Source organism: Vidua chalybeata, chromosome Z (genome assembly GCF_026979565.1).
Source record: "Vidua chalybeata isolate OUT-0048 chromosome Z, bVidCha1 merged haplotype, whole genome shotgun sequence".
NCBI classification, from domain to species: Eukaryota; Metazoa; Chordata; class Aves; order Passeriformes; family Viduidae; genus Vidua; species Vidua chalybeata.
The window spans coordinates 56,081,886-56,226,064 of NC_071570.1; the positions used below are offsets into that span (position 1 = coordinate 56,081,886).

General features: G+C 37.2%; 2 protein-coding genes across 6 annotated transcripts; one reads left to right on the forward strand and one right to left on the reverse strand.

Moving 5' to 3' along the window:
- Positions 1-22,018: 22,018 nt before the first annotated feature.
- LOX (lysyl oxidase) lies at positions 22,019-34,409 on the forward strand. Of its 2 annotated transcripts, XM_053932151.1 has the most exons (7): positions 22,251-23,073; positions 23,506-23,614; positions 24,933-25,070; positions 26,420-26,576; positions 28,996-29,091; positions 29,252-29,367; positions 30,724-34,409. In XM_053932151.1, the coding sequence occupies exons 1-7, from the start codon at positions 22,341-22,343 to the stop codon at positions 30,728-30,730; spliced, it is 1,356 nt and encodes a 451-aa protein (XP_053788126.1). In that variant the 5' UTR covers positions 22,251-22,340; the 3' UTR covers positions 30,731-34,409. The 2 variants fall into 2 exon arrangements, with proteins under 2 accessions (XP_053788127.1, XP_053788126.1); XM_053932152.1 differs by lacking the exon at positions 30,724-34,409 and having other exon boundaries at positions 22,019-23,073; positions 29,252-29,371.
- A 3,356-nt stretch (positions 34,410-37,765) lies between these two features.
- Positions 37,766-105,648, reverse strand: SRFBP1 (serum response factor binding protein 1). Of its 4 annotated transcripts, none has more exons than XM_053932234.1 (8): positions 105,569-105,648; positions 82,050-82,138; positions 81,040-81,112; positions 60,599-60,670; positions 41,313-41,394; positions 39,709-40,423; positions 39,262-39,299; positions 37,766-38,549 (listed from the first exon to the last, which is right to left on the reverse strand). In XM_053932234.1, exons 1-8 carry the CDS (start codon positions 105,596-105,598, stop codon positions 38,359-38,361), a joined length of 1,290 nt encoding a protein of 429 aa, XP_053788209.1. In that variant the 5' UTR covers positions 105,599-105,648; the 3' UTR covers positions 37,766-38,358. The 4 variants fall into 4 exon arrangements, with proteins under 4 accessions (XP_053788209.1, XP_053788211.1, XP_053788212.1 ...); XM_053932236.1 differs by lacking the exon at positions 105,569-105,648 and adding an exon at positions 105,080-105,100; XM_053932237.1 differs by lacking the exon at positions 105,569-105,648 and adding an exon at positions 105,073-105,091.
- Positions 105,649-144,179: the final 38,531 nt, after the last annotated feature.

Sequence of the window (144,179 nt, forward strand, 5' to 3'; positions counted from 1 at the left end):
ACAGAAGAATTACTAAATCAAACTGTTGATTATTAAGAGAAAGACTTCTTTTATGACTAAACATTCTCCTTAATAAAATTACATATTAATCTACATGAAATACAAACTTTATCAGACTTCTTTGTCTACAAACAGCCTCTGCATATCCCTAAAAGATTCAATAAATTCTTTTCTGAATTTATTAAAAGGCCATGTCCATTAAGCAGTCAGTTTTTGTTGTTCCCCTGAGAGACTGCTTGCAGCAAATTTTACTGTATTTCCTTCCCTCCTGGTATTGACTTAAAATAAAAGAAAAACATTTTTCCCTGTTTAATGCATTCTCCAAAATTACATCAGTATCCATCCACTTCAAACAATTTCTAACAAAGGCCTGGTCCAGCTGGATAAACAAAATGATTTTACATATATTTCATTGTGCATTTTTTATCTTTTTTACTATGAAATATTAGAGTGAAACTTCTTGCCACTACTCAGACAAATAATGATTTGCATGTTTAAGCTGAGGTGTAGGTATTTTTACTATCACAGTGAAAGTTAAGAAAAACATCCCAGTGTAATGAACTTGCAACCTCACATGAAAATGGGGCATTAGTACACAGCAAGGATATCTCTGGAACAATAAATACTGACTGAAAAAAGAAAATAAACTTCTCATGCACCTGTCGTAAAGATGAGAAGCATATGATATCTGAGCTTGTTTTCTTTTTCGGCAGATTAAACACAGATCATTACCAAAGTTGATGGACAGATTTCCTGAGTGCAAAACTATTCCCAAACAAGTAGCAACACAAGCTGCCTACCCAGTGCCCCCTAAGATAAAACTGTTTTCATCCCCAGTTGTTGAGGGCACGCACCTGAATATGCTTAGAATGAAGCTTTAAGCATAAACTTTTGAGTTTTGTTTTCTTTTAATTAAAAATATTAAATCCAAGGAAACAAACCCAGTAGGAGCCATTTTTTCTTTCTTTGGTGCTTTGAGAAGTTTCTGTTAAAGCTGGATTGAGTTTCATTTGATATTAAGGAAATGAAAGCCTGTTCCTGAGGACAAGCTGAGTGTCAGAATGGGCATGGGAAGAATGCCACTGTTTATGGATAAGTTTCAGAATCTCTGTTTTTCTTTTTTTTTTTTCTTTTTTTTCTAAGGACATAAAGATAGCTGAAAATTAGTTGACAATACAGAGGAGTTTTGAGTTACTGCATAATCCTGAAATAGTCTTCAAATCCAGCCTTCACTTCCATTATCATGATGTCAGTGGAGTCAAATTTTCTTGCAGTGTTCTGCTGTTGACTAGAGAAAATTTAAGAAAAGGGATTTTTTTCCTGTATTGAGGAATGCTCATAGCTGCCAGAGTTATCCTGACTACAGTGTCTCACCACAGAATGTCCGTGGAGTCCAGTTTTTTGAAAGCAGCAATGTACATCAGTAATTACTGGTTATATGAGCTACCAGTTAAGCATGGGTGTTTTCTTTATGTCAAGGTTTCATTTTCCCCCAGTGACATGTATTTTAGAGCATCAGAGAAACTGGTGTAGCTGATGCATAAGCTTGTGGCACAGGAATTCCGGGTTTTGCTCCAGGGTGGTCTTCCTGCATAATCTTTACAGTCAAGGGTCATTCCTTGTCTAATGACAACTGTGACCTGTGCATGCCACCACAACACAGTAATGCATTGTGGTGGGTTAGCTCTGGCTAGCAGCCAAACTCCCACCCGGATGCTCACCACCCCTCTGCAGAAGAATGGGAGAAAAAGTAAGTTGAGAAAGTTTATTGGTTGAGATAAAAGATAGAAGATTGCTTACCAGTTGCTGTCATGGGGAAAACATGCTTGAGGAAAATAAATTTATTTTATTTTCAATTAAAATAGATTCAGATGGTAAGATACAAAGACAGTCAGTGGAACAGCTCTCCTACCCTCCATTCCAAGGCCCACACTGACTCCTTCACTTATGATTTCTCTATTCCACCCGAGTTGCACAGCAGGGGCTGCTGTGTAAATACGCAGCAGTCAAACTTCCACCCAGCTGCTCCTTCCTCCTCACAGTGTTCCCATGCTCCTGTGTGGGTATTCTTCATGGACTCCAATTCTTCAGGATGAACCTGTTCCAACATGAGTTTTCCATGGTCTTCAGGGAATTTCTGGAGGCTCTCCTTCTCCTTGTCTGATCTTGGTTTTTCCCTGTGCTGCTTCTCACTCTTTTTGTTCTCTCCTTCTCATTTTGCCCTTTTTAAAATAAGTGTTCCCTGGCACACCAGCAGCATGGCTGAAGGGCTCAGCCATGTCCTGTGGTGGATCCATTGTATCTGGCTTGAGCAAATGTGACCAGCATGAATCAGCCCCTGATCTCCTCTTGCAGAGACAGCTCCCAAACCTTGCTTGGACACAGTGCTATATTGTATTTCCTAACTGTACAAAGAAGTGCCTGCCATAATACTTGTTTTGTCATATCACTCTGTGCTGTGACATTATGCAAGGCAAAGTGACAAAAAATTGTGACTGGAATGTGGTACTAGTTTTGAAGATTTGCAAACTTTTTTGCAAAAAAAAAAAAAGCTTTTTTCCCCAGCAAATTTCATTTCTCTGCATCCCTCTCTCAGCTTCCAGAAACCATTATGAAAACTCATAGATTGAACCAGATTGGAAGATGAAACAGAAAGGAAATACTGTACATATAGCAAACATACTGTACATACATATATGTGAACAAATATTGTCAGCCAGTTATCTGTCTGTGTGCTTATGTAAAAGAAGAGAGGGATGATAAAATTAGACTTCAATGATCCTGATGGGGCCCTTCCAACTCAGCATGTTATATGATTCTGTGGTTCCTGAGGAGTGGCTCTTTCTTCCAAAGTATCCACATCCCCACTCAGTTTAGAGTCATCAGCAAACTTTTTCACATCGTACATGGTGCCATTTTATCAGTGCTATTAAATAGAGCATTGGGCCCAGTATTGATCCTTGGGGAATCCCACTTATGCCAGGCTTTTGTTTTTAAAAGGAACTATTTGCCAACACCCCGTTGGTGCATTCAGGCAGTCCCTCAGCTTCCACATGGACCTCTTGTCTAGGCCATAACCTATCAGTCCTCCTCTAGGAGCAGTGCAGCAGCTACCTGCCACGACCTCAAGCAGTCGAGAAGCGCCGGCTAGCACTGTCCGTGTGAGGCCGGGTGGCCACCACGTGTGTGGGCACTCCAGGGAAATGGCGTCTGCCACCCTGGTAGTGCTGAGTGCTGCGGTGTGGGTTACGTAGCTTTGGTAGCTTCACACACTGAGAGGAGATGAAGAGATGAGAGAAGGACACTTGTTTGCGAGCCCAACGAGTCTTTATTTCCCCAGGCGGGGCAGGAACAAAGATGCTCTCAGGGTGGGTGCAGAGACAAATGCTGGAGAACAAAGGATGGCAGCAGGTTAAATAGGGAGTGGGCAGACAGGGGTGGAAACCTGACTCGCCCAATGGGGACAAACAAGAGAGGGATGACATCAATTATAACAACCAATGGTAACATAACAGAGGTGGGCACAAAGTCCGTGGACAAATAGAAAGGCTAAGGTGGGGTGATTGATACAGAACTTTCTTGAAGAAGCTGGGGGTGGTTACAGGATTGACACTCAACAGGGAGTGAACAAACCCTGACTGATGGGACCAAATAAGGAGAAAACAGGGAAAGGTGAGAAGATTGACAGGTAACTGTGGATCCAAGTGGCAGGAACTCTCGGGGTAAACAACTTGGAACAAACCACTGTGAGGGGAAAATTGGGGGAGTACAAAGAACAAACCTAACTAACATTAATAAAACAACTGACTAAATAAAACCAAACCACAACAGAGTAGGCTGGGGAGACTATGATTTATTCACTTTCTTTAGATGTAAAGTGACACCTACTTCAATAAAAACTGAGCATTTCATTTTTTCTAGTTTTCCTGTTTTTGTCTGGTTTACCTGTTTTTCCCTTATATGCATACAGCATCATGTCCTGTCCTAAAATGAGGTTTAGAATGACAGCTCTGTGCAAGACTGTGTGCTCCAATGTTTCTTGCTTCATATTGCTTTCTGGAGAATTTCCCCGTCTCATCCTTGTAGATCTAGCAACTTATCCCTTACATCTAGCTGAAACAGTGTGTTTTGGTTCACAAATAATAGTTCAGCTTTGCTTTGACTCTAAATTTCAATGACATTTGGGAATAATATTCTCTTCCTGTTAACTTAGGCAGTCAACTGAAGTAAATACTACTTTTGTTTATATTTTGGAAGTGGTTTATACTGACTAAAAGTCTAGAATAGCAGAGCCACCAGCTGTGGCACCCTTCATTGTCAAATTGTGGGAATCACAGTAGTACAAAAAATGGCAGAATCATGTCCATTTAGCTGGGATAAAGTTGATAGAGGCTGATAGAATGGCTTAACAGAGATGCACATTTGGAGTGTGTTATTGCAAAGATTAGCCACAGGAAAAATGAGTGATGGAAAAACATAAAATGTGCAATACATTATGCCCCCAAAAAGATGAACAGTTCAGAGCAAATTTGCATTTTGAGCCAGGAGTGTAGAATCATTGAGCCACGGGCATAGAATCATCTTGATGAGAAATCACAGACCATCAGATTGACTGCAGCTCCAGAAAAATCTTAGTACCTTATTTACAGGTATAATTAAAGCTTTATATAGAGTTTTGTCTGGTTTCAACTCTATAAAAATTCTTGAATTTAATTTGGACTGGGGACATTTCAAGATGTAATTGAGAAGTGTTCTTCTAACTTACTCATTTGAATTAAATAATTTAGGTGATTATTTAGGTATATTTGTTCAAGTTGAATAATTTAGGTGAAGACTAATTGAAATATAAATACTACCATCTCATCAGCCTTGCAAAATTCTCTTTGTCTGCTTATACCTGATAAGTAATTTATTATTATATACATGTTATTCTGATAGGAAAATAACTTATAAATAGTTTTTTTGCATCAATGAGAATGATGCAAATATAAAGGGGAATTTATGTGGGTGTAGTTACTCATTCACATTATCACTTAGCTTTTATGCCAAGGCTAATATCCTTTCTTTCTTGAACACTTCTCGACATACAATGGTTGCAAGTTTTTTAAACCCTAATTCTCCCCTCAACTCATGTAACATGCTGTACCTTGAACAACACAGCACTTCCTACCTTTGTGCTGGACAGCAAGGTTAGTTAGCAGTGACCCAAAAGAAGGCTGTTTGTGGTAAGCACAACATCTACAACAGCTGTTATCACCATATAGTGTGGTACTTTCCAGCAGTATACTTCCATAGAGTCAGAGAGACCTGACCATATATTGTCTGCCTTCTTCTGGACTATGGATAAGATATTGCTTCTCAACTATTCTCTTTTATTGTTTTAGCTAATCATCAGCTCTCTTTAAAATTGCTGTGCATTTATGGTTTCTTAAATACATTTAAAACACTTTTTTATCATAAAAGTATTTGCACTCTTCAATGTATAGTGGGCTTCCTGATCTTAATTAAATAAATCATAACACTTAGAAATGAGCCTAGAGCGCAAAATTCTGTTAAAAAAATATTTTTAAAGTATGTTGAAAATCTGTGCCTGATTATTAATTTGGTGCTACTATTTGAGAAATCAAATTAGTTGGTCTTACACACATGTGTGACCCTGAAGCTATCAGGAGAGTAGCAAGAATCAGTCCTGAAGGATGAAGGAGTCCAGAAAGGCTGGGTGTACTTTCAAAGAAGCTGTTAAATACTCAGGAGCAGTCCAAATGTGTGGAAAGACAAGTTGTCGGGGGAAAAAGACTGGCCTGGTTAAACAGAGAAGTTAGGCTAGTGTTTAGGGGGAAGAGAGACTCTTATGTCTGTAAGGGGATCAGGTAGCTTGGGAGAACTATAATGATGTCCTGAGGTCACACAAGGAGAAGATTAGAAGGGCCAAAACTCAACTAGAATTTGATTTGGCAGCTAGAGTTAAAGATAACAAAAAAAGTTTCTATAAATACATTAGCAGCAGAAGGAGGCTCAAGGAGAGTCTCCATCATCCGTTGATAGCAGAGAGTACTGTAGTGACACGGGATGAGGAAAAGGCAAAGGTGCTTAATGCTTTCTTTGCCTCAGTATTTAATATCAAAACCAGTTGTCCTCAAGATACTTATCTCCCTGAGATGGAAATTGGTGAAGATCAGTGAAGCCTGCACAGTCTGGGAGGAGATGGTAAGTGACCTGCTGTGCCTCCTGGAAGGAGGTTGTGGTGACGTGGGGATCAGTCTTCTGCACAGTGCCTGCAGTGGGAGGATAAATAGAAATACCTTAAACTAGGTCACAGAAGATTCAGATTAGATATGAGAAAAACATCTTTCCCTCTTAGGTGGTCATTGGAATAGGTTGCCCAGGGAGGTGGTGCATTTGCCATCCCCAGAGGTGTTTAAGAAGGCTCTGGATCTGGTGCTGGTTGTACTCCTGAAGACTTACTAAAGGAAAGACAAAGTAAGAAGACAATTTTCATGCATTAGATCTCCTTAAGAATCATGTAGTTTGTCATAGATTTGGATTGGTCAGAAGTATGTAGTGACATAACAAATACTCTACATATAACCACTGCTGGAATAGCTCCTTATTTTCAATTTAAACCACAAGGCTCTCTCACCTTGAACCCCAAGACACAGATGTGCCTTAGATAACACTCCCTGTGTGTGGCACATGATATAACCTCTTGTATACTCTGGCTATGGATCTACCTAGAACAACATAGAATATAATGTCTTGTGGATAGCATGCTAATAGTCACTGTATATTTTAGCTGTAGAACAACCAAAAGTTTTAACCCCTGTTAGTGTTACCATGTTATATAAAAGCCAGATTCCAGGATGTAGACATTTCCACTAAAACCTACCAGAACGTCTGTTAAAACTGGCAGACAGATTATTTTGGGAGCACTATGAAGTTTAGATAAATTCTTTAGTCGAAACAGTCAGTTAAAAGGCTCATCCATTCAGAAGTTAAAGATTTTTCTTACTCCTGGGAGGTCTTGAAACCACCAACATACCTCCTGGACAATTTGGGATCTGAATAGAATTATCTTCATATGTAGATTAATACATAACATAGCTAAAGGAAAAGTGAAATTTCATGAATGTCCCAATATTTTGGCTTTCACAATAACACTGCATCTGCAGGTTTGTGAGAATGCACAAATTTGTGATATCCAAAATTTTGCTTAAATAATTGTAGATGTTCATGCAAGTTTTCTGACAGAGCTGACTGGGGATTTGATGAATTAAAAATGCTGATTTTGCATTATAAAACACAGGGCCTTGCCTTTCAAAGGAGGAAAACTGGGGATGATTCACTACGATTTCTCTGTTACACCCTTAGGCTTACTGCTGATGTGACCCTAATGAAGCTGCCCTTGAAGACACCTGGTTTGCTCACTGTCGCACTTCCATGCCTAGGTGTGGGCCTTCAAAGGTTCCCTCAGGTGTGGGCCTTCAAAGTCTCTTTTACTACTTCAGCATTCTCATTTCACAGGAGCAGGACAGCAGGTCAGAGAGAAAATTTCTAAGTTAAATGTACTGATTGTGTTTACATTTTATATATGCACACTTGTATGTGTAACATACACACACACTCACAAAAGAAATGTGTGTAGAAATAAGATAACATTGTGCCCTCTACATTTCTCGGAAGTTCACAGGTAAGTATATGCTAGTGTAAAAAAAATTATGTTTTAGTATAAAATTGGCAATGGTCATATTTTTTAGTACTAAAAAAATATCTCCCTATTGCCCTTCTCTGCACCAGTCATGACTTTTAATTTGTATTGTTCCTCTGAAAACATCAGTTTTCTCCTCTATGAAATGAAAGGTCCTATTCTAAGGAACAATCTCATCAAATTAAAACATAGGAAACTTAATATTAAGAAAAATTATTTACTGCAGGCCCAGAAAGCAGGTGGGGTCTTCATCTCAGAACCAGTCTGGGCACTGACCTGAGCAAGCTGCTGAGGCTGTGCTTCATATGCTTCATGAAGAAACAGACACCTCTGCCCTCTGAGGAATCCCTACCTATAATGAGCTGTTATCTCACAACAGCTTCTTATTGTTGCAAATATTTAAGGCAGGATGTTTCCAAAAGTTTTTATAAAAAAAAAAATCAAGTATTGTCTGCATGCCCCAAAGTAAGTGTTGCAGACAGGTGTTGCAGCAGCTTGGGGAGCAGAGAGCTCTCAGTTGTGACTCCAGTGAAGCCTTTTAGCCTGGTATCTGCACCCTGATGAAAGGAGTTGTTTGTGCTACCTGAAAAAAGGTGTTCATGAGTGATACTTTTGACTGGCAAAGGCAAAAAATCTGTCCAAGAAGTGCTTAATGTTCTTAGGAAACCCATTTTGGATATATTAAACCAGAAAACTTACCAGAGGAAACCAGGAGAGGGCAATGAGCACACAGCCGATAGCTAAAAAGGCCCAAGTTACTGAATGGTATGCCATTTTTTTCTATCAAGGGATAAATATATATTTGCACCATTTGGCCCTGAAGAAGCTGCAGTTCTGGGGTTAAACATTACCACATTGCACACAATAGGTCTAAGGGTCTCTCAAAGCAAACCAAAGGTTTCCTCATTCATCTTGCTAAAATAAAAAACAGTTCAGAATTGCTGCTGAGAATTTCCTCTTGTGCTAAATGGAAGAATTTGTTTAACTGGAAAAATTCCCAGAATTAATGCCACAGAAATTTGTATTAGAAAACAACAACAAAAAAACCCCACCCCAACAATCTGCATTTAGAGTTGGAAAACACATTGAAAAAGATCTGTTCTAAGAAATTGCTTTCACAAGAGTCTTCATATGAATGCACTCTTAAGTTGCTTCCTTCCTAGCACATATTCTTTTTAAGAGACCTATTTTGCTCATTTTAGTCACTTTCAGGAAGTTTAACTTTTGGTGAACTCTGAAAAATCTATGTGTTCATTAACAAAAGGAGGACAGCATTTGTTCGGTTTCCCCAGAAAAAAAAAAAATGCTTGCTGCTCTATGTGTTGCTGTTAAGTCCACTACAGACATAAACAACAATAAATTGTACTGCTGGACTGAGGCATATAATTTTCTTAGTTTAAGAAGACAGGGTAACTGTTAACTTCAAAGATGCTGTAATAAAAAAATGAAAAAAAAAAAAAAAAAAAAAAAGAAGTTGCTTCAGCAGAAACAAAAATAACCCTCTCCAAAAGCAAATGAATAAGGTACATCATTATTCTCAGGCATAAACAAGTGCGGGGGTTTAAACTTGAGCCTTTTTATAGCTGAAGAGGAAATATGTTCCACCAAAAAATATTCTTCTGAAGCTCAAGTCCTGACTTTTTATTTTTCAGCCTTAGTAATTTAGGTGGCATGTGTTGGATTCTGTTTTTGTCCTAAAGGTATTGGTTTAATATTTTATAACATAATATTTAAAGTCCTGAGGAATTCAGAATACTTTTAGTGTCCACAGGAGCAAACAAACACATATTGCCTGCATAGTCTAGTGGTTTACTGCAGTGAGAAACTGCCCACCACTTTTTATGGTTTAATCTCAGTGCTTACTTTTTTACTGGTTCAGATGAGTTGAGTTCATGTTTCTCCAGGATATTGTTTTCTCACACTTAACCTGCATAGTTTGCTCACTGCTTGGAACATCCTTCTGACATGATGCATTTTAAATACCTGTTTATAAAAACATGATTTCATGGGCTATGAAGAACAACATGACCATTTTTTGGTCACAGAAAATGACTTAATTAAATCTTATATTCTTCAAGAGGACAAACTTTATTGTTTATGAGAGCATTACTTTTACAATTGGGGTGCTGCCACAGGGAGCAAAATAAAAATGAAGGCAAATTTTTCTCAACAGCATTTTAAAACCTAGAGATAAGAGATGCTCTCCAGATGCTATACAGTCACCAACAATTCAGAACAGGAAGGAATGTACCAGTAATCTCTATTTTGATTTGCAGGCTTTTTTTGGAGAAGTACTTTCCAGTAATGGTTTTATCACAGAGGTGGAGGTGCAACAGACAGGTGCACAGGACTCAGACAGGAATGCACAGGCAAGACTGGACTGCCTGGGTCACACTAACTGCAGTGGAAATCTGTACCTTGTTTCTGGCCTCTGTTTGATATCTTTTGACCCCAGAGAAAGGAACCTGGTCAATTTCTTCAGGTATGTTCAGATACAGTTTACCTGACACCTTTTAGCCCGGGCAAAAGCTGCAAATCATGATGTAAGACTAAACATGAGGAGCTCTGTGGTCCCCCAGTACAGGGTGGGGGGTTTTTGAGATGTCCCTCCACTGAGTATGCCTTTTGACTACGATGTGGATCCTAAATGTAGTTTTGTAAACTACATTTATAAATGTATTCTGAATATAAATTTTGAATGGTGAAGGAATTTGAATTTTTTCAAGGGATGCAGTACTCATTCTGATTGCAGTGTTCAACAAGCAAAAGCCATGTAATAAAAAGAGAAGACTTAGCAATTTCTCCTAATTAATGTCTTTGATGACTCCTTGAGAAAAAGACATCAGAATGTCTTCAGGTTCATGTATATGAGAAATTCCCAAAATGCTTCTGGAGGATAAGTGGATCTCTTCCTCCCAGCTGACAGTTACTAGTGGTTTTCTCAGCCCAGTAGTACTCCATCATTTGGTAGGAAGAATGTAAAATTAGATAAATACATTTTCAGCACACCAGAGTCTGCATCGAAAACCTCCTTTACAGCAACATGCCCCTTTCTCAGTTAGAAACCCAGGGAAGGACAGTCAATCTGAAGACCAGATAATGGTAGGAGTATTTCCAAACTGCTGCAGCTCATTGTCAAAATTCTGATCCTCCCTCATGAAACAAGCAGCCAGGAGAGAAAAGTGAGGGACCTTATAAAAATGAGGGAACAAGAACAGTAAACAAAACTTTGCTTTCTTTTTCTTAATTTTCTAGTCAACACTTATCATGCTTAAAACATTTCTATTCATGCTTGTGTTAACAGATGTTTTCTTAGTACAGGTGCTGTCCTGAATGACAGCTTCAGTGAAGGTGTTCAATTCAAATTATAAACAAGGAACAGTTTGTTATGTTTTGTAGGGAAGGGAAGAAAGTATTGCATCAGCTGACTTTGGGATGTGGTGTGCTCTCTATCATTTGACCTCTTTAATCCAAGACTGTCTTTCTAAAAAAGATATTTTAGCTTAGATAATTATGATCTTTATGCAGAAATTGCTGGGTGAAATTCCATGGCCTGTGTTATGCAGAAGATCAGACTGTCCTGACAGGTCCTTCTTGGCTTTAAAATTTTGTAAATCCAAATTCTAACACATATAATCTTACTTACAGATTTCTCCAGGGATTACTATAAAAGGATATTCATTTTCTTTCTGTCCAACACTGCTCATTTACATTACTTCAACAGAGTTAACATGCTCTTCCTTGGTGTTGTGCAAAGATCAGCCATGGAATAGATTTCTGTAAAATGCTTTTGAATCTTTCATGACATGATGCAAACCAAAGTTTCGTCTTGCTGGTTTTCAGTCTTTGACAAATACTAACCTGCAAGGAGAGTGCAGTTTGAGAAATACAGTATCTTGCCGTTGTAACTCAGGACTTTTAGATTGTGCTCTGGTTTGACTTCCTATACATTTAAACTTAAATTAACCAAAGTTTTACACCACAATTGTGCTATTAACCATTATAGTTTTAATGAGAAGCCAAATCCAAAGCTAGACCTACAAAAAATAGTTTTGGGCACTACAATATAGGAAGACATTGAGCCATTAGACAGTGCCCAAAGATGCTGAAGGGCCTTGAGGCCCTTGAGGGGAAGCCGTGTGAGGAGTGTCTGAGGTCACTTGGTCTGTTCAGCCTGGAGAAGAGGAGAGTGAGGGGAGACCTCACTGCAGTTACAACTTCCTCCTGAGGGGAAGAGGAGGGGCAGGCACTGATCTCTTCTCAGTGGTGACAGTGACAGGAGCCAAGGGAATGGCCTGAAGTTGTGTCAGGGAGGGTTTAGGCTGGTTGTTGGGAAAAGTTCTTCAACCAGAAGGTGCTGGGCACTGGAACAGGCTCTCCAGGGAATTGGTCACAGCACCCAGCCTGACAGAGCTCAGTAAGTGTTTGGGCAATGCTGTCAGGCACATGGTGTGACTCTTGGGGTGTCCTGTGCAGGGCCAGGAGCTGGACTTGATGATCTTTCTGGTCCCTTCCAGCTCAGCTTATTCTGTGATTTTATAATTCTGTGAAATAAGTGGAAAATACAATACCTGGAGCAATTTACATTATTTTAAAAGTACATCACAGGACACATAAAATCATGTTAAGTGCTCTACTCTCAGCTGCAAAATCTCATGCTGGTGTAACTCAGTTAATTTCCATGGGAGTTTTTCACTAGAACTCAGTATTATCCACAAAACTTTTAAAGGGAATCCAGACATACTGTATTCCTTTCGTGTCTGTGGGGGAAACACCTGCTTCTGGAACCAGACATTCATTCTCCTCAAGCAGCATCTTTGCTTCTTAAACCTGCCAATGCTTAATCAGGTTCTGTCTTTCTACGTGGTCTCTTCTGCTGATATGATTCGTACAGCAGCCCTATAGCAGTTTCTTAGTTTCTGCTCTTCATTCCTCAAGAGGTCCATGAGAGTGAGTTAAACAATGCCACCAAGTCAAGGTTTTTGTGTTCATTGTTGATTTCTTGTTACTCTTTGGAAAAATTCTTTCTGGCTTGCCCCACAAAAACTTCACTGGAGCAGGCACAGAGATTTCCACTTGAAAAAACAGAAAACCTTGGAGCAGACACACCTTCCTAAAGCACTTTTACACTGTTGTGCTGGAAGGTGTAGTCCATCATACTATGACTCCTAAGACACCCCATGCTGCAGAACAGCTGCCACCCTCCTGAGTTCCCTCTAACAAAGGATGGAGGTGATCAGAAGTATAAAATCTCCTGAAGATGAGGATTTTATGTGGGTTTTTTGGATGGTCTATGTAGATCCAAGAATTTGATTTTGTTTGAGCTATGCCATGAAATTGTACTTGTACCTAGATACAATGTTATATATACAAATGCATAGAGAAAGTTGTGTTAAACAAAAGCAAGTAAGGAAGAAATTACCGCGGTAAAACTAGACTAAAAGAAACAGCACAGTGGGTTTAACTGTAGATTTATTGGGGAGGATAAGTAAGGGGTGTAATTGTTCCTGTTTTTTCCCATCTTATGTCCTCACATCGTGCTTCCATGTCACCACACAGATAACTCATACAAACCCAGCCACTGTGTAAAACCACAGCTTTTCCCCAGAGCTTTCAATGCCACAGAGAAGTCAGTGTTGCACCAGTGTTGTCTGTGCACGCCCACAGCCCATTGCCTGTCCTGTCATGGGTCCCATCAGCAGCACCAGCCCAGCCCAGTGCCTGACCTGCTGCTGCTATCACGCCACCCAGACCCAGCACAGGGAGACGACACGAGTCAGCTGGAGAGATGAAGGGGCTTTGCTTTCCCAGTTAAAGGCTGCAGCCACCTCTGTCACTACAGTACATAGCTGGATGTACGCACTTTTAAATAAACTACCTCTTTCCACAGGAACTTCTGTTTGACTATGTGACATTGAATGTTGAGATGATCTTGAATGCTCTAAAATGACACACATAAGAGCAGTTTAAACCAACTACTGTGTGAAACTTCAACTCAGAATAAACACAGTGGAATCAGCTCAGCCTACCATACATGTTCTGAGCTTGCCCTCAAAGAATGGTCTTCAATTAGGATCTGCTTGAGTCTGTTCACTGTGAGGGAAAAAAATTGTTAAACATCAACTTTATTTTAGCTCATTAAAGTCAAACAAGTTCTTTCTAATTATACACTTTTCTTCTACTCTTAGTTGGTAAAGCAAATATTACAGTCATTGCCCTCATATACCTTCAGCATATTTTTATAAACATTCCTTTCAATCTAACTGCATGAGTTAATGTTTTACTTCAAAAAATTTCCCCAATCACTGAGAATATCTAAAGCTAAATCAGATAATTATGTGTGGATGAAAATAGGGATTAGATTAGGAATGTATTTCAAAAAAGATCTACTATAAAGCAGAATAGTAAAAGAGTTCATAATATTGGTATGTAAGACAAAATATTATGATGAAATTTAGACCAAAGGGAAAACCACCATGGGTGTTTTATTTGAGTCAGAATTGCTGAGTGTCCACTCTGTTCAATAACACACACAGCTGCATGAGAGTTTTCACATGTTCTAAATGTCACATTTGTTCAATGCAGCATTCTGTATTTGGGACTGCTCTTCATATTTTTAGCAGAGGCCAAAAGTAATAGTCAGACTCTCTGCCCTACTGTGAGCATCACTGAGCTGACACATAGGAAGCTGTGGTCCCTGCCCTGGGGAAAAGGGGACATAACAATTGGAAAAAAACAGGAGTAGCAAAGAGAAAAGATAACAGAACCAGGATCATGTACTTGATAGGATGAGAATCTGAGCAACAAACAATTTCTCAATAGTCTTAGTGTTCTCTTCATCTTATAAGGAAGGTAAATAAATAAAGTCAGTTTTTCCCAAGACTTAGTCAATTAGATACTACTTATTTCAATTTTCCTGAAATAGTTTAATTAGTTATGCCTAGACAAAGAAATGCTCAGAAGCCAAGAAATACTCACCAGTCCAGACCATCACTTTAGGCAAACTGGCATATCTCTACTGTTGAATGCATGCTGATTTGTTTCAGTATTGGAAGTATGTCTATTTTCACAGACTCATATAATGGTTTGGATTGGAGGGGACCTTCAAAGATCATCAAATTCCAACTGCTCTGATATGGGCAGGGACACCTTCACTAGACCAGGTTGCTCCAAGCCCACCCAATCTGGCTTTGAATACTTCCAGTGATGGAGCATCCACAGCTTCTCTGGGCAGCTTCTTTCCATGTCTTGCCACCAGCAATGTAAAAATTTTTCTTCCTTGTATCTAACCTGTATCTACCTTCTTTCAGTTTAAAAATATTCCTCCTTGTTCTGTCATTGCAGGCCTCAGTAAGAAGTGTCCCTCCATCTTCAGTACAAGCCACCTCGATAGACTAAGAGACTACTAGATCGTTTCCCTGGAGCCTTCTGTTCTCTAGGCTGAACAACCCCAACTCTCTCAGCCTGTATTCAAAAGCAAATCTTCCAGCCCTCTGATCATTTTTTTGTCCCTCCTCTGGACCTGTTCCAACAGGTCCATGTCTTTCTTGTGCTGAGGACCCCAGAACTGAACGCAGTACTCCAGGTGGGATCTGAGGACAACAGAGCAGAGGAGCAGAATTGCCCAGGATCCCATTGGCTTTCTGGGCTGGAAGTGCATGTTGTAACCCTTCTCTCCACCAAGGAAAAGTACACCAGTCAGAAAACTTTTTCAGGATGCCTTCAACCCCACTGCTTGTGTCATTAATAAAAATATTGAGCACTACTGGTCTAAATATGGACCCTTGGGGGACACCCTTTGTTACCGATCACCATTTGGACACTTTGCTGTTGATGGCAGCTCTTTGGATTTTGCCCTTGGTGAAGCCATGCTGGCTGCCTCTAATTAACTCCCTGTTATCCACATGCCTTGACCTATCACCCAGGAGGATATGTTTATGTAATCCACACAGAAAACCTTTTTCAGGGTTTACACATAAAACTTTCTGAACACAGCTGTCTGATAAGCAAAATAGAAACAATGGGTGTTAATAATATCAAGCATTTTCTTACCAATACTATGCTAGTAACCAAGACTGAGTTGCAAATGTGAGACATTTATTTTAGAAACATCCTTCCCCCTGGTCAGGTATTTCCATTTTGACATCAGGTACATCAAAGCACTGCTGTAGATGTTCAGGAAGGATAGATGCCTAAACAATAATATTTGTTCTGTAGAAGCTTGGCTAATAAAACTCACAAGTCGGAGCCCGCCTCCCTTACCAGATGACCTTTGTCAGGTTCCTGTGTCCTGCTAGAAGCAGATCTCACTCTGGAGAAGTTGGACCATTCAGCTATTTCTATTCTACCCTCATTTCTTTTTGAATACAAACTGCAAACTCTATTTCGAATGTCCTTGATGCCTCTAAACATTCTCTCTAATGCAAAGACACAGGGGGGTTGCTTGTTTCTACTGTGTACATATTCTCCAGTGAAAACAAAGTAGACAATTCAAATCCTAGACATAGGAGTTCCTCTGCCAGATCTTTATTTACCACCATCAGTGTCCCACTTTTTATGCATTCACATTCACATTATGAAGGGTAATACTGATCAGTGTTTTAATTGAGCCTTGTCAGTATAACACCAATTTTTTCTAATGTCAGTTATGGAAATTCACCTTGGGGTTTGAAACAGACATTTTCTGTGGCATTTTTCCATTAGGCATTGAAGTTTTACAAATAAAGTCACCTGTCTCTGTGATGGCCATGCAAATTTGGGGATGGTTATGAAGACAGAGTCACTATTAAAAAAAAAATCACATCCAGATATTTAGGAGAGTTTTTGATGAGATGCATAGTAAAATCATATTCCAAAATTTCGGCTGACATGTTCTGTTCTTACATTATGTTGGGCAGTGTTCCCCTTTGTTAATGATTTACAGGCACTCATCCTCTGCTGAAGATGGAAGGAAAATGACAGATTTGGAAAGCTATCCATTTCTCTCCCTTCATACATAATCTCAACCTGGTGAAATTCAAAACTAATTATTCTCTCAAGCCTTCCTCGGTTTAGGCTTACTAGATGGGTTTTCTTGCTTTTGTGCAAAATATGCATAAGTAAGGACTAGTTTTGGAGCACTACCACAACAAAGATGTGCCTGCGTATAGAACTGTTCAGCCAGTTTGTGTTTTTCACAGTAACTTCTCCTCAGTATCCAAGAGTTTCAATAAAATAAAATTAAATTAAACACCTAATAAAAGTAGGTGTTTGTGCCTGAATGGTGGCAGTCCTTTAGCACCTGCTGAGCTTGTGGAGATAATACAGGACTGAACTCCCTAAGCAATAAGGCACTGTTTACCCATGCACTGTTTAATCTAATCTGAATTTTACTGACCTTGCTAAATGAAGCTAACTCTAGTTCCTATAACAGGTGTTAATACATAGATCTTTACTTTGAGTGTCTTGGACTTCTGTTCCTTTTTATGTGTCATCAGACAACTTACATAACACTGCAATGAATACTACATAGAAAATAGGTAGGGAAGGTTCATTACAGATGCTGATGTATAAGAAAAGAAAAAGCTTTGGTGGATTTTCAACTCTCTGAATAAATTTGCAGTAACTCCGTATTTATCTGTTTATTTCACATATTACGAAATCTTGCTTTTATAGAAATCTTGAAGACAGAAAACAAATAGGAAAGTTAGAAAAAATATACAGAGATGGAACACATAAATTCAAGAAGTGAAAGGCCTTTTGTTTAATATTCACTATTCTCTTTTAAAATCTACATTCAAGAAAGAAACCATGTGACTGCATCCTGTGAAACCACTAATGTTCAGCTTTAGCAACACTTCAATATGCTAGGCTTAATAATACTGCTATTAAAACCTCATCGTAAACCAGGGATTTGAGAAATTCACTGATAGCAGAAGGCTTTGTCTTCAGCCCTCACCATGCAAGAAGAGAGCAGCATCTGTCTCAGGTCCTGATCAAGTTGTCAGCTCCTGAAGAGATAGACAAGTGCAATTAATTTACTTCATCTGGTGCAGGTATTTGTTATTCAGCAGTTCTACCCATGGTGCATAAAACAAAGAAACCACAAACTGCTATTGTAATGCAGATAGATAAACCCAAAATATTAGATAAGAGTCAGGTGGCTGGTAACATTTTGGCTGTTAATTTTGAATTAAAGACATTACCTGATAATAAAATTATAATAATTTTCCTTTTTCAACAAATAGACAAGTTCATTGAATCAACAAAAATCTATTTGTTCCTTTATAAGTTCAGAGCAGAAAAAAAGTCTGAAAGTTTACTTTTGCATTTTACTTATGGTAGTGGAAAGTTGTCTGATTAGAGATTTCAAAATCAGACATACAAAGGGTAGCTAAATTTAACTGGAAGACTAACTTTTGTAAAAATAATAACTGTCTACTCCAAAGACTACTGATGTCAGAAAAAGTCTATAACCCTTGTCTCTAATTAAGTTGGTTTGTTAAAAAAATCTCATTACAGACCTGAATCTGAAAGTGCTCAGTGTTCTTAGTTTCTAGTAAAGTTCATGTACTGCAAAGAATACCTTTACATCTTAATCCCAGTTGTTAAGGGGAATTCATTAAAATTAGGAACCTTATAATGCAATGGACTTACAAGTGGCTTCCTAAATAAAGATATCTGGACCTTCTGTAAAATATGCTTCAGAAAAATCCACAGTGTTCTGGTGAGCAACAGAATTACACAATTTTTAATATTTGAATGCAAAAAAAAAAGCAAGTTATAAAAAGTATTACAAGTAAGATCTACAAAATAAGATAAATTTGAATCATTTAGTTGCAACTCAGTGTTTATGGAAACTGAAGGATCAGAGCAAGTTCTTTGTCTATTCAAGCATAAATCAGTTTAGTACACTGAATATTTCCCAGGTAGAAAAAGCTGAAACCAACCCCTACTTTTCAAGATTTTTCTTGTAGTGGCTCCTCAACAAATAACCCTTCAATCCCAAGTGAAAATATATCCGTTTATAAATATACTTAACACATATTAAGTTTGTCTAGTTTCTTGTTAGTTAGGATTTTATAAAATTATTTCTATTTCTTGGTTTATGTCCGTGGCTCTCGTCAGGTTTTGACTAAACAAGAACACAAATTATCCAACCCATAACTACAGAGCTGATATTTTTAAAATAATATTAAATGTAACAAATAATGCAATTAATGTAAATTGCTTTCGCTTTTTTACACTACCATACTTTTTTCATACATACATATCAAATAGCAAGCTTAAAGAACCTTAAAATGTGTGTCTGAGGACATGTATTAAGACATGACATTCGAATAGCTTTGGTTCTGTTTGGGGTATTTTTGTTGATTTTTTGTGGTGAACAGGTTAATATTTTTCCATTTTCAAGATTCACAACTGAATTAGCAGTTTAGCAGTAGTATACACATTAAAGTAACTCCAAATGGTGCTAATGCCATTGGAGACATTCTTCTATTTGTAACATCTGAATGAGGACTGCTACAACCTTACAATTAAATGTAAATTTAAATGTAAGTTACCACCTGATACCAGATTCTGAGACACTACTGCATTTACTTACTGACATCTGCTTTAACTAGTGTCATTTTTTAGTGAAGGAAGTTTTTATTTCTCAGTTGATATACACTGTATTTATTTCTGTAGGTGGCAGAAATCAAACTCCCCAGTGCAACAAATACCCAGGCATACCAGTCATTCCATACAAAAAAGAAAGGGGTAAGCAAATGCTTATGTAACTAAATTAACTGTGATCAGTATCAGACTGGACTTTACAAAGCAGCTGTATCAACCTCATGAGAAAGTTTAATACCAGAGTGCTTGATAGTTTTTGGGGCAGTCGCAGCACCTGACTTGTTTATGAGTCTTTTTAAAATATTGCAGAAATTTTCACCTCCACACCTCTGGTCACAGAGTTTTTTGATGGTCTTTTCAGACCCATGATGTAAAAACCTGGTGTAATTAGGCAGCCTGTGGGGAGAGAAAAGTAGTTAAATGGACATGGGCACCTAATGCTAAGGGAAGGACATGACTCTCTAGTGATACGAATAATGCTTTTCAGGCATTATGAATCCTAAGTTAATTAACAAATGAAACTTGTGGTATGGAAAAAATGGCAAACAGTGTGAATGGCTGATAGATGGGTGAGAATACCAGCCTCAAATATGCTTTCTTCAGTTTCATGAAAAATAGTAACTTAATCAGGCATAAGAAAAAATGGCTGGAATCCCACTGTGTGGAAACATTGTCTAATATCACACATTGGGCAACAACCTGCTGTTTGTAACATTAGTAAGATTTAGAGGAAGATTAAAAAGACAGAAATCTCATTCCTTCAGAGTTGCATTTTCCCTATCTTCAACCTTTCCATTTTACTCAGCTTGAGTCACTGATTGTTCCAGGCAAACCCTTAAATGGAGAATAATATTTTCAAAGCCACAATGAGAAAGATCATAGGGGATAAGCGCCTGCAAATGCAATGAATAAGAGAACCCAAACCAGACCACCTCTGCAGCAGATTGCCCAAACTAGCACAACCTGCTTGTTGAAAGACACCAGTTACTCTTCTGGTAGGGGACCCAGTCCAGCAGTTGCTCCCCACCATCCTGATGCTGGCTAGCAATGGTAACAAGTACCCACCCAGCTATTGGATATGTTTTCAGGTAAGAAGACTTTGCTGTCTTTGGAGCACAAGTGCCTTGTGTTCTACAAACTGACCATTTTTATGGTTAGAGCACAGCCAGCAAGCCTCACGTGGCAAGCAGCCGGTGCCAGTACCAGTCAGAGCCAATGACCCCCAGTCCACAGGGGGACCTTTGACACGCAGGGTGGCACCACTGATTTCAGGGTGGTGAAAGTATTTCAAAGATGAGCACTGCAACTATTAATTCTTTAGCAGTGTAAATCAGCATCCATCACAGCCACAATGCTGGACCACATTTTGCTGGTTTTCGGTTATTAAATGTGCACCATTTAAAGTAAAATGCAATTAAAATAAACTACAACACAACAAATGACTGGAGAACTGTACAAAACCATCAAAATCCAGTTGCAATATCCACCTGGCCAGTAAAATGTGGCCTGTTAACCTGACCTGGGGAAGCTGGCAGTGGTCCTAGGGTGCCTTGAATCTACCTCAGTAAGGTGAAAACCTCGAGCAAGCCCAGACTGATCATCATTGACAGGATTCACTTAAATATTCTTACCACCAAACTTTTGGTGAAGGAGAACTTTTGTGTATTCTCCTCAATTCCTTTGCAAGGATTCATAAGCAAACAGCCTTTGGAAAAATACACCCAAAAGAAGTTTTGGCTGAAATCCATGGGCCTTAATTCATTTGCCTTACTGGGTGATTGTACTTATCAAAACACAGCCATAATGAACTCTTGTAAAAGCAGGAAGGAAGGGAGAGACTTTCGGGCTGCAGCCTGCTTCTCTTCCCCAGCACGATTTTGGGGAGACACTACCCAGACTGGGTTTATTTGTTCTCGTGATGGGGCTAAGCCTCTCCCATGTGAAATTTCACTTTTCAATGAAAACTTACTCCGAGAGGAGCATCGCCAATATATTTCTCGTGTGACTCATATGCACAAAACCCAAAAGTCAATAGTCAAGAGTTTATTTGATGAAGGTTTTCTCCTAATTAAGAGGTCATCAAGGGCATCCGACTGTTACTCAGCGCTGAGACGAAGGTCACCAGCAGCTGCTCCAGCCCGGGAGATGTGCCGGCCAGTACATTTTCCAGAAACATGTTTCCTCTCTCTCCAGCGGCCCCTTCCCCCACCCCGCCACCCCGTTTCTAGTCTCTCCAGCGCTGATGAGCTAATAGCATTTTTCCTTTGCATACTTTGGCGCTGCCCCACGGCATACTCTGGCAGCCTACGTGTGTCTGAGCGCGCCCGCCCGCCGCAGGCTCGGAACGGCTCGGCGCGGCTCGGGGCGCGGGGGGAGGCAGGGCAGGGCAGGGAAGGAGGGAGTCAGGCAGGGAGGCAGGGAGGGAGGATGGGGAGCCCCCGCCGCCGCGCCGGCCTGAGCCGCCCCGTTTCCCCCGAGCCGCCCCCGCGCGGGGCAGGCGGCGGCGGGCGGGGGGCGGCCGTGGGGGGAACTGTCAGGTCCGCACGTTTCCAGCCGCATTACGTGAACAAATGGCGGGGGTGCAGCCAGCCCAGCCAGCGGGGCTTGTGTAACTTTGCGAGCGTGCCAGCAAGTTTAAAGTCCCTGGTCTCTCCTCCTCCTCCTTCCCTCGCTCCAGACACCAGCGCGGGCCGGAGGACGATGAGAGGCTGATTGTTTGCTCCGGCTCCCATTCGCATCCCCTCGCCTATAAATACTGGGGAGAAGAAAAGCCGCTCTCGCCGCCTCCCCCGGGCCGGGTTTCCTTTCCGACGGCCCGACCTGCCCGATGGCACCTCCCGGGTGCAGCAGCGCCTGAGACCCCGCTGCCCGCCCGACCCTTCCAGAGGTGCAGTCCTCACCCCTCGGCCTCCCCGCACCGCCCCCCGGCTCCATCCCGAGCAGGAAAGGCGCCCCTCGCTCTTCTTTCGCCCCCACCCCCCTCCTCCCCTCCCGGTTTCGCCCGTATCTCTACCCGCCGGCGCCCACGAAAGAGGGGAAGATGCGTTTCTCGCCGCCGGGGCTCCTGCTCGCCCAGCTTCACGTGTGCATCTACTGGAGCTGCCTCTGGCCCGCCGGCTGCCAGCAGCAGCCGCCGCGCCGGGATCCCCCGCCGCCCCCCGCCGCCTGGAGGCAGCGGATCCAGTGGGAGAACAACGGGCAGGTATACAGCCTGCTCAGCCTGGGCTCCCAGTACCAGCCCCCGCGGCGCAGGCAGGCGGCGGAGGCGGCGGGCAGCCCCATCCTGCTGCTGCGGAACAACGGCACGGTGCTGCCGCGGAGAGCCGCCGCCCGCGCCGCCGCCGCGCAGCCGCCTCTGCCGCCGCAGCCCCAGCCCGCCGCCGGCAGCCGGGGGGGCTCCGGAGCTCGGCACTGGTTCCAGGCCGGCTACCAGGCTTCCTCCGGCGGTCGCGCCGATGCCGCGCAGCGGAGCCCAGCGGCCGCCACCTCCGCGGCCCGGAGCGCCTCCTCGGGGGCGCCGCGACCCAGCGTTGCCGCCAGCCCCGCCGGCGGCACTGGGACCGACGGCAACGGGAGCAGCACCGGGGCCGGCAGCCTGCCGCCCCTGGGCAGCTTCAGGCCCGGCCGGGAAGATGTCATGGTAGGAGACGACCCCTACAACCCCTACAAGTACACGGACGATAACCCCTACTACAACTACTACGACACCTACGAGAGGCCCCGCCAGGGCAGCAGGTACAGACCTGGCTATGGCACCGGCTATTTCCAGTACGGTAAGTGCCCTCCTTTCCGCCCGTCCCGTCCCTCCCCTGCCGGCGGCCCCGGCCCCGGCCCCGCCGCACTATCCGCTCGCTCCGGGCACGCCGGTCCCGGAGGGATGAGCTGCGGGGGTCGCTGGCCCTGCCCGGCCCTCGCTCCAGGCAAAACCTGACCGGGCAGGCGTTCGCCTGGCTCTCGGGCTGCAGGCAGCCCAGCCCCAGAGTCTGGGAGAGGGGCGAGCTGCCGATAAGCCCACCGGGGGCTCCGAGCGTCGTATTTGCGGTGGGGTGTTTGGGACAAGCCTGAGCAAAGCGGAATGCGAGGTTAACGGAGAGCAGGGGTCCTTAGCAAATCGACGGCTCCTAACGACTGGGATGGTTGCCAGATATTTTCAAACGTGTCCTGGGTTGATCTTACTGTTATGTGGTTGGTTTGATGAACTGCAGGTCTCCCTGACTTAGTCCCGGATCCCTATTACATCCAGGCGTCCACATATGTCCAGAGGATGTCCATGTATAACTTGAGATGTGCTGCCGAGGAGAACTGCTTGGCAAGGTAGGCATCGTCCCGAGATTTTGCCTGTTTGCTATGGGTTGTTGTGCTCCTGTTTCCACCTGTGAACACGGTGAAGAGTAGAGAAGGGTGAGGCTGGAGTGCTCACGGAAACACAGCCTTTTGTAACCTTCTTCCAAGTTTGTGGCAGATGGTAGAGTATGCACATCAGAAAGCAATCCTGCCATATTAGAGAGAAAAGCTGCAGATCTGAAGAACCTATGGAAACTTGTATTACATGTTTTTATTGACAGGCTCACTTGAACATTTCTGAATTTTGTGAAACGGAGGCACATAGAAAACCACTTAATTCTGTCGATTTTTATCTCCCTCCTCTACTCCCACATGACCATATGTTACTTCATTAAAAAAAAAAAAAAAAACAACAAACTGAACAACAAAAACCCTATTCTTAACCAACACAATTTACTATTAAGATTATAGTAAGCTAATTGTTTCTGGTCCTATGCCTTTTAATGTCTCCTAAAACTAAAATCCCTCTGAAAAGTGCTTCAGAGTCTCTTAAGGGGTTGAAATAACAGCTTTGTTATGAAGTTAGGTCTTGTCCAGTTGGCAAAGAGTGATTTTTCCTGTTTTGTTTGGAAAGAAATCAACACGGCCGTTTTTAACCATTTTATCTTGTTTGATTGATAACTTATCATGCAAAAGAGATTTATTTATTTATCAGCATCATTAATTTATGTTTCAGGGTCATGCTTGCTCTTCACTTGCAGAAAAAAGAAATATGACATAGCAGGGTTGTTTTTTTTTTTTCTTTTTTTTTTTGCTAGCTTCACAGTGAAGACTCATTGAAGTGTTCTTTCTGGCTATTAGTTGATCAAAATATTCCAGTTTTTAAAAGAGTGTAGATAATAGCTACATAGAATAAGAAAACACAGCCTGATTCATATACATGTTAGTTTTTGGGTTTTTTTAAACAATGGAATCAACATCTGTTGTGTGATCTTGCATACACAGGGAGTTATTTTGTTTAACAGCAACTAATAAAATTATGTTTTTTGTTACCAGAGTAATTTTACAGCTCAGCAGTGATCTTCTTCATAGAGGGACTCAGTCAGTGCTCAAACTTCTACTTATAAAGTTAAAACCAGGTCTGAATCTTACTCAGGTCTTGGTCTGATACCAGGCATTTCCATACCATATGGAATTCCTGTGTGAATCTCCACTGCATCAGGCTTATGGGGCCTGAAAAGATCTCTGCTATCAGTTACTTCTAAGACAATATAAAACATTTTTAAAAGTATTTCTTACATATACGTATGGCTTTTTCCTTTGTTTTCTTTGATTTGCATCATTGCAGTTCAGCTTATCGAGCAGACGTTAGAGACTATGACAATCGGGTGCTCCTGAGATTCCCCCAAAGAGTGAAAAATCAAGGCACATCGGATTTTCTGCCCAGCAGACCCCGTTACTCATGGGAGTGGCACAGCTGTCACCAGTGAGTGAAGTGCTCAGTATGGCATCTTCTAATTATGCTTTTCACTAACAAATTGTCACTTACAAGGCGACATTTTCTAAAACTAAAGTGATGTAGAGAGAAACCCTGGGGAAACTTTAGCCTTTTACTATCTGATTAATTTATGTTGTGGTAATTACTCTTTGTATGTAGTGATAATTAATCTTTGCACTGACACATGAAACAAAGATGGATACAAAGCTTATCCATATGTAAGAAACTCTTACAATGTGTAGATTAAATACAAATACAAGTCTGAAATGAGATTTGACAGTAGCACTTTCTCTTTTTATTTTACATATAATCCACTTGCATTGAAGTGTAATCAGTAAAAAAAGTCCCAGCCATTTTAAAATAAGTAGAAACCCTAAAATGTACATTTACTAGCATATTCCCTATAATAACACCTCATTTTAAACAGTGACCCATACTTCTTGAGCTGAATTTAATGAGACATTTCTTCACAAGGAATGGTCTGATTAATTTGAAAAAGGAAAGCTACTGAGTTTACTGATCTCATTATCCATAATATTCTATATATATATGATGATATTTTGACATAGCACCATTGCTCTAGTATTTTTGCTGGAAACACAGCAAGGGAAATGTAGTAGAACATTTTCAACATTTCGGGAGCAGGTAACACTGCAAACTTATACCCATTCAGAAAACTCATATGCAGGAGTTTGCAAGTTTGTCCCAGTTTTTGCTCCTTCTCAGCAGGGCAGTTTAAAATACTAGGACTAATTACTCAGAATACTTACTTCCACCTTACTTAAAATACAACTCTGCTGCTCCAGGTACATAAATGATAACTTAATCTTCTTAAAAAATGGTAGCTGATTTCTTTATGCAGATTTTCTCTTCACCAATGTTATGAATGTGATACATTGTCTGAGGGCCATGGAAATGTGAAACCATATTGTTTTGCTAGCAAGTAGCAAACTTCTATGGAATTTATAGTATGTAAGGTGAGCATTTTTAGCAAACCTGTGCTTAAAGGCACTTATAAGATCTTCAATTCAAATATGAACTACTTAATACTTGATATGTTATCAGAAAAGAGGTGAAACAAAATTTTGGAAAAACACTGCTGCTATGGAACCTTACCATAACAAATTAAAAATATTATTTATTTATAGGATGACATGTGGTACTTGAAAATTAGAGTAAATTGAGTGGTCAGTAGTAGGAAAGTATACTAACACACGCATTTTGGGTAATAAATAAAATTTCTCCAGATTTAACGGGACGTAGATCAAATCTGAACATGTGAAAATGTTATTGATAAGATTTGATCCATCTCTAATAATGTATCAATGGTTTAACAGACATTATCACAGCATGGATGAATTCAGCCACTATGACTTGCTGGATGCGAGCTCACATAGAAAAGTTGCTGAGGGACACAAAGCAAGTTTCTGCCTTGAAGATACTTCCTGTGATTATGGATATTACAGGCGGTATGCATGTACAGCACACACACAGGTAGGGGCTTTGGAGACAACCATGTGTTTGTGTTTGGATAACTTTTCTGCCAATCACCCAATGCCCTAAATTAGCTGATGCCCTAACTAGCTTCTGGAATTCCCCATTATAGAGACAGGATACTGCCCTGGAGACTGATAATTCACCCATGTGCTGTTAACTGTGGGTTTCTTATTAAAGGGCAGTTACACTCACTAGTGTAGCACCACTGGTAACTGAACTATATTAAAACACACCACAACTTCTCATGGCAGTAGGACTGGTCAGGCTTGCTAAGGGGCACTCAAGACACCCCATAAAGAAGCTGTTCCCAATGTTCATCCCCCCAAACTGACATCCTTGGCTGGTGCCAGAGTTCATAGCTGGTATTTTCTCCCTTGCAGAGTCTGAAGCTGTAAAGTGCTGGATTCCATTAACACCTGCAGCTGCTGGCTGGCAGCCTGGCACAGAAATCTCAGTGTTCTGTGCCTGTACAGCAGGAGGTTGTTAAAGAGAATGGCAGTTGTGTGGATGTTATGATGGGCCAAATGATATATGATATATTATGATACAAATGTAAAGCCAGGTGCCAGGGCTTATTTCCAGGGGAAAATAGAAAATGGAACATACCTTTATGATAGACAAATCCTTGCAAGACTCCTACCTTGAATATTGCATCACCACCTCTCAGACCTGCTAAAGAAAAGCTTAAAAATTCCTAACCAGCCAACCCCAGCAGAACAAGGTTGATTAGCAGGGTAGTATGGCTAAGAGATTTCATAGACTATTCAATTTGGAAAACCAGAAGTAAGACCAAAACTTGACTGGTTCTGGATTGAAAGAGGAAATTTTTGATATTTACTGACAATTGTTGATGTTTCTGTCAATGTATGAATCTGACAGGTCTTCAGGTTTCTGAAGACCTGTCAGGCAACAGTTTTAAAACAGAGAGGTGTGCTCTTTGGACACATGAATGAAGTATTAAATTCCTTGCCATTGGATGTGGCAGAGATCAGAAATCTCCATGGTCTCAAGAAGAATTTAGATAAAGTAACAGATGTTATTAAACACAGAAATCTGATGGTACCCCGTGCCTTAAATACAGTTAAATCCCTGGTGGAAGGAATTTGCCTGACATTACACATCCCATTCCTTATGCTATTTCCTTGTTAAGCATCTGCTGCTGACTACTGTCAGAGACATGACACTGAGCTTTGATGGATCTGTGGTTTAACTCAGTGTGGCCATACGTACACATAAACCTGTATCCTTTATTCTGCAGCTTTTAATCTAGAAGGTAGTTATTCTGTCACAGAGAAATGACTGCTATGTTTCACTGGCTGACGTGTCCACATTTGAGTTTTAACTATAATGAATGATCTGCAATACATAGAGGCTTTGAAGAGGTTTTATAAATACCTTTTCTACTTCTGTAGACTATGACATGTAACTAAGCAACATACATATTTTACAACTGGAGTATTTGTGTCACTAGAATCACGGCTGTGTCAGCATTTCCACTGGAAGCCTATATTTCAGGGGTTTGTAATTTGACTGTACAACTTTCCTCCAGCCTCAGACTTGGCACAAACATGCAAAAGTCTGACCTGACCACCAGCTAGGTCAAGAGGGAATTCCTGCAGGACTTGGGTTTTCTGCACTCTGTGTGTTGCCAGAACAGATCAGCTCTGCCTAGAGCAATCTGTATTGGCCACAGCTAAAGACACTAGCTTTGAACCACCGATACATTCATATATGGAGATTCTTACTCATGTTCCTAATAACAAAGAATTTTTCAAAAATATGCATCTGGAATAAAGGCTGCATTTTCAGTTCCCTCAGATTCTTGTGTCACTATTTTCCTGAAGAGACACCATTTCCATGGAAAGCTCAATGTGAAAATGGCCCTTAACCCTACTATTCAAAGACAGCACATCCGTAGCAAAAAGTTGCATTATTCCTAAGGGTAGAGAGACATGGTGATCAAGTCCGTCTGTACTCATGACCTCAGAAGATATTCACTTGATATTTACAGATACTTACCTCCAGTCTTTGGTCAATTTTTATTGTATTCTGATCTTATGTGAAGAATGGGAAATAATATCATTAAGAGTTTTTACATAAAAGGAATACTGTAACAAGTGATTATAAGAAAATACAGATACCTCACAGATGAACAAATGTCAATATTATAGGTGTTTTTTATCCACTAGTAATAAAGGACTATAAAAGTCTATAGAAGTGGTGCATTAGACTTAGGTGTTCTATTTTAGACACACAAATAATATACCAACTAAAAAGAAGATTCATTTTCTAAGTTAATTTTCTAAGTGAACTGTGATAGTTAAGTGAACTTCAATCTGAGTGTCCCTAATGTCTAGAATATCACTGTTTCTAAAGATTAATGTTTTTTCACATCCATCTTAACTTCATTCTTAAGGGTCTGAGCCCTGGCTGCTACGACACTTACAATGCTGACATAGATTGCCAGTGGATTGATATTACTGATGTAAAACCTGGAAATTACATTCTGAAGGTAAGAGTATTGGGAATGGGGAGGTTTGGGGTTTTTTGGGAGAGTTTGGGATTTTTTTTTTTCCATATTGAAAGAAGCAAATCATTTGCATACATCCTTCATCATGTAAGTTACCAGCTGAAGTGTGGCAGCAGACAGCAGTGTGCTCTCTCCCCTCCAGGTGAGTGTAAACCCCAGCTACCTGGTGCCTGAATCCGATTACTCCAACAACATTGTCCGCTGTGACATCCGCTACACGGGCCACCACGCCTACGCCTCTGGCTGCACAATTTCACCGTAAGTGCCTCCCCACTTGTGGTTTCTCTGCCACTGTGCCCCACTGTCAGGATTTTGTTTTGTGGGTTTTGGAAATTTTAAAATTTGTGGGAATTTTGCTCTTGCGCTTGTGCTGTTGGAATATGTAACACTTTCCAAAATTGCTGCTCCTGTCTGGTCTGCCAGATAACAACCTCTGGCTCACACACCTTCTTTGTACTTGCATTAGGACCTTTCTAGGATCATTCAGTGCCCTTTCACAGCACCCACACACAACTGAGCAACTGCAGTGCTCTTTAAGACATTCTGCAAAATCCCACACATGTGTGTTACTTTGCTGCTGCTGCTTGCACAGCAGCCACTCTCCCTGAAACAGTTCTTTCACATATCCTCCGTTTAGTTTTGCTCTTTAAAAATTTGAACAATGCCAAAATTGTGCCTTTTTTACATTTTTTCCTCCAAAAAGGCAAATTCATTTAATAAATGTCCTCATGGTAGATCTACTGTACCTTAGTATCTGTGAAACACACACAGAGAAAACAGTCTTCTGTAACACAGAGGTAAGCAGTTCTCAGAACACTGTTGAGCTAGCTAGCTGCTCATATGAAATATTTATCAAGAGACTTAATTTGGATTGTATAAGGAGTATTAACATTGTATAGAGGTTCATATGAAACAATTTCCAGAGCAGTCAATGAAAAGTAAAACAGACGACCAGTGTAGTCTTCTATAACAGTATCAGTGAAACAGATAGACTGAATTAATGTGACTTGCTTAATTAGCCTCTAAAATATTCATTCCTCACTTTGCATTAGGAAACCAGTAATTAAATGAGCCAAACTTATGTTTCACGCTTTTAACATAAAAACCATTTTTCACCATGCTCACCATATTCTCAAGTGCCATATTCATACAGCTTCTGAACGCTTCCAGGGATAGTGACCTCACCAGTTCCCTGGGTATTCTGCTCTAATGCTTTACAACCCTTAATGTGAAGAAGTTTTTCGTGATATCCCATCTAAACCATCCCCTGAGGCCATTTCCTCTCATCCTGTCTCACTGGTTATGTGAGAGAAGAGATCAACCCACACCTCATCACGGCCTCCTCTTGGGGATTTGTAGAGAGTGATGAGATCTCCTCTCAGCCTCCTCTTCTCTAGGCTAACACCCTATATATATATATATGAATGTATGTATGTATATATGTACACCATACTTTATATCTCGCTCAGGTACATATTCATGCAGGGCTAAGAAACAAAATGTCTGTTACTGTTGGCTGACCTGTGCTTTCAAGCTGACAAGTGGACATTCAGCAGTTCCTCTTTCTGTGCATGCCTGCTCACCTGCATAAAATTATTTCTCCTCTTTCAACAGATACTGAGAGAGATGCAAGAAGTGGATGAGATGATGCCAGATGTTTTGAACTGAAGTATCATTATACAAACTTCACTAGGATGCAAACACTATAGAAACAGAACTACAGAACATACACAGATACACCCACACACCTTATGTGACTTTGAAGCAATTCTGCTGCTTCTTAGTCAAAACTTAACTGGATTTTAAGAATCTAAATTGGCATTACTTGTATTGGTATTGAAATGTGTGAAACTGGTGCTTCATTTAGAGATATTTTAAATTTTGATAATCTAACTCATTCATAAAAACATGGGACCATTTCTTAGCTCCTTCAAATTTGGAGTTTACGTGATAGTGGATTTCTGTGGGAATATTACTGGTGAATGAGTTGAACATATTTTAAAACACAGAAAAAATATATGCAAAATGAATTAAATAAAGCTCAAGAGAAAGTACTAGTATCAGCGATCTCAGAAAAGACCATAATGAAAAACCGATTAAGAGTGATAATACAGTACTATTAAAAATTCTTGCTAGGACACATTGATATGAAAGAGAGAAGTATGTTCAGCTTTCAAGGAATATTAACATATAACAGAGAAATACACATATATTATATATATCAGTTATACCCCTGCAAGAAAAGTTATGTTTACATTTTTAATAATTAGAAGTTTTTCCATTTCCTTAAGTGAAAAACAGATGGGGTTTTGAAATACAGCTTTCATCTGTGAAAATTAATTGAAAAGCCTTACCCATCTTTATATGTTCAAGAAATTTTTCAAGGTGAGACTTTTTAAAAAAGTTCCGAAAACTTAATGTGGATAAAAAATACCTGTCAAGAAATGGGCTCTTGGAGATGATGAAGAGTCCCTGATGTGGTCATCTGTGAAAAACATCCAACTTGAATAGGTTAACCATCAAAATAATACAGGCAATTAACTCAGGTGGTGCCACAAAGAGAAGTAGGTCAGAATCTCTTACAAAGTATTTTTAGTGTGAAGAAAACCTACTACCTGCTTCCCCCTTAAGTACTGTAGTTGACTTTAAAATGTGTATGTCAGTATTCAAAATAACAAAGTTGAAAATATACTATATAGAGAGGAAGAGCAAAAGTCAGTGTATTTGACATCCTACTTTAGGCTGTTCAGGAACCAAATGCAACATTGTTAAGGGGAAAAACTTCCAGCCCAAATTAATGTTTTTGCTGAACTGCTTAACTGGTGCTGGGTATACTACTCCTCCTCCCATCCCCAAATTATTTTGCTTTTGCAGTGCACCCTGCTGTAAGCTACAGTAGCTGTGATTTTTGTTTTAAACTGTGAAATGACAAGGGGATCTGGCTTTTTTTTTTTTTTTCAGAAGATTTCTGATCATGTAAAATGAGAATCTTCTTTTGGAGCAGTGGGACCTAGAAATATTTATTGGTGTTCGTTCATGAATTTGATCAGCAGTTCAAAACACCTAATGAAATTTTGGAAGCTCAATAAATTAAAAAAAGAAGGAAAAAATGTGCTATTCAATAGTTAATAATTAAAAATCGGAGGAGTATGGATAGGTTTTATTATCACTATTGAGAATACTTCAGGTAGTATTTGGAAATATTTTATGCTTTAGAACCCTATGGATTTAATTTGGAAGTTTGATGAATTACCATAAGATCCTTCACGGATCAGTTGTTCTTTAGTACATTTATTTAAGTTTATTTCCACCTTAATCATAACTTGGGTACAAATTTGCACAATCAGAACTTAAAAAGAACCTGGGAACCAGCAGCCTGGTGATTACTACCCACCAGTGGGAGAGGGTGCGGAATAATATAATTTATACTTGCAGGTCCCTTTCTGTTTGCTGCAATATCCACTTTAGCAATCTGTAACCAGTACAGGCAATGAACAGAAGCAAAATTTGGAAACTTGATCTATGAGAAGACCATTTGTAACATGTCTGCAAAACTGAGGGCCTGTTTAAAGTCTAAGCTTCTGAAATCTCAGCCCAAAGAGTTCTTAGGTTTAAGACGTGTTAAGGGATGCAAGCACATTCACCTTTCTATAGACTTAGGTCAAAATTGGGATCAAAGTCCTGAGAGCAGCTTGGGCAATGGACACAAAAGCTACTGAATGGAAGCCAGGCTGTGGGCATGGGCTGCTTCCTGGGAAGAGGTGGTGTGCTTGTACCTCATGGTGCCTGATGCTGAATGTGGGATGTGAGAGCACTAACTGGAGACGGAGCAGCCGCAGGAAGAGGGGTACCCCTCATGCATGACACACTCACCTGCTCACATGTCTGTGCCCAGACTACTTGCAGAACTCCACTGAAGTCAGCAAGGAGCCAGAGGGCCTTGAGCATCTGTGTAGGTGGAACAAGAGGGAATGGCCTCATTTGGAAAGGTGTTGAATGCTGTAACTTTGAATATTGGGGATACTGGAGCTACGAAAATGTAGCTTTTCTTTCCGTAGCAAAATATTTTATTTGTTTTGAAATTGTGTTAAGCGACATGACATTGATGTACAATAGCACAAAAATTGCCTATGAAATTTTTGAATGAACAGAAAAACAAGGAATTTTAGGATTAAAAAAAATGAAGGAATGTGACTTCAACCCTGTCTAACCCTGTAAATCACAACACAGTAGAAGTAGAAGAGTTTATTATATAGCATGTGTAGAAGTAGTTCTAACTAGGGGAGCGCCAACCAATATTTTCAGTATCTTGGCTCTGTAGATTTGACACCTTACTTTTTGCATACTGGAATATGTTTTTGAGATTATGTGCATTTTTAAAAACTGTTTTGGAAAAAGTTTTTATTTTTACAGGAAATTATACTTGGGTTCCATTATACCCGACATCAGGCTTATTCCCTTATCTTTGAAAAGTGTATTGACACTGGGCTCAGTGGAAGCAAAACCAGATTTAAATTTTGTGGGATTTCTACTATGAATTTGCTGTTTTGCAGTCTCAAATTTCTTCTGAAAAGCCAGAATGTGTGTGGAGCAATAACACTTCAAATCGTTACTTAAGAATTGCACATAAGGAACATAATGTATGTCAGACTCATTAGAGGAAGGGTTTGTTATATATATTTTTTTAATCCTGAAATACTTTTGGTATTTGTGTATTTCTAGACAAAGTGTAACAAAAATGACAGACTGGTCACAAATAGAACCAAAATATTGTGTAGGAGAAGTCTACTCAGATTTTTTTCTGCTCCAGAATGAATGCACATATCAAATGTACCTTCCTATTGTCATTCATGCATTGTTTTTAGTGTGCTCATTCAAACCAGCAGGGTGGTTTTCATAAATGAGACACTGAAAGGTAGTTTATCCTGTGTCTCACATTTATGCCAAAAAGGCATTTTCATTTTCTCCAAATCCTAAAAGGTGCTGAAAGATTTTTAACTTGAATTAAAACCAAAGAGTATGTAATTGGGAGGTTTTTATTACGCAACTAAATGCTACAGATACAGTGAAATGCCACTTATTTTTGCAACTTTCTTGAAGACTTTTTCATTATTTCCTTCACTTTTCTTCAAAGAGTCTTAATTTCAGTAACTTTGCATCTTTATCTGAAGAGCTCTAATTTATAATATTCAGGCACTAGCTTTGTATTCTTCACTGCACTTTCATATTCTTGTGTTACCTGCCCATATTATGGTTGCAAGTTTATGTGAAAATGACTTGAATAAAATGTTTCAAGCGTTCTACTTGTCAAAGTATTACACTTATTGCACAGGCCAGATCCATCCCTCAGTGAGAAGGCTTCAGTTAAGGTTGTTATATCTGCATGAAAATGAAGAAGATTCTGTCTTGCTGACACATCTCAGAAAAAATGCGACAAGAAGGTAGAAACAAGACATAAAAAATTCAAGGCAAGATAAATTACCCCTCAAATTACACAAAGGATTAATGTGTCAAGGCTTAAGAGGAGGAGGCATATGGTTCATCTGGACACTATTTCCTTACTGTATCTGTCTTGGTAAAAACAAGAACTTAAAAAGCACTTTCAGAATTTCTCCTCCAAAAACTATACCTTCACAGAAAGAACATTTGAGGGGTACATGGTAGAAGTCTATGTACTCTAGAAAACTGACTAGAAGATTAAACATGCAGTTACTCCAAACACTTTTTATCCTGTTATTTACAACCTCTGTGTACAAGCCAGTGTCCTGCTGTCTCTAATCTGTATGCTAAACTGATGAAACCTTCTGAGTTGTGAAGCATTTCATGTCCCTTCACTACTACAGAAGAGAATAATTAAAAAGAGACTTCAATTCTAAATAGTTTAATAGTTAAAAAGAGTCTTGTTGGAGTCTTGTTCCAATATGAAGTCATCAAACACATCAATATCAACTAATTGGGACTCTTGGCTTCACGTAAATGGAGACAAAACCAATGTAATATATTTTAAAAATTCATAAAATAAATGTATAATTATTTCAGATATAACCCACTTAGTGTAATGTTTCTCTATTTAAAAAGTATTTCCTGTCCTACTACTTATTAGAGCTAAGAGCTTCAAACTGAGAATTTCTCCAAGTGCTATTCCTAGAGCACAGAACCTGGAGTGGATCAGCTTCTGTGCAAATAAAAAATGCAATAAAAATGGCATATAATAATTGAAGAAAGCATATTCAAATCTGTTGAAAATAAAGCATCTCCTAGTTCCTATGTACCTTCTACCTCCATTCTGCTATCTCATTTTTACATTAGACCACCTGCCTAGTATCACAAAATTATCTACCACCAGTAGATCTACCACCATTCATAAAGCACCTCAACACTTTCACTCCAGAAAGTATTGCTGTAACTGAATTTTCATTCAAGCCCCATTTTTCCTGATCTATATTCCATACAACCTGATTAAAGAAATATTTATGCCTGTTTGGAAGTCTACAAAGTGGTCCCATCAATAATACACCCATTTGCTATGAAATAAAACCCAATCACATTTAAACTAGTGATGACTGTCTTAGAAGATACTGAAAAATCTGAGATTGATTTGTTGGTAAGCCTGAAGTGAAAAAATGGTGCACCTGAAGTAGCCTAGTAGTATCTGACAGCATGTACCTGGTTTAAGACATTTCTTCTATGGTATGGTACTGAACAGAAAAGAATGGCTCTCAAGATTTTAAAATCTAATCATCACAGAAAGAAATAATTTCCCATGTCATTATACAAATAAATTGCTAGTACTTTGTGAAAGGTCTCTGTCTAAACAATGCTACAGATATGATATAAGTTAAAATCACATATATGCTGAAAATGTTATGTTGTTACTATGAAGAGAAAACATTCGAAACTTTATCAACAACCTCCAGGCAAGTTCACTGGGTTTATCAGTTCATAAACAAATTGCCCAGTTACACATAAAAGATATTATCAAGTCCCCACCATCACTCCTCGTTTGTATAATGTATTGAGGCTGTGATCCAGGTGAGTCACTAAGCACCAGCAGAAAGTAGCAGTAACTTATTAAAATATGAAGTAATGCCAGTATCCTAATCTCTCTTCTCCCATTCATGTTCAGTGTATGTTATCTTTTTTTCTTTTCGTTAAAGTAAGAGCTCAGAATATTTTTGAAAAAAAAAAAAAAAAAAAAAAAAAGGGATGTTTTGTTAAGTCAGGCTTCCTTCAGGGAGAATTCTGTGGCCACAAATCACAGCTCCTAGATCTTTTAAGCACATGCAAAAAAGCACTTTAGAACATTGTCTCCTTAAAGTCTTGAGTTTTTTTCCAAACTATTTGCAATCTTTAAGTTTTTGATCCTCATTTGCTAAAAGAAAGGTAAGCAGTCCATGAAAAACTGTTACAACACCTACCAAAAGACATTTCTCTTCTCTTACACTGTAAGAAGTAGAGAAGTCACATACCAAACCTTTGTTTGGTGTGGCATTCATCTAGGATTTATTTACTTATTTTACTTAAAGATTTAAGGATTAGCATTTGCATCTGAAAATCTTGAAGTTTGTAGAAAGCAGGTCAATGCATGGCTTCTTCTGCGAAATATAACCCTACAAAACCACAGTAAACACGTTTCTGTGCTTTATTTTGAAGCTTTTGGCCTTCATTACTGTTCCATATGGAACAGTGAAAATAACAGCAACAGAACCACTTTGAAATGAAAGGTCGTTTGCATTTCTCATTCCTCTGGGAGGCAATGCCATTAAAGACAGTATTACATAAACTGACATTTGTTCATTATATAGAAAAGAAAGCCTAACCAAGTGGGGCAGACCATGCCTAAATATTAATACAGAACAGACCAACTTGAAGGTTTAGTCTTCAAGAACTTAACACTAGATGGGACGTGTATAATGTACCATTACCTGTGCTTAGTCCAGGATAAGTATCCTCATTCCTCATACTGCTGGCAACATTTTCTAATGCAGCCCAGAAGCCTGATGGCTTTGGCTGAGACACAGAAAAAGGCTTTTTCAGATTGCAGTACGTTGGAAGGCCATCTACACCTTAAGGGATGACATATTCTGTAAGTTTGCAGAGATTTAAGAGCAGACAAATATGAAGAAAGGAAACTGATCAAGGATTATTAGATACCATAAGCTACCATATCACAAGATGTTGCTGATCTGTAAAACTGGAAGCTTGAAGAGATGGATGTTGCATGATGTATCACTGTGTGCTCCCTCTGTCCTTAAAGCTCCCTTTTTGACTGCTTTCAAAGATACTAGGTTAGATGGGCTTTTGGGGTGATGCAGGGTTTTCCTTAAGCATCTCAAAATGCTACATGAATAGTACAGTCCAGTCATTCATTACGTTTATGAATTAATTTGATTATGAAAGGTTAACTATATTTAAATAAACAACACTATTAAAGATTAATTACATGTTCAGAATTTCTTTCAATGAGGTAGTAGGAAAAGCAACTGAAGCATATTCACTGAACTTTTTTTGTTATATTCTAATCAGATGAACTCCCAGTTCAGACTGGCACTTAAAAGTCAAATGTTTCTTAGTGTACAAAGCTTTTTCATGTTTTCACATTCTTTCAGAAAGCGCAAGACACACATGTTGAAGAATCCAGACATAACTACCAGAACAAAGTATTAAAGACACCTCTTCATTTCTTCAAATTGGCAGTATAATCAGAGGACAGAGATCACAATTTAAAAGCACAGTATTTTATTCTCCCCAGAATTTTTCATATTATGCTTAAAACTGATTGACTTTTCCAGCTACCCAATACACTGATAAATTTTTGAAGTCTCTTCAAGTTCAAGAATCTTTAACTTTGTCTCAGTTGAGATGTGACAATATAGAACCTTTCTTTTGACAACCAAATTCTCATATAAAGTACATTTTTTTACATACAAAAAAATGCCTTCCAAACCCCCATCCAAAGAATCTGTACTATTCCTACAGGGCACAAATTATGTTCCTAAAAAACCCTTTATCATGTTAGGGTATATTTCATGAATAGTGGCACTACATAATGGGATTTATGAACCAGCACCAAATGGTTGGTTACACATTATATTAATCAACAGACAGCACAAAGAATGAACGAAACAATCTTGACATTCTACGATGGTAAATAATAGTTGCAAATTTGTAGGTTGCAAAGGATATGGACAGTATAACAAAGATGTTCAAACAGCACAATTGTTTTCTGAACCTCCATTTACACATAGTTTAGTCATCAAATTTAATCTTTTTCCCTTGGAATGCTGTAATTTGAGACATTTGCTCTCTGCGTCTCCTGCTTGCTTCCCATGAAGGATGAAGAGGCTGCTCCAAAGATGCTTTATTATTGTTGCATTTAATACCCCCTGAAGCTTTTACAAATGGTTTCTTCTTGAGCTTTGTTTCATTTTTAAGAAAACCTGTGCAAGTACAAAACAAAACATTAACTACTTCAGGAACCTTTATAAAAGTATGCAAACTACCTTGGGATTGCAGATATTTTCAAAAATTTCATGGGGAACAGTCATCTGAATATTCACAGCAAGATTTCTTCATCTTGCAGCCTGATAAATTGCCACTCAGTAGACTGCAGATAGTTAAGATTTATTAATACTGACTACACTCTAAATTTGTGTAGACAAACATTCAACAGAATGTAAACCTTTTCTTCACAATAAACCAATGACTTACACAATGTAACTCAGTATGACTGGAATTACATCCTCAGTCTAATGAACTCCAAAATGGTACCACAGAATATAAACTGAATAAAATATTCCATATTCAGGAGCTATTGCAGAAATTACTTATGAGATAAGGTACTAGTTACATACAACAATCTGGTACTTTTACCTGTGCACAAGTAATACTAACTGCTTGACAGACAGAAAAGCACTTTCCAGTGTAAACATTATGTTAAGTATTTCTAATATGAGAAAATAGAAAATAGCAGACAATATCCACAGATTAAAATGAAAGCTGAACAGTTTTACCATTTTAACAACAAATGTTAAAATATGTGCCACAAACTTGAAAAGAAACAAATATATCCCATCATGAATAGACTGCAGAGGCAACAAAATTTCAAAATGTTTTTTCTCTCCTAATTTTACCAGGTTAAGTAATACATACCTGTTCTTTCCTTTTTGAGAGGCTGGTCTTTAGTATTTCTAAAAAAAAAAAGATTTTTCAATAAAATTGTAAGATTACAAACACCTGTGAATAAAGAATCATCATCACCAAAACACTCATGGAATAACTTCAAACATAACATGCAAGCTTCTTCAATACTGCTCCACCCATGTTAATAAAGAAGTAGAAAGAGAAGTATCCAGAAGTGATTGAATTTGCGTGTAGATCTAGTTAGGAATCCTATGCATAAATCAATGCTACTGTATAAGAATATAAGACATTGTTAAGAAAGATTAAGAAGACTAGTGAGTAGTTTCTGTGAAAATGTTCTAAGGTTTAATGGGCTGAAATTCTCTTTGTTTAGTAAGGATTATTAGAAATCACAACCCTTTCCACTGCCATGAAGGAGGGAATGAATGGAGAACATAACATGGGGAAAAGGTTTACCTTCTGTTCTGAGATTTCTGATTGGTGGTAGACAAAGAACTGCAGAACACTGACTCTAGCTTGCTTGCTTTTGCAAGTGGTTTTCTCTCTTCCATGATCAAATCTTGTGCTGTCCCAGACACTGTGCTCTTTTCTGCTTTCATTACATTTTTCTGAACACTACTCTTTTCTTTTATTGAAGAAAAATTATTAACTGCTGCTACTTTTTTCTTCTTTTTTACTTTTCCAATGAAGAAGTCATCATTGCTGTCACTGTCAGAGTCTGATGACTCATTATAAAACCTCTCTTCAGTACTATCATCAAAGTATTCCTTTTCATTGGGATGCTCTTGGTCACTATCATCAATTATTTCATTTATTTCATTTAATTTGTTCATACTCATATTTTCTTTCCTTTTTTGATAGTCAGGTTTCTTTTCTGTTTTGTTTTGAGTAACTGTTTGCATTTCTGGAACACACACTCTCTCCACTTCCAGAGTTTTCTGTTCAGATTCACTCTCACAGAGCTCTTCGACCACCTTGTCAGTTTCTACTTTCATGCCTGATTTTGTTTTGCTTTCACATCCTTGCTGTTTTTGAGGCCGCTTATACGTTTGGTCATCCAAGCTGTTATTGTAATGTTGTGCTGATTTAGGCTGTTCTTCTGACTGATCCTTTTTCATAGGAGTGTCTTTGTCTGGGGTCTTTCTTGCATCCTTAAACTCTTTAACAGCAGCTGTACAAGGGGCAGAAAAATATTTTGTTGCAGCTACATATGAATTTATGTAAGTTATTTTTATATAATAAAACATTTTTGTAATTTCTATGTATTGTATTGAGCATATTTTGAATGTCCTTATGAAGTATTTACCAAACACATGGGACAAGAGATACCTTAGAATACAGTATCAACAAAAGTGAAGGAAAAACCCTGAAAATATTATCAATAAATATACTATGAAATTTGGATTAAACCAGAACTTCTCATTCAAAAATAATCTGCAGCTGATAATCATGTTCACTTAGGGCACTACTTTGTGTGTAAAATTCCAAACTAATATTAATTAGTTCATATATAATTAAATGCGTATTTGATATGCTCTGTTATTAATGAAGTAACTTTGTGACATTACTACTAATACTTTATCCTTTTAAACATTAATTTTAGGTGGAAAATTCCAATTTCAAGAGAACAAGAGAAATCCTACAGAACCAGGAAAGATACCCTAAGGATTCTGAGGACAGTTTTCAGGGAAAATTAAGAAAGTGATTTGTAAAACCTTTTAGATGCCTTTGAAAAGCCAGTCGAAATGATCCATTTATGTTCCTTTTTAATTTAGAAACATTCCATTACATCTATTTGATTTTTAGAATTCCTGTTATAAGCTCTGTTTGTTCAACACCCTATATTAAATAAATGTCATGTTGTATACTGTCACATATAAACCCATATAAATGGTTTGAAGATTATGGCTTGGTTCACTACAGCTAGTTAGGCTAATTAGAGAAGCTTTTAGTTTTTGTGGGCTTTTTACTGTTGTTCATGTCAGAAATATACATTAACAAGGTAATAGACCAGTAAGCTATAGATAAAAAAAAAAAAAAATCAATAAAATGTTTCATACCTTTAAGTTCAACAAATCTGGGCTTCAAGGTGGGATGTGTTGCAAGTCTTGCCATGGCTCGCTCAGCTGCAGTACAGTTTGGCTGCACAAGAAATATTCAAAGGCATGAAGTCAACAGAACAGTCAATCTACACAGGTCTGTGTCAGTTATGCTACAACGCATACTAATGTGATTCTCACTAGGAACAAGAGGAAAGCTTATGACACTAACAAGTATTTCATTTTCCATGTATTACCATCATTCTAAATGCATTAAAATCTGGCTGCCTAAACACTGACAGAAACATGGCAGATGAACAACATGTGATATTTCTCAGGTACTGAATAGGGATAACATGATTTCTGTTTTCTTTAAAGCATAACAGACACATCATTCACTGATTTTATATTTACTATTTCATATAAGAGCAAAGAAAATTAATGAACTCACTGAATAAAGAACATCATACTGGTAGAAGGCATTCTGCTTGAAGGAATGCAACAGCTTGCAAGAATTATAGTATTGATCCCATAAAAGATGGCAAAATGACATAACATGACATTGAAGGAATACCACTGAAAACCAGTGGTAGGAAAACCACTGAAAGGCAAGGTCTAATTTGACCATAAAGACAAATAACCTTAAATTTGACGTGGTAGAATACTGGAACTCTGCAAACTGACTCAAACAAGAAATATGATCTTCTTGCTTAAATAAAAAAAAAAAAAAAAAAAGAGAGAAAAGAAGGAATTGATTCTTTTCTGACTTCTTTTTGCTACTGGAAATCACAGGTATGACACATTGTAAAAGGTCTCATTTTCAGGTTCTTGTCATCACTCTGCTTGAAAAACAAAATGAATGGTATCTAAGACTTTTCCAAAGACAGCTGTCTTCTGTTCTGATTTTTTTAATGTGTGATTGTTTGTTTGTTTGTTTCCTTTTTTCTTATCTTCTTTTTTGAAAGGAGGAAAAGTAGCTCCAACGGATTTGTAAAACACACCTTTATCAGGAAGATTTCTTAAAGCCTGCAGTGGAATTCTCTGGAAGAGAGTGGAAAAGACATACAAAAGACATACCTTTTTCTCTTACTCCTGGTGGTATTGCAATGGATTTATATTCAAATTGTGTCTGTGATTTCAGTTTTGTGCTATGGAAATATCACAGCAGAAGCCACCAGAATCAACAGAGGGTGATATTCATAAAGAACCAGACAAGTGCCCTGTGACCCAAACTAAGCTGATTTTGGTGCCATCAACTCAACAGAGCACGCTGCCTCTCCTGTCCTAAGCAATCACCACAGCAGATGGAGCCCAAGCCACAGGTGTTACTTGGTATATAACAATGAGTAGAAGTGGTACTGGCTCTCTCCTGGGATGGAGTTAACATGCTTCATAGTAGACAAAATGGTGCTGTGCTTTGGATTTGTGACTAAAACATTTTAGAGCTGGTAACGCATCAGTGTTTTAGTTACTGCTGGGCAGTGTTTGCAAAGCATCAAGGCCTTCTCTGTTTCTTGCTCTGCCCCTACCACAGGTAAGGAACACCCCTGGTACAGCTGATCCACATGGACCAAGAGGATATCAAGTCCTTTTCAAGTCATGCTTAGCAATAAAAGCTTGAGGTAACAAAAAGGTATGGGGAGACGTTTGTGGTTATGACATTTATCTTCCCAAGTAGCCATTATATGAAGTGAAGCACTGCTCTCTGGGATGTGGCTAAAGATCTGTCTGCCGATGGGAAGTGCTGAATAAATTCCTTCTTCTCCTTTTCTTGCACATACAGCTTTGCTTTCTTCCTTGAATGTCTTTATCTTAAGATAGAAGTTTTTCTGACTTCTGCACTTGGGATGCTCTCCCCATCCCACAAGGGTAGGGTGAGTGATCAGCTGCTGGGTGCTTAGTTGCTGGCTAGGGTCAAACCACCACGACACACACGATACCCAATACATCAGCAATTCACACTTAAAGCAGCTGACGTGATCCAGGTAAGACTGCTCAGTAGTGAATGTTACTTGTTTGCATGTCCATTTTCTTCCAGCAGAACGATCTGACTATAAACAGTTACATAGCCATTGCATAAAGAGAGATGAGACACTTCCCATGAGTCACAGTGCTGTGCTCTGAAGGAAACAGAGCAAAAGGCGGCACTAAAAATACACCAGAGTCAGTATTTCTAAATGCAGAAACATTTAATTGGTTTGTCAGCCATAGATCTTCTTCCTCAACCAGTGGAAAGCAAATGCCATTTTGTAATTCTTTTGCCATAGTTTTAGAGCTTATAAAATATGACTCTGTGGTCAGCCATATTTCAAGTTTGAAGTGTAGAGCATCTGGGAATTCTAGTACTTTCCCCTCAAGTCTCTGCTACATTATTTCTTCAGGTCAAGAGAAACTGGAAAAATGTTCTCTCTGAAGACCGTCTACAAAACTATGAACACTGGCCAGAGGGGACAGGTCAAAAGATGGGTTCATTTCCAAGGGCCACAAACTGGCTTATTTCCAGGCTAGTTTAGCTCTAAGAACTTGAAATCTGAATTTTGATTCCCATGTGACAGTGCTGCATGCTGCCACCAGATTCTTAGGACAGAGAGCTCACATTTTTGAAGATTATATGGTATTTTCTTTGGAGATTTTCCTATAGCTGGAAAATCTATTTCTGAACTTAATTAATACACTTTTCCCCTCAGCTACTTCCTGTGGGTTTTGAAAGAATATACCATGACGTTCAGAAAGCAGCAGCAGCAGCTTCTGTGCAACATCTGGTGTCTTTTAATTCAAGTATTTATAGAAAGGCTTTAAGCATATATAGGCCAATCCATATGGAATAACTACATTTTTTTCCTTGGAGCAAAATACTTCACAAACACTACTCACACTGATAGCCACCAGTTAACAAACACACAATACGATATTCACATTCTCTCAAATTTCTCATTTTTCTGTGTATGGGTTTTTTGGTTTTGCTTTGGTTTGGGTTTTTTTTTTTTTTTTTGGCACAGCCCATGCTCAATTTATTTTCCCTCAAGTATTTTCCAGTATATAAAACATTTTAGAAATACAGACAATACAGAAAAAAAACTTAACAAGGAAATGCCAACTGTCAAAGAAATGCCAACTGTCTTTACAATCAAGAACACTTTCCCCCCTTCTTGTATTATTTTGCACTACTTATTTTTTATGCAAGAATGTGCTAGTACTTTCTACAGGAACATTCTTCCTCCTTCAGTGTGCAACCGAGGCGCTGGGAAGTGAACAAAGCAACAGAGCAGTGTACAGTCACACTTTGCAGTGAGAAATTTTAGAGTTACTGTGCTGGTTGAGGCTGGGGTAGAGCTAATTTCCTTCACAGAGGCCAGTATGGGGCTGTGTGTTAGATTTGTGCTGAACACAGGGTTGATAATACAATGTTTTTGCTATTGCTCAGCAGGGCTTACACATAACCAAGACCTTTCCTGCTGTTTGTACTGCCACACTGGTGAGGAAGGCACGGGAGGTTGGAGGGAGACACAGCTGGGACAAGTGGCTCCAACTGACCAAAGGGATATTTCAGAGCATCTGACATCATAGTCAGTACATGACATGGGGGGTAAAAAGAGGAATGAAGGGGACATTTGGAGTGATGGTGTTTGTTTCCAAGTCACTGCCACATCTGATAGGGTCCTGCTCTCCTGGAGATGACTGAACCCCTGATTGGCATAGGAAGCCTGCATTCATTCCTTGTTTTGCCTTGCTATTGTGCACAGCTTTTGCTTTCTCTATTAAACTGTCTTTATCTCAGCTTGTGAATTTTATAGCTTTTATCCTTCCAATTCTCTCCCTGATCCTGCTGGTGCAGAAGTGAGTGAGCAGCTGCCTGGCACTTGCTGTTGGCTACAGTTAAACCACCTGAAGACAGTCTACTCTATCTTGGTAAATAATGCATTTTTTCTGTAAATAATATAAAAAACATCTATTATCAAACACACATGTAAGCCCCACATAAGAGACAAACTTGGCAAATAGTGGCAATGACTGTGAAGAGAATGGGCATTACAAACTTGTGAAGATAAAAGCAGATTCACAATCCAAGTTTTGAGATTCACAATGCAAGTTTAGAAGCATATTCTGCTGTAAGGACAACTAGAGTTTAACCAGGTCGAGGATGCTACCAAACTGGTAATGCTTTGTGGCTCTGCATCAGTCATTAGTCACTTATTTAAAACAATGACATTCAAATGGAGACATAAGACACCCCACTGGGAAGTAAGCAGTACATGGAAAAAACATGCTTTAGAAACCAACCTTGGAGAATGTTATACAAGTTTCTAAACTATCTAGAAGTGGAGTTTAATTTCATATGTTAACAACACCTTGAATTTAAGAAGGAGGAAAAAAAAAAAAGTCAATACTAACTAGAGAAAGGATAGAAAAGGTAACACCCAATTCTGGGCCAAAGAAGATGTCATTGCAATACCCTTTCTTAGCAGCTTGGGAGAAGACTGCTCTATTAAAAAACAGCAAAAACCAACCAAACAAACAGAAAACCTGTTAATACACACATTCTTTACAAAACTCTAACTAGTTACAGCTGTCCTTCATAACAGCAAACGTGATTAATGTGAAATCACAGGGTGATTGAAGATGCCAAATCATGGCTGCCACCCAAGTCTATACCATGACCTCATACTACTTTGGAACAAGACTTTGAACAAGAAAGAAGTTACTTTCTGACTGTGAAACTTAGCTAGTTCTCTCTCTTGCTTTATGTCTAAGGCATACAGCATGTGATTTGTGGCCTCAGACATGGTGAAGATTTTGGTATGGGAAGCAAGTGTTTAATGGTATCACTCATGGCAGCATTGCTATCTCAGGTCCTGACAGCAAGGGGTTGGTAGTTGATTGTGTCTCACATTAATGATGACAAATGATCACAAATCTGCCAAAACCTCTCACTTTTATAATAATCTACTACTTTGTTTTCACTCAAGCTTTAACTATTTTCAACATAACACCAAAATGATCGTACAGGTGTTATAAAGTAGCAGTTATAAAAGCTTAATAGCATGACAGATGAGAAGTTCTTAAGGAAATCAATTCTTTATGGATCTCAGGAAATTGTCCAAGTTTCAGTAGATTTTTTTTTTAATTGGACAATATACAGTTTTTAAAGTAGGCTGATGAAAAATTTTCATTAGAAGATAAAAAACATGTCTTAACAGATCTAAAACCTTTGCAAAAACTCATCAAGACAATATTCTGTGATAGAACTACAGAATTAAAACTGAACAATTTCTTACAAAACAAATACACAAGAAAACTTGCTTATTATTCTTTTCAATGCTTGCCACAGCTTATATTAATTTACATTGTTTTCTTTTATCATGGTAATTCAAGCATGGAAGTATTTGGATATTTACTTTATCTTGAAAACCATGGTGGGTCAACATCGGCTGGGTGCTAGGTGACCAGTGAGCTGTTTTCATTGCTCCCCTCCTCAGCAGAACAAGGGAGAGAAATACAATGAAAGATTCATGGAAAGATTCATGAGTTGAGATATGGACAGGCAGAGATCACTAACCAAGTACCACAACGGGCAAAACAGACTCAGCTTGGGGAAGTAATAATTTATTGCCCATGATATAAGAATAGGGTAACGAGATCTAAAAATTAAATCTTAAACACCTTCTCTCCACTCCTCCCTTCTTTCCAGGCTCAATTTCACTTGCCATTTTCTCTACCTCCTCCACCCCAGTGGCACAGGGAGATAGGGAATGGGGGGCTTTTCACACATTGTCACTGCTGCACCCTCCTCAGCTCCAGTGCCTGAAGCACCTCCTCCCCTTCTTCTTCATGGCTATTTCTCCCATATATTCTCCTCTCTTCCCTGTTTGCAATTGCTCCTGTGCATTCCCCCCCCCCATTCCTTTTTAACTCTGTTATCCCAGAGGTGCTGCCACCATCACTGAAGGGCTCAGCCTTGGCCAGTGGTGGGTCCGTCCTGGAGCTGGATGGCATTGGCTCCATCAGACACAGGGCAAGCTTCTGGCCCCTTCTCACAGAAGCCAGCCCTATAGCCCACCCATTTACCAGAATCTTGCCATGCAAACCCAGCATAAAACATTATGAAGAGCATTATGAAACTGAAGACATGGTAATATGCACAATTGTTTTGCTCATATGTAAAACTGCACAGAGTAGAAGGCAGAAGTCTTAAAAATCTATCTGAGCTTGGGCTGCCAGCAGCAGCACTGACTCAACTCATCACTGCCTACCACAGACTCTTGAATCCAGCACCAGAGAACAGCATGAGAGTCTTCTAAATACTATCAAGGTACTTACACTTGCTGTAATTTTATTTGAATGTCTGGACCAAATAGATTTGGGACAGACATTCATTTGGTCCAACAGAATGTCTTTTCCCAATAGATTTGTTCACTTCAATTAATTTTTTTCCACATTAAGTTTGTCTTGTCTTGTTTTTTGGTTTGTCTTTTATCAAAAAGAAATCTGATGTATAAACATGTTTCTATCATTCCTCCTCTTCTTTTAAAATAAGATTCCAAATAGTTAATTGATTCAAACAAAAATAGATTATTTGCTGTTATTTACTATGATAAAAAGTACCTACTATCTAAGCATTTTAAGATGTTCACATGTTAATATGAGTATTAATGGGTCAACAGAGTTCCTTTGGACTAACCTGTCACAATTAATTGAGGCAGGCAAAGAAGTGTGAAGTAAATGCTTATTTTTCAGATTCAGAAATGGTCAAAGAAAAGTGTAGTCTTTCATCCCAAACTACCAGAGTGATCTACAGCAGAGCTTGGCATAAACCCCAGACCTGCCCAAGTACAAATTATGTACTTAATCTTCTACACTTCTTTCCTTTTTCTCTTTATGCAAAAAACCAATTCCTATGATTTTTTCAAGAAATAAAAGTCAGAAGAAAAAAGTCAAGATTAAAGTAGGCATGGATTCTTGATTATTTCCTTATGGAGAACAGGGTCAACTCTAGGTGTAAGTAGAAACAGCAAGATTGTGAGAAAATTAAAATGCTTCTAACTCATATTCATTTTTTCCAAGGCTAGTAAGGCTATGTGTCTATAATCATCTCAATTTGGCATCCCACACAAATAATGCTCACATTAAAAAAACAAACAAACAACTTCTTAAGGTTATGAAAGAGTAGATAAAGTGAGCTCTGTGACAACTCCTTCCTGAGTTGTGATGGTCTAATTCTTACTAACACTGAAACCACTGCTAGCGTTTAATAAAACCTAGGAGAATGCTGATTATTTTATGCTGTAGAAAACTGTGGACAAATTCCAAGTGGAAAACAGTTGTGAAGGGAGCACTCCCTAAGTTAGAGTCTAAAAAAATTACATAATTTAAATTGTACATCCAGGACAATCAACTAGGATAAAATTCATGCAGTTCTGACTTATACAAATGTAAAATCAAATACGCAAAGTATAGCAGTATAAAATCTACAAGTTTTTGCTTTTTTAAAATACATAGCTTTCTATAAATACATGCCTTTCATATATTTTGACATTTGAACAATTGAGGCACAGTACTGCTATACAATATGGCACCTTGCCAAAATGCATGAACAATTTTGGGAGAGAGCATAGATGGAACAAAAAAACCCCCACCCAAACCCCACATAAGAAAAACATGCAAACATTCCAACCCAAAAAGGCAAGAGACAATCATACTGAGAGATTAAACTGTAAAGCAAAGTAAAATGAAATAGAGGCCCTGAAAGAAAATATGTACTTCAGGGGGAACAGAAATAAAATACATCTTGGAAACAGGCAGTAGCTGTGAGAAAGAGAAAGTTCTTTGCCACAAAATTCACATAGTCTTAAGAGAAGAAAATGAAATTTGGAGAAAATATCATCAACAAATTACTTGGACACCAACTATGTATCAGATCTGAAACCACAACTGACTTCCACAAAAAAGTGAAGTTGAGATAATTTCTTGTAATTTGCCATCTTGAATGAGGGTCTGAAAAAGTTTATAAAACAGGCAGTTGTTTATTAACTCTGAATAGAGAGTTAAGCTAGATAACATAAAAAAATAAATCTGAAAGAACAATTTTTTTAGAAAAATATTTAAAATTTATTATTTATTTGTTATAGAAAAGAGAGCAGAAACACAAAGGACAGCAACAACACTCAGGCAGTGCTGTAAACACATCAGCAAACAGTTCTCTGACTTCACTTTAACCTGAATGCATCTGAACTCCCATGAGTCAGCTGTGTACCACGTGCTTGTCCAAAGATTGAGTGGAGCTCATGGTAGCAACTAAAATGGTGATACAGGGATGAGCTCTGTATTATTAAAACTGTTATACTGAACCACAAAGTTCAAAATATTCTATCTTGGACGAACCAAAGAAGTTTCAGAACTGAGATATTCATAACTCTCCCTATGACATCAATATGCTGACAAAACTCTGTATCCAACTATAAGGGATGTAATCTTGAGATATCCTTAAAATATTTCACTTTAAAACAGATGCTCAAACCTCAAACCATTCAGATGCAGCCTGATACTGCACTGTAAGTAAAAGCACATATGAACTTAAGTTTATAGCAGAGAAAGTAGACATACTTGAGCTCTTCAAATTTAAAACAAATGTAATGCTTTAAAACTAGCTAACATTTCAAAAACAAGTGCCACTTTAATCAGGTGTGTTTCAGATAATTTATAACATAAAGGAAAAGTTATCCCTGTGGACAAACCTTGTCTTGCTCAGACCTTTCCATTTCCAAGTACTACCACCAGGGAACACACCTATATATGACTAAAGTATTGTCAAGTTAATGTCTTCAGATAAAACTCTCAGGAGAGACGTACTTCTGTTCAAAGCACTGTTGAAGGAACTAAGAGAGAGGGAATTGGAGGTACAGATGACTTAAAAGACTTCACAAGCACTGCACACAAGAACCAGGGTTAGGCCATGTAATAATATGCTACTCAAGACAGCATTTCTTGGCATACCACATGGCAATTTGCGTGCATGATTGAAAACAGATTTTTTTTTTTAATATATATGTCTTTCAAACTTTTTCAGAAAAAGACAATGGAAATACAAGTTCAGTTTACTGAAAAACTATTAAAACATCAGAGATAAACATGCCAGTTCTCTGGCACCAGAATGTAGATTTTCCATCATGAAGTCTATTGACTTAATGCTTTTGAGACCTACTCTAAGATAAATACATGTCAGATACACATGTAATTCCTGGTATTACTTGAGCATATCAGCAGAGAATGGATGTAAAATGGATGGCAATCCTGGGTGTTCACATTTTGTAGCTGGTATTTCACTATATGGTACACAGAACCTTTATGCTTAGAGGCTCTCTGGTATCTTCTAGGCTATTACATTATTATTACTTAACTCTGGCATGCTGTTTCCCTAGTGCAACCACTGAACCACTCCAATCATTTGGCAGTTATTTGAATTTCAAACCCAAGAAAAAACAGATCATCACCACTAGAAATTTAATGTCATTATATTTCCATTAAGTCACTAGTTACCTCCAGTTTCCAATACTTTGTCTTACTTACCAATATTGCCAGAGAGGTGCAATGTGCTGTAAACTTATGCTGTCATTTTACCAAGCTAAAACCTTTTCACATGGATGGTCTTAGCAGCTATGTTCATTGGCATCCCAATACATGAGATTTTTTTTTAAACAGAATTCCAATAATTCAGGAACATCTTCTACAGTTTCAGGCAACTGTGGCTCTAACACTTTTCTTCTAACACTGTTCTCCAGTGTTAACGACAGATTGATGGGCTTCCTAATGAGCTGAAAGAGCCTGCTTAATTTCATAACTTTTGTTTTATATTTTTGATTTTTGTAAGTATCAATTTCTTAGTACTTAGTTGGGCACTTTAAAAACTTACCTGGACAGGAGAAATGGAAAGAAATCAGAATAATGTACTTTATTTTTACATTACGTATATAATGAAAAACTGACAGAGTTTCATTTGTAAAAATAAAAGGAGCATAAGACACCAGCAGCTGGTTTTCATTTTCAGAAATATCACTTTTTTTTTTTGATTTTGCAATGCAATTCTGAGTCACACTACAAAGCAAATATACAGAAAGAGTTTTTCCAGTTAATAATGCACACGGAACTGTTAGTCTTTAACATAAGTAATCACACTTGTTTATATAACATTAAAGACATCTTAACACTTAAAATTCTCTAAGCAAGCAACCAAAATAATGTTTAAACTCATGTAAATTCTACCTTATGTTGTCTTCTTGCACTTTTCTTCTAGATAGGAGTGCATTCACTTGGCACACTATCATAGAGTCCCAACTCTATTGTGCTTCTCAAAGCAAGATCAAGACATAATAAACTATGGCCATTTTCCCCTCCAGGATTCACTGATTTCTCACATTCACAACCACAGAAAAAAAGCCTTCCTGCTGGAAGTTAAATCTCTCAAAACCAGCTACATGAAGCTTGGTTGAAATTGGTCAATGAGTATGAATTCTCAGAGGATTCAGAGATAGATGACAAGACAGAGGAAACATTTTGCTTTGTTATTTGGTTGCACAAATCCATCTCCCTGCCCCTTCATGTGGATCAACTTTACAAACTGATTTCCCTATGTATACATAAAAGATACAATTTAAAGATTCTGTCTTCAGTCTTCAAAATAATTAAGAATAACTGAAAACATTGACTCTTATTAGCTGTCCTAAATCTGTAGCTTTTCTAGCCTCATTGGACATTTTCTGCTCACCATTACCATTCTCACTGGGGCCTGCAGTACTTAACTGGTATCAGACTTTTGTAACTGTTGGAACTTCCATTCAAAACACTTGAGTGCTTTTTTTTTTTTACTGGTAATACCTTTGAGCTGTTAAAAAACAGTGTTTCACAGAAAAGTACCACTCTCATGTGTGTACCTCACACCCCATTATCCCTGTAAAGATGGTAAATGGCATTAAGTATCTTGAAGACATGGTGGCAGGAGGGCATCTTTATTATATGATGATGATACATGTCAGGAATTCTAGTTCCCTGCCATTATTGTTTTCAGTGCAAGGGTTAATAGTGAAGTATTCATAATTTACACTCTTTCCCACTACCTTAGTATTGGAGGTGTCAATCAACTGTCACTGTAGCCAGTCTGATTTACCTTCATTACTTGTTGGATCAAGCTGTTCTGTCCTTGTAAGAGCCATCCTGAAAAGTAGCCACATGGTCCCTGTGTGTCTCATCACTGTTAGTTTGAGGCTCCTCCATGCATATAACCTTCCCTGTGCTTTTAAATATTCCTTTATGTCCTTTAAAATTTTCAGTGCTGAGAGCCCAGTGCAATACTGATTATGCTGCAGGTCATCCTTCATGTCCAGCTTTTCCTGTCTCCAAACATACTACAAATTTCTAAGTGTCTCATTTTCATACCATACACTTATCTAGGCACTGATATACTGCCTCACAGGCATTGTATGTGAGCCTGGGCAATATTCTGAAGAAGGAGATTGTGGCCATCAGTAACTTGACCTTCCTTTATTAAAAAAAAAAAGAACAAACCACCAAAAACAAAAATCCACCAAAACAACAAAAACCAAACCAAACTACACCAAAAGGTTGCCAAATCAACCACAATATCTTGAGAACCTCTTTTAATGCCACTTTTCCTGTATTTTCTTCAAGGAAAGCATAAAAACAAGACTACTTCTAATATTCTCCTCCATTATTCCTGTGGCAACTCATATCCAGATACATACTGATCACTCATCACTCAAATACTCATTTAAAATAGGAATGAAAGTTGTGAGTTGCTTGTCTTTTGTGAGTGCTGTAACATAGAGCTTTCTGTGAGTGAAGAAGTACAGCCATGTGTATGTGCAGCATAATACATCACAACACCACTACCACAGGCATATATGACTCTAACAGCACTGTTCTTCCCATCCCGCTTTTCATCCATCATACCCTCACAAGCATATTCATTTTGTTTGAATTACCTGGAGATCCAAGCCAAGTCTCACTCACAAAAATGTGAACCAACTTCCTCTGAGCTTTACTAAATATGATATGCTTGCCCATATTCTGGTCTGGCATATCAAGTAAGCGAAATGAGCACATTCAAATCAAAGGCAATCACACCACTTCTGAGTCTGGGCCTTGTCTAGGGACAAGACTGTACTTTAACAAACTTGAACTGTTCAGCCAGGCAACAAAATTAAGAAATACAGCCTCACAGGAATGCAAATGAGTGGTAGAAAGATTCTTGGACTAGCAATTCAAAATCTGAAAGGAGACAGCCCTTTTGTGTCAGCGATAAACAATATCTCTGTGAAACACTGCCAAAGTTACTAGCAGTTTATTTCAATACGGAACTTAAAAGAAGACTCCTTCCAGAATGAACAAAATCAAAACTCTGGTTAAACTGAGCTCACTGCACTTGCTACTCTGATGTTGAAGATGATGCTAGCTTTGGTCTAGCCTACCTCCTTGCTCTCAAACAGTGGCACTACAGTGTTTGGTAGCCTAGTTTGAATGTGAAGGGGCAGCTGGAGAAGATGCATAAGGTGGGAGTGACATGGACAGAACCCAGTACAACTCTCTACTCTCCCACTGGAAGCCTGGGGAGGGATTGATACTGGCTAGGCTAGCAAACATATGGAAAATTGCTAAGCAAATTAGCTGGGAAAAAGACTGGATAGAGGTTTGGCAAAAACTGGCCAACTTCACTAACACTGACATAAAATTTCAGTTGCAGCCACAGTAATGGATTCAAGGCTCTAAAATACAGCCTGGTATATATAAAGGCCATACTAAACGGCTTGGAGTTCAACTGATCAAATTTGGAAGATGAGGAACTTTCAGGAAAAGAAAACAAAGAACAATCAGTCAGACAGAGAAAGTATTTACACCTGAATGTGATATTCATCAATGAATGCAAAATTCTTCACTTCATCAGTACTCTTGGAAGACCACAGACATTCCTGTTTAACAGTAACATCTGGTGTTTGACATGGAAAATTCTCAGGAAACTGTGGCTTCATACATTTAGTGTAACTTCCATTCAAACTAAGGAAAAATAATCAGGACAAAAAGAATTAAACTCTGTAACACTGATGACCAGCATAAAGAAAATTATCTTAGTCTGTGACGCAGGAAATTGTAATATTAAATGAAAGCAACATATTTCCAAAAAATATAACATATTGACAGATGCTTTTATTACAGAGAGAAAAGTCTATCTGGCATCTAATATACAAATTAATATCTATTGTTTCATACTGAAATAAGATGGGAAGGTAACATTTTAACATGTAGGAAAATAAATTGACTATTATTATTTTATTATTTTCAGCATAAACACATTGTTGGAGAATAGAAATATCCATGTACCTAGTAAGGCAATACATTCCTTCTGGAGCAAAAGGAAATAAGATAACAATGTTTCCAATACTTAATACCTATAGAGAAGGGGGCAGGGAGTGAGATGGAGATTATCTATTAAATCCGAGTAAGTTATTAAATCATCAGTGTGTAACAATCAAAATTTAAATAAAAAGGAGAATCAAGTTTTTCATGGGTTCCCCTTAAAGCACTAGCCATTTGTCCCCACATAGCCAAAATCAAACCCCAAAATTGCAACGTATTAATGATAAGCATATTATACAACACTTATGGACTATCACATCAGTATTACAAAGAAAATTGATTCATAAAATAATGAATGGTCTCCATGGTTTATGTACTGCAAACAAAATATGTACTGCAAACAAAAGAAACAATGTTAAAAATCCATGTACATAAGAATCTACTATTAACGGCACTAACAACAGAAACAATAGTTTTACATCACTAATAACATCTAGACTAATCAGTATGTTTGTGTTGTGAGTAGAATTCTTCAGGAGGGCTGGGGGGGAAGAGTAAGAAGGAAGTTGTGGAAAAATCCTTGAAACACTAAATGAAAGACAGCAACTATTCTGTGTCTGATCCAAAGCCTTTGAAGCTAACAGCAAGTCTCCAATTAAAATGGAGGAAGACCTTTTTAGGGGCTCGTTTTATGATTTAGTACATTTCCTTAGATTAAATCTACAGTAAATGCAGAGGGGTTTGTTTAGATATTTTCAACTAGGAAGTACATTTTTAAAATAAATGAAGGTAAAGATCACAAACATACATTTAGGATTATCAGATGAAAGAGAAACCTTTATATTTTTCAAAATTAGGAAGGACAGATATGACTATTCCTCTATAGATGTTGATGTGTTTAATTAAAAATTCTACTTGATTCAGAAACTACATCTTTCTTATCCTGCCACAAAGTTCAAAAGTATAAGGAGTATTAAATTTGAAATTTCCTTAATAACTAAGTGTATTTAGTATAACAATGTCTCGTGTATTCCTTCAGCAAGAATGATGTCTTGTATCCATCTAGTGAGTTATTCTGGGATACCTGGTGCTCCAATTAATTACTCATTATTAATTAAAGCCTCAAAACTAGCAGCCTGTCATAAACTGCCTTTCACATATTCTTGACGTGGAAAATATTTTCAATATAAATCTAAAAAGAACAAAACTAGTATTAGGACTACTCCACCCTTGCTCTTTTCTTCTTTACTTATGACAGAGTGGACTTATGACAGAGAGGCTGTGAATTGATAGACTAATCTCAAGCCATCACCTGAATAATTTAATATGGAGATGAATCTGACAAATGCTATTTTGATAATAGCATTTAAAACACTTTTAAAAGAAATAAATACATATTTAGCCCAATAACTTTGTCATTCTTCTTCCTGTCTGTCCTGAGCAGAAACACCTTTCTAACCTCTTTCTCATGTCCTTTTTGCCCAAGGACTGAACTTCCTTAGCCCCACACCAGAGATTGACTGAATTCAAGGAGAAGTCTGGGAGATGAAACAGAAATGTTCTTCTAAAATGTGAATAAGTTGAAGTCCTGTTTGATAAATCACAGAAAATCCTTTCACATTACTGTTAGTATTTTGGTTGGTTCCCCCATCCCAAGTTTATTTAAGCTGTATAGGTAAAGTGCCAGAGATACTAAATTCACTCACCCCACAACTTCTAACTGTAATGTATTTTTGGGCATCTGTTAAAATTACTGGCACCAGAAACCACACAGCACTAATGTCAACCCTCCAAAATCATGTTAAGCTGAGCTGTCCTCATCAGGCAGCTTAGATTTTAAATGACCAAACTCATACTGTGTACTCAGTTGCTCAGTTAAATCCTGGCATGTCTCCCTATGGCTTTTCATGAGCTGCCTGAGATCCTATTTCTAAAGCCTTTGAATTCCTTTTAAATTCCAAACAAGAAAAAGTTGGTTCCTGTACATGAAGCAATCCAAAACAAGCTTGCCAGACCTTAAATTAGGGGAAAAAACAAAAGTGCTTCAAAAAGCTACTTATGGCTTACATTTCTGGCCTGCAAATTTTTTTTTTTTTTTTAACATATTTAGGAACTGTGGTGGGCTTTTCAAAAATCTTGAGATTCAGAGGAATGTGGCCCAAAAAAGCTCTGAGGATCATAATATACTCAGGATTTGCTGTGCAGAATCCTCTTTGCAGACAAGCATCTGCATGATTCAAACACAACAGGATTTGAACAATGGGTGGAAATACAAGACTTAATAGGAAAAGGTGGCATTCTTCTCAAAGATCACAGATTGAAGATCAGTGTAAAAGAAGGGAATATTATGCTCCTAAGGTTATGTTAAGATTGCATCTGGAAGCAAAATATATAGGTGGTATTTATCATCTGTGAATGCTTGTTCTGGAAGTCAGAAGCACATGCTCAATCCAATCTCTGATCATAATGCATATTGGTACTCTATTCTTCACTCAAAGGAAAATAAAACAGTTAATTTCTGTTTCAACCCTGCTCCTCAAATCAGACAGTTGCTGAATTTTGAAACACATAGAATTTATTCTTTAGAAAAAATAAGAAGTATTTTGACTTAAGGCAAGATGACATACCACTGCTTGTAAGCACAGTTCCATTATGCTGCAATTTTGTCATTCTCAAGTGTTTAAAACACAGGGATTTCTTCCTTATGTGCTATACACCAAAGACTTACTGGAAGAAAAGCTAAATGAGATGCTACAGTAAGTTAGTCAACATCTTCTAGCAAAGGCAACAAAACCAACTGTGGTTATGACAAATGTGTTTGCAGGTGGACCAAATGTCCTCTTTTCCTGAGGAAACAGCCCAGATATAATTTTGTAATACTGGAAAAACATGAATTCATATTAACTTATTTATCCTGCCTATCTCCACCTATCTGAATTACCCTAAATCTCTGTTAGCAACAAGTTGAAGATAACAGTTAAAACTTTGCCAGTGTTCAGTTCAGTTTTCTGCTTTTAATGAACAGCATTATTAGGATTAGCTTCCAATTTATTTCCTGGAGCACAACACTGATGAATCAAGCTTCCTATATACTGCAGGAATATATGCTGTGTGCAACAGTTCAAAATGCCATCACAGCTGCAAATGTGAGTTTAAAATATGAGCTCTATGACATGTTTTTCTAATTTCACTAATGTCTGTCAAATATATTTGTGGCAGAAAATGCACAATTTGGAACAAAAACTGCACAAGGACTTGGAGAAAACCTACAAAATACAGGTTCTGTTCTTCAACAGCTGTAAATAGAACCAACAATATAAAGCCTAGTCAAAGTAGCATGGTAACATTTATTGCAATTTTTACAATAGGATTTATCACCTGTTGGTAACAATGGTACTAGCTGCAGCAGTATTCAAATGGATTGAAAATACTTCAGCAGACATACACAAAGAATTGTTCACCAGCTGCTTCTTGTAATGCTTTTATAAAAAGTCTTGCGTTATGGGGCTGGTGACTCTTGCCAACACCCCCTGCAACTAGACCAATCTGATCTGCTTATTATCAATACAGCCATATGGAAATCTAAATCACAGTAACTCCCAGTAAACTGCCACCTGCTAAACACTTAGCACAATTTTATTGTACTTGACGGAAATATATGCTAACTCCTTCTGAACAGAAAAGTATGCTTAACTTATTCTGAAAAAGGCTGGGAAACAGTAATGGAACATAAAAGCTCAGTGAGCAGAAGCAATTAAAAAAGTATCTTGACTACATGACCCCTATGCAAAACTAATATTCAGCATTCCACAGTGAATTAAAAGCAGATTGCCTTTTGTCAATGAAAACAAACCTATTCTGAAAATGAAAACAGCCACAGGATGTTTTCCTTCAAATATTTTGAAACTTAAGCTAATGAAAAGGTAAACAGTGTGGTCTGTATTTCATGAAACTACAGAATATTGGTAGATAGAAAATCAAGATTTTTTTAAATTGTATGTTTAATGACTAACTGTGGGAAAATAAGAAACAAAATATTGAAGAATTAACTTCTGTTTAAGCACAGAAGGCATGCCTTCTTTAGATGGGGACATGCTATGGCCTACCAAAGCAAGCAGTGAAGTTATGATACATATTGTACATATTCTTCTACTGCAGTGTGGTTAAAACCCTCTATGGATTTAAAAAAGCATCAGCATCCATCCATCAGCTTGATCTGAAATATATGTTCCATCCACTAAAAACTGTGCGATTAACAGACTTCTATTTCCTGGAAAAACAGGACCACCAGCAGAAAGGAACAGAAACAACAGATCAAACTCCATGCATTATATGTTTTCAAGAATTAAAGCTAAAATAAAGTCTATTTTAAGACTTTAAGTAAATATGAGAAGCACATCATCGGTCATGACTATGAATATATAAAAAATAAAGGGGTGAAAGTAAGATTAATTAAATTCCTTCAGCATTCTTTTCAATAAAATTGCCACCTTAGAAAATAAAATTCCAACTGTAAACCTACAGACTCCTTTAAAAATAGCATCCATAATTTCATTTTGGTGCTCCTTCACTTTATGAAATCAGCATAAGCCTGATGAATTTGAAATCTTGGCAGAAGAATCTCCTATGGTTAAGTGACAAAATGTCACTGAATTTAGCATCCCTCTTCAAGAATGAAATCCCTCTCCATGTGTCCTCACGCACTCAAAATCTTCATGTCTGCCCCATTTCTGTATCACAGTAACCAGTTTCTGACTGCTTCATCTTCACACTGGAAAATCCTGGTCAAATAAATTTAGAAGAAGAATGCTTTTTAGCTTCATGTCAGTCTATCTGTGACCTTTTCCTTACTCTCTTCTATCATTAAGAGAAGGAAAAGCAATTAGGATGCTTCTACCCAAACACTTCTCCAGAAATACCAAATTCCTATGGTATTTTCCTATTAACTTGAGTCTGCAGACATAAAACATTGAAAAACTTGCTGCACACTATGCTAATAACTGAACTACATCACACATGACTGTAATATGTAACAGCAAAGTTATATCACAAACTAATGATGCCATTACAGGAGTAAATGACCCAATATCTACATTAAAACTTACCCTGTATACAACAAACATTTCAAGTTTCAGCCTTCCTCAGTGGATCACCCATAGGAATTAAGGATAAAGTGAAAAAAACCCAAGAAACTTTGTGCATTGACATTTTTAAAATCAGAATTGCTTTCTGGCATCAAAAATGTAACATGCTTTTTGAAATAGGAGTACTCTCAGCCTCAGCTGCTTATTTCAGTGAGTGTCTTCGCACCTCTATGTCTTCATTTAATCTCTGAAGATTAAATCTTTAATCTCTGTTTACAGACATCACTAGTTAGGCTGTTAATATTTGATACTGTTCTATCAGCAGGCTTCAAGAGAAACATTACACTGAAATGAATGAATCACAGGGGTGAAAGGGGTAGAATTCCACCTTTATTTCCAGCTAATATTTGTCCTGTTTTGTTTACACATGGAAACTTCTCTCTACATTTAAAAGTACTGAGAACCTTTTTCCAATTATTGCTGAAAACTTACTTAGATTATTTATACTAATTGAAAATTAATTTATACTAATTAAATTTATACTATATCATGTATATATACTATATAAACAAGACAAATATAAATATAAAGACTAAGAAATCACTACTGTGCTTCCTGGTATTCTGTGCTAATTACTATGTACTAGCCCACCTGATTAATGACAATTAACACTAGATAGCTATTCATTTTTCTGTAGACATGTCCCAGTGGATAAACCTCCTCAGAAAAGGAAGCTCTACAATGAAGATACAACACAACGAACAGAACACACTGTGTCAAATCCATGTACTTGCACCCACACATGCACCTTTTCACACTCAGAGAAGCAGGGTAAGGAAAACAGAAACCAGCAAGTCTTACCTTTTTGCAGACACTTTCAAAATTAACTTCTGTCTTAAGAGCAAGTCTGGTAACTTCATCTGGTTTTATTTCCTGTAGATGAAAGATAAGTTTATTCTTGTTATGATCAGACTGTATGAAGTCTTTCTAAGGTTCACCTTCCTTATAAACATTCTAATCATGGCACCTCCCTAATCTCTTAAAGGAAGAAAACCAGTTTGTTATATGGTGAATTTTTTGGTGTGTATGTAAACACTTCATTCATACTGACCGACCTTTTTAAAACACTACTTTATACCTAATCTGACTGTATATACTAGTGCTGAAGGCAACAGGGATTTTTCAACAGCAAAGTATGCAGAATGGGTGGTTTTATTTGCAGAAATATTTCAATTGTCTATATTTTTGTACTACAAATAAACTTTGGAAGGCCTTAAATTCCCAACTTATCTTCTGATGAAGTTACATCTTATCAATGTACATGAATATATAAGTTAAAGAAGAAGCTGATGAGAGAAGCTGAGATGAAAAAGATACTATATTGTTTCTAAAGAGACTGACTAACATGCAGTTTGCATTCCTGGACTTAAGCATTTGCATTGGCAGCTAAAATAGAGGAATGAAAATCCTGGACAAGTGGATTTTGTTAAAAGCTGAATATTTTATGAAACATGCTTCCATGAGAGATTTCTTGCTATTTTAAGACACATGCTCTATGTAGGTTGTATTACAAAATGCTCTATTAACCTAATCGAATGAATTAATTGAACATTATTTTCCTCCTCGGGCAGTGCAACAAAGAGTCATGCTACATACCAGTTGTTTCCCAGATAGCCATTTTAAAAGCAATTTAACTATTCTTATGCCAGACCCAAATAACAATCACACATTTTGAAAAGTTAAAATTCTGTACAAAGTAACTCAGTTCTTCTGACAGCTTTCATGTTCAACAACTGTATTGTATTTGTTGATTTCTTTCTTTTCCTGCTTAAGCATTCTTGAAACCTATTCCAATACCTTCATTTTAACTCCACTGTTAAGTTCCATATTCTATCCCTTCTCTGTTGTAAATCTGGAGCAGTCTGTACACTTCCTTAGACATAATTTCAGGAAGAACCAAGTAGCTTACCTTCTTATAAAAGGTCATACCTTGCATCTCAAAACCTTATGTTTTCTTTTTTGTATAGATAAGATACTTTACAGACACTTGCAATTTATCTCTTTATTTATCATGAATCGCATAAGACTTAAAACTAAACAATTATGTACTAATGAGAAAAAAGTAACAGAACTCAGTTAAATTAACAACAACAACAAAAAAAATCTTTCTGTGAATGCCAGAAGAGCTTCCTGACAATGAGATCTAGAACTCTGCAAAATCATCTCCTAAAGGTACTAGTGGAAGCCCAATCACTTAGAGGACAGGATCCACACTGGAATAACACTGGTGGATGTAGGAAACAATCTTCTACTGGCAGATGAACAGCTGGATGAGCTAACAGAGATGGAAAATACCTATGATTCAGTTTTCCATGACTTTCCGAAGTGCTTTACAGATGGTGAAATTAGGACATGTTGGTTAAGTGACATGCTTACTGTCACACAGGAGGTTAGGGGTTACGAATGAAGCTCGGGAACCCAGTATTATTCATTAAATCAAGCTGTTGGATTATAAAAACAAAACAAAAACACAAAAAAAGATAATTCCTATGATCTTCATCCCAAATAAAACTGCCTACTTCCTGTCTCCTTAGGATTTAAATGCTGCAACAGGGTTCAGGGCAGAGGCAGAAAAACTTCAGCGATCCCTCCATGAGAATGTCAGAAGTCTAATTTTGATATGACAATACTGTAGAATTCCCAGGGCACTGCAGAATCATGAATAATACTGGAGAATGAATTACACTTTGGAATGTGAAGTCATTAAAGCCACACTGAAATGCCTAGGATACAAAATGAGGCCAAGAACCTTCCATTCAGGCTTAAATCCCCAACTTTATAAATTGTCTTCTTCACTTCTCCTAGACTTAAGGAAAACTAAGCATTTTTGACTTAAATATTCTTCCACGGAACCTTGGTTTTGTAAACAGTCATATGAGTCCAATTACTGTAATAAATACATGTTTATTCTGTCTCTATTAATGGTCAGCAACAGACAATAAAACAGAAAAAAGAGATAGTGATATTTTTACCAGTACAGTTTTCTCAACTTTGAGATGCACCTGAGTCACAAGAAAAATCTTAGTATTGATCATCTGTTATGGAACCCTCTTTCCAACTATGCTAAGGGATGTTATAAATGGATGCCCCCTCCAGCATCTCTGGGGTCCAGGGGTTTCTCCTGCCCTGATGCTGCAGCCCAGCCCTATGTGTCTGTCCCACATCCATAGATGAAGCAGTTGCTTTCTTATTGACAGGTTCAACCAGTATTGAAGATCAGCTTTGCAGCATGTAGCACTCTCAGGACTCACATGAACTTCCGCAGAGCCAGCCAAGACCTCTTCCTTCTTTTCTGATCTGAAGTTCACTATTGAGAGCATGCCACCTCCCAGCCCCTCAAAATGCACAAACATATGAGCACTTGTGGATACCTCAGTATCAACACAGCATATGCTTCTGTCCATCTAATACCCTTCATTCAGCCTGGGACATAGCTCTTGTGCCCCTCTCATGGTCTTCCCACTTGTTGGCTGGCAGCAAATCACCAGCAGGTAGATGCACCACACACTCACCTTACAGGCACCAGTAAGGGCCCTCTGGCCACCTGATACCCCTTCCCAGATCACAGAAGCGTAGAAACACAGAATGGTTAGAAGGGGCCTTAAAGATCCTCTAGTTCCAACCACTGCCACAGGCAAGGGACACCTTCCATTAGACAACGTTGCTCAGGGCCCCACTCAACCTGGCCTTGAACATTCCCAGGGATGGGGCATCCACAGCTTTGAGTAACATGTGCCTCATCACCCTTACAGTAAGGAATTTCTTCCTAATATCCAATCCTAACTTATCTTAGTTTAAAGCTATTACCCCATATCCTATCACTACAAGCCCTTGTAAAAAGTCCCTCTCCCACACACTGCTACTCCAATTTGAGGTTTGCTAGTGAACTGCACCTGCCAAAGAGACATGAACATGGGGTCAAAGCACATGAATATTAGACAGTCTGCCTGTCCCGTCAGCAGTAGCATGGGCACACAGGCTGTGACCAGCAGCCCAATCCAGATGTGCCAAGAGCCTCACTGGTCTGATTCACCCCAGTCTCACCTGCAGATGTATGTAGGACACACACTGCCTGTCCGCCCTGACAGTGCATATGCTGTTACTGTCCCTATGTCTGGAAGTGAGACCCACACCCACTGCTGCTGACACCACAGGCTTGGGGCACCTACACTCCTGCCCTGACTCCTGTTGCTTGCCCCATACCCTCAGCAGCTGGCACCTAGTCCTTATAACATTTGCAGGCAGGGGACAAAGAGGTGAAATTACAAACAGGTAAGAAAATAAAAAAAAATGTCAAGACGAAACTGGGAAGAGGTGGCAAAGGCATGGCAGCAGTAGGACCAGCCTGACTCAATTTTTCCAACTGGAGGACTGATGCTCCTCCAGTCATTCACTGCCCAGGCAGCTGCTCCAGTGGGTAGTGGAGCAATATCAGGAGAACTGACCTGTCAGCCAGTTGGATCCTGGCTGCACGCAGATGACCAAGCCTTGGCCTGAGATTAACATGAATAAACAAGATGGGGAAAACTACTGGACATAAGAAAACTGTTGGATATGACAGACAAGGCAAGAAGCTGCAGAGTGGCCGTACAGATCATCAGGGCGGAGCTACACAAAAACCAGACAAGCTCCATGGAAAGGTGGGATACAGGGCAGACTTCAGGGGTGGATATTTTGCAAGGTACTAAGGTAACTCAACTATTAATAGCACATGAAGGCAACATTGCATACAAAGTTACAGTGAAACACCAAATTTGTGGAAAAAGTAACTATGGGTAGGCAAAGACTGGCCTGGCCTGGGAAAAGTGAGCACTGGGGCACAGGAAGGGGGTAGCTGTGGGGGAGGCAAGCTCACGCCAGTACTTACAGAAACTTAGAATACTAATGTTGAGAGATTTTTTTTTTAATAAACCATAACTGCCTGACACACAAAGACAAGGCTATATCGAAGAGAATGTCATGCGTAAATAGTATGTGAAAAGAGGATTTCATGCTTATATTTATTGTGGCTGCTCAGATGACACTTTATCCAAGTGATACTGAGTAAGATAGAGGTTATAACCTAAAAGGCATGGAAATGTAATTTATTGAATAGCCTCTGGAAGACAGAAGGACCAAAAAAACTTGCTGTCAAATGAGGCTTCAACATATCTCAGAAATACAAGATTTTTCACACAAAATGTATTCCCAGCTATGTTGTCTCAGGCAGTTTTAGATGACTCAGAAAAAAAAAAAAACCAGTCTGCCAGTGGCCTGTGGAAGCAATTTGAGTCCTCAGACTACCAAAAACAACACAATTTCAATTCTGTTTTGACTAGTATTTTTTTTTACCTTTATCATAAAATCCATTACTTATCATCATTATTTTCTCACATTTTCTTAGCTGTGCAAGTTTTAAGCCCTTCCATATGAAAAGATGATTTTCATCTTAAAATGTTGAAACTTCTACAAAAAATAAGTAATATAATGAAGGTATATAGAAATAGAAACAAACCTTACCAAAAGTCATAGTTCTAGTGAAATCTCAGCTATAATTTGCTACTCATTTAATACACTTTCAGTTTTAAAACATAACCATAATCTTTACTCTCAAACCTGTGTTTGAGACTATTTCCTCATAAAGTTTCTTATATTTTTCCAGAGCATTCAGTCTGGTTTTGCTACTTTGTCATTTTTCTAGGTTGCTTAGTGAGGAGAAAGGTATAAGAGAAAAAAAATCCAGAACATTTTTTCAGCTTTTTTTCCCCTACAATTTAATCCCTGTATGTCTTCTTGTCATAACCAATTTGCTCCCCTAAGTTTTTAGAAGTTCAGTATTTTAGTAATTCAGAACAAAAGTAGTCTTAGACTTATGGGTAAGTATTACCATTGTGAAAATACACAAAAATGGGGTATCTTCAAAGTAGTGAAATAAATCAGCCATGTTTCATCTGAAAGCTTATCCAGCTTCCAAAAAGAAACGAAATCCATTATAAGAGCACAAATTTTTTTTAAGTTACGAAGGAATGTTTTTCAGAAATGCAGTGCTGTAAATTATTATCAAACTGATTATGAAGAAAAAGAATACCTTCTTCCCCTAGCAGTTTATAAATCCAAATCCCTTTTCAGTAGCTGTGACCTAAATAAACACACAAGAATCTCCAGCATTAAGTCACATTAGTGGACTACCCCACCAAAGTAAATGGCACTCTGCCTATATTAAAAAAGAAAATAAATAAATCCCAAACGTCTATCTCCTCAAGTCCCCATTTTACTAGACGTACAACCAAGATGAAAAGTACTACAAGAATTAAAATTTGGATAAAATTAATAAACAGAATAAAAAAAATTTTGATCTGGTAAGTAAAATATGACATTGTCTATTTAAGTGTGGCTTAAGCATGTTAGCAAGTTCATTAAATAAATCAGTGCTACATTGACCTACCTGCTTTATTATAAAATCCCAACGTAATTTTATCAGAGACAAAGCTAAGCATTTTCAAGTTGATGACTGACTTACTGCCAGTGTTTATAAACTATTAATAAAACACTTCTCAAGCTCTCTTCTGAGTAATTAGAGATCCTGAACTTCATCTACCACAGAATAAATGTTTAAAGATATGTAAGGTCTCTAAGTATCATTTGTATTTGCTCTCATTTTTTAACTACAACTTTTAAAACAGGAATAAAATGGGAGGCAGTATCTCTCTTGGGAATATTGCACAAGAAGGGAAGTCTGATCCTAGACAAAGAGTCTGTAGCCTTAGCCCTGGAAATTTCATCTTCCATTTGGCTTTAGTTTTTTCCTCAGTGGAAACCAGGCAATCCAGGTCACTCTCATCTTTATCCATCACCTGTAAATGACATGAAATCCTTCCAGAGAGGCCTGCTGATTTGTCCCAAATTTCCCTAACTGTACTCCGATGATAGGTAAACTCAGAATACTGTACTTGCTACTTCTTTGCAACTGCACCTTCTACAGTAAAGCATTTTTCACCTGAGAACTCACTTTTGTTTTAAAGATTTCCTGCTTTGCTGACTGTAACAGTTCCCAGTAAAAAATTATCCTCCTGGCTGAATGATAACGTCAGAATGCCCAAATGGTGCAATTGCTCAATTTATTTTACTTGGTGCTAAGAAACAGACTGGATAATCAGTAAGATGGTGCATTCATTGCATTTCTAAAGCAATTCTAAAAAGACCTGCCATTGCTTCCTTTTGCAGCAGACACATCTGTTGATGTGAAAGCATTACACATTTACCAAGAGTTTCCTGCTGAGAAGGACTGAGGTTTTCAATCCACATGTGAGAATCCATTGGGGGCCAGTAACAGTCTCATGAGAGATAGATTGATTTGACAGGCAGTACAGGATGGTGCTGTTAGGGCCATCCCTGTCATAGGTCTGAAGCTGACTGATATCCAGAAAATTATGAAGACTGACAAGTCACTTGTTAAGAATATTATAATCCTTCACGAATCTAGTAAATACCTATGCATCTCCATACTAAAAACTTTCCTGTTAGATTTTTTTAACTGCCATTGGGAAAAAAACAGCACTCACCCATCCTGAAAGTGTCAGGTGACATGCTGGCACATGCAGCTGAAATGGGGACAAGTTCTTGGGTGAACCACACTTGGGGCTCAGGGCAGAGGATGCACTGGGAAACTTCAGCACTTCAACTCCCCTCTGTTACCACAATCCAATCACACCACATAGGGAAGGACCTTGCTGTGCCTACTAAGACACAGTTAATGCTGGATTTAAATAAAATGCCATTAAACCCATTTGTTTTTAATACTCGAAAAAGACAGAAACAGCTTAGGAAAAGATAGAAAAAACAAGCTATACTTAATTTACTCATACTAAGGTTAAAGATCTCTCTGCCTCACTCACTTTGACTTACCATTCTTCCTGGCACGACAATATTGAACATTTTCAATGTTTGTGCACATTTATGCCAGAGCCTACACCTTTCAGATAGAAAAAGTAAAGGAACTTATTTTTGGGAGCTATATTCAAGATTTCTTTGGTGACTCACTGGCATAAATTCTTACTTTTTAAATTACAGAAGGATACAAAATCTAAGTGGTGCTATCATGTAAGTCTTCTTAAAAAACACAGGACTCTACTGTGTGGTAAAAGACCATAAAAGGTAGTAACTAATCACTGTGTGGTGCATGGGTTTGGGAAGACCTATTTATCTAATGGAATGTAATATAGTGACAAAGTTAAGACAGCCCATTGAGGCGCATGTGCACTCAAAGTTAACATAAACAAAACAAATCAGCATATTACTAATGTACTCTTTATTCTAGGAAAATTAGATGGCACATTACAATGGGAGTAGGAATGTCTTTCCAACTAACAATGCTCTGCATGTTGTGGAAGCTTCTCACTATCAAAGAAATATATGTACTAACAGATTTCAAATGGGAATCTAAGAGTACTTGAATAAATACTATTTCAGAAGTTTGCACATATTCTTTTAATAAATAACTTTAAGAAGCCTTTGCCTTAACTTTGCTTAGCATTTGCTAAGCTTACAATCAATGCAGCAAGTCTTATAAATGTCTGAAAATATATGTATGTAAAAATGTAGCTTTCCATGGAAGTCAAGTTTTACTGTACATACCTGTGTCATAAAGGACAGACAACTACAGCAAAGCAAAAACATAGTAAGAAAAAATATTCCATGGATTTTTTAACAATTTGTTTCATTGGTACAGCCAACACAGTTTCTGCCAGTGACCTGACTGGATGACTTGGTTCTGTATCACCATATACTGAAAACAGAGGTTTTATCCAGTAGAAATGAAGCCATTTTCTCTCTAATTGGAGAGACAGGTAAAGTGAATTATAATTTAAATACATTCCCCTGTATCACTTGCATTTAAGATTTATTATGATGTTCAAAAGTAATCAGGTAAGTAAGAGGTTTTAATTAATAACTTATCTAGGATATGTATTACAAAGAGGAAGAAAAACATAAGAAAAAATGGTTCTACAGTTTCTGAATTTCCCAATGTATGCACCAAAGACATTTCATGTATTTTTTTGCATGTTTTATCTACTGCGATATATTTTCAAAACTTGTATTGAATCTTATGTTGTTTTAACTGGTCTTTGATTTTAATATAAGACATCTCAAAATAAAAAAGTAATCCTTCTTGAAATCATTAATTTTCAACTTTCTTGGATTAATAAAAACTTGGAGAGAAATACTACAAAACAGATTCAGAAAAAAATGGTAAGATTTAATTCATATTTTAAAATAACAAAACCAAAGATGTCATTAGAGGAAATTACTAGAATACAACTTCCCAAAAAAATCAGAAGCTTAGGAATCACCTCACTTTAGATGAACAAAGGACAAATTATTTTGATGCGAATTAATTATTCCTAACCAGTCAAAAAAGAAAAAAAAGAATAGTCCAAAATCACAGGTAATCATTGGGAATTTATGAATGTACTTCAAGGGGAACTTGTCTATCAATTGTTCTTTTTGTAAACTACAATGCTGTCAGGCTTTTGCTGGCACCAGTTTTAAACATTACTAAATGTCTACAGTATTGCTGTCTCAGTTTATATCCAAGTGAAATTCAGCGTCAAACTGTGAATTTTCATCTAATAAGTTTCACAACAAAAAAATTTATAGTTTTCTGGATTTATTTTCTGGAAAATTAAAGTTGCAAAAATACCCATCTAACCAATTGACACCATATTCTTATATACACGGTTTTGCACAAATGGTTACCTTCCTCAAGCTAAATACCCTCATTCTTCTGTGCTGCATAATCTCTTCTAAAAGCAGAACAAGCAGCTGAGGGAGAGACTACTTATTCATGCTTTAATAACAAGACAAAATGAATAAAACAACTCCCTAAAAGAACAATTAACATGGCTAATTGTTTGAGCTCTTGTAAAATACCCAAACTTTATTTGGCAAGTATAGGCCGCTCTTTTCTGCCACGTTTATAAACTAATTTAATATTTCAAGAGGTATGCAAGTCAAATGCCAGCAATTACATCAGTCTACTGAGATGAACACTGTGAACTTGGCATTTTATTCCTTCAATTAGATTAAATGAATTGTTTCATTTTGGAGGTTCACATCTGATTCAGTAGTCACATTCAGAGAGCAGTCACTGTTTTCACCACAGCATACAGAAAGCAATTAGCAGGTCTGCAATCTTGTGACCATTTCAGAAGTAGAAGGTATTATGAAAGTAAACTACAATTACAAGCATATAAAAATGACAAAAAGAAGCAAAACAAGCTTAGAAGGACAGCAAGCATGACGCCCAAAATTATCATTATTTGAGTATTCCTTTTTCTTCAAACACGCCTTAGTTCTGAATGTCAGTGTTCACTTGCATTGTAATGCAATCTGCAATTTCATTGTACTGACATGCTTTGTTCCACAGCGCTCTCCTAATATTAAATAACAACCACATGCGACTTGAGGGTTAACGTACTTCCAAGCAGTCCCGCGTTGGCTGGAAGTGCCGGGGGTTTTGAGTTACTATCCGCGGTATTTGGCGCGGCTGCCAGCTGCGCCGGCGGCTGCCAGCAGCGCGGCTTCAGCGAGAGCGGCAGGAAGGCAGCGCTACCTGCCAGGAGAGGGCGCGGAGCAACCCGGGCGCGGCGCCCCCGCTCCCCCGTCTCCCGCCCGGCAGCAGCGAGAGCCAGCAAGGCGCCACCGAGGCAGCCAGCAAAGGCCATGCTGGATGCTCACAGCATTCCCAAACAACAAGATAGTGACTGACAAATGGGTGCAATCCGCGTAATAACCCCCCACCCGCTACGTTCGGGTTTGAAATACGAGACTGAAACAGAAACAAATAGTGGGGACAGAAGAACGCAGAGAGATGCAGCGTGAAGCAGAAGCACGTGAATACACAGACCCCGTATTCACAACCTCTTTGTCTGCTTCCAGAGGGCATAGGAGTTCAAAGATTAGACATCATGCAGGAAAAAAAGAACTTCCTGTTTTCATTCCTTTTCCCAGTATGCACTGTCTCCATGAAAATTACACCTCCTCCAGTCCTTTTTTCAAGCTCCACAGAGGAAAAAATGAATTAGTTTTTGTCCTTTCCTAGTGTTCTTGAAACTTCAGCAAGAGAAACCTGTCACTCGATTTGCCCAGCATAAGGAGTAAAGGTGGAAAGAAGAGATCGTAAGAAAACACAAAAAACGGTTTTGTTTTTAATATATGTAGAATTTCAAATAGGCTGTTAAAACCACCTCAGCAAAATATTAGTACACAAGACAAATACGTGACTTGCATAAAACTCCAGCATCAGTAGTTCACCTTGTATCCTGGAGAGTATAGATGCTGTGCCATATACGATCATTATTGAAACTCTTCTTCATACTTTTACTAGTTTATTTGGTTGTTTTTTACATGCACAAAGATGATTTATGCAGTATACAGTAAAACAATTTTTATAGGAACAGACTGTCTTCTCTTGGAAGACAACAGCAATCTACCATTTTCACAGATATACATGGTAACTCTAATATCTACCTCCTAGCAGTATTGGCAAAAGCCAATTTCTTTTAATCCAGTAAAAATGAAGTACTTGAAATGTAACTCTCACCACCACCACAAGCGCTACTTACCACTGATTTTTTTCAGTCATTTAGCTGCCCAGTTGATCAGTTCTGCAGTGTTTTAAGTATTAGGTATCTTCACTACCACAAAGTTCTGGAATCATCAAGCTCTGACATCAAGCTCTTCACTTTTTCTGAATAATTTCCAGCACTGATTTGCACAAAACTCCACTATTAGCTTTCCAACACTACAAAAGCCAAGCATTTATTCTTCTCTTTTGCCTACTATGCTTAACTCTATGACTAAAAGAAGAAAATTTATATTAATGAACAGCTTTAAAAAAAGAAAAACCAAACTAAAACCATATAAAACCACTAGAGGCTTTGGTGAAAGCTGGACAATTTTTTTTTTTATAATATAAAACTAGATAAAGACTAAATGAACAATATGTATTATATATTTACTCCTTCAAAGACCTTCTACTGATTTGCAAGGCATGACTTTCATCTCCTAAAGGTACCATTATTCTACCTCTTACTATTCATCTATGTGTTCACTAAATCTTCACCTAAACAAAAGTGCCAATACATCTGTCCAGCACTGAAGTCATATTTACATTAGCATTAAGTTCCCAAACAGACTTCATTTTTTCTTTTTTTAAGCAGGAGGTAGCCATGGAGGAAATAAGATTTTGCCCACAAAAGCATCAGTTGGAATAAAGAGTCATAGCAGCTGCAGTCGCCATTCTGAATTAATCAATTTCCAAGTGACTATAAAGATACTTACAGTAATCTCCAATTTCTTCCCCCCTCCCACCACAAACCCTTTAATTAGAAGGCATAGGAATAAAACCTTCACCACATATTAAAGAAGAATTTCTATTTGTGAAGAACAAAAGATCTAATTTCTACAGAATATTTCTTCACAAGAAAGAGGACAAAAAACAACAGTTGATTAAGGATATTTAGACAGTTTAGTATTTATCAACCATACTAAGAAGATTCACTATTTATTGCAGATACTATTCTTCACTTCTCCAGAAATTAAGTACAAAGACCAGCTAGTATACAGCAAGAAATTAATTAGAATTGTCTCAGATCTCACAATGACTACTATACCTCAGCACAGGATGATTAAAATATAAAGCAAAAGTATGCAGTACTTACAGAAATGTTCTATTCTTTTTCATGTTTTCATGAAATATGGAGACATTAAAGAAAAGGCCCAAATTGGTTCAATAAAGTGAAATGCATGTTGGGATGATGAAAGAAGTCAAAAGTACAAAAAAAGTACACATCTTGAATACACATAAGTATTTTCAAAATGAGTGCAGAAACAAGCTGACACTTCTGTCATTATTTTGATTAATAGTAAGTGGTTTGCTTTGCTGTCACTGGTCAATTTTCACATAAATACATATGAGTTACATCATTTGTTTTATGTTATTGCAAAAGTTGCCTCTATTAAAATAAACAATGAAAATATACAGAATTCAGAAAAGAGATGAAATTTCATCTGCAAGCCTTATTTTTTCAAAAAGTGAAAATGACTTATTCTGCATCCTTACAAAAAAATGAGATAGTAAAATTCTCATGCAAGACTTGATTAGAAAAAGCTTCATCTGCAAGCTGTATTTTTAAGTCAGTAGACAACCTGCACTTAGAACGTACTTTAATATTTTCCTTAAGTTGTCCCAAATCCAACAAAAAGCTGCCCTTGTAAACTGTTTTGACCTTATATCTAGGAATCTAATGCATAAGAAAAAAACCACGATAGCTGCTTCTATTTAAGTATCTTGTCAACAGTAAAGTTTGCAAAATGAAGCTGATGATTTTTTTGCAGACTTTTATTTTTAAGAAATCCAGTCCATTTTTTTGTAATCCAGGACAGTATTTCAGTATATTAAAAAAGCCAGAGAACTTCTGCTATCATAATGTAATAAAACAGTAAGAATGGCTGTCAGCTATTTTCTTCCTTCAAATTAAAACTGTATGGTACAAGATCCCACACTAATTTTTCTTTCTTTCTTACAATTTTAAGTATTCTTTTATGCTTGCTATCTAGAAAAAAAAATAAAAAGAAAGTATCACATTCTACAGTATTCTCATCCTGAGATTGCTCATTCAACATATTTTCACCCTGCAAGAGAAGCAACCAAGAGACTAGCTTAGGAAAACAGTTAAGAATATTAAATATGGAGTTTCTCATTTTAGCATAAATATGAACAGAAGCAATGTATCAGTGAAAAGACTATGAAATGCTATGAAGATTAATCACAGAACTCAGCCAGTGATTATACCAACCTGCCGTCTCACTATTTTGAGAATCAAAAAAGGCTGTGAGTTGGAATATTCAAGTGGGTACATTGAGGAGACATGTAGGCTCCTAATAAGGCATTTCCTTCCCCATTCTTATTCATCAATTAAAAAATACTAAATAGCTCACCTTTTTCCATATCTCCACACTAAGCTGTGGACTTTTATTTTCCTTCAGCCTTACTTCTACTGCAGTGTACCTACAGAATCTATTCCTGCAGAGCATCACATTCTTCACTAATTGAAAATCCATCAGAATTTTGTATTTACTAACATCATCTCTGCAAATCATCAGCATTGTCTTCTACATTCCTCACAGGCTGTCTGCTCTTGCTTCCGCTTTTGGTGGACTTCCTGTTTGTGTTTGGGCACTGCTTATCCACACCACCTTCTCCATTATGTTAAGTGGTCTTCAAATTGGGTTCCCTACTTGGAGAGCTTTTGCTTCAACCTTGACATAATTTTAGATAGTCACTGAATTAATATGCAGTTTAAAAAAAAAAAAAAAAAATACTCCCCAGTTAAGGCATACATTGTCCAGAACAGCCACAAACTGCCACTGGCAATGAAGAATGTGCTGTTGAGAGCACAAGCAGCAAACTTTTGTGTTTCTGAATAGTGTCTGACTCCTTGCACATCTATGCCTGTCCACTATGTATGTATCTGCCACTCAAAGTCCCACGCTTCCTGCATTAATGAAGCATGGAACATGCATTTCTATCATGCATGGATAGAAAGTCAGACACCTGTACCAAAGCAATGATCTGGACTGCTCCGCTGAAGGAGGGCTGAGTAACATTAAGTTCTACCCCTTCTTCCTTGCCTGAAATTGTCTGTAAGTGGCATCTAGCCCACACCATTTTGGAAGCTGAACCACCCCTGCACCTGCCATTTGTTGAGAAATATCAAGGACTGCTCCTAGGCTGACTACATGGAAGTTTAAGCAATTCCCATTACTCTTACAAATACTTCTAGAAGTTGAAGATTCTACAACATCAGGTTTAACACTTACTATCTGTTTTAAAAGAAAATATGCAAGCCTGTTGGAAACACATGACAGGAGAAAGGAAAAGCAAAAAAGTGCATTTGTTTCCACTCTGACTTAAACCAATTTTATGATGAGATGTTAACCAAAAGCCAGGTTACAGAAGATGAAACCATTAACCAAGAAAGAACACACTACTGCTAGAAGAAAATGACTAAGATTTACAAAAAAGCCTGATATTTTAGGATATAAAAATTCCATAAAAAAGGTCATACTAGAAGAAAGACCTACCAAGTTCCTTAAGCTGACCTACTACAAAAATCATCAGTTACCCAGCCCTGTCCTCAACATTACCACTATTCTGCATCTACTGCTTTCAGGAAATTGAACGACTGTTGTTCCAAGGACAATGAGTGTGAAGACATCCTTCAAACTGAGGTTCTACTATTATAAAATAATTTGGCTTTCAAAACCTTAGTAATGGAGTTAATATTTAAGTCTACTTCTGTTAACATCTTGCTAGAATATAAAACTAAGAAAATAATGCAAAGCATTATTTTTTCCTGTATCTCTTGTACTAAATTCATTATTCTGTGTTATTGTGGTTTAAGTGTACTAAAAAACCCTCATTTTATTAACTAATCTATTTCTCCAGTGATTTTTCAGGATAGAGAACATATCTTTCCAAGACACTTGAAAACAGTTGAAGCCAACTGCTACTCATTCCTGACAAATGGAAAGCATTTTTCCTTCAAGCACTGCAAAATGCCTTTTGTACATATTTCCTTAACAGCCATCCCTCAAACATGATACAGCAACATCTTGCTATATCATGACAAGATTTTTGTTGCAAGATAGCAAGATAATGACAAGATATTTGTTGCAAGATAAAGGTAAAATTACTCCTTGACATATGGTAAAGAAACAATGTTTATATTAAGATCTTTCTTCAGCCAAGAAATTCAGCAACTCAAGGTAAACTACCCATTGCTAAGAAATCACTAGACAATCTGCTATTTTTGTGTCAAGAAACTTTAAAAAAATAATAGCTTCTTAAATATAGAAAGTAGTACTCTACCATGGATAATTAATCCATTTTGATAGTATCATCAAGCTTGACAAGTAAAGCAATATCTGTAACAGTACACAATTTTATATTTCATATAAGTCTAGAAAGGATCATACCATTCTTTCGTCCCATCTTTCGTGAATTCTGGAATAAATATTTATACAGTTTTGGAAAAATGAAAACTGAATAACTCAAAAAGCAGCGTATTATTACAATAGCTTTGAGAACTCCTGCAACCAAATAACCCAGTTCCTGCATCCACATAGCTGGAACTTTTAACTGCTCTCATTCCTTACCATGTTTACTTCTGATTGTTGTGCCCGAGACACATTTAATTATATTTGCCAGTTAAGATTTTTTTATTCTTCAGTTCTAATAATGAAACTATAGACAATAAAATATTAAAATGTCATTCTAATAATAATACAATATAGACTATTAGCAAATTCAAGTAACAAAAGGTTTTTCAACACAGCCCAGCACCAACACTTCATAGATTTTCAATATATATGCAGAACTGTGCATGAGTGACTATGTAAAGCCTATTTAAAAAAAAGACATGGATACTCCATTAAACCTAAAAAGTAAAAGCATCTTATACCATCTCACTCCTAGGAAACAATGTGTTTACAGTGATATTAAAGTCAGCACTGTCTGTTCAGAATTTACTTGAGGACAGGAAAACAGAATCCCTGAGAGTTAGTAATGCAACTGCTAGTAACAGCAAGCATTTTGTCCTTTGTGTTGTATCAAACTGCAATTAGTACAGACACAAACTAGAAAAAGAAGTTAAAGAAAGCGAAAGTTAAAACCTAGAAAATATCTAGAAAGAGAAGTTAAAATCTTGTAACTGAATGTTGAAATTTGTTTCATTCAGAAAATTCCTGCTGAACTACAGGCTCAAAAAATTTGTGAGTTTACAGGCAGCTGAACTGAGAAATGTAGTTCTTAAGAAAGCAAAGAATTCTCCCTGATTAGGATTTCAAATCATTAGATTTTTTTTTTTTGAATAAGAGAAACTTAAGGCATTGCATTAAAAACTTCAGTAAACAGACAACTGTGTCAAGGTTGCAGAATTTCAGTCTTTCTTCCCTGAGACTGAACCCAACTCCATGTAAAATGGAATCCACCTATAACACCTTCTCAGGATATCAGAATACATAAAGTCCTTCCAAAGACTTTGCTGCCAAAGGTGCAAAGTCCTCAGGTGGCTTTTTTCTTTCTTCTGCATATATGATAAGGAGAAAGGAGGTCTGAGTCTGTTCTTGATGATGGAAGAAAAAGGACTGATGTTTAGAAAGAAGCATCTTTGTGCACTGGTTTAACACAATAGCTTTTAGTGGGGATGGGGGAAGCCACAGAAGTGGCATCTGAGAGAAGCTCCTCAAAGCTTCTACAATGCCCAGCAGAGCCAATCCCTGAAGGCTCTGATGACAGACATGTTGACCCAATTAGAGAAGTTGGTAACGCCTCTGCAATGAAATATTTAAGAAGGCAAAAAACATGCTCAAGTCTTTCCTCTTCTTCCGAGGGGTGGGGAAGTGCCAGGGCCATCCTGGTGCTGTGAGCAGCTGCCAAGGCCACACAGCACGCCATCTTGGTACAGCTTGCAGTGAACTTTGTCTGCTTAGCTGCTTTTAGCCAGCCATGCTGCAGGCAGAAGGGCAGAGGTGGCAGCAGCAGCTTTTTCCTTTTTGGCTCCCCACATGAAGAGAGATGTGGAATGGTGCCAGCACTGCAGTGGCCGGCACAGCACATGTGCTGCCAGCGGGGCACCGATGTCCAACAGTGAGGGGCATAATGAGCAATTCCCTGATTCCCCAGGTGAGATCAACCTTCCAGCACTGCAAAACCCTATAATTTTCAACTGACAGAACTTGAGAACAAAAGAAACTACAGACGACAATTTTCTTCCAAGTCAGAGAAAAGGAAAAGGTGAGGGCACATGAGGAGAACAACATGGTGACACTAAGGTCAGTGAAAGGAGGGAGGAAGAGAAGGTGCTCTAAACATCAGAGCTGAGATTCTTCTGCAAGCTGTGATGAGGACTATAATACAACAGTTTCCTGATAATTCATGGCGTGCATGGGGGGATCCATAGATCCATTCGCAGCCTGTGAAAAAAGGTGCTCACGTTGGAGCAGATACATGCTGAAAAGCTGTAGTCTAGTAGGAAACCTGAACAGAGAGAGCAGACCCTTACTTCCAGAGATAGAGGAACCTTGCTTCCAAACCAGAGCAGCTTATCCCTAAAAGACTTACATACACCCCATGAACTAAAATGACCCAAACCATGTAGTTTGGGAAGACTGTTTTGCCTGGGAGAGGGACTTACGTTACAGCAGGCTGGGTGGGACTGCTGCTCATGAAAATTAGAACCATGCTGGAAAAGTTCACAGAGAACTGTCTCCCATGGGAAGGACCCCATGGCATAGCAGAAAACACCCTAAGCAAATCAAAGAAAGATTTCAAGTGAAAAACTGACCAAAACTCCCACACCCTGTCTCCCTGTACTGTCAGTGGGAAAGAAGGAGAGGCTGGAGGGAGGAAAGTGTTCCCAAGGTTTATTTTAGTTCTTATCAACCTCTTTTAATTTTTTTACCAAATTTTTCTTTATACCTTTTAAAGTTTTGAGCCTGTTTTGCCCTTGGAGTGTTTTCTCCTAATCCTTATCTCAACTCATGAACCCTTGAGTTTTTCTTTCTGCCTCCTCTGCTCAACTGTAGCAGAGGAATATGAGTGGATAGTTTTTCTCGTGGGTGCCTGGTGCTTAGCCAGTGTCAAACCACAACTTTGGCAACGGGGAATAGCTTGGAAAAAAATTGTACCATTTTCTTCAACCTACAGAAAGTCTTTAGGTCTCCAACCAATAAAGAATTTCCAGAAGTTGTAAGCTACCACTTCAATAAACCTTTTATCCTGAAAATACACACCCTATCAGACTCTGGAGAAACATCCATTTTCTGGCTCCACACCACTTTTGCTGCAGTAATTATTTTGTTGCATTTTTTGTCTTTTCCATTGAACTGCTCTTTCCAGTTTGCAGCTCCTCAAGACTAATCATTCAGTAAGAGAGAAGAAGCATTATTTCTTACAAAAAATACATGGGGAGAGGTTCATGGACAACTTCTTGATGCTAACAGAACATGAAAAATTGCTACATCCTGCACACAATCCATCAATTTTGAAAGGATTTTAAATTTCCTCTGGCATGTGTTTGAGATCCACACACTAAAACTGTTAAAATAATCCAGAATAACTCAAACCTTAGTTGCTCTAAACTGCAACTTTATAGATCACTTTCTATTTCTATTGTGTCCAATCTTTCCTTAAAATTCCCAAGTTCGTAATTTGAGTTATGTGAAGGTGTTTTTTATAAACCTTATAATCAATAACTTAGGACAAAAGGTTGCTGGGAGTGAGGTTTCACCAATATAAAAATCTTCCAGTCATCTGAAAGAACATTACCAGTTTGTGTGAAAGCTGTCTTTTTTTACTTTTTCCATGCTGAATGAGGAATATATCTATGTCAACTCTAAAAATCTCTGTTAGTACAGAAATCAACAGTGGTTGAAAAAATACATAAACAACTACGTAATAGTTTTAGGTCGTGATTCATAAGAAACAGGAGTTTTTCTTTCATTTAAGAAACAAATGTACTGTAGAGCTATTAATTGTCAACTTGTGCATTTTTGAAGTCTAAAAATCTCCAAGTAAACAAACCTTTTTCCTATTAAATATTAATATAAAGGTGCATTGTTTTAACAATAAAGTCAACTTACAGCACTTAAAATTTCAGATAACCAAGTGCATTTACTAGCTATCTACCCAAGAGGCAGGACAGTTCTTTCTTCTCAAATGCTTACTTTGAGGACTCTGCCCTTTCTATAAACTATTTCAGAGCAAAATTTGCCTTCAGCTTTCTAGACTACAAATCTATCCTCCCCTGACAGCCACTCTTAAAGCTATCACTTACAAGCCCTGTACATGTTCATGCCAACTGAAGCCACACCTGAATGTACTTGGCCAATACAGTCCTGAGTGCACGCAGGCTTTAAGATGTCTGCATGAGCTGATCCTGGCAGGAAAAGCAAAATGTGGACAAAACAAAGACTCCTAGTGAATTCGTGCAGAACAAATCTTGCAGTGAAACCCTCTTAAGAACACTCACAAAAGCCCCATAAAAAAACATGGGCTTCTGAGCTCAGTGCTCCAGCACACCTGATCACTTCATCATTCTCTTAGAATCTGAGACACACATACTTAGCATTAAAAACAATTTTAAAAAATTACAAAAAAAAAGGAGAGAAAAAGGAACAAATACAAGACCAATTTTAAGACTGATGGCAAGTCAGTAATGCAGAGTGCCTCAGTATTACTGCCATGGTGACTGAGCAGTGCTGCCCATTTTCTTTTCCCCTTTGCTGATTTATGAAGACTCTGTCTGGAAATATTACGCTAAAAATCCCTCTGATTCTACTTGATCAAAGTGGCACAAAGAACATATAAATTGGACAATGGAGCCTTTCCTGTTATTAGCCTTTTCTGAAGACTAAGATCTCTGCAAGGTTGAGGGAAGAAAGAGAGAAATGTTAAAAAGAAACAAAAATATTTTGTGTCCCAGAATAGAATGATATAATCACTACAGTTATCAACTACACTTATCAAGGAAACAATCAAAACAGCCTTATTGTGAGAAAACATTTGTCACGACCTATATATGACTCGTGCTCAAGTCCTATGATTAGAATTCGTAACTCATTTCACCACACATAATTTTATGCAGTATCAACCAAAACTGAGAGATTAGCACAAATCATTACAAAGTTATAAAATTTCTGAAGCATTTTCTTGATGTCGTAACATATAAGATACAAACACTGTATCATTTAACAGCAAGGGTGAACACTAAAAAAAGATCTGACTCAAGTGTAATCAGTCCCTTGCCCCTACAACTTGAAATTATTACAGAACCAAATACAAATGGCGTGATATTTAAAGCTTGCAGGACATTCAATGAGGATACTGTACAGTTAGACACACAAAATGCCTCCCCATACTCCTGAGTGGCACAAGAACTTCATATTCTGTGCTTTAACTGTTACAGTAAAAACTTCGAACACCACACACCGCTAAGCAAATTCATGTTTAGCCTGGAAAGCTTAAGACTCAAATTGTTTAACACCTTGACAAATGCAAATACTCACAATTTGCTAGCTGTGTTAATGTTCAAGCTTACTCTGAAAATACTTAAAAGTTTCAGTAATGCAGCCACAGAAAACAGACCATTTAAAATAATTGTCTCTAATATTGAATGATTATCTAAACATGGCATTACCTTCATAGCATGGATTTCTTCTATTAATCTCTCAACTCGTTTCTGGTTCTTCAATTTCAAGTCTTCTGAACCCCTGCAAGTGAAGTCTATCTTTATTAAAAAAAAAAAATCTCAGTTTAGTTACTTTATTTCCTCTCTGGCAATACTAAGTAGCAAAATTTAAAAACAAATCAAGAGATGGTGCATAAACATAATCCCTTATTGGCACATGAACATTTTAGCAAAGAGCTGAACACAGCCTAATGCTTTTGCTGTACTGAAGAGGAAACACTGAGGATTTAGCAGAACAATGTGAAAAACAGATGTTACTGTATCAGAAAATACAAAACCACAATTCCTGTCAAGATCAGGTGACATCAGTGTCTCAAATATATTTATATTTTAACATCTGTAATATTTAAATATGGAAGTTCATTGGACTTGCTTCTTATTTTGGACAACTTGCTAAAATTGTGAGAGTATCCTAAATTTACAGTATGAACACAGTAAGAAATGTATCTTACACTGTCAAGACACATGCTAAGTTATTTCAGGACAGTAATCTTTAAAAACATAATCTATAATATACTGTTTAAGCTGTTCATATAAGAATTAATTAATAGTAATTACTAAAAATCAAGTATGACCTGTATATCTATACAAATGAAGTATTTTTCGCTACACAATCCTGAAGACAGCTACAGTGAGAAAACTTGGTGCAACTTAAATTCAACAGCAGAATAACCTAATATATGTAATCTGACACGTTCAGATGTGCTGTAAAAGGTCCTGTAACCGATTCAGACTACCCTAAATCCCATTAAAAAAGTCATCCCAATTCTGCTTTATGAAACTCCTTTCACTTAGTATTTTTAGTCTCAAATTATGTTAAAATAAGACAAATATGTGTTTTACTTCCGTAAGTTTTAAATGTAGAACATTTTTCTCCACTTTTTCCATTTTTGTGAAAACAATTAAAACACTACCTTATTTATAAACCACAAAAAAAACCACTATTACTTGAAACTGACTTTTTCAATTTTAATTTCCCAATGTGTCTGGTTAGTCTCCGAATAGTGAGGACTCTGGCCTTCTTCACATCTTTTCTCATCTTCACAACCTGTGAGAAATATGGAAGACATTATAAACTGTTTTCCTTGATTATGTTCCATACACAACACTTTTATTACATTGACTTAAATTTTAGAAATTAGTTTGACAAAGAGAAATATTTTGAAAATAGAGTGCATTTCCCTGCTAACCAAATATAATTTCAAATGAATTCAGATTTCCATTAAAATCAAACTGCTTCCATAAACATCAGAGGAAGAATAACCAATGTCTAAAAATGTGTCTGAGGTCTAAATAGAAGACAAGACATTCCTAACTAGCCATACTTTAATATTATTCTTAGAGCTAGACTGAGCTAGCGATTTGAAATATCTCACCTTTTGCCTTTATTTAGCTTATTTTTGTCCCAGAGAAACATCAGCAGTACATTAAGTCCATTGGTGCATAACACATAAAAGCATTTTCATTATTTAACATTCTTTAAGTGTAAAGGAAAGACTCTCAAAAATTAACATTATTTATTATGGAACAGAATTTCAGATATTAAATTCTTTTTACATATTTGAATTAATTTTTGTTGAAAACAAAAATCCAACTGATTTCTAACTTGCTACAGTCTGTCTCAACCTGCCATCCTACCCAGTAGGTAGGATGTGTCCAATCTGTTCCAAAATTTAAGGCAGGCAGTTTTAAAGAAAATTTGGCAATGATATTTTAAAGAAAATTTGAAAATGACAATTCTCACCCCAATAAAAAAGAAAGAATTCTCATTATTATTAGACAGATAGGATGAACAAAGAAATCTTTCAAATCTTTTGCAATTAAATTCCATAATGGAAAACCTTAAGCCCAGTTACTGTCTAATGATGAATGTTTCAGATACAGGGAGTCAATAGTGATCCTTTAATTTTACAACTCAACCTCCCCCTTATTTATTCATATATATATATATATATATATATATATATATATATATATATATATATATATATTACTATGTCTGTTAAAATTTTGTATTTAACAGTTAAACTTAGAATAACATGAAATACTAAAACCAAAAGAAAAAAAAATAATCAGTCTTCCTGACAAAAGCCAAATTTATCTTAAATTTATCCAGTGGGATAAGTTTCAAAATTAAGTTGGCACCTCCTTCTCAGTAAAGTTCTTTATATCAGATTTCGATTCTAATTCCTCAGCGATAACATCAAAATGACAGATTGATGGAGATTGCAACACCTAGTCAGGTTAATGAAGAATATTAGTACTATAAACCTACATCAAGTTTGAACAAAAACAATAAAAAGAAAAATCTTCAAAGCTCACAGAGCAGTACTTCACATCTGGGATGGGGAGTCTGGCTAATACATATACACCCTGTGCAGAGACCATAAAGATGATACTAAAACCAAAACAAAACAAAAAGTAAACCGAACACCCATTTTGCATAACTGATTATGTTTGTAGCTTAAATTAGTGATTCAATCAAGTTGTTAAGCCCTGAATGGTATTCACCAGTGGCTTAACTGAAGGCTGAATCAGAGCAAAACAATTTCTAGAGAGGGGCATGTACTGATTGTCAGCCTTACCTTTGTCAGGCAAGCAAAGGAACTTGTGAAGCAGTGCTCCTCTGAGAAGCAAGGGAGGGGAATTGTATGGGGGGGCAGCGTTAGTTACTTGCACCATGAAAAGTAAAAAGTTAAAGGTTTTTGGAAAAAAAAAAAAACACTGACCTAGAAGTGGTATCCTGTTACAGCAAAGGTCAGTACTTACCTTTGTTTCACTAGTAAAAGTAACTGCACACACAGATCTACCTACAAAAGCATTTCTACTTCAGTTAACAGCAGAAACCAAATGACAAAAAGCACCAAGTGCCAAGTTTCTGCTACACAGCAGCACTGTCGGAGATTTTAACATGCTAAGGAAGAAACCCACTGCATCACCATTTGCCATCAAGGCATGCAGATATTTCTTTTATATAAGACATTGAATGAGATTATCATAGGTCCCTATAGTACAACTTCTTTTAAAAGGAAGAAAGAAAAAAATGCAGCTACTGTCTGAACACCTTTTCGACACTATACATACATACTGGTACATTCAATGGAATGTTTGGAATGTCAGAGGCAAACTAGGTATGCCTTCTTAGAACGTCTGGGATGGGGAGGTTGTTTTGAGTTCAGTTTTTTTTATTGTCTATTTTTTTTAACAACCACTAAAAACATCCACAGGCTAGAAACATACTGGAATTTAAGTAACTCATACTTTACGTATTAGTTACTGTGTATGCAAACATGAAGTATATTTAACTTTCTCTCAAAAATATTTTGTCAGGTATTCTTTAATAGAAATATTAATGCACACACAGCATGTTTCCAGGGCCTACAAGAGCCAAACTTCAGCCTCCTCTGCTGCCAGCCAGTGAAGGCTGTATAGACATGACAGCAGGAATGAGGGAAGGTATTCGCTCCTTGGCAGACTAGGAATATCAATTTATGTAATCCAGTCACTTCTTTCACATGGGACAGTATGCATCAACTCTGTTCTTGGAAGTACTCATAACGTTCTCAAGAAAGCAGTCAGCTCTTTGGGAAAGAAATCAAAAAAGTTTAGCTTCAAATTTACAGTGTGCCTGAAACAACGGGGCTTAGACCACCAGGGTAGGCCCTGGTCTCTTGTATTACAAAGTGAGAGAGGCAACTTTGCCATCAGTAGGAAGAAAAAACAAACTAAGCCAAACAAAACAAAAAAGCCCCCACCAAGAATAGTCATTACTTTCAAAAAATAATAACAAATATTTATTCATAATAAGGTTTTTTTAATAAATAGTTCAAGAAAAAACAGTAAGAAAAGGAGAAGTCTTTGCACTGAAACATAAAAAGGCTGCCATCTAGGTCAGGATGACACTTTATGCTTTAAGACTAGGCAATAAGGATTTTTAATCTACTCAGCAGTGACAGTAAGCACTAAAAAAATAATTATAAATAAGCAAAACATAAACCAAACATTTTTTTTGGTCAATAGGATCTAGGATTCCTGGAAATTAAGGAAGTCTGCAATCATATGTGGAAATAACCACTTCAGGGATTTCTTTGAACAAAGAACAAGAGATGTTTTCCTTTGTTGAAGACACTTCTTTATTTTGTTGGGAAATACTATTTATGAGACAATTAAACTATTCCTACTCATTAATGCTACCAAATGTCTCTGTTCACAGATTATTAATAATAGATAATATCAAAGTAAGAGTAGATATAGACAACATATCAATTATTAAATACAGAAGAAATCATAACAGAAATGAACTTACGTTTGAAAACAAGCCTAGGTAGTAACATATAGAATGCACATAAGCATATTTCAAAAGCTATGGTTATGAACAAAAATCATCCATTTGGAGCTGTGCCTTTTCACAAAACAGTGTATTTGTATTATTACTGATGCTAAACAAAGATGAAGTCAAAAAAATTCCATGACTGGTGGTATTCCACAAAGAGAGGCATCAGTCAACCCAACAGCTTTCCACCTGCAGTAAGCACTGCCACAAGCGTTGATATGTACCAAACAGCTGCACCCAAACCATTTCAAGCCACAGGCAGATGGTCGCTGCTGCTGCCCTTTCAAGAAAGGGCAAACAAACAGCACAGCAGGGGATCAGCAGATGACAAGCCAGACAAGAACTAGAAATTCTCAAGCCATTCACCTTTTCCAGAGAGTGCACATTACTGAGGGAGATTGTAACAGGAATTGCTAGCTTCAGCACAGCCTACATTAATGTGATACTTGGCACAACGATCCTAGTACTCATCTGATAATGAAAACAGCCCCAACTTTAATGTATGGGTACCACTGACACAGTACAAAGACACCAGAGTGTACATATCAAACCAAGAGGAAATAATAAAGAACAAGTGTGTGTTTAAAGACATCACAAGAACTGTATTTAACCCAGACCGCACAGCTGAAAAAGGGAGAAACTAATAGCTTCAACTACTTTGCTTTCTGTTTCAGGTTATACCTGGCTCCAAAGACAAAAAGCCATTCCCAGAGATTTGTCTTTTTGTGTGGTAGTTCAATCAGACCTTCCCAATCCTCAGCATATCCAAGCCCTTCTTGTGCCCAGAAAAAAAGTGACACAGGATTTCTTAATTGTACCTTTGATCTCTTAGTCTTCTCTAGAGCTTTTCTATGAAGTAATTCCATTTTGACACTGGTATTTCACTTGTAGTTACAAATTAATTTTGACTAACCAAAGTCTTGTTAAAAGGGCTGAATCAGTTCCTAAATCAGTGTTAGACAGTGTTAGGAAAGGGCTTCTGATCACAGACATTATCCCTTTTAAATAAATGGGACACTATTATTGTACATGTACCATAGAATAGGAAGTGATTTTAAGAGCCTCCCACATAATTAAGCTGTTACAAAAAACTTGTTTGAAAATTTTCAAGTTTCTTTAAGAGAAACATAAGGCATTGTTAGATAAAACAACAAGAAATCTAGTTTAGGTTCTGAAAGTCTGTATTACTACAAAACAGTCCTCATATTAGGGATGACAAGAGAAACACCAAGGAATGTGGATAAAATGACAGCATAGGTACAATTATACATTCAAATTCACATGACTAGTCAAAGATACTTGTCTTCGCATTTTTAAGACAACAGCAGCAAAGTTCTCAAACAAGTATTACATTAAAATAAAATGTTATACTTGGCCACTTCTGAAACTTGTTTTGAAGTCTGTACAAGCAACATGACTCCAAACTAAGCTAGTGTTCAGCCAATTAGAAAAAAAAAGGAAAGTGTGACTAAAGATTTGTAGATGTATCAAGAAAGGTACGTGTCTGCTCTGAACTACAGTATCAACTGTACTTGACAAAAAAAAAAAAAAAATCCCCAAACCAAACCATTATTAAAAAAAGAATCCAATCAATTAAGAGAAGCAATAATATGTTTCTACATATGACTTGTTTGAATGTATTTTATTCAAACAACACTGAAATACTAGAACAACTGTGAAGGAAAAGCTTTTTTTTTAATATTACCACATACAAAAACTAATACCGAATGTGAAAATATCTGAAGGACTTAGAATATTTTAAATTCTTCTTAAATAAATTTAATAGAAGTTAACTTACACAGCCAGCCCCAGCTATCCAAAATGCACTAAAGCCAATAAACTAATGGACATGTCCTTTTCTTCAGAGCAGTCTGAAGCACATACAACTGTTCTTCTTGGGCTTAAGTCCATGAGGTACTGAATATTTTGGTCCTGACCCAATAATGCACTTACATTATTAAATCCTTAAACAACCAGCACTAGACAGACCAGAATTTCTTCATCCACTTCTGTTTTATGCCAGCACACAGTCTAGTCCTAGATCTGGTACAAGCAGCAGAAAAGACAAATCATCCTGTTCTCTTCAAGGAGGGACACTGCATGTAACCTCATCTTGTAAAAAAACCCCTTATTTATAAGAGTTTATAGCATTGTGAAATATCTGTAATGTTGAGCAAACACACACTCATTAAACAGAAGCCTCCAGTCTTTCCCCCGACATAGTATGGTGTCTATGAAAACTGTCTTCAAGAAGACAATTTTGCAGACACAACTGCAAAAATATTTCTTTTACAATTTGAAGATGTTGTTCCTAAAGCAGTGTTCTGTAATTTTACATCGCACATCCAAATTCACCGTGCAATGTAAGGTGTCTTATGTCTTTTCTATCACTTGATGCCTGGAAAAAAAGACGGTAGTTCTGAGTTTGCTTTTCCATTTCAGTTTCTTCCTGTACTCTCCGGGCTAACAGGATTTATTTGACATGAGGGTCACACATGAGAGTGGGATAACAAAGAGAAAACATCGAGAACTAAGGCTATTAATTCTGTCCCAGGAAGAGTCTATTTTAAATATAGCCTATCATATTGCTATTGACAAGCTACCATTTACCATGGTCTGTCTAGTGAATGAATAACAGGAAAAAGATGAAATTGCAGGTACAGGATATACTTGAGCCCTCATACATTCCCTTCATGCCAAGAGAACCCTAGGAGGTTGAAATGAGAGCCTGATCTACTAGAATCAAAATTGCTCAAAGCAAAAGGAAAAAATTATTTATATATGTCTGTAGGTACACAATAGCTTTTAGATTTTACTGTAGTAAGATTTACCTTTAAACTCCCTCAAGTTTAAACAGTGCTGCTAAAGTAGAAAAGGAAGAAGTCACTAAAAATACACCAAACTCACTTGTTTTTTGTACAGTGGCCTTTTCTATGAATTTTTACAAATTGCTTAAATTACACATCAACAAGTGTCAAAGCAAGAAATCCAACTTAAAAAAAAACCCAAATCCAACAATAAAAAGAAAGTTAAATATGTTTAAGATGAATATTCTAGGTCTCTCCAACATCAGCAAAAAGCCATGGAAATCAGTAATGTTTCAGTTCTCACTGATCTTCTTTCCCTTCCTCATTTTAGGGCACATCAAAAGCACTGGTTTCACTTTACAGTTATTTGGCAGTCTTCTAACAAATAAATTACCATGGCAACAGAGTATTCTCAACCTTAATTTTTGGTGCTATTTGGCAACACAGAGTTTTAAAATTCAAAACACCTGCAGTTGGATCACAAATTAGCCAGAACTAACAAGAGTACATAATATTTTGAGTGAATAATCTAAGTGAAAAAATGTTTCTGGAACTTCATTATAAGTATTTCTCTCTATTATCTGGAATGCCAGCTTGAAAGATCTAATGATTTTTAGATTCTTAAGAAAAGCTAGCAATTGCCAAGTTTCGTTTTTTCCTTTTTTACAAAAAGAATCCTTGTATTACAGTATATATCTTATACATGTCAAAATAAATGGAACTAAGCAGAAAGACTTAATACAGATTCATGCATTTCATTATAAAAACACATATAAGTAGGGTGGCAAAGGCAGCAAGAAACAGCACAAACACACCTGTGTGGTGTATCAGTGCTCAGTTCCAGAACAGTTTTATACAAATATATACTGAAAAAAGAATATATAAAAAAAAACCAAAACAAGGTGAATTTTCAGACAGATCCATTTCCTGAACTGTTTTCCCTTATGGTCACATGAATGTTAGCTAGTTCCAGCACAAAAGAGCAAAGTAAGAACACACAGAAGACAGAGATATGAACCGCAACAGATCAGACTACAATAAATTAGCTATCTCTTCATTTAATATAAAGATCAAATCCCAACACAGAAAGTGCTAAGGAACACAGTTTTTCAATTACTGTTTGTGCCATTTTCATGTTAATCAACACCAACGTCATGTTAGTCTTGCCTTTGCCATCTGCAGCTACATGAGAACAGGTTTGAGTCAAGTGGATTCAATTCTATCCCAACACAACTATCAGAACGTACAAAAATTCTTGAAATATGAGGTAAATTCTTCTGAATTAAACTATTTCACCCCGCAGTCCAAAGATGACAGAAATCCCACTGCTGTCTAGAGCATCCAGAAAGCAAAACGCCTGCAGGTTTTCAGGCCTCTGGATACTCACCTGTCAGGTTTCCCAAGGGATTAATTTACTAAGGATGAATGAATAAAATCACACCACCAAACTTAGGCAAATTTCCAACTTCCTCACAGGAAAAGTAATGCACACACTCCTGGAGAGTTACTGTCAAACCCTTCCTCCACAGTCTGCCCATGCTGCTTTCTTTGTATTTTCTCAACTGAAGCACTGAAATATGAGCTTCTTTATTACATATAGCACTGTATTTCCTCCTGCATGGAGAACAGTTGTCATTTCTAGTGTAACTTCTCCAAGTGGAAACCACAGTGAGTACTCGGAAATGCTAGAAAAGATCATTTTCATCTAAAGGTTTAGAAAAGCAATTCCAAGTATCTAAGACAGTTGGGTAGAAGTAAGGCTATCCTAGAATTACTTGATCATTGCCAAAGACCAAAATTTAACGGATTTACTGCTTCCAAGTCAGTGTCTCAGTGGATGGAGTCAGACTCTCTGCAGTACTTCAGAAAGAATTCAAGTCCAAACCAGGATCATGAGATGGGCTAGACATATTTCTAAACTCTATATACACATCAGTAGTTGTAAATGTCCAGATAAGAAAAAACTGTTATAAACTAGCCTCAAAATGCTATATTAGATATATCATTGCATCCACATGGAAGTAGAAACTATACATGTTTTCCAAAACAGAGGAATACCTGAAGGTAATTTCTAACTCTGTATTTAATTGATCAGCAACTGGGAAAAATCTCAGATACCACTCTGCTAAAAATATTTCTGTGGAATGTTGAAGGACGATGTGATCAAGGCATTTAATACAGACAAGCTCAACTCAGTGGACTTTGATGTCTAGGACTTCTTAATCAGACCAGAGTTCTAGTTAGAAGTCACGCATGAATTTCATGCCTCCTTATGCTTTGACTTTACAGACAGACAGTAACACCAGAAGCTGCAGTAGTGACATAAGAATTATGAGGGTGAACACATATGAATAAACAGAGTGTTGAGGGCTTTTATCCCTCTTCAAATGGTGAACCTTTTAAAAGCAGCTGGAAAAGAGCACTGATTACAAGGCAACATTATGAATCTCTACGTTACTTGCATAATCTGAAGCATGACATCACAGCTTGACGACAGTGACTCACAATCTATGTAATTTTTTACATTAATTAAGTAGGTCACATATATGATGCAAACCTGTAGAGCTGAACTGCCATCAGTTCAGCTGAAGAAAATTCTGTCAAAATTGGGTAAGAACATTTCCCCCTAACAAGTAAGAAATTCAATCACAGTGATTCCAGTATTAATTTGGAGGTCTATGTTTGGTGGTGTGACTGCTTTGGCTTGGGATTAAAAGATGCTAGTATAAATGGTAGTATGGCCTCCTAAGTCACCACAAAAAACCTTCAAGTCTTGAGTGCTAATATGTTGCAACTTTTCTCAGCTATTCTGAAAGTGCAGAATATCAAAACTGTGTATTCTGGAATCATATTTGTTGCCTGGTTTCTGAGAAAATTAGGTTTGTCAGCACACTGTCTGTCAGTATCTATCTCTGGTAACTTTTGGGCTTATTAAATTGAAATCAAGGTTGACCAATCATCACAGCTCCTACATGTTGCATCCTGGAGTTCGGGTTTAGATTAGGGTTTTTAATTTATGTTAAAATAAGTCAAGTTCTGTAATCCCGCGCACCCCCTGTGTTGTTTCCTCCCCCGTCCGGCCCCAGGAAACCCGGTGACGGCCACCCCAAGCCACACGATCCCGCTCAGCCCGAGGCTCGGTGCCCGCCCCTGCGGGGTTCTCTGGCTGGTCGCTGTTGCTGGCGTCACCGCCACGGCAGCCGCCCCTATTGGACAGCAGGCCGTGGATCCTCTCACCCCGCCCCTCCATAAAATCCTACCCTGCCGGCACCCAGGGCCATTTTCTCCCATGCGAGTGCCAGGAGCGGTTGTGTCTTTCCATCAAACTGCGCCATGCGACCAATAAACCATTCCTGCCAAGCACGGAGTAAATGGACAAATTCCTTACCTCTTTGCCGGGTCCCTAGCGCACGGTAACAGAGACTGGCCAGCCCACGCGCCTGAGACACGGAGCCGTGTCCGGGAACCCGCGGCAGCAAACCCCGGCAGCACGTGGAAGCTATGCCACAGCTGGGCTCCCAAGAGCTGCGTGCAGCCGGGGACAGTGAAAGCTAACCCCGCACCTACATGTTTTGTGAAAACTGGTAGCCATGTAGGAGTTGTGAACTAACATCAGCATGGCTAGCGTGGAAGAAATACACAAGCAGAATTCAAGTATTTTTCGTTTTGGTTGAGAACAGTACATGCATACTCATTCACCAGCACATGTGGCTCTGAACCAACCACAGAACACTCTCTCCTGACTGTCCAAACAGGAGGGAAACATAGGCTATAACTACAATTACTGAGAACACTCCAAAAGCATAACACATAACCCAAGGATAACACACTGAAAACTAAAAAGAGACAGAGGAGTAACTGATGATATCTATATGAAGTTTTATGGAATACTGGACTCAAAGCTGTAACACGCCAGGCATCACTGGTTCTCAACTTACACACACAATACATTTTATTTTTATCACATTGTACAGATGATTTAATCTGGTGACTGAAACTTCAAGGGAAATTAGAACAGACAACGTGCTGAATGGGATAGAAGAAGGACAGTTTCTTCTGTGCAAGACAATTCATGAAAAAAATACACTTTTCTCGTTACTTCAACTGCCCTCAGCTTGTACTAGTCTCACACACCAAGAGGCTAGGAAAAGAATGGGAAGCCTGTGCAATGTTACAGCACCACAATATTTGACAAATATTTGTATCTTAATATTAACAGGAAAATGCATAATTATTATGATGTGTCATTCAACACAAATATTCATTTTGTAGTAAGATTCATCAATTTCAAAATTTATATTTCAACGTCACTATATAGTTGTTATTATTATGCAAGCATAAAGGAACAATTAAGGAAAAATGGTTTCAAGTTCATTAAATGAAACAAAACAGCACCAGGAGAGGAGTGATGAAGCTGGAGAAATACCTACTAAATAATTTTCTATTTCTCCCTAAATCTGAATGATAAAAAAGCTAGCTAAATACCACAATTTTTAGATTGACCATAAATACACATTTAGCCTGCATTATGAAATCTTACTACTATGAGAAAAATTACTTTTGCTTTAAAATTTAAACTAATTTTTCTTCAAACTCCTCCTCTGTAAAGTTTGTCCTCTGTCAAAACAAGTAAGAAGAGGCTAAGTACTAGAAAAAGGCTGGAAGGCTATTTATGTATGTGAAAATTCCCCTTAAAAAGGGGGAATGATCAACTATCAACAAAAGGAACAGCAATCAACTTCGGCTGCTCATCTATCCAGAAGTCAATGTTCCGGATAGAAGCAAACCACACCTCAAGTTACATCTTGCAACAGTTACAGCTCATTTTCACAATATGAGCAAGCATCACCGGGATTCATACATTTTGGACGGATAAGCAGCTCTCCCTATTATAAGCTCCTCATAACCTGAAGAAATTTCAGTCGCGCAAGTATATTTTAAAATAAAAACAAAACTTTCTCCTCTTGAAGCTTTAACTTTCAAGAGCATGCTTTCTTGTCTGATGTTCTGATATGTATAATGTTTAGAAAGACAAAGAAATTATCTATAAAAGTAGCATCACAAGACCATAACAAAAAATCTTGACACAGGAAGTAAGTAGAGTGGAATGTCATGGACTGACACAGCATAATAGGAATGATGTTAAGTAAAAAACATTGATCACATAAAAATTAGTGAGTTGAGTTCCAGGAGGAAAAAAAAAATAAAAAAAAAAAAAATCATAACCACTTTCTTCTTATGCCCGGAAAAAAAAAAAACAACAAACTATTGAGAAACAAATAAGAAGGATTTAGTATCCACATTTTTGAAGGAAAAATCCCTTGTTAAAAAAATAAAAGAGAAGAAGAAAACAGGGAAAACAGAAAAGATGAATTTGTGGTTTATGACTTTCAAAGTATTCGGTACTTGTGCCTTTCTTCTTAAAAAACAGAAAGGCACAAATCTTTTGTCTTATTCAAAAAATTTTACCAAAGTCAAATTTCTTTGAAGAAGCATGAAACTCCTTTTACTAATAGATTATCAAGTCTAACTTTTAATACTTTTCATCTGTCTTATGGTGCCCCTAGCACAGACACCTGACATGCATATAAAAAGTAAGTATCAAAATGCATCCAGTGAGTACAAGTAAGTACAACCAACCCATGTTCAGACCTGGGGTATGTCAGTAACCAGCAAAAGCCATGGCCTCAGGAAACATACTCTGATAAAAAACGCATACAAGGGAAGTCCAAATTTGCATCACAGATCTTTCTGACTTACACTTCCATACAGGATGAATATTCAGCCAAAGACTACGAACATCACCAGAACATGAGGTAGACTTCCACTGACTTGAAACATACTGCAGTATTATTGGCCTGACAAACTGAAATACTATTCTACTTCTCACAGAAAAACTGCTCATCCCTTAAGGTGCTATCTGCTGTCATGTCTCTGTGACTTATATTTTTTGTGGGAACTTTCTCTCAGTCAGTAGTTATAGATTTATTAAAAAAAAATTAAGTGGCACTACCATATAAGCTACTCTTCCGTCTTTTTGGAAGGATGTTAAGAATTATTTCTAGTGGGAATGGAGAATTACCTTGCTACACCAGTTAGTGTTCCTCATTCCTTCAAATCAGTTAAAAAAATCAATTTCATGATAAGAATTTTTCATAAACACAAACAAATGGGAAACAAATGGGTTGAAAAAACCCAAAAAAATCTAATAATCTGCATTCTTCTTAGAAGTTTCTTCATGATATCAATAGAAACTGGGGAGAAGGACAAGTATGAAAAGTAGAAGGAATAAAGCACTTAAAATATCCCTGCCATATGTTTGACATCTATTCATTAATTTAAATACCTTTCCACAAGTTGGTCTCCATCAGTTGCCAAGATGCCAAATCTACAACAGATTTGTACACAACTATTCCAGTACTACTTACTAACAACTTGGAGCAATGCTTAAAGTTTCTTGCAAAATTTTCTTTGTTGCGACAGAACAAGTACTCTTACCTGTCTGCCCAATAATATGTTCATTGTCCAGCCACTGACAACTTTTCTTTCACACCAACTGCTCATTCTGTTGGAACATTTCCTTCTTCTGAAGCTTCTACCTTCTTCAGTCTCTAGGTGCTTCTTACCAAACTGATTACCCCTTTCCCATCCTTATAAGCTCTCCTCATTCCTCAACCTATTTCTTCTTGTTCAACACACTCCATTACCCACCCATCATTTTCATCTATTCTAATATTTAAATACTTTCAAGCCCACCCCTCCCTCCCTCTGCATGAGCAAGTAATCAACTTAACTGCCCTTTTGTTTTATATTGTTTGGAATTCCTAGCTCATCTATGTAAGGTATGCTCCCCTGTGCTATTCACAGCCTCTGCAGCATTTTCCCAGTGACACCTGCCTCTGGATGAAATCCACCATTTATTCCTTTAAACTAGTTGTTATTCAGAACAGTTCTTACCAGCCTCTCATGCAAATAGCTTTTATCTGCTCCCCTCTTGCTACATTAATGTACCTGTACATGGCCTTATGTTTGTTCGTATGTGTCCTCATTAAACAGCAAAGAGGATTCACAGAATCATTTACATTGAAAAACATCTTTAAGATGATAAAGCCTAACCATAACCCAAACACTGCCAAGCCAACCACTGAACCATGTCACTAAGTGCCACATCTACACACCTTTAAATTCTTCCAGGAATGATGACTCATTTAATGATGAGCCATTACTCTGAGCACCCCGTTTGACAACCCTTGACAACCCTTTAGATGAAGAAGTCTTTCCTAACAGCCATTCTGGCACAACTTGATGTCACTTCCTCTTGTCCTGTTACTTGGGAAAAGAGACCAATCCCCACCTAACTACAACCTCCTTTTAGGTAGCTGTACAGAGCAATCTGCCTCAGCTTCTTTTTCTATGAACAGTTTCATTTGCTATTAAATGCCATATGAATAAACAGGTACCATTGTCACCCTTCTTTGCAAAGGAAATAACATAATGGTATTTTTCTTTTAATACAAAATCAGTACAAGAATTTTAAATCCCTTTACTTTATATGACTTGAAAGACATTCAAAAGAGTCACTGAATTTAGTAGTTGGCCACTTTACTTCTCCATTAATTGCTCTTTACTACTGCAGCACAAGACAAACTGAAAAGAATTTTATCATTGCATACCAGTGAGGAATTGCAATGAATTCACAACTGGCTACTATTCTCTTCTAGGAACACCTCCTCCCCCAAGCCCCCAAATTCTATTATGAAAATGTCTAGCACCACATCTTTCCCTCTACACCCATTTCAGCCTTGTTCTCTTCTTCATTTAGCAACAGGTTCCAGACCCAGCAATGTAAAGGCTGCTGAAAGACCTCTCCAAAGACAGCAGTAAGCAATTCCGCCCATTTACAGTAAATAGAAATGTATAGAGTGTATAGAAATACAGAACTATTTCTAAATTGTGTTTTACTTAGGCATATATGGCCATAAATTACATTCAATAAAAAAAAAAAACCACTACACTGTGTACTGCAAGTACCTCACAATCCCCTTAAAATAAAAGTTACTAAGTTTCCCATGACCGTTTGCATGTTTTTTTCATTATTGTACACTACCACACCAAGGAATCACAGATGTTTTTGTTTTATGAGAGCATCTTACTAGGCTACGTGGCCTACCACACACACTTAATATAAACCACTTGAACTAAGAAAAAGTTTTCATTCCTTTCCTCAAATACAGTAGTCTAATAATGGCTGCATACAATACTTTCAGAAGTAAAAAACTGCCTTGTTAGCCATAGTTAACTGCTTCAGTAATCTGCTGAAAAAAAATCTGTGTGAAGAGCAAGCAGATCAGTATTTGCTGCTAATATTAGTAAAACTGATGATGTGGCAACTCTAGAAAATTTAGAAACAGCTGCTGGAACAGTTCCTAGCGGGAAAAAAAAGCCACAATTCCTCAGAATTTTATCTAACAGAGTATAAGTTTGGAAATTTCATAAGCTTTCAAAAGACTTTTTCCTTAGGACATTTACATGGCCTGTAAAAGAATGTCAGCAATTTAACACTTGAACTGTCTTAAGCAGAAATCAAGCCCTATGTAGTACATCTTTTCCTTCTTCAAGAAACTGTTGTGCCTACAAGTATTTATTAGTAACACAAGTAATGCAAGAATTTTTACATGCATTTCCATCGAGCTAAAATGACTGCTGCCAAGTATTCCAGAGTTTAAAAAGAAAGCCATGTTTGCTTTCCAACTTTGCATAGACTTGTAATATACAGAAAAAACTGAGTGATTTGCCAGTATACTAAGAAACGAACTGATGGAAAAGATTAGCTATTTAGTTTTGAATAGTGAAGAAATTTATCTTTTCTCAGTTCTCATAACTTGTTTATATGCCTTTCCAAAACTTCAGACTGACTTTAGCGACATTTAAGAGAAAGCAGAATAAGCTTCAAGGAAGTATTTAAGACCATGTGCGAGCCAGGGATACACAGACCTTGGCAGTGTCAATAGTTAGCCACAGCTTCAATTTGACCACAAAACATCCTAGACACCCATACTTTTTCAAAAGTATCCAAGTGCTAGCCACTCTACCTTAAGAGTAATTTTGATGTGGTCACACAGCTTAAGCTGACCAAGAAGCAGAGACTCTGTGATACATCCAAACCATACTGGCAGATAGCTCAGGAGAATACAAGAACTGGTGTCCACCATCTGAGGAATGGTCTAGATGCTGGGGCACTTAACAGAACTGAAAAACCTAGTATAGGAGTCTAGGGTAAATGTTCTACTTCAAGAAAATGGCTTGGCCAGCATACTGTATAAGTGCTGGATGAAACACAGCTCATAAACCACAGAGAAAATAACAAGAGAACTTGTCTATAGACCAGCAAGAAGAATTTCCTCAGGAGTAAAGAGTTCTGAGTTCCAGTTTTTCCTTTCAGGGAGCTCATGTATTTTATGCTAATTGTTGGATAAGCAGCCCTTGGAGCACAGTCAAGGACTTTTCCTACGGAAATGCTCCCACTGGTGAAATACATGACCAGGCTCCCCTCACTCCATAAAATCACCCTTCTTTGCCAGACAGCAGCCCAGCAACAGTATTTGTTAATATTTGTGATTAGTGCACTCTGCTGGTCATTGAGATTCACATGAATCAACTCACCTCAGACTGAGGGAACCTATACATCAGCTTTCTCAGTCATTGGAAAGTTTTATAACAACTAAGCCATTAAACTAAAAATTTTCCATCCTCAGACAGCTTCATGCCTTAAAGGAAAAGACTATATTTGGAATTATGAGCAGTTAAGACATCTCACAGCTCAGTCCAATACCAGGTAACTGGTAACTCAGTCCAATACCAGGTAACTGGTCAGATGCCTCACCTCAAGTCTCACTTCCCCTTTACAAAAAGAGACCAGACACAAATAGGAAATTGCCCTGAGGAATTCCTCAATTACCACATAGCCCAGGGGCTAGCACAAAAATAGATCTTTGGGGGCAGCTATTTTATTTCAGTGAGATGCTGGATCACTGTACTGGACCGGCTGCCCAGTGTTTCGAACTGTCTTAAACACAGTAATGTCTACAGCACTCTGTCAGTGTTATTTTGAAAGTTTCCATCTAGAGATCTTTTTCATCACTGTAAGAAAGGCTTAGGAATATACTTTAAAATATCACAACATACCTTAGGTCATAGAAGCCATTTGGATCCTCAGATCTAATGCACAAAAACCCTGAATGCTCACATCAGTTTGCCCATGATAGCAAAAAGCATTTTAAAAGAAAGCCCATTGAAGCATCGCACTTCAACAAGTCCCTAAGAGCAACAAGTGTTAATTTCTTAATTACTGTTAATTTCTTAATTACTCAAATACGACATTTTCCTCTACTTATTACCAGACTACAACTTGTTTTGCAACAGCTAAGAGATTTTTTTTTTCCCCATAGTCACATTTCCCAAAAAATAAATACGAATGTAGCGACATACAAGAGACTGTATGACCTGATTCAAGTAAGTATTTAAGAACAGGAATTGTCAGGGATAAACAGATCTTGGCAGCACCAGTATCAACCACAGCTTCAATCCTGATCACCGAGCATCCTAGGCACCTGTAATTTTAAGATTCTTCTTTAAAGTCTCCTATGAACTCATTATTTAAAGCTATCAAGATTAGACAAATATAAGGGCTCCTTTGGCTTCCCCTTTGAACTCTCTAGTTCTCCTATCTTTACTGCCTTGACCACTACTTAATTTCTGTAACAAAACACCTGCCAGACAACATAGCTGCACATTACGTATCATCGTATTGTAGGTTTTTCTGGTTCAATACCTTCCCCAAATTCTATGTTTATTTCACAGAAAGCCACTGCTTACAGAGAAACATGTAAGTGAGATGAAATACAGCACAGCTCTATCAGCCAACCAAACAGCTCACTCACTGTGGTAAGACAGTCCATCTCTCTACCTCTGTGCCCATCCCACTCATCTCAGGTCCCACATTGCTGCCGCTCCCACTTGCTTGTAAGACCCTGTTATCATCAATCTGTAGCAGAAAACTACTCTAGCAACAAACTTCTTATGATTACAGAAGCGGGAGGCAAGACCACATGGCTGGAATGGGTGAGTAAGAAGCCCCAGATTCAGAAGCAGCAAGTCCAGATGCTTGTGAAACCACAGTTGGAGAATCACACTCCATCAGGGGCATGTCACATCTCTCTGAACTGCAAAGCAATTCTCCACAAAAAGCCTTATATGAAGGTGCTTCAATGTTAAAAACTCTCTTGGTTTCTACAGAATAAAATGTGAGTAAAAAACCAGACCATAAATAAACAAGATTTTGAATGATATGTCTAATTTATCATCCTAAATCAAAAAAAAACACAGAGAGGTATATCATATCTGAGTGACAAGGTAGTCATACATAATGCTGAAGAAGGCTGAAAATATGGAAGATCTTAGGTAACTGCAAATAAATACTCACTTTGTACAGAATGCTTCTTGCAAAAATGGCAACCATTCAAAGACTAAAAACTTTAATTTAATTTAATATCAATTAAAAAAAATTATACAAGCACATTAGAAGTACTGTATAAAACCAAGAAATATATAATACAGTAAGGACTTGCATGGGTAAATACTCAGGTCATTCACATTTAGTGCACCTTACAAAAATCATGAGGCAGTTCTTGGTTATAGAAATCAATTCAGCTTCAGAAAGAATGAATGACCCTCTCAAATTTTCTTCTCCCTAATATTTCTTGATATTCCATTCAGACCACACTGGCTGTACTGTTATACAGAAACTTTGGTGACCAAAAATTATTTACGTATAAAAGGATGCACTTGAACTTTCTTCAATTTCTGAACGAAGACATGTATAAATGCAATTTCAATAGCTCTTTCCTTTTTGTTTTTTGTCTTAGTTGTGTCTGAACACCTAAGGACAAACACAACACCTACCCATGCTACACCAAGACAACTCAGTCTTTATATAAGCATCTCCAAATATACATTTGTGTCTGTCTGTACGGTGATAAAAGATTAAATAATTACAGATATAGTCCTGTACAATTATTAAACTACAGCTGAAACTCAAGACTGCAGTTTCAGACTTCCGGAGACTGTATGTTAGTCTTTTTCCCTAAGTTAAAGTTACTCTCCATGGCCTTTTGTCTGATTATTTTCATTATCAGCCACGCTACTCATACTTGACTTTGCAGTACACCAATCTAAATTCTTAACTCATGTGTCCCGACTGCTTTCTAAATGTGCCATTACCCAAACTGCTGCCCAGCTAAATCTGAGGCCAGGATGTCAGCCCTAAATCTAAAGAGTAGAAGAGCTGAGTGTTGCCATGTAGAGTATCACAACACAAAGTGCTGGGACCCAAAATAACATAAATGGAATTTATCACCTTGAGCTTCATTACTAAGCTCCCTACATAACAATTTTATTTCTGAACTTTGCTTGGCAGGCTGAAAAATATGTGCACACACATCATTCTCAAGGTATGGTTTTATCTTGATCCTACCTTTTAGGAAAGAAAAAGAACAATTCTATCGCAGATGACAAGCATTATGCAGACATCAGCTTTTATTATCTAAAATCTCTAGTTTTGTAAATACAGAGAAAAATTATTTTGTCTGCATGAGATTAATTATTACAAATTTAAGAAAAAAATTCACCTGATAGCAAAGTTTTGATATCCAATTAAGTATGGAAAATTTGATTTGCATGTCCCACAGACAGAAACAACTCTCAACTCTAAGAAATTGCTTTATATAATATGATGCCTTACTAATATTCAACTTTAGCTATTAACAGCACTCATGGAGGTACATATTAGAACACTTATTTTTAACATACTGCATACAGACTTCATTTGCATTAGCTTCATGAGCTTTCTGCAGCATAGCTCCTTGAGGTAGCTGCAAACAGAATACCATTAAAAAAAAAAAAAAAGAGGGTAGAAAAAACTAAATTTGTTGCAATAATTCAATAATGATAGCAGATTAGGACTGTAAAAGCAGAACAACATAATTTAAGAAGCACAGGTTCTGAAAAAAACCCTAGAAATCTGTAGGGTTCACATTCAACAGCTTCTGTTTCATACTCATGTGTACTGCTGATCAACAAGAACAATTTTCACATTATACATGAGCTATCTCCCTTTAAACTTGCCCTTATCCATGGTAGTTGATGATTATGTGCTGCCATCTAGCAAAGGTTTCCAGAAAAGTTTAACTTTGGAAGCTATTCTTGTACTATTCAGGTGGCAAGACAGCTGAAATTTCTTAGAAAGCTTTTTAAAATAGGAAACATATTCAAGACAGCAACAGGTTTTAAAATGATTCCTTCAGCCTGCATGCTTGTAAGAGTAACCATAATTGGAGAATACAATTAGGCTTAATACAGACAAGCCCTTCAAAAGTAAGACTATATGCAGTGAATATAGAATTGCAAAACTGAAATTTTCATTCTATGACTTATGATTTCCTTTGTTTCAGTGAACGCAATGAGCAGAAGATGGTAAGAAATACTGCATTTTCTTCTTTCCCAAAAACTCTAGTCTTCACTGTTTCACTTTGTTCCATCATCCTTTGCACCCACCCTCCCTCCTTCCCCTACTCAATTCTTCCTTGGGCGGTAATCAAAAAGCAGCAATCCCATACAGTAATATGACACCCGCATTACAAAAAAAATGTATTACTTAACCCTTTTCAATCTCAATTTTTCAGTCATTCAGTCACACTGAAACTGTACTATGCTATTTACCAGCAGCAAGAGGCTTCCTAAAATTACTGGACCTTGCTAACTGTGGGTTCTGCCAAAACCTTACTTTTTTGTTATTATCTAGGTATATATTCAATTAGAGAAAACCAAAGAAAATATTTATACACTTTTGGCACAAGTCCTACTTCTTAACATGGAAATAATTCAAAATTAATTTTGAAGCACTTACACTGCTACAAACAACTTTTCATTAAAAGAAAGATTAATGAAATGTCTAAAGTAATTATTTGTGAATATGATTGGTTTCTTATTATTTTCTGTCTTATTTCAATAGGAAATCTCATCACAATAATTGCCATTTCCTCTTTTCACCCCGGGTCCTTAACATTGTACAGCTACCTTAAATCTCTCATTCATCCAGTCACCTAAACAGTACAACATTTTCATTCATTGCTCCCCATAGATCAGAACAGTTGGGAAACTATTGGTCCATGGAGGTATTATTCTTTAACCAAATTATATTTTAAAAAACCCCAAAGCCCAACAACTTTTGAGGTCTCCATTCCTTTCCAATGTCTCTGAAATTAGCCAGTGAGTTCAAAAGCTCTCAGAAAGGACATAGGCATCACAGTCCACTATTTGTCTTATTTCCACAGAGCATTTTCTTAATCATCATCATTAAATCACCATGAAATTAAATGTCTTTTAGTTTCAAAGCACATATACACTTCATGTATATGTGTATACCTCAAGACACTGCAGAACAAGTAAGCTTTTTGACACTTATAACTATTTGTTAGCTACTAATATCAAACATAAACCAGTAAGCAATTAACATAAAGGTCAATTAACATTAGGACAAGTGCCAGTTTATATCACTGAAAAACAGTCTTAAGAATATCTGTTCTTCCTGTAAACAAAATGTGAATTGGTAAAAAAAAATTGAACCATTTAGCAGGACCTGGTATTTTATGTTAATTAAAAGCAGAAGTCTTTCTTTGCTAGATTTAAAACCTGAAATATATAATATCACAGAATTTCATAGAATGGTTTGGATTGAAAGGGACCTTAAAGGCCACCTGGTTTCAACCTTGCTGCAATGGGCAGCCATCTCCCACTGGACCAGGTTGCTTGGAGTACATCCAACCTGGCCTTAAACACCTCCAGAGACAGGGCATCCACATATGCACCGCCCAACACACACTAGTGCCTCACCACCCTCAAAGCACAGAATTTCCTCCTAATACCTAATCTAAATCTACTCTCTTTCAATTTAAAGCCACTCCCTCTTGTACTATCTCTACATGCCTTTGAGAAAAGTCTCTCCAGCTTTCTTGTAGACTCCCTTCAGATACTGGACTCCTGTAAATCCAGCAAAGACAAGCAAGTTTATCAGCTATATAAGGGTGACAAGGTTGTCTCTGCAACAAATACCATCATACCATGTATATGGCCTAATGGGAAAAAACCCATATGATCCATATTATTGTCTGATTGTGAAAAGCTGAAGGTGCACAGAATAGAGCTGCTCCATAATTTGCTTTCCCTTCGCAAACTAGAAGAATACATGTGGGTATTCTCAGCTCAGTCAGAGAGAAAGAGAAAGGTTTTCTAACCAGGTGACAGCCTGGGAAACAGTTGGGAAAGAATGTAAATAATTCTCTAATCTACCTTGTTATTCACATTGTTTATAGATATGTTCTGCCACTGTGCATCATTCACTGCACACCAATGGTGTGAGATGTTTTTACTCTAAGACCAATGAAATTAGTCTTCTCAATGTTCTCTATATATAGAGCAGTACATTTGAAATAAAGGAGAGAGTTCATTTTCTTAGCCTTCTGATCTGGAGTTCTTTGTTCCTGTCCTGCTCAACAGCGTCAAATACACAAGAAATACTATTTAATAGACTGCATTTACAAAAGTTATTCCTTTAAACATGGTCCTAATAAAATTCCTCCATTTCATCCCTTATTAGAGGAAGATATGCTTTTTACTCTTAAAATGTATTCTTTCAAGGGCATCTCTGTAACAAATACACAGAGGGTATCTGTTAAAGTGATATGAAATATCCAGGTATTGGTAAATAATTTATTTTACATTTTATAACTAAAAATCACAGTAATTAATATAGCTCTGACACTTAAAAAAGGACATATGCATAGAAATGAAAAACACTTTTTAATCGACTCATCCTGCTCTAAGCCAGACTGACCTTCTGTCCCTCTTGAAGAGATGGCATCCAGGATTTCAGTCTCTGTCCTACCTTATATCTCAGATGGACCTTTTATTACAGAGTGTCTACTTTTTGTAGAAACTGGTGAAATCTACCTCCTCCAGAACTTTCAGTTTCCTCTTAACAGAAAGTTATGTTTGAAGTGTAAGATGAAATTACATTCCCAGTGTCCTTATTGAAATCTTCCAATGCTTTGTGCAGAAACTTACTGTACTCTTTTTCTGAAGAGCTCGCCAGTCAAAGAATGTTTCTGTTTTCATCCCTTGCTATATTAGCATTTTTGTGGTGAAAGACTATGAAACATCACCCAAACATGAATCAATCACAAGAAGTCCACACTACCATAATGAATGGTCTTCTTTCCTTGGTGATTTACAGGTATGTTTTAATGTCAAATCACTCATTTCTGACCTTACACTTGTTAACAGCAAGAACCAAAAACTACTGAGTAAATATCTTGATTTTATGTACTATCAAATATTTTTCCTGATGAAGAGGCTACACTTCACTAAATTCTTGAAATCAACTTGCAAATTAACCCTTCTCCAAGTAACCATATGCCTAAAAGTAAGTTCTGCTGATAACTGTAATCAAGTTAGTTATGTAGGAATCCTGGATGTGCACAGTACTAAGTGCAGGTGCTCATATCACACATGCTCAGCAGAACTGCCAGCTATTCTAAACTGTTGGTGCAACACCCAAAATGAGGTTATTTTAGTTGTGCCAGGCTTACTGTGCACAATGATTTGCATATATGTAACCAAAACCCATCGCAAGTGAAACACACAAAACGGAATTCACACTATAAAGAGTAAAAAATATACTGAAATAAATATCAAACACTAAACTTCTTACAGAACAGGAAGAATTACCCATAACCTATTAATTTTTCATTTTCAGTCCCTCCATGTCCAAGAAAATAAGGCAATGTCTTTGTCATCCAGAAGACAGGCAGCTGGGGCTTTGGTGGGTCCGCTAGATCACCTGCAAAACTCCAGTGTGAACACAAACACAGCAAGAAAGGCGTGATGAAACGACACTTAGAAACAGGACGTCGTACCGAGGCACCCGTGTCGAAATCGCGTGGCACCCCCATACAAGCAGCTTAACCTCACCCGACGGATGTTTGTTTTCATCATGCTGAGCTCCAGCACGATGGGATGCGTTTTCCCATGCCGGGGGACGGCGGCAGTCACCTGCGGCCTTCCCTACGCCTCCAGGCAGCCGCGCCGGCTGCGGGGAGGGTCGGCCCCGAGCCGGCTCGCTCGCAGGGCGATCCGCCGCCGCTGACCGCCGCCCCGGCCCTTCCCCTGCCCAAGATTCCCCCGGCCCGCCCCCACCGGCGCCCCAAGGCCGCGGGTGTCTCACCTCGTTGTTGAGGTTCAGCACGGGAGCCATGGCGCCACAATCCCCGCAAGCACCTCCAAGCGCTCCCCACGCCGCCGTACAAAGCGAAACCGCGCGCAGGCGCCGAGGGGCCGCTCCCGCCCCGCTCCGGAGCCCTCGTTCAAAGCTGGGGTTAAAGAGCTTTGATTGGGGCTTTGTCCCGGTACTCGCGCGTGATGAGTGGCGTGAGCAGGGGGCGGATCCGGAGTCCGGCCTACTCGAGGCGTCTGGGCCATTCCGAAAGGTGAAACCTGGAGTGGCGCGGCTGGCCGGCTCAATCCGGGATGCCTATGTAGGTTTGCAAATCCTTAAACTGAAGTGGCCTCTGCCTCCACGACTAGTTCATAACATAAATATTTTGGGGTTTTTGCTTTTCCCGTCTTGTTGCTGCTGAGTGGAACGCGTTGCAGGAGTAAACTGTGACCGCTGCCGTAGCTCTAGACTTTGCTCTATCCCCACCATGACAAAACAGCCTCCGTTTTCAAAATGCTTTACAATTTTCAGATTGAGTTTTCCATTTATGCAGAAGGAAGATTTAAGGCTGTGTAGAAATTATACGTCCTGAAGCTTTGGTTGTCTGAAATTTTATATACATAATTAATTTTAAATAGCCGTGGTGAAGTGTGGCTGAGCATGTGTTTTGGACTGAGTGATGCCTCAGTCTGAAAATTTTGGCAAAGATACATCAGATTTTTCCTCATCATTGCCAGTGTCTTTTGCTGGAAGGATTTGTTGATTTAAATTGCTACAAATATTTTTCTATTGAAACTCTTAAACTTCTGCAAAACCCGTGCTTAAATGTAAGCAAAGCTTAGTATGTTTAGAGAATGAATCAGTTTTTGTGGTGTTCTTTTGGGTTTTTTTTTGGTTTTTTTTTTTTTTTTTTTTTGCATTCCTGTTTATCTGCTGCAGTATTTAAAAGAACAGAGGTCATATTTGAAAATACTTGGGGAAATTGTTTTAAACAAACCAAGTTTTGTTTATATATGAAACAAAACTAAAAATAAGCAAAACAAAAAAAAAAAAAAGAAAAACAAACAACTCAAAACAAAACACACTAAAACCCCCCCCAAAAAGTTTCAGGAAATTTACCAGCAATTAGCTGGCCCCTGGATGGCGCTGTTGCACTTGGAATTCTTTGAAGTCTGAATATTTAGACAAATACAACTGTTGTCAGCTGTCTCTGTAATACATTTTATCTGCAGGACCTAGCATTTGGATCTTGTTATATTTTAATGTTTGCTTTCTAACTGGTACTTAGGCATCTCCTCTGAGTGAACTGCAACAAAATCACCCTTGACTGCACTTTTTATTAAGCCTTACATGCAAGTGAGGTTAGCCCAAACTAGTCCTTTCAAAGCATTGCTTTTGAGTTCCATTTAGGATCTTTCTGAAGGTGGTGCTGGATGTTCAGTAGCAGTCTTAGGTGTCATGTGGATCAGTAAATATATGAAAATACTTTGACCTCATCCGTTCATCTTGTAGTAAAGGAATTCAGCTCCAACAGGAGCTGAATTTCATTTAAAGCATGTTTGCTGAGAGTGCTTTGAGCATCACTGCAGGTGAGGGGTGTTTACCACAGCTGGTGCTTCATAAAAGTTCTGACCTGGACAGTTCTATCCAGTTTAGCAAAGGTCAGCCAACCGTCATCTAGTGAACTTTTCTTTGTAGTACCACCAATGTCAGGCAGCTACAGTGATCTATGCAAGAAGGAGCTGAATTTGACTGTATCTGAGTATGGATTAGTATGGGAATGTGATATACACAATGCTGTCAATATATGTTTAAGAATTACTGGATAAAATCTCACAGCTAGGCTCTCTTTGTTTGCAGTGAGTGTAAAATTGGATGCAAAAAATCCAGAAGGAAAAATCTTCCAGGGAAAATAAAGAGCTCCTTCCTTTTGTCTTGATATTTCATGCAAAACTAATCCCTACATATGCCAGTCTTAGGTTCTATTGGTGCATCTTAGCAAAGAGAAAGAAAAAGCCAGGAACAGGGAGCCAGCTGCGGTTCTGTGAATCCAACCAGTGCCAGCCTGGCCTCATATCAATTAGAGTTGTTCCATCTGTGTAGCCTATTGGGTCATAACTTTAATTTTCCTTTCCTTTTCCTCTGAACACTGAAATAATTTGCTTTGAAAATTTCTTGTAGGCCCTGATGACATACTTCTGGCCCCAATGACATATTTCTGTCCCTTCTTCATCCAACAATTTTGTTTTCTTCTCACTTAGTCGTTGCTGAAAATAAGTGCTTTATTTCTTTCATCCTTTTTAAACCTCAGTGGTTGTCCAGAGTTAAGAATCTTTGTGCCTCATAGCTTCCTTGTCAGCCCTTTGTCATACTATTTTTTGACTTAAATACATTTGAAGTCAAGATTTTCTTGTCAGCTTGTCATAGTCAGGATGTTTTGAGGCATTGCCCCATATAACACTTTTGTACTTTGATGCTTTGTTCTGACATTTCTTCCTATGGTGTCAGTATTTCATTCCAATATTTTGGCATGTGTTCTCAGTGTTGGAATGCATTTTTCTGAACTGTTTTATCTCCTTTGTGAACAGCTGTCTGTGTTTGCACGTTGCAGGGAAGCATATATTTATGTGATATGAAGATGGTGAAGGGCCTTGGGGGAAGCCATGCAGGGAGCAGCTGAGGTCATTTGGTCTGTTCAGCCTGGAGAAGAGGAGAGTGAGGGGAGACCTCACTGCAGTTACAACTTCCCCCTGGGGGGAAGAGGAGGGGCAGGCACTGATCTCTTCTCAGTGGTGACAGTGACAGGAGCCAAGGGAATGGCCTGAAGTTGTGTCAGGGGAGGTTTGGGCTGGACATTAGAAAAGGGTTTTTCACCCAGAGCCCGAACAGGCTCCCCAGGAAAGTGGTCAGAGCGCCAAGCCTGACAGAGATCAAGAAGTGTTTGGACAATACTCTAATGTATGTGAGGTGATTCTTGGGGTCTCCTGTGCAAGGCCAGGAGTTGGACTTGAGTGATCCTGATGGGTCCCTTCTAACTCAGGGTATTCTACAGTTCTATGCTTCTATTTGTAGGACATAATATGTTACAGAACAATGCAGGGGAGATATAATGGAAAACTATTTAAAGAAATAGGGGATTATAGCTGGGTCCTATTTCTCTCCCTTTATCTTGGCACTCTCCAGGTTCATGGGATGTGGTAGCAGCTGTGTAGACCATCTTGTAGCTGCAACTGGCCTTGATCCCAGAAGCCATGCATACAAGTTATATATTTGGAATACTTACTGAAATACGTGATTATTGCAGACACTTGCATTTGTATGTTCAGTACAGATGTAATGAAATATGTATGAAGTTTGTTTTGTGTTGAAAATGACAAAAAAGTAAATTCTAGAAATTTCAATTAATCTTTTATGTTTTGTGAATCAATTTTAAACTTTAAGAAGTTTCATAGAAAGAAGTGCCAGTAATGTGAACTAGAGACTGAGGACAACAAAACCAGAAGGTTTTCTGCAACTTGGTGTTTCCTATAGCTTGTGCTTCGACTTTTGCCAGAGGAGTTTCTTTTTACTGTTACCAAGACATCTGTTCTGGGCTTGCTCCCTTTCTTTTCATCATGACAATTTAGAGATGTGGACACTCATTAAGATGAGTTGCCTCCCCCTAATTTCAACCAATCCTTTTCCACCTATAAGGAACAAATATTAGTAGATATAAGTTAAAAAACAGTGGTTACTAACAGTCAAAACAGCAACAGGCAAAAAAAAAAAACAAAAAAACAAAAAAACCCAAACCAACTAATAAATAATCACTTAACACAAAATTGATACATTTCAGGAACCCCATGGGAGCAAGGAGACTCCCCAAATGGTGGGGTACTGCCCCCTTCCAAGATGGCAGCCCCCATTGCTGACCATGTGTAGGAAAACAAAGAGAAAATGATGCCAGCCTCTTCCCCAACATAGGAATTCTTATTTACATAGGAAAATTATTGAAAAAATATACAGTAAAAAATTCCTTCATCCTCTGTAAACAGGTTCTATGAAATTAGTTGTTTTGACTTCTAAGATAGAATAGAAAAATTTGTTCTTAATGTTGCAGATATTTTCCTTATTACTTTCTTCACTTTTGAGTCTTCATACACACAGAAGGCATGAGTCTTCATGTGTCGCTGTCATTATGTACACATTAGAACACACATTTTGGGGAAACTCACTATATTTACATCATAAATGATCATATCCCTCTGTTACTAAGAAAGCAGAATTAACATTGAAATTCCTTCCTGCTTAGAATACATTAAACATTCTGTAACACTTTGAGAATTTAAATTTTAAAAAAAAATCTGAATTTAATGATTATTTTAATGTGTATGAAAACAGAGCTTAGAAAGAAGATTTTGTAGTGAACTTCCACCTGGGATAGTAAGTTTAAATGTGTAAAGCACATTGTTTTCTTCTAGTATCCATCATAAATGCATTATTTAATAATTCTTATATCCTACATTTTTCTTTTTTAAGAAGATGTTCCAGTAGTTCACCTGGCTATTTCAGTTGCTTTTTGTGTGAGGCCAAAATTTTCTCTTATTACGCACAGGTAAAGTGTTAAGTAAAAAATGGGATCCTAATGTCTGCTAGATTTCTTAAGTATTATTATAAATTAAAAAAAAAATTCCCATGAAAGTGTCATGGGTAACTCAGAACATTCCATATCCAGAAATTGTTACAACCTGGTTGATGAGTTTGGAGTAGAAAAAAACAACTCTATGTTTCAGTCCAGAGATAACTGCTGAACTTATGATAGCAGAAAAGACAATTCAAAGGCAAGATTCAGGGGGAGAAAAATACAAAAGACCAAGCGCTCTCTGATCCCTTGCAGGAGGAACACTTAAAAAAAAATTGCAGAAACACTCTGAAGAGGTCCCATGAGCAAAAGGTGGATGTGGGTTTTTGTCATGGTGCTCAAACTAGAGATGTACTGGGAAAGATGAGAATGAAGTGGTCTGACTCATTCATGGAGAGAGGTTGTTTGAGTTCACAGTAAAAGATGCACAGGGAGCGCAAATTCATGGTGTCTACAGTTAGGGCTGTAGGATGAGTCCTTGTAACAAGTCCCTGAAAAGGAATTTGGACATGGATGATGGAGCTTAGAAATGGATGGGGAAGGGGTCTGTGGGATAGTACTGGAGTGATTAATGGGATTAATGGGACTATCTACCGCCTGTATGGTAAAGAAAAAGCTGCAGAGAATGAGTGGGCAAGAAAAGTTTTAGTATGAAATTTTTAGTGAGTGGGATCAGGAATAGCATGGCATCATTACTACAAATGGAGAGATATGAACAGACAAGTAGAGGAGAAACTTCTTGGCTAAAATGGAAAAGAATTTCACATCTGTAGAATAATTTTAGTTACTTACGTGAAAATGTAAAACAAAGCATCATTTAATTTTACTCTGACAATTCAGAAATTATTTTGCTCCAGAATTTAAATTTGGTAAACATAAATTTTCTATATAGAAAAGTCTGAAGGCCAAAGTTTGTCACACCCAGTGTTAGGCATTTAAACAAAATGTTTTATCAGGCAGAAGTCAAATCAGGATTATTTGTTACTTCCATTTCCTTTAGAGGGAGACACAGGGATACTTCCAGAGAGCACTTAAGGCTTATCTAAGGTCTTGTTGCTGAGGGTAACAGAAGTCTAGGGTGACTGGCTCTTGACCTAAGTGCCTCAATTAAAAATTAGTTTGATAGGATGAATCTTAGCATGGGTGTCATTGTAGGTGTGATGAAAAGCTCAGAAATATGGAGAGAGAAACTGGTAGTTACAGTCTACCTAAATCTGAAAGCATAAACAGATGTGATTTACTCCAGACACAACAAGGTGATTCTTGAGTGCTCCCTACAGTAATTAAAAACCTTTGAGTCATGTGCCATGTTTCATCAGGTAAATGGACAAAAGCAGCTGGGGAATTAGAGTCTCAGGGTGTATTCCAGTGGTCACCTGACTGATCAAGATTGCTCTCTATTTTCTTTTCCTTTTGGAACTGATCTAGGAGTTAAATCTGAAGCTGAGCAGAATTCAGGTAGGATTCCTCCCTCAGGAGTCCAGTCCTCGCTTCTAAAACGAAGCTTTAGTTTGGTAAATCAAATTATTAAAGTATAAAGAGTAGTACTTTAAAAATTGCATATTTACACAATACTGTTAAGTGGTGACTAATGAGAATCATGGTTCAGTGTTGATACTAATAGTTTTGATATATGAGAAAGATAAAAGACATAAAAGAACAAATTTTTACAATGATCTCTGAATTTCTTTCAGGCTACTAGTTAACAGTTGTTTTTACTAGTACATGCAAAGGGATTGTGGCATTTTAACCTGAGCTTTTTTAAAGACATTGTTTCCTCATATCCTATTATTGAAGTAAACTGAATTTTTTCTAGAAAAAAATTCATGCTTTGTCTCCATGAAAATCAGCAAAATGTAAACAAAAGTTTGGAATGCACTGTAAATTTTCTTAAAGTAATTAGTTATACGCAGTAGTTCTTGGAACACTCAAATTTTCTGTCACTGGTCTTCTGACTTTAAAGAAACAGCTGCTATGACTTAGGTTATGAGGAAGTTCTAAAAAGTTTGGGTAGCCAAGAACATGAGCAAATGTTGCAATATGAGGTGCATATTGCATTTTATGATCTCATATATATTTCAAGCACTGCCCTTATATGTCTTCACCTGACCATCTATTACATCTTTGAATAGGAAAGTACTGGCCAATTTCAGGATACATATAATATATGATAGATTGTAGCAACTTAAGAGCAGAATGTTCTACTTACAAGCATGTGAGTCCAATCAGTGGATACTCATTTGTAGTATCAAGTTCTCAAAGATAACTGCATCATTTCTTTCATCAAAATGAGCAAAAAGTTAGAAGAATTTTCAATATTTTCTCTTCAATATGTAGTTTATGAAACAGGCTGATTTTTGTTTTATACAATTTATAGGAACAAAAAAGCTAGGAGACTTTATGCTTTAAAGTTGGACAGTGTTTTCTTAGTTCTTTTTTTTTGTGTGTGCGCTCCTGGCTTAGAACTAGTTTACAATTAGTCTTAGAAAGCTAATGTTAATACCTAAACATAATTTTATGGCTCAAATTTGAGGGTAAGAGTCTGTGGTGAAAATTCTGACTAATGAATCTGTAGCTATAGCACCATTAGCAGAATTGCACTTCAAGATTTTTAAAAGTGGAGTTGAGAAATACAGATGAAAAATTAATGAATCTTTTTAATTTACGAGGTTGTTGAACTAGCACAAACAGTCATTTAAAAGCACTCCATGTGCAAGAGAGTACATTATGTAATATACCCAGAGTTTATGTAACATGTGATCCTTGGCAAAGATTAAACATACTGCGCTTTCAAGCCACAAAATGATGGAGAAAATCTGGTGTGTTTCCAATGTCAAAGTTGTTGTTGAATGTTTGCTGTAAAACCACTAAAAACAAGATAATTTTCTGAATTCTAAAAGCTTGGGGCTGTCATGGTGGAAAGCAACTTGGCAAGAAAACACCTTGGTGTCCTGGTAGGTGCTAGTTGACCATGAGCTAGAAATGCACCCTCATAGCAAAGAAGGCCAGAGGTCTGCTGGGTTACATTAGGAATGACATTGCCTGCTGGTAGGTTGAGGATAGTGTTTCTTCCCTTCTATCACATGTGAGACACATCTGAAACTGTCAGTCCAGCTCTGCCAGTGCACGAAGTACATGGACATCCTCAATCAAGTCAAGTGGAGAATGACTACAGGAACATATCTTCAAGGAGAATGCAGGAGAGCTCCGACTGCTCAGCCTTGAGAAACCTCAGGGGGATCTTACTAATGAATATAAGTCTGTGATGAATGTAATGGTGCCTGCTTGATATGACAAGAGGCAGCAGGTGCAACGTGATAATAATATCAAACCCCAGTGTATAAGTAAGTTTTGGTGTTTATTATTTTATATTGAAACAGGTAAGTGATGGGAAGAAGAGTAGGTCGTTCCTAACTGATCAGTATTTATATCTCAGTTCTTTGGATTTTTTGAGCAACTTTGTCATATCTTGAGGGAGCACATCAAGGGTAGAATGTTGTATTTTGGTCAGAAGAACACTGCTAGAGTGATGAAAAGATGTTAGCCAGCAGACTTGAATGACTTGAACAAAAGAGCACTCTTTTTTTGTTTGTTTGTTTGTTTGTTTGTTTGTTTTCTGATGTGATTTTGTAGGAAGGTGGACTTTCTTATTGTAGCAAGCGAGTAATATGCTAGAACTTGTAAGACTCTAGGATGTTGTTACTGCATAAATATTTAGGCAAGGTTTTTGCATGGTTTTCTTCACGCTCTCCAAATTAGGCCTCCTTTCAGTCCACTGAAAACTATTCTGAATAGATTCCACCATACAGATTGTCAGGGACTTCCTGGTTTTTCTTCCTGTCTCTTTTTTCAAATTGCCTGCATTGTATACATCTGTTCTTGTTTCCAACTTGATCTAACTTCCATTTCTGAAATAAAATCCTGTCTTAGATGCCATGAGCTCTGAAACAGAATAGAAAAGTAGTTGTGTCTGTTGGCTTGGATTTTTTCATTTTTCTTGCATTTCATTGATGCTTCTAATAAGCACTCCAGCAATTTTATTAACCTCTGTATTTTAATTTATTATAACTGTAGGAAGAATATTCTAATTTTTTCTTTGCTTTTTTTCCTTGATATTTTTAGCATTAGCGAATTTTTTGAGCTTGCTAATAAAACATTAGCATGTTTTTTCTCTGCTTTGATATTTGTGTGTGTGTGTATGTGCACATGTGTGTTGTGGATCTGTGACTTTGCTTTGATACTGCATGAGAGAATAGATAGAAAAGTCTTTTGCACTACTGAGAGAAATTTAGAGGAATTAATTCACAAGGCCTCCATAGGATTACTGCAGCAGCCTCTAGATGGCTTAATGCAGACACAACTCTTCACAGATTTTGCTTCTTTCAAAGCAAATAGAGCAGGAGAGGAGCTTAGTGAATAACCTGGCTTTTCTGTTGCATCTGTTGCAATAGAAAACTCTAATTGGTATTGATAACAGTGTCAGGTAATGTTTCAGTTGCAATATTTTTGGTGTTTATTAGTTTTCTATAGGGATGACAGGCTTGTAAATTTGCATGTGAATTCTTCTGAAAAAGGTCACCAGAAGTAAATATTCATAAGTGGGAGGCAGTTGGGGTGATTACCATTCTGAATGAAGAGCAGTTATTTTAGGATGAAATGCATGTACATAGAGAGCTTTTCAAGTTCTCTGCTATTGAATGTACTACAAAATCTCTACAACCCTTAATAATATCTTGATCAATACCTGATTGTAATTTTTCCATTCATAGCATCATGCCTGGAAAATAACAAATGTATTCATGATGTTTCAATCAGAAAGAAGCATGTTTAAAGTGCAATTTTCAAGGGAATATATGAATAAGAAATTCTGTGACATTATTCTTGTCATCTGATTTCTTGATGATCATTGATGAATACCCACCTCTGGAAAAAATTTCAGAGAGAAGGACTGTCAAGAAATACATGTTAAGGTCTTTTAAGACTGCTTAGGCTTGGTTCATCAAAGTTCTTGCTCAAATTTCTATCAAGCAAGGAAATTGATTTATGCTTTTATCTTTGTTGCCTATCTACTGCATTAGCAACATTTTAGGCTCTGGTTTCCGAGGAAAAGGTTATGTCAGTCCTTTTGATTTCTCATTCATTTAGTTGATAGGTGAAAGACCTAGCATTTGTGCAGTGCAGTAGATTTGGAAGGCAGATAGAAAGTTGATAGTTCAGCCTCCATAAGACTTCTCTGCACAGCTTCTGGGGGTTAATTAATGGTAATGGATTCTGATTGTACTCCTCACCCTGATGTGGGAGCTCCTTGGGAAAGAAGAGAGGTCAAGATAGTCATTAGCCACTGAATTCTTTTCTGCAGTTGCTGGCAGCAGGCTATTAGGATGCTTAAATTTATGTGAAGGTCAAAAAAGCCAATTGCAGGCCTGCTGGATGTCTGAAACTGACAAAAATTCCTTGCTGAGCATAGACAACTGTGAACCAGAAAATCTAGGTTGAAATCATATTGGAAATCTGCAGTGCAAAAGCACCTTTGTGCATAGGCTTCACACATAGAAAGTTTGGCTTCAGCTCATGTGAATAATTCATCCACTTAGCCATATCTTTTTTATACCAGTTAAATTCAAGTATCTCATTAAAGTTCAAAAATAAAGATTACACTAGAGTCGAGCTGAGGGGTTTGGGATGGGTAGAGGGTTAGTCTTGTTATAATGATCTGACTGATAGGGATTTTTTTACTACCACAAGGAGATACTTTCAGAGATGATGAGGTCTTTTATGATCCCATTAAAATGAAAAATTGGTGAAAAAGACCAGAAGCCAACTTCCACAATGCTTTTTGAATGTTTATATAGTCATTAAAGTAATACATGGTCATCCACAAATTGTGCAAGTGCAGCAAGAAGAATGAGGACATTCACCTTGCACACATAGCCTGAAAAGCACTCTCTGAATAATTTATTTTTGTGTCCTGGTGTCAAACCAGAAACCTAAAGGAAAAGTTCAAAATCACCTGGTTTAATTTAAAGTAATGATTATTTATGGTTATTTATACCAATTTTCCACTTACCACTTAATCCAACTTTCATATTGTGTAGAACAACACTTGGAAGAACATCTAGAAGAGAAAAATTTTCCTGCTACACTTTTCTGTGTATTATTGTCTAGTAGTTTAGGGAAAAGTTATCAATAAATTACGACTTCTTTATTCAAAGAAGTTTCTCTACAGTCTTTGTTTGGCTGTGTTGGTTTTGTACCAGATGTCTGAATGGGTAAAAATCCCCATTTCTTCCATGTTTCATCCATGTGATGCTTTGGATGATTCTGTTATTGACTCGTAAGATGTGTGCTCCAACTGAGAACCCTGATTTGGGTTGTGTATGGTGGAATATGCTTGTAATATAATTTCTAAGGGACAAATTCTCATTTTCTGATTTTCTAAAAATTCAGATATTTTCAGCAGGTTTCTTTCTGCATCTTGAATATTAGAGAAAGACTATGTGTTCTTTATACACAAAAAGGTAGCACCTGACATGCATAATTAATGTTAATGACATAAATATTACAGTCATCTGAATATTTTCCTCAGCTGTGTTATAGCAACTTAATTTTAAATTTGACTATGCATTAGAAATTGTGTGTTCTCTTGGTTAGCTCTTACAGATCTTGTGTATGAGCTTCTAAGATCTGCTATGAATTGCTTTGCCTTCTGAAGTTACAGAGATTTGCTGCAAGTAAAGTGAGTACAGCAAGGTCAAGAGTTCAGGTTATAGTATTCTCTGTGTTGTAGACTGAAATAGCTTTTCTGCTGTCTATGGTAAAAGATAAAGTAGAAATAGACCCAACCATTGGATTTTTAGTAAACGGTATAATCTCTTCTCTCTTAATTTCTGAATTCCAGTTTCTATTCCTCTGGTTTACTTCTTTGAAATAAGTAAGTTAAACCCAATGGGATTTGGATTCTTTGATAGCTCTGGGTTGGCTACTGCTGGACTTTTTAATAAATACTTTAATAAAATTTGTTTATCCCCAGAGCAGATAATTTAGACCCTCTATAACTAAACCTCTTTCATTGTTACATTTGTCAGTTCAATGGCAGGAAGTGTTACGTGCATTTTGAACATATACAGTGAATTGAGGAATGATTGTACTGGCAGAAGATGTCAGTACTTCTCTTGATAGTCTGAAAGATGAAAAAATGCACAAATCTTGCAAAACATTAGTTTATCTGGCTTGCAGGGGGCCTATATGCAGTTCAGGATAATGCATGTAAGTGAGGAAATCTTACAGTTTGTTGTTGGCTATAATAACTGGGAGGTCCAAAACCCACTAACATTTGCATGGATGTTCAGATGTATTGTAGCATACTTTTAGTTGTATGTTAACCAAATAAATTTTCATTCTGCTTAAGTCAGGAGAGAGAAAATAGTTTATAGAAATTTTAATGTAACACTGACCAAATTCTGTCTGTTTTATGAATACAAGTCCACGCAAGTGCTTGCTAAATTATGGTGAGCAGATTTTAAGTCATTTGTCTGATGTATGTAATTCCACATAATAGTCTGTGAATATAGTTAGGCACATAAAACGGGGTGGGATGTGTCACGTGTATGGGAAGAGGAGGTGTTTTCTTTCTCTAAGAAAGAGTGAAAATGTAATATTTGTTACTTTATGTCATGCAAGTACTAATTAAGGTGGATATGAAAGAAGTTCAACTTTTAATATCACCAAGCAATGCCTTCAGACATCATTCAACAGTCAAATCTGATCATGTAATTTCAGTTATTTTTACAAATTTTGCTCACTAATACATAAAGAGCCAGTCTTCTACCATCATAACCTAGAAACAGTTTTGGGAAGTGTTCATTGATTGAAGGAAACTTCCAGGTGTGTACTATCTTTTGTTCTATTGGTACCAATATTCCTTTATTTGTAAGAAAGAAAAGTAAGACTACTGTTGGATTTATTAAAATTTATTAAAAGTTTTTATTTATTAAAGTTATTAAAATTTTCACTGCTAAAGTTGACAGCTTTCTAAAAGTTCACACTATTTTTTCTGAAAGTTCACACTGGTTAATGGTAATGTTTTTTGTCTACTTGACAGCAGGGGCAATGTGCAGAGATATTCATGTTGAGAGAGAGATGTTTTTCACAATTACAAAACTCTTAGCACATGTGCATCATTAGCTGATTTTGCTGCCATGGAGTTTTTTCTCTTAGCTCTGTTTAATGTCTGAGACCCAGATAAGTATGTTAAAAATCTATGAATTTTTTTTTTTTATATTTAAATTCCATCACAAGATTCTTGATATTGCTGAAAGTTATGAGATACTGGCCAGGACATTTTACTCCAGTTAAAAGGAAATACTCTCTAGTATTACAAGTTTATAACATCTGTTGTCACAAAATTTAGGCTCTGATTTATTTAGAATATATATTATTTGCATATTATATAATATTCACTGGTATAAAATGCATATATGCTTACAATGTAATGCTTTGATATAATCTTGACTTAAAGGATATATTTCAAAATTTTTATGAACAGCAAGGGACTTAGTGGTAAAACAGCTTTCTTACAGAATACGGTGGATCTTTGTATGTTGGTAGAATCAGTTTTATCAGTTTAAATACTGTGCTTTCCTTTTAATTAAAGAATGCACCAAGATTTGCTTAAAGGTTACTTTATTATTCACCTTCTTATAAGTAAAAATAAGCTGCAGTTCAGAATATGATTTTTCAAAATATTTAAAATAAATCCTTCTATCTACAGCCACTGTTACTCAGTATTAGATGCAAAGATCAGCTCATGTCTGTAATCTCTAATTCTCAACAGAATAGGAAATGTGAGGAGCAAAGTTGTACTAATAATATGATTGTTCATTCATTCTTAATTGCTTGATACCAGGGTGGTTATTGCAGGAGCTCTCCGTAGGAGAGCTGCCATTACTAATGGTTGTTTCCAGTATGGTTTGTGGCTGTAGCTGAATGCAAAATTGCAGCGTCAGATTTCTCCAGCGGAAGTTAGAGGATAGTGTTCTTCAAAGACCTCTTCAGTACTGCATAATAGGTGGCAAAACTCCAGATTACAACATTTGAAGTAGTGGGATACAGACTTTAATACAGCTTTTAATATAAGAAATATATGAATCTTATATGAAGTAAGAAGTATATGAAGCAGTCAGATATATAATCAGATACAGCTCAACCAAGGTAAGTTATATTTTTGTTCAGTTGTTAACTTATGATATTATACTTTCTCTACAGGTACTAACCCCATGATTTTCACAAAAGGTCCCCCTGGAGCTGCTGGAAAGTTAGCATTTCATTGCTAACTCTTATAATGTTTTTGCCTTTGAATTTAATTTCAGAATAATTTGTTGTCTAATATTTAAAAAATCATATTATCAAGCTCTGTATTGTTATGTTAGAATTCAGTTATGTAAATCATAAATTAATTAGTTAATAAATAGTTTTTAAATATTAAATGCTGTTTTCAGATACTTTTTACTTCATGAGGTTGCTTCTAAAAGCTGAGGTCTTATTAGTCTCCATCACTGTACTGATATATGTGTTGTTATAATATATTCTTATTATATTCCTAATTCCTATATATTCCTATATTCCTGGGGTGTTCAAGGTACTGAAGCAAATGGCTGCTGGGGCATTGAGTATTGTTTCAACGCTTGTTCCCAACATCTGTTTCTCATTTGAACTTTCTGTACTCCTTTATTTTCCTGCCCTGTCTGGGCCTCAGAGCTGCCAAAAGGAAAAAGAAAGAAAAAGGAAGTTTCTGGTCCCTTGAAACTCTGGTCAGGCAGCAATGTTCTGCAATATTTTCTTTTTACACCATCAGACGTGAGAACATGTGCTCTCTCTTACTCTACATTTTTTTCATTGCAGGAAAAACTCTAGCCAACTATATAACAGAAGAAAAGAAGCAAGAAAGGCTGATACATGACTCCAGGTTCCAGAAGATGTTTTAGAAATTGTGGTCTGCAAATAGATCTACCAGTCTATTGATCTGGATGAAGTCATCCTTCAAAGGAAAATAATTTACCATGACTCAGTGGGCAGCAGTCCTTCTGAGAGCACTTACTGTGAAGAGCCAAAATATTCCAGAGACTTGTGTTGTGAATATGTGTTTTAGGGTTGCACAAAGAATCATTGGCAAAGGTACTGCAAAAGCAGGGTTAGTGTGAAACCAAAAGCATTACATAGTTCATTGCTCAGGTTCACCCTGCTTAGTAAGTTCACCACTTACGAGATGGTTAAAGCACACAGAGAAAAAGCAAACAAAAATATAAACTCATTCAATCTGCAACCAAAATCAACCCAAAAATTACCTGTGACAAGGCTTGGGGGCTGAGGGAGGAGGAGGGAGAGGAAAATAAATGGTTGGAAAGGATGAGGATCAAAAGGAAAAAGGAATAAAGGAATAAAGAAGGCCCTTCTGTTGACTCACAAGATTCAGAGTAGACCCACTTGCAAAATGGAGCCTATGAAATTTTTGGTCTAAAGATATAAAAACAAACTTAACAGTAGTTAGTCTGTAGCTTAACAAGTTAAACGGTTGAACAATTCATACGGAATTTATGATCGCCCAACAGTAACTCACAGGCCTAACTTACTTAAAAATCTAAAATACTTAAGAATCCAGAAGAGCAACATTCCCAGTACATTTGCTATGGCATATTCACATTAGCATGCACACAGATGTCAAGGAGTGCAGGTAAGATACATACCTCTGAAAAAATTCCGTTCCATTTCATGGAAGTACTTATGTCAGATGCCTTCACATCTTCTCAGTAGGCGCAGGATTGAGTCTGAAGGAGGGCATATATCACCATCACTGTTGTTCAGTGATCTACCGAGTACAGTAGGTTGGAGAGTTCGCTGGCTCTGAGAAGCCCTGCTCAGAGGGAAGAGTCACAGCTGCTGCGGTTCAAGAGAGCTCCAAGAGTCTCACTTTGGATTATGGTTTATAGGGTTACAACAGAGTGAGCTTTGGTCATAATGATTTCTCATTCTGGCTGCAATTCAGGTAGGTAACTTTCTTCAAAAAGTGTTATTTCCCTTGTGCAGTTCTTCAGACATGAAAAATAAATTTCCAGCACTGTTTGTTGAAAACCAGCAGCTTGTTGGACAGTGCTAGTTCCTGGGAACAGTTTTTCTGATAAGCTCAAGAAAAGCTGAGCACAGGTGCTGTTCTTCAAGGCCAAGGCCTAATGAGCATTTCTGAGATCATAGTTTAGCCTGAGCGGGATAGGGGACACACCACCACAAGCTGTCACAACATGGCACTCTACTTGAATTGGGCCAGGTTTCACTGGAAAAAAACTTGCAGTACTACCCAAATCCCACTTGAACAAGTGTCCAGTGGACACATTTTAAGAACACATTAAGGAGATTTAGTGAAACTGTCATATATTTGGATTTTCATTTTTTTCTTTTAAAGTAGACAAATATTTTCAGAAAATTTATTTACATATAAATGGGCTGTGACAATAAAATTGTATAGGATATTTTCGTAAAAGGTGGAAAAGTTTTCTTAGAATTCTGAGAAACTGAAATTTGTCTAGAGCACATTGGCAATCACGCATGGGATGCAGTAAAAAGGGACTCTGACATAAATTTCTTTGTCACTAGAAATGCACTTCAGTGATAGAAAGTTGGTGCATTTGCAGCATGGTTCAACACTGAAAGTGAAATCTGCTAGGAGTTAAAATGCTATGCACAAAGTATGGTAAGGGGAGATTGACAGAGGCTAAAATATGGTGATTTGGTTTTGTTGGGTTTTTGATTGTTTGTTTTTTGTTTGTTGGGTTTTTTTGGAGGTTTTTTTGTGATTTTTTTTTTTTTTTTGTGCGTTAGTGTAGGATGGCATTTCAGTGTTCCAGTAGTTGATGAGGGAAGAAAAGACTGCATTGTATGATCTTCTCTGCTTTCCATTTCCTTCTATGATGAATTCAAATTTTTCAATCATGTAGCCAGGTCAAAGAGAGAGAAGTTCACATTGAATTGTGGGACATGGTATTTGGAGAGCCTTGGCTGGAATGGATGCCTGGCATATAACTTCCTTAATGCAGTATAGGGCCTGGGAAATTATACTTAACTTCTTTTTCTGTCAAACTTTTTTTTTTTTTTTTTTGGTACATTATAAGATATATGAGTCAGATAGACTTACAATGAAATATTTGATTTTGACTTTACATAAGGAAAACAGTTTTCCTGTGGAAAATTCACAATGAGCTTTAGTATTAATATTAGTTAAGTAATTGCTTATTCACTTAATATGTGGAACTGTACTAGCTCTAGTAAATTATTTTTAAATTTGTATCCAAGAGCCTTCAGGAAGACACATATTTCAGTAGAAACTGGTGGTCTAGCATCAGTTTTGTTCTTTCTAGTTAAAATTAATAAGGAACTTACTTGTAAAGACTAGATAAAATTTCTGTCATAGATATATTTGTATTACAAGCAGTGTGAGGAGTTACACTGAATGGAAAAGAGTTTCCCATGTAAACTATAAATGTACAAAAAACAATGAATCACAGACTTTCCTTTCCCCTCTGCTCACAGTCCCTACATACAGGATTCAGTTGTTCCAAATTTTGATCTTGAAGTATTTGTAGACATAATTTCCTCATCAATTACTTAGTCTGGAAATGTTTTAACTAAAAACTTATGTTTTCTGAGCTGTTATTCAGTCAGCTGTTATTCAGCTGTTATTCTGTAGATGACATCTCCCTAGTTTCACTCTCAAATGTGGATTGATTTATACACCTTCACACTTTGCAACTTCGTTGTCACAATTCTGTCTTGCAAGCAAGACAATACTCCCTTGTGGAGAGGTATGCCAGTTGTATGTTAAAAGTCACCTGCATAGTTTGAAAACAATAGCAGACAGGGTGAAAGGATTTTAGTAGTCAATAATCCTATGTTACTTTTGTAAAATAGAGAAAATTCAATTTCTGCTCAGAGAAGCAGAGAACTTATGAGATATTTTAAAAAATTGTTAAAAATAAGAGAGGCCCAGGTGTCAGACTTAAATACTTGTATACATGAACAGGAAGGAAAAGTGGCCATGCTGACATCATAGTTCTTATAGTCTGCTCCATGTGAAAGAATAATGTTGTGTATTTCATTGTCTTATGACAAACACTTCATTGTTCCTAAGAGTGCTGAAGAATAAAGCACCACAAATACTTTTTGAGGCTGCTAGGTAGTTATTATCATCATTTTCAAATGCAAAAAACATTCCAAGGTTATTAAAGGCCTGAGACAGAGCTAGGGAAAGGACTCAAAATTCTTGAATTCCTTTTACTTAACCAGATGACCTTTTCAAGACTGTATCTCCTATTTTTGGGTGTTTTCTTAATACACAGTGGAAGAAAGAAAGTTTGGTTTGATATCCATTACTTCAAACTTTTCCTGTTCAGTCTGAATCTCCTGAAGGTAATGTGTGGGCTGACAGGTTTATCCTGTGTTCCTGGATGAACATCAGGAGAAAAACACTAGTGAAAAAATGGTAAAAGGATTTTAATAAGAAGTTGCTTCAGAAGTTCAGATTTCAGTAGCTCTTGTGAATCAAAGTAGCAATGTGATCAAAGTCTGTGGGTTACCACACCACAGATTCTAAACAAGCGGCATGTGCAATTAAGCCTCCTGTTATGGGTGCAGGAAATTCCTTGCTCAGTGCTGTAAGTGTAAAGTTACAAGACTTACCATCTGGAAATTCTGAATTTTACTACTGCTTAATGAAAACTAATACTACTTTCACAGATCCCATCATTGGTTCATCTCGGGCAGTTTTCCACATGGAAACATAGAATGGTTTTGTTGAAAGAGACCTTAAAGACAATCTAGTTTCCCCCTTCCCTGCCATGGGCAGGGACACCTTCAACTAGACCAAGCTGCTTAAAGTCCCATCCCAACCAACTTCCAGGGATGGGCATGAACAACTTCTCTGGACAACCTGTTCCAGTACCTCACCACTTTCACACTAAAAAATTTTTTCCTGAAGTCTAATCTAAACCTACTCAGTTTAAAGCCATTTCCCCATTTCTGTCACTACATATCCCTGTAAAAAGTATGTCTCCATCTTTTTTGGAGGTTCCCTTCAGGTACTGGTGATACCTTGAGAGGCTACCTAGAACAGAGGCTAGACAGTGTTAAAGGAATAAAGTAGGTATTTATTTAAAGGCCTTCAGAGGATACACCTTGGGCAGTTACAAGAGCCTGGCTGAGGCTACACCCAAGATGGACACCAGCTTATGAGTTTTCACACTTTTATAACTTTTGGTCCATTTGCATATTGGAATTAATTTTCCAAATACAGCTTCAGGTTATGAAGTCCCATCCTCCTAGTTTGCTCCCCTCAATTTGCTGTTGTTTATACTTTCTTAGGCTTGAAGATGAGACGGTGACCTTAGTTTTTAGGCTGGAAATGGATTGTGTTGTGTAACTAAAACTGTGATGAGAACTTCCTAACACTGTATATGTAGTTCAGAGTTATACTAATGCAGTACAGAATCTGAAAAATATGAGAGCTAAGAGTTAAGGCATCACTGGAAGGCCTCAATTAGATCACTCCAAAATTTTCATTAAAACCATAAAATTCTTACACAGGATCTGAAACACAAATGAAGACTTTTCCTACTTAAGCATTTTTTATGATGTGGAAAGAATGTGATTTTGAAACAAGATCTGCATTTCAAACCAAACTTTTGTGAGCTAGGGCTGTGGAAATAGGTTTAGCATTATCACCTATAATTTCTACTAGCCTTCCTACAGCTGAAGACCTTCTTTACTAGCTTTTGGAAGGAATTGAACTGGCAGCCCTGTAGAGTCTGGATGAAAAGGTATTGCTGAGGCTAGCCAAATGCGGTCTTTTTATTCAAAGAACTTGGGAGTTTGTGATTTATTATTAAGACAAATGAGTGTCAAAAGGAGGTTGCCCTCTGTTCATTTAATGAAAACAGAAAGTGCCGTTGAAGCAATTCTCTTTTACTTGGGCTAAATTATTGAATTTACACAAAATAAACTCTTAAATGTCACATACTGTAACAGCTTTCTAATTAGAAATTATAATTTTTTATATGTATCAACGTTTTTAAGTGGTAATTTTCATAAAAAGCTGTTGAATTATAATAAAATCCGGCGCAGAACAAAGATGTATCCATGCTCCTCAGGTTCTAAGTTTTAAAAGCAGAAATTTTTTTGTCTCACTAATTTCCTTAAATACTTGATTATACATTGCTTTTGTTGGAGAGCTTCCAAATAAGCCAAGGACACTGAATTATTTCTTGAACAACAATAGCATATAGAATCTGTCTTTGAAGGCTTCCACAGTGCTTACATTAGTAGGGATTGCAACTGCTGGTGAAGGGAAAACCACTTTTCACTTTCCTCTGCACTAGTACATAATGATCAAAGTTAGAAAACTGCCTTTTTCTTTAGAAACCAGTTTTAAAAAGTGAAATGCAGTATGATCTTAGTAATTACTCTTAGGCTGCCTGGCTGTGCTGTTTTGCATACCAAAAATCCTTTCATCTAAGAGGCATTAGTGTGAAGTTTAGGCAGCCATCTATTGTTTCTTATGATGTGCCATTAAAAGCTTCACGCAAGCAGAGTATTGAGTCAGCTTTAAAGCAATCCTGAAATCTTTTTCTCTCCCTTTCTCAGAGAGGTATCAAACTGCAGCAATAATAAAAAGCAAAAAGATCAAAACTTCATTAATCCCAAACAAATAATAAATCAAAACCCCCAAACTTAGAATAAGTACTTCTGAAGTGTCAAAGATTTCTTCTATTTCAAGGTAGCCAGGATAGTATGCTGCAAGACTTTCATGCTTCAGCAAAAAAATCGTCTATGTAGCTGTACATTGAAACAAAAGTCATCAAGTCAGTGTGGTTAGCAGATGTAAACAATATTTTATAGCACGTCTCCTCTAATGGTACAGATGGCATAGCAATACTCATAGTAATGCATTAGGAAAGCTGATAGAGTTACAAAACATTAAAAGAGAGGAATACCCTTGAATATCCTTTTGAGACCATGAGGCAAATTTATTATATTTTGAAGTGCTAAAGTAGAGCTGTGATACAAATTTTTCCCTGTCATAATACGTCACAATGAGTGCCTTGTCAATTTTACCACTGCCAGTAATTCCAGTATGACATTACCTTAAAAATAGCTTATGATCTCATGGGTACTGGAAAATTAAACTCCCCTGCTGATATATCTATTTTTTCCATCTCTACATTCAATTTATAAGGAATGTATAAATTCCCATAAGTTCCTTAAAAAACAATTGTGATATCTTAGTAATTTCATGTTTCAATTCTGGCTGATGAATTTGAATATAGATTCATTCAGTCTTCTCTGAGTTGTTTGACTGAACATGCTGCATGGGGATAAGCACAAGCAGGGAATGAGCTATTGGCTTTTATTATTTCAGACTGCTCAATTCTGATTAATCTGAGATTTATTGCCACTCTTTTCTGAGGGATGTATTCACCATTTGCTTTGCTTTTGTTTTTGTGTAGAGGATCTAACGAGTACTCTCTGCTTTTAAAGAACACCTTTCTACAAAAGGTTAATCCACAAGTTGTTCCCTGTACACTTAAACTCATTTTGTTTCTTTTTATTTTCTTATTAAATAAGAAGACTAGTTCAAAAAGCAAGCCTAAGAAACAAATCACCATCAAACATTAATTTGCATTAAAATGAAACTTTCTTGCTTTAATTTGAAATAATAAAAGACTGTTAAGTGGAGAAGAGTCTTCAGTAGCTAATGAGCAAAGAAACTCCAGAGCATCAGCTATTTGTGTTTATGTTGAAACTGAGTCAAGAAAATAATTGGTAGATAAAGAGAAAATTGAAAAATATTAAACTTTTCAAAGTAAAACAAAAAATAAGTGAAATAGATTAAAATTAATGAACAAATACAGAAATTAAGTAATGACATTGCATTGCCAATTTACCTTTATTTAAGCGAAAATGAGGGAAGGAAAGAAGATATTAGCAATTCAAGGTGAAATCTAAATTAAAATGAAGGTGATGGTAAAAAATAAATGGTTGCAGCATGAAATCTAATTTTCCCAAGAGAGAAGCTATGAGTAAGCCATACTGGTTTAATGGGTAATAAACTGTGGGTGATAAAGGATTAAAAGTGAAGCAGAATAACATAACAACAATAAATGCATATGTTTTTTAAATTAGTGGGTTTTTTAAAAAATGTATGTATGCAAGATTAATGTTTTAGGCTTGCTTACTATGACTTAGTAATGGCCAATGATTTTAAATTGAAAAAGAGTAGGTTTAAAATGTTGGAAGTTCTTTACTGCGAGGGTCATGAGGCACTGGAACAGGTTGTTCAGAGCAGCCAAGGATGCCCTATCCCTGGAAGTGTTCAAGGCCAGGTTGGATGGCACTTTGAGAAATATGGTCTAATTGAAGGTGTGCCCTGCCTGTGGTGGCAAGGTTGGAACTGGATGATCATTTAGATCCCTTCTTACCCAAACCATTCTATGGTCTCTAGGATTCTGTGATTTAGTTTTAGATGGTAAGAGGAAATGAATGACAGCAAGAATATCAACTAGGAACACATAAGACTGAATAACTTTTCCACTTGCCCAATATTCATTCTGTGTAAAAGACCATGCATTAGGGGCCAAACTATTTTTTTTTCTGCATATTTACTAGTTTATGCATTGTTGGTTTTTAGCAGTAGTTACAAAGGTTCGGATGGAAAAGGAGGGTTAGAAAAACACCTTAATCTTTGGATATCTACAGCCAAGTCCAGAACAAAATGCTGATTAAAGTTGGCCAAGTGTTAAATTTTGCATTACAGCTCACTGCACATGAAATCAGCTTGAAGATCTCACCTTGGTAAATAATAATGGCTAGCACATCTCGGTAGGGGCCCTATAAATGATAGTTTTGTCAACATGAGTAAAGTGTATGTTGCTTGTTTCAAGGGTTTTGCAATTTCTACAAGTTATGAGAAATAGCTACATAACTCATAACGACAATGGAGAAAATGGGTATGTGCACTCAATTTCTAAGGAACAGAAGAACAGACTGGCTGCTCTAGGTGTTTGAAGGACAGATTTCTTGTCTGGCACACTTCTCTTATGCAGAATGATTTTAATGGCCTGTTCTCATGCACTAAAAATTATGTATCTTGTGTGTACTACTGCACCCATTTGTCTGATGTGACATTTTTCAGTAGTTTAGGGCTTGTGTTAGAGGCCTGTGTTGGAAAGCATGAAGTCATAATCAGGCAAAGGTGTAACACTGAAGAATTGGTTAGATGTTGAGGTTCCTGGGGAAAAACAAACAGTAAAAGAAATTAAGGAGGATGACAAATTTACAAGAGGTCAGAAATTTTGTGACAAGAAATCAGAAGTTGATAAATAGATAAAATAATAAATAAAATAAATAGATAAAATAAATAATAGATGAAAAAGGGAGATATTTGTTTGTAAGTGTGCAAGATGATTCTGACAGTGACTTTCTACAATGTAAAGGAACAAATGAAAGGTAATAATAACCTAGATAAGGGGCACTAAAATTGCTATAGGGGGAGACCAAAGAGAATTTTAATCACCGATATTGCAAATCCCCTGGAATTTGACGACGTTGAAAGGAAACAATAGCAGACTGGATACGATAGAGGAGAGGCCAAAAAGATTGTGGTTAGGAATCTCTACAAAATAGAGCTTTATTCGCTATTTGGACATCTGAAGGGGAACTGATTAGGATAAAGAATTATAAACAACAAAATAAATGAGAACATCCAGCTATTGGGAAAACAAATGTTTCCTGCAGTTAGTTGTCAAAATTGATAAAGCTGAACAGTCTTTTTATTACTTACATAGCTTCTTCTAATGCTTTAATAGTTCATGGCAGGAGATAAAAATGAACTTCTTTTCCTGTCAGTCACAGGAATTTTATTGGGTGACAGTGTAATAACATTTTGTACTACAATGTCAGTTAAATCTCTGCAAAGTCATGATTGATATTCATCTGATTTGCATTTTTTGACCTTTATTGTGGAGTTTTTTTCCTACAAAACTACTGCGTTTAATTTCTTCTTCATCCAGTATTCTAGCACCTGACCTAATTGTGACACCATGATTCTGAAAGCAGTTACTTAACTGCTTTGGGCAGCCAAGGTCCACAAGTGAGAGTCTGAGCAGCCTGAGAGAATATGATGTACACACATTAATTATAGCCCATTATCATCTAGCACTTTCAAAAATATGGAGTTCTAGAATAGCCTAGTTGAACAAAACTATTGCTTCAGTTAAAGGTGTATTTAAGTTTGACATAGAAAAGGTTAATAATAATAATAATAATAATAATAATAATAATAATAAATAATAATAATAATATTTCCATGTTTTCTTTTCAGAACAGAACGGCATTTTAACTTTACCTTCACAATAATACCATTATTTTAGAATAAGAAAACATTAAATAACTGGGATGAAATTTTCCTACATTTTGTAAACACCTGGTAGAACTAGTGCATTCAGTTCAAATTTCTGCTCTTTAGATTCATTAGAAATGAATCCAGCTTGTCTGCTCTCATCTTGCAGAACAGTACAGTTTGTTCCCAAATTTTAAGTTACATATGAATATAGTGCAAAAGCTTTTAGTCCTTGAGATAATGTAAACATTTTAAGTTGGTGTGATTATCAGAGTCATGGATGTGCTATTTTACTCAAATAATTACAACTATGCTCCCTAGTGTGAGGGCAGTGTCCTATCCCTGTCTTTTCTGAGGGTATACATTCCCTCAAAAAAAGCCTGTCATGTCATAAAACTGTGTTTATATTCTGTCACTGTTCTCTTTTCGAGCTTTGATGAACTGCTACATCAGTGCAACTTGGATGTTTTACAAGTGGTGTTTCATGGTTACTACTTTATGCAGACACTGGAAGTATGAGCAGTAGATAAACACCGCCCATTAGTGTGTTTGCTGGCAAGGAATAGGCCAAGGCAGTTCTTCTGGATAGACAATATCAACTCTTCAACTACATGTTTCTGTTTATGGAGAGTAATGGGTTTTTCCGCATTTATCTATCCAGTGTTTATGTATATAAAATTTTTTGTTGTGTTGGAATCTAATTAAGCACTGTATGTGTGCCAATCTGGCAAAATCACTACATCTGCATGAAGACTGTGGCTTCAGGAATAATCAGATCTCTAGATGGAAGTTGTTGAGGAACAAATACCCAAGACTGAGACATAACTTTGTGGCGCCTGAATAGAGAAATTTTGTTGTATTTTGTTCAACAATTTTGTTTCTCATAAATTGGCATACCAAAACCCTTCACAAAACCAGCATCCTCCATTTGGGGGCTCAGTGATTCCAATTATCTGCTAAAGCTGATTTATACATTCCAGTAATCTCTAGAGATCTTTAATTCTGTATTTACACTAAGAGTATCATGTCAATCCACCTTAATCTAGTGTTTCAGATAGCTGTTGAAGAGTTTTAACAGTTAATTCTCATCATAAGCCACCATGACTGAATATTGACTTAAGAATGTTGTGTACAAATTTGTTAAGCACATTTTTTAAAGCAGGGATTTCACTAGAAAAGAGTACATCATTCTTTTTCATTCACACAGGTAAATTTTTCTCAAACTTAGAACAAGGAAAATTCCGATGTAATTTCTTTTTATGTATCAGAAATACTTAGGAATTGTATGTATTCCTAATACATACAGTATTAGGAGGAAGCATGAATAATGTCTTAAAGAAAAATGTCCTGGGATATATGTTGCTAAACATGTGGGCATTCCAGATTTGTGATTTTTCCATATAGAACACATAAATTTGGCCATGATCAAAGCAAAAGGGGAAAATATTTAACACTCTGTACTTGTTGTTCACACAACAGCCATGTCAGGTATGGGCAACAAGGAGGCTGACATCTTGTGTTACCTCCCCACCAGAATGACCCTCATATTCTGTCCATATTTTTGTCTCTGGAAAAGTGCAAGGGCAGGGAAAAACAATGAGAAGGATAAACTCTTAAACTGTATCATTGCAAGTTGCCACAGACAATGAGTGAGGCATTTTAGGGAGAAGAGAGAGAGTGTGGACAGATCTGACTAAGCTTATTGTGGTTTTCAGGGTCAGTGTACATAACCAGTTTCCAAGAGGCATAACCTGTTTCCAAGAGGCATGCCTTCTTCCTGTACAGTGGCGTGGCCATCAGCTTCATGGGCTACATCTTTGAACATCTTAAACTTCCCCTGGCCTTACATGAAGAGTGTTCATTACTTCTGAAGTCTCTATATACTTTAAATAAAGAGATGAGAGTGTCTGAAAGGCTATTTTTTTTCCAAAGCAGCCAGAATTTAGGAGGTATGCAGCAAGATTTATGTGGTAACATTTCCAAACCCATCACCTTTTGTCCTCCTAAATGGCAGTTAGAAATGTTGACATTCTCCTCTAAGGATGTATGAGTAAAGAGTTACTTTTTCTAAGAGGTTGGAAGTGGTTTATAGTGTCTTTGAACTACATATTGGGCAGTCTGGATCTTATCAGTGAAGACTAAAATGAGACTCATGCATGATATTTCTAAATTAGTCAGTATTCAATCATCCTGGCAGAGTTATGATGCTAGTAATGGTGTTCATTTGTTATATATATATATATATATGTGATTTTTCAAAAGCAAATACAGATTAACACACATGTTCATAGGAAATTAGTATTGGTTTTGAGGATATCTGATCTTGCATTTGTCAGCTCTGACAAGTAAACAAAAATGTTTCCGGAGTCATAACACTTTTGTGAAATAAAAAAGTAAATTTTGTTTGAAAATTAAACAAATTTTTACATAAATTGACAAGAATCCAAATTAATTTTAATACTGAAAAACTCTGTGGCATATTTTGTGGAATATCCTTGCCTCACAGCAGTTATGTACTTTGCAGTATATGTGTGCTTGAATAGAAAATATAGATATATTTGCATTCTGTTTCCTTAACTGTTAGTTTAAATCCTGCCTGTGATAGAGTTGGACATGCTTAGTTTTTAAGGTGTGAAGAGCAACCATCAAATAAGAAATCAAATTGATTTAACTCAATCAAGTTAAGTGTTATTGACCTCTCCAAAGAGTACTTTTAATTTCAGTATGCTGGGGAAAGTAACACAATAATAGGCTTTTCACTCTGGTAAATGCCACTTTGAAATAATTTAGTGAATTACTCTTCCCTAGATTAACTCCATTATTCATTCAGTCTTTGTTTAAGAATCCCATAAAGGCTTACCAAACAGAGTAACAATTTAGTGGTCAGGTATTGATTAATATTTATCTAAAAGTATTTCGTATTGTGTGTTGGTGACAAAATGCCTTCTCCTGCATTCTCCCCACACTCACACCTCCTGTCCCTTGCAATTTCCTCTAATGGACAATATGACTTGTCCTAACATAGGAGTACCAAGTGTAAATTGTGGGGGGACTCAGGATGATCACATGGTGAATCCATTTCAGAGATGAGGGAGCTGTGATGATTGTGATGGGCTTTGGTACACACTGACCTGCAAGAGGGTATAAAATGCTTCTGGAGACTGAGCTGACCAGTCTCCTGGGGTTGCAGGCAGCTTCCAGATGGATCTGCCCCACCCACCCCATTCCCTATACTCCCCCCTTTCCTTCTCCCCCACCTCCAGCCAGGAATGTCTGCCAGGTACATCCAGCCATAACACTGGAAAAATTCACTTTTGAATGGATAAGAAAAAATGTTAAGATCCTGATTACCTACAGAGATAAAATCTTAAAGTAGTTCCATAGGTACTTTGTTGCTTTGTAGCTGTGCAGTCTGCAAGGCCAAAGCCTGTACATTTCTAGGGCAATCTGTTTATATTTTATCTCTTTAGACCTATTTATACTATATATTGCATTGACAATGTTTAGATACTTTATTAGCAACAAATCTAAAAATAATCATCTATATAACCGAATGGAGAGGCTTTTCTCTACTGATTTGTCACATTAAAATTGAGAAGAGCCTGGGCCTATCTGACACCTGTCCTTATTTGTATGTATTAATAAGATTGCCTCTTCTTCTTCTTGAGCTTAGAGGAAGAGATGCTTGACTAATAACCAGCTTTCTTAAGCCAATCTTCCCTCCAAGGCATTATCCTAAGGCACTTTACCAAACAGATCCCTGAAGATGTCAAGTCAACTCTCCTGAATCCCAGCGTAGCAAGCTTTCTGTGCACACTTTTCGCTGCCCCGAAGATCTTGGACTCCATTTCATGATCACTGCAGCCAAGGCTGCCCTTGAGCTTCACATCTCCACCAGCCTCCCCTTGTTGGTGTGAACAAAATCCAGCATAACATTTCTCTTTTTAACTCCTTTATCACTTGGAGAAGGAAGTTATCAAGATAAGAAAACTTCTGGTGGAGTTAACTTTCTTCATAGCATTTTCCCACTTCTTCATTTTTCTACTTCTTTCCTTTGCTTCTAAATTGTCTTAACACATTTATGCTCCTCCAAATCTCTTCCTTGTCTTGCTCTAGGGGTAAGTGAGTGAAAAATGAGGTGAAAAATTACCTACCAGCAAGGGCCAACCCAGCATGGTTGGTAAATATGAATGCTGTTTTGAGAGCTGAAAAAACAGTAAACTTCTATTCTTACTAACTGTTACATAGTTTACTATAACATTCGGAACTTAACCAATTTCACTTCACTTCACCAGATGCACATACCACTTACAATTTTTAATTTTGGGGTTTTCTTTTAGTGTCAATTATTTGTCAAGGAAATACCAGAAATGCAAAACTTTATAACTTAGCTAGCAAAGCATTTGTACACAATTTCACTCCAAACTTAGTTAACACCATCAAAAATAAGATGAGACTTAACGTTTGATTTAATGAGAGTCAGTTTACACATGAAGTTAAGAATGCATTTTAGCATTTTCTGGACTAACACCATGCAGCACGTGTTCTTTCCAATTTGTAGATCTACAAATAAGGAGGCCAGTTTGAGGTCCAAATACTTACAGAAGTGAAAGGAAGATTTTAAAGAAATTGGCTGTATTTAACCTTAATTTGATGAAAAGCAAAACAAGAAAAAAAAAACTCTGTGCAGTAACATCCAGTTGACTGGATTGCAAATGGCTGTCTGGTTAAGCTCCAGATCTCTTCTCATTACAATTTTAGCACTGTGGGATAGTTAAAGAGTAGAGGAGAAGCAGCCTGTGTTTAAAGTAATGTTGCTTATATTGCTGCTTAGCCAAGGAATTAATAGCTGGCCTCTGGGGAATGTGGTTGGCATCTGGTTCATGGCATGATTGAGGGTGCTGCTACAGAAGCTAGAATACTAGTTACCTTATTAATAAGTTGCCCTCATGTACATATTTATTACATACTATATCTTCTGTCAGAACTATTCTTTGTTTACAGAGTCTTTATTTATGGTTCTAATTCCCTTTGCATTATTTTTCTACAGTGACCAAATATAAACACTGAAAGGTAGACATACTATATAAAAAATGTTTGTCTGATTGACTGAGTGAATCAGTATTCATATTTATATTGTATATATCACCCAAGGCCCCCTCAGGATGTGGTAAGTGCTTTTCTGTAATTACGAGAAGTAATAAAATACTGCCTTAAAGAGCCAACATAAATGCTAAATCCTGAATTTATTAGCCTGAAAACTGCATCATTACTCTCCAATTTTAAAAGTGCTGAAGCAAAAAGTATTCAAGTATCACAAGGATAGAAGTAGCCAACAGGGATTTTTAAAAATCTGGTGGAAAGATAGTTTGGAAAAGATAGATTTATAGAGAGAAACTAATAATATGATTCTGCTTCAGATTTTATTTGCTGCAAAAGGAGTATTTTTATGGCTTCACCTTCATCACAATTCCAACTCCTGCCCATGCTGTCACAGTAAGTCAAGGGATGCTGTTGCCATAGTGACAGCAAATAGGGGGAAAAAATCTGCTTTTTGAAAAATTAAGCTTGCATTGACAAGGATAATGTCAAAATCATTGGTTTAACTCTAATGTAACTCCACCATTTGTAAATGAAGTTCAGTTTCCCTGAAGCTACTGCTGGAGTTGTGCTGCTCCAAAAATCAGATCACGTTCAGAACTGGAAATGAGACGATTGTAAGGAGTAGTAGACCCAGAAAAAGCATGTATAATGGTTGAGTAGGTTTTACCAATTAAAATGGATGTAAAATGATACCTTGAGTTAGAAGTTCAGGTTCAGACTCACAGTTTTCAGCTGATCGCTGTTTCTTCAGTGTGTCTTCTGGATCTGGACACTGTCAGTCCCTGTGGCTGAGCTACCTCTCCAGTGTAATACCTGGCCCTGAGTCTGCTTTGTCATCTCAAGTACCAACTTCTTTAGAAGAACAGAACAGAATAGTATAAAAGTGAGAAACTAAGATGTTTTTCTGGAGTAAGAATTACAGATGAGGTTTTAAATAACATACTTCAGACAGGTTCATATGTGCGTAACAATTTTTTTCAGCGACTGGACAATTTTTTTCAGTGCTGTATGGAGAGCTTTTATATTATCAATAACTGAACTATTTACTGATCTACTCTAACTGTAATTTTATTTTTCAATGTAGTTGCCTTTTCTCAGCTCAGAATCTTGGAATCTTCTTTACATTAAACTTTACTATCCTTACTTCCAGACATTTATCCTGCCCAATACTGATTTCATGATGTTTATTCTAGCTTTTTGTGTTACGGAAAGTTGACTATAGCTTTCAATACATTACTTTGTGTTGCAGAAGCAATGAGAGAAGTGTTTATACACTTCTAACTAGAGTGACTAACCGCAAGTAGGAATGTACTTTAGTCTGTCTCTCATAAACTTTTGTTTTTACATGTACATACCATCCTTCGAAACAGCCAAGCTGTGTCTCATGTGCCCCCAGGGGCTTATACAGCCCGATGGCCATGGCATTTCTACCCAACAAATCCCTGGACCTCAAATCCAACTGTCAAGCTGTATACAAACAATTTCAGAGAAGCAGGAATCAATTAGGCCAAAGATCATCTCAAACAGCTCAAAAGTCGGCAGCAAAGGTGATAGAATCAAGGTTCAGTTTGCAAATTAATGAACTAATGAACATGAACACTCAGTACTGATTATAAAGGCTATTTGGTGATCTGAGTTTTGCTGTGGGATTGAGCACCTTTCAGGAATTCTCAGTTATAACCACATCCTAGCAGTGGGAAGTACATTCTAATTTGGCATTCTGCAAAATACTTAATTTCTCATTCTTAGGTAAGAAGATAGTAAATCCTTGTAAATTTTCTTGCCTGTGGTGAACTGTTAGCTATTCCCACACATCAAGTGACACCTAAAGCTGGATATTAAGCTCCTATATATCTTTTGTTATTCATGTCAAAGGTGTCATGTGTTACACTAATAAGTAATGGTAAATTCACACAGGTGAGACCAGTATGGTTGCCATACAAATTTATTTTGAGTTCATTATAAATATATTTGGGAAAATCCAGGTATTAGAAATTATCTGGGACAAAGTGATAGCATATTTTCAAACTGTATGCACTATTAAGATCATTGTGTGAAGACCTTGAAAATATTGTTTTCTAATGTCAGAACTTCAAGAACAATGTTATAGAACATATGCACAATGGCAGAGAAGAGTGCTGCAAATGAGGAGTAGTGTAACAGTGAAACTTCTAGTGATTTCATGCATGTAGGAGAATAAATGAATAGTTATTTGCTGATGGTTAATATGTCACACTTACAATGATTTCTTGGCCAGGAAATGGTTAGTAGGGACGTTATTTTTCTGTAATATTACTTCAGGTAACATCTGTAATTTCTTCAAAAAACATTTATGCCTAAATGAGTTGTCAGCAATCTTTCATTAAGTATTAATTATTTTAAAATCAATACTCTTTTATAACCTGAGAAGCACTGTAAAGTTTTGATGCCACTTGATCCCTCTTATCATTAATTTCACTATACTAATTCCTGCTGTAGACATAGAACTGTATATAATCTGGTCTAGGACAAATTTTTTTCTCCTTTTTCTGTGATCAGTAACCTCCTGCTTGTTGTTATTCATAAGCAAAGAACAATAATAGTGAGATATCTTACAGCAAAATAAAAGATGAGCCAATTAATATCCAGAAAAAAGAGAAAATATAATCACTATTTATTGATTTCTATCCCAAAAGGTAGTCTTTTAATCATCAGGATGCCTTTCTTATTGCAATACTTCATCTCAAAATAGTTTTCCCAGTTTTGATTTAGGATAACAAAAATGTAAAGCAAAATGTTTATCTGAGTATATTACTTTAAATGATGTTTTTGGTCCACGTGCTGTTTAGACAGATATAAGGAATGCTTAACAATTACAGAGGGGAAAAATGCAGGTTTCAAAAATATCAAAAGCTTATTGACTTCAGTTACGAGAATATTTTTAATGAAGAGATTCTAGAATGGGTTATTAAAATAAAGTTTTATTATTTGAAAGACATACAAACTAATGTATTTCAGTGTACTTAACAAAGCATAGAGATATTTCTGTATTGTTATTTGTAGGGCATGAGTGGTTATTTAAAATTTGCCTATGATATATACCAGAACTTCCCTGAGGTCAACTGTAATTTTGCTTTTGACTTCAATGTAAAAAAAAAAAAAAAAAAAAAAAAAAAAAAAAAAAAAAAAAAAAAAAAAAAATTGACATATAAAACCTTGGGAACTGAAGTTTCTAAACATTTGATCTGAAAACTGCAAATATAGTTAGTTATATCTCAATTTTGAAAAGAAAATGCACTTGGTAATTTTTTATAGATTTGCATTTAGAAGCTTAAAAGCTTTTATCAATATTAGACCATGGAAACAATCCTTCAAGATTAATATCTTGATATTATGAACTCTTAAAGCAAAGAGATTAATTATTTAAAAAGTAGCAAGAGAAGTGCTAATGGAGTAAATTTTTGTGACCTTATGCTTTAGGAGAATAGATCTTGTAAAATGGAAATGGATTATTTCTTTGCTTTAAAATGTACTGTACTAATACTCTCTGACCTTTTTCAAAATTATAGCTCAATGATTATAAATATGCTTTCCAGATTTACCAGTAAGAGTTTTTTGAAGAACAAATATGTAATTTCTATTGTGAAGAATCACATTAACTGTAGCACGAGCTCAGTAGTATAACATATAGATACAGCTAGTATTTCTGTTGTTTCTGTAACTGCTGTTTTATTTTGTATTGGATATTGATTTACTTGAAAGTAGACCAAAAATTCAAAGAAAAAAAAGACCTTCTGAAAATTAGAAGGACTTAAATCAGATGAAATTAAATAAATTGAAGTTCATATTACAATATAAAAGTGGTTTAAAGAACTAAGGCCTTAGAAGATAAGCCAAATATAATTCATAAAACTTCAGTTTATAATTTTTGACAAGATGGACAAAGTGTGGGCTCAAATACAGAATACCATCATGGTACTCTTACGTTTAAAATAGGCAAACCTGATCTCTTCTTCTTAGCACTGACAATATTTTGAGGAAGAATATGGTTTAAAAATTTAAGTTCATATTTACATGTTAAGTTTTAAAAAAAATTACTTTATATTTTAATTGCTTCCTTCACCCCAGATAATTGTTGTGTGGCAAGAAGTACTGCTAGTACACTAATACTGATAGAAGGGATGTATGATCATGTTGTGCCCCTTGATCATTACGATATTTGCAACATTTTGATGGGTCTTGTTCTAATTATAACTCCACAAAGTGCATTCAAAACAGGGGTTATCTCAAATCTGAAGTTCACTGCCCTATTCATCACCATCTATTTTTAATTATCTCAAAGTGAATTTCAGAATTATTAAAAGTCTTGGCATGTGTTATGGAATATTTCAGAAGAAGTTGCAGTTAAATACTTAGTACCTGTGTCCTGCTGGGTGTCATTGCATGGATGTATATGGAATGTGTGAGAGAAGTATTGACAAATACTTCAATTCTTGTTAATAGGAGTAGGCAGAAATTTTCACAGTTAAACTTCAACAGTTCACTGCCTCGAGCATCAGCTAATTCGTGTTTCTGAACCACAGAATTATACAGAATAATTTAGCATCTAGTGCTTCTGGTTGTGCCTATCAAGCTCAGTTTTTGTCTTCTTTAATCAAATGTAAAACTTCCGATAAATGTCACTGCTGTCTTTGAACGTCCTTGATCTTTAGCAGCTTTGCTGTAGTTGCACAGAGTTGATAATGGACTATTTTACTCACATTTGTAGGGACAACACCAAGGGGGCATCTGAGCTGACAGTTTACACAGTAACAATTCCCTCTGACACGTGCAATGATAGGAACTGGAAAGGAATTTGTCCAGTGCCCTCGGCTCTGAATTGGCTCATTTCCATTCACATAAATGACAAGCCTGAATCAGTGTGTACAGCGCATCTTTCTCAATAAACTAAACATAAACTTCCTAAAATCAAATGAAAAGCCCTAATCAAGGCTTGTGGTATGCGTGTGCTGCAACCTCTTTTCTCACCTGTGTACGTGCTCTGTCTGGAATGGCCCAGCATCCACAGAGTTGATAGGGATGTTCCATCCTCCTCCAGCTTAGGTGCTAAATCAGTCAAAGACAACTTTTTGTGCTTCTCTGCTGTGGTGCATTGGTACCTTGGTACCTTAAATCTGTATGTTCTGCCATGCAACTCCTCTACCACTTTTATACAAGTATGATTGTCCTCCCTCATTTTGCCCTTGTTCTTCATATATGTAAAAATGAGAATGAGTCCCAGTGTCTTTGTAGCATACCTTTCTTTTTTATCTGTCATACTTTCTGCTCTTAATTTTAAGCATTTCAAGTGCTGGAAAAAGATTAATATGAGGCATGTAAATTCGTGCATAACATTCTTTTATTCTTTTATTTAATGAGCACTGTACCAGTGCAAACTCATATTGATTTTGAACAGGGACATATTAATCCTTTTATTTTGTATGGATGAAAAAACAATGAATAATGTTGTTTTACACATTTCTAAGATCTAGAAGAACAATAGAGTAAAAAATCTTTCATTGATACTACTGAGTCTATGTCTGTCCCAGAGTAAGAATTTCCAGTATCTTAGCTTTTTGTAAGAGGAACCACAAAAACATACTGTTTATGGTAAATTAGGGTGTTTTGTTTCAGTAATGTTCCCATTTTAAGCTGATGGAATTTTAAATCATGTCTGTAGAAGCATTCATCTGTTGGTGGGGAATCACTAAGGTGTGAAAAACCTCTGATGCCTATTCTTATGTTGGTGAGGTTGAAGATTTTTATTGCATTAATAAGCTGTACCTTAGAAAGTATTAGAACACTATTTGTCTGGGGTGAGAGAATAAGGTTGTTTCTAGATTTTTTTCAAGTGGACAATGATAAGAGGATTTCCTTAAGTTTTCCAGAAAATGTAACTATTTATCTCATTAATTGCAATAAAAAACCTCTAAACAAATATTCATTTTACTATGAATAATCCTCAGACTAATGACCACTGAGAAGATCCAAACATTCCCTCTTTTCATTGTATGAAAAATAGCATCTGGCTTCTCCAAGTTAAAATGCTTCTGTTTGAGTTCTGTATTAACAGTCTCTTAGAGGGTTCTGAAAAATGACAGTCAAAAATGAAAGATTAAATTTTAATTTATTCCCATCACTCCATATACTCTCTGGTGTGTGGCATGAGGAATTGCATGTGGTATAGTGCTAATCCAGTGTTCGCAGCACTTCCAGTTACTTAAACATATTTAGAAATGTTTCCTGGTGACTAAATTTGAACTTTTCAAACTCTTTTCCATTAATGGAAAATTATAGCTTGCAGCCTCATTTTGCTTTATCTAGCATTGTTTCTCCACAGGTATTTTAAATATAGTGGGAAGAGACTTTTCTACTTATTAAGAAGTGACCATGGTGGTGGGGAACTCACTGTCTTTTAGGAATCAGCATAGGTGAAAAAATGTACCTGTGAACCCCAGTCTTGGGGTTTTGTCTTTGTGTATTTCTACAGGTTAGGTTTGATATTTCTGTCTGGCATAGCCATTTGCAATCAGATATTCCATACTGCTAATTTAAGTGCTCTGTTACTTACAGGTAATATGACTTTAAAATTGATGTCAATCTCTTTAAGGTAGTAAATTAGATAGGACTTTAATTTAGGTCAAGTCATGGAAGTGAAAGGATGCAAAGATGAGTAGCAAACCCCATCAATAAAAAAATACAACAAACCCCCTCTCCCCACAAAACTCATCACTTTTTATTTAAGTAGAAGCATGGAAATGGAATAAGAGTAACAATACTTAAACAGCTAGAACAAGCATTTCAACACTGAACGTTTGGTGTGTGGCCTCTCAAGTGGAATGGCCCAGCATTGTGTGCCTGCTCTGCCTGTACTATCTGCAGCTGCAAATCAAGGGAGGTTTGGAGCCTCACAACCTGTGGAACAAATGCACCCTGAGAATCAGCCAGTGAGGTAACAGAGACATTAGTCTTAAATTTCTCCATTGGATGACTTTTGCAAAACAGCATCACAGGCCCTGAACTTTCTCATTAAGCTGTTTTTTCTAAGAGCTGAACAAGATTCATCCTGAGGCAATCACCTCCTTTAGCAGCCATGCTCCTTTAAAGCACGTAATTATCAGCACCTGTATCAATGACCTGTTATAAGGTGCCTCTGTGTTTGCTTGGGAAAAAAACCTGTCATACTGGTCTGCACAGGACTGAAGTACAGTGTACATTTAAATCCACAGCCTTCCTAGCTATTCTGTCTGGGGATCTTGCCATTCTTTAATCAGCATTCAGCATCTGTGGGTTGTAATTAATAGATTAGGCTGCTGAAGTTTGGAATTTTTGTACTTAATTTCCACTACCTTAGTCTGGTATTCAGGTGTCATTCTGGGCATCTATGTACTTTTTAGATCTGGGTTTGTTCCTCTTTGCACTGCAGAAGAGGAGCATATATCAATGCTCTTTGTCATTGTCTGATTTCTAAAGAAGATTCTGTAATCTTTTAGATCAGCTGTTTTTCAGGCACTTCTTCATAAATTCTTAGTTACTGTGATCATCATCAGCTTTGGAGATTCTGCAATCAAGAAGGGAGATAAAGTTATTAATTAAATATCTGTACTTCTTCAGATGTCTGAGCAATCAGTGTAGTCTGTATCAGTTCAACTAGCTCCATCTTTCTCTCTTCTCTCCAATATAGTCTATTTTGCATTATATATATGATTCACTTTTTGATCCATGCCTCTCTGATAAGGGGTGAGAAATAAAAGGTCTGACATTTTGTATGAACTCTGTTTTCAAGTTTTAGCTGTTGACTTCTTTCAGATGCTCTCCTTTCTACCAACAGTCTTTAGTTATTGATTCTTTTCCTCTGTGGCCAGTCACTTCATATAATGAATGAAAAAAGGATCCATAATTTCTACTAACTTTTGCGCTCCCTTTCCTTTTTCTTATTTTATTCAGCAAGCAAAATATTAGAAAGGTGAAATATTACCATAATTATGAGAGATGTAAGCAAGGTGCATACTTTATAAAGGAAGACATTAGTATTTCAGTGCATGAGCATATCCTCTTTATACATAACATCAAGTAGACTATATGTTTATTTTTACCAATAAACTCATAGGCATTGTCAATCTCATACTGAATAAGTCTAGAGCCAGCAAAGGAGATGGATTTGGGTGTGACAGCAACCACTCAGGCAGAGGACTCACATATCCAAAGAAGGGGGTGCCTGTGGGCACAGGTCAGAATGGGGGTCACTACCCTGAGGCAGCCTATGGGGAAGCCCAGGTGGATAGCTGTGAACAAACAAGACTAGTCTAGACTATCAGAATACAGGCTGTTTATTTTAGACTACATGCTACCTGTTTCAGACAGCCCTGACATGTACATATCATGCTGGCATCAAAACCTTCGTTACCTCTTGTCAATACATCCTATAAATGTGATACATGGTGTTTCCTGTTTATTATTTTTTATTTTTCTGAATAAATTCTTTACAAAGGCACTGTAACTCAGAGTTCACACTGTAAATTGCAATTCTTGTTTATTCTTCTACATTAAATTAGTTCTCTCTAGGAACTTTTGCATTTTGTGTATGCTAAGGTCTTCTACCAGCATAGATACATTTCATGTTATAGCTACAACATATTCATGGTGGATTTTTTCCCCCTCTTTCTTTGTCATTAATTCTCTTTGTTAAACTGCACCATATTGTTCATTAATTTTTTTTTTTTTTAGTAACTTTAATAAATTTTCCCGGTCACCTCATTTTGTTTCTTCATTCCACTTTTGGATATGAGGTTTTCAGTTGTGACAGGCAGCATTTGTTTAACAGCATTTTTTAAGCATGCATGTACCTATCAAGAAGTAGAACTACTTGACTAGCAGATCTGTAAATTTTCAGGAAACCTTTTCTGTACACAGAAGCTTGTGCAAAATTTTTTAAAACACTTCTATGGCTGATCAGTGTTTTGAAGGTCTCCAGTGGAGGAAGAGAAGTATTTGACCAGTTAGAAGGGCTCATATTGCTACTGTTTACTGAGTACTTTTTTTTGAGTAATCACTTTTCTTGTTTCATGTTATTATTCATTTACAAAGGTTTTATTTATCAGTTTTGCTCTTTTGTTACATAGAATCCACAAAATTTTCATGTTAAAACCCAGTGAAACACATGAAAAATCAGAAACAAGGAAATTCTTTGATTCAATATGGAAAAGTGGTATATGAATATATTTTCTGTCTTCTGGAGCTCTTCTTAGTGTTCTGATTTCAAACATACATAAAATAATCAACCATAATGGGAAGACTGGTGTGTACTGGCATGGATTATGCAAATCACTGCATTCTGATTTTTTCTTTTGCTCAGAGCATTGCTGAGTACTCTGTAAATGAATAAAAAATAGCCATAAATTGCTTATGCAGATCAAATTCTCTAAATCAGTATATTACAG

Bases quoted from the DNA above. Each gene is read 5' to 3' on its own strand.
- LOX (XM_053932151.1), top strand. From the start codon at position 22,341: ATGCGTTTCTCGCCGCCGGGGCTCCTGCTCGCCCAGCTTCACGTGTGC. The intron at 23,074-23,505 runs GTAAGTGCCCTC...GATGAACTGCAG, and splicing joins CACCGGCTATTTCCAGTACG to GTCTCCCTGACTTAGTCCCG. The intron at 25,071-26,419 runs GTGAGTGAAGTG...ATGGTTTAACAG, and splicing joins GAGTGGCACAGCTGTCACCA to ACATTATCACAGCATGGATG.
- SRFBP1 (XM_053932234.1), bottom strand. From the start codon at position 105,598: ATGGCTCCCGTGCTGAACCTCAACAACGAG. The intron at 41,395-60,598 runs GTAAGACTTGCT...TTTCTTGTGCAG, and splicing joins TTGAAAGTGTCTGCAAAAAG to CCAAACTGTACTGCAGCTGA. The intron at 38,550-39,261 runs GTATGTATTACT...GTACTTGCACAG, and splicing joins TCTCAAAAAGGAAAGAACAG to GTTTTCTTAAAAATGAAACA.